The sequence below is a fragment of the Etheostoma spectabile genome, chromosome 22 (genome assembly GCF_008692095.1).
Source record: "Etheostoma spectabile isolate EspeVRDwgs_2016 chromosome 22, UIUC_Espe_1.0, whole genome shotgun sequence".
Taxonomy (NCBI): domain Eukaryota; kingdom Metazoa; phylum Chordata; class Actinopteri; order Perciformes; family Percidae; genus Etheostoma; species Etheostoma spectabile.
In genome coordinates this window covers 21905489-22049667 of record NC_045754.1, presented here as the reverse complement: position 1 = coordinate 22049667, position 144179 = coordinate 21905489, and the positions used below count along the sequence as shown (strand labels likewise).

General features: G+C 41.6%; 2 protein-coding genes across 5 annotated transcripts; both read left to right on the top strand.

The window, feature by feature from the left end:
• Positions 1-32975: 32975 nt before the first annotated feature.
• On the top strand, positions 32976-88911 carry odad2 (outer dynein arm docking complex subunit 2). 2 transcript variants are annotated; one of them, XM_032503574.1, is made up of 22 exons: positions 32976-33286; positions 36415-36662; positions 37017-37174; positions 37525-37732; positions 37916-38022; positions 38586-38722; positions 41107-41223; positions 44861-45084; positions 45639-45788; positions 48996-49145; positions 49939-50089; positions 62998-63144; positions 63516-63725; positions 65608-65841; positions 68366-68476; positions 70660-70814; positions 76441-76621; positions 76721-76782; positions 79202-79316; positions 82492-82680; positions 82946-83167; positions 88648-88764. In XM_032503574.1, the coding sequence occupies exons 2-22, from the start codon at positions 36439-36441 to the stop codon at positions 88762-88764; spliced, it is 3369 nt and encodes a 1122-aa protein (XP_032359465.1). In that variant the 5' UTR covers positions 32976-33286; positions 36415-36438. The 2 variants fall into 2 exon arrangements, with proteins under 2 accessions (XP_032359465.1, XP_032359464.1); XM_032503573.1 differs by lacking the exon at positions 32976-33286 and adding an exon at positions 33838-33856 and having other exon boundaries at positions 88648-88911.
• Positions 88912-103170: 14259 nt separating this feature from the next.
• Positions 103171-143708, top strand: mkxa (mohawk homeobox a). 3 transcript variants are annotated; one of them, XR_004327446.1, is made up of 8 exons: positions 103212-103367; positions 104682-104954; positions 107430-107589; positions 110469-110622; positions 112783-113157; positions 127755-127788; positions 127927-129351; positions 143696-143708. XR_004327446.1 is itself a non-coding variant. In XM_032503587.1 (7 exons), the coding sequence occupies exons 2-7, from the start codon at positions 104779-104781 to the stop codon at positions 128132-128134; spliced, it is 1107 nt and encodes a 368-aa protein (XP_032359478.1). In that variant the 5' UTR covers positions 103212-103367; positions 104682-104778; the 3' UTR covers positions 128135-130502. The 3 variants fall into 3 exon arrangements, 2 of the variants coding, with proteins under 2 accessions (XP_032359480.1, XP_032359478.1); XM_032503587.1 differs by lacking the exon at positions 143696-143708 and having other exon boundaries at positions 127927-130502; XM_032503589.1 differs by lacking the exons at positions 104682-104954; positions 143696-143708 and having other exon boundaries at positions 103171-103367; positions 127927-130502.
• Positions 143709-144179: the final 471 nt, after the last annotated feature.

The window sequence follows — 144179 nt, the reverse complement described above, 5'->3', positions numbered from 1 at the left end:
TCAGTACATTCCACAGTGCCGGTTTCTGGTGTGGGCTCTAGTCCACTTTCTGTCCACTTAGCCCTCAGTTCTGGCGAGTTTGTTACCCATTTGCACAAATTCATGCTGGCATGGGACAGAACTCTCTTTGCTGTTGTGGTGACTGAAAGGCCTTTCCACACTGTCTGAGCTGGAGATGAAATCATCTACATAGAGAGACTCATTTAGTGCCTTCACAGCTGTAGGTTGCTCAGTTTCGTACTGCTTTATATGTTGTCTTATGGTTGCCGCTAGCAGGAATGGGCTGGGTGACACACCAAATACCACTCTATTCATCCTCATGATGCGCAGCTCATTTTTTTCAGTCACTGGTTGGGGTCCATGCAGCCACAAAAACCTCACAGCATCTTTGTCCCTTTCTGTTAGAGCTATCTGCAAAAATGCCTTAGTAATGTCCCGCAGTAAAGGCTATCTGGTGGAGCCTGAACTTGATTAGCACGTCTAACAGATTTGGGTAAGGGTTTGGCCCAGTCAGCAAAAAGTCATTTAGCGAGGGGGAACCCTCCTTGTGTGACGATGCTCAAAAACTACTCTTAGTTTAGTTGTTACTTGTCTTCTCTTTGAACAGCATGATGTGGCATGTAGTATCTCCTAGTCTCAGGTTGCTCTGCTGCTGAAGGTTGTCTGGGACATCCTCACAGATGCCTTGCTGTAGATATTCCTGAATGACATCATTGTACCTTGTGTACAGGGTTGTGTCCGTTCTTAGTTTCTTCATGAGGCCTTCAAACCGTCTCCTTGCCACTGTGAAGTTATCTGGGAGATCTGGTTTGTCTGATCGCCAGGGCAACTCAACTTGGTAGCGACCATCCTTGTATGTTAAGCATGTTTAAAGTTCTGAAGAGCCTCCATTTCATCTGGGTTCTGGGTTTTTTCACTGACAATGCCCAGCGACTCCACCTCCCAGAAGGCATGTAGTTGTTTTGACAGCTGAGCATCTTCCTGCAGGCTGATGTGCATACAAGTGGTGTCGTTACACTAGATGCTGATACTGGTCCTTGCAAGGCCCATCCCAAGCTGCTTTCTATGGCTACTAGGGACTCTGTTATCCTCTGGACCTTGCCTGTCACTACTTTCCAGTAAAAATCTGCTCCTATTAACAATGCAAGTTCTGGATCCTTTGTGCCTTCTTGTGGGAAATCAGCAAGTTTCAGACCCCTTTTCCTTAATTCCGTTTGGATGGGTTCACCTGGCACTTTTATTACAGCACTGCACACTTGAGGAGTCTCCACTGCTTCAATGTCAATTCTTGCTGCGTATTCCACACATTTTCCAGAGACACCTTTACGACGTTGCGCTGTGCAGTTACAGGAGTAGTAGAGCCAAAGGTGTGAAGGTTTAGCGTCTCCTGCCTTATTACTGGTAGTCCCAAGGCTTTAACCACGGCCTCATGAATGAAGCTTCTCTGGCTACCTCCATCCAGCAGACAGCGTACAATTTGTCTCCCTTCTGGGCCCTCTGTCCACGCCTTTACAGTTTGGAGCAGTACTGTGTTCGACATGTTAGCCTTTTGTTTCACTGCACTAGACACAGAGGATACAACGGCATCAGTGCTGCCATGGACTGCATCTGTCTGTGTTTCACTTTGCTCACAGACTGACTGGTGATGCCTGCGCCCACACAAGACACACAAAGCACCTTTAACTCTGCAGTATTTTGCTATGTGTTTTGGTCCTAGACACACATAACATCTTCCCAACCTTTTCAGTTTCTCTTTGCGTGCAGACACAGACTTTTCTGGACAGTGTTCTGGTCTGTGGTTATCACTGTCACAATATACACAGTTCTGAGGGGCATTACTGGCGGTGTGCAGTGCAGTGGCTGAGGGAACACTCCATTTTTTAGGTTTGTTGTCACTGAAAGACTTGGGCTTAGCACTCAATCTGTTATCTGGTGGAATGTCCCTTTGAGTGTTACCTGGACGTGAAAGCTGAAGCGCTCTCTCTCTGCTTTGGACCTCGGTTTGCAGGAATTTGATGAGCTCAAGAACTTTCCATTCGTCATTGAGGTCTGACTTGCGTGTGTAAGCCAGTGCTATGTCCTCCGGTACAAGCTGCAGAAGCACTGGGCATAGCAGGCATCCATATGTATCACTGTGTATCCCTAAGGATTCTAGACTGCGAATCTGAATTTCACATTCATCATAAAGATGTCTCAAAGCTGCAACATCTGATGACTTCTTTACAGGGGTTAGGCTCAGCAGCTTGGACATATGTGCACTGATTACAATGTCTTTTCTTCCAAAACGGTTCTGAAGCAATTCCACTGCTGCATCATAATTGCTATCAGTCATGGTAAATCCCGCCACAGCTCTGGCTGCTGCCCCAGTCAGATATGACTTCAGGTAGGTGAACTTCTCTCTTTTACACAGAACATCGTTGTTGTGAATAGCGGTTTCATACTGAGACCAGAATTCTTGCCACTGGCTTATTTCTCCGCTGTATTTCTCTATCACCAACTTGGGCAGTTTAACAGTCTGTGCATTAAGAGATCTGACTGAACTTGCATCGCTTACCCGCGGGTTCTCTGACTCGGCTTTCTGAATCAGTCTTTTTGTGCGAGTCTTCCATGTGAGAATGCGGTCCTGGTAATCCTGAGTATTTGTAATCTCCGCCTCCAATTCGTCCATCGGCGTTTCGTCTTCAATGCCTTTGTTTAAATCTGTTAAACTTTCCTCCTTGGTCGTCAGTACTGACAGCATTTCACGTAGTGTATCACAGTCGGGCACATCCTTTCTCACCTCCTCTTCTATACGAGTCAACAGCTTTGTTGTCGAGGCGCGGATTGTACGCCGCTTCCTTTTCATCCGTTCAAAGCGCTCCGTCATCGCGTTAGCTACGCTAACCGCTAGCTTCCAACTTCGACAGTTCAAAGTCCTTCAAACTTGACTTCCCGGGTTTCGGCACCAAAATGTAGTGGAATGGCTTCGAATGACGACCGAAAACGCTTGTCTTTTACTAAGAACATTTATTGTTCTCTATGCTGCAGTTTATACAAGAAAGGAACAGTTTAGGCCTGGCGGACACGGATCACATCTAGCATCTCACGTTCATCTTCAAAAACTAGCAAGAATCCACACACAACTTCCGTGTAGGCTACTTAAAAAATAAAAGCATTTCCTGTGACGTTCTTCAGTATAAAACAAATAAAGTTGTGTACCTTTTTAAGTATCAGCTGTAAACTATAATTTAACATTTCCTTTTCCGTTTTAAACTAAACATTTCACAACAGATGGGCCCACAGAAGACATCCGTGAAATGAACGCGGATTTTCCGAAAATTCCTTGATGGGCCCATGGAAGAATTCGGTGAAATAAACACGGCACCTTAAGTTAAGGAGGAGGTCGTGGGTGGGCTTACGGGACATGCGGGGAGAATGGTACAGTTGGGTTATTCCCACAATATGGTTGGGTTTAGGAAAAGGAGAAAGGGACTTTAGGAAACATTACAGTCTCCTGGGTGAAAGTCCTGTGTTTGACCCATCCGCTACCTCAACCAACCTCCTTACGCAGATTTCCTACTACTCGCTACTAGTCGCTCCTAATGCTACGTCATCATCTCATTGACAGTAAGAGTGAGAGAAATCGTAATTCTGACAATAAAGTTTAGAATTCTGAGAAACAAAGTCAGAATTCTGACTTTGAACTCAGAACTAAATACATTTTTTTAGTTGCTGTCAGGGGCGGCTGTGGCTCAGTGGTAGAGCGGTTGCCTGCCAATTGGAAGGTTGGTGGTTCGATTCCCTCCCCTGCATTCATTGTCGAAGTGTCCTTGGGCAAGACACGAGTGTGAATCTGTATGAGTGGTTATCTGATGAGCAGGTGGCACCTTGTACGGCAGCCCCGGCCACAGTGTATGAATGTGTGTGAATGGTGAATGTTTCCTGTAGATGTAAAAGCGCTTTGAGCAGTTGTTAAGACTGGAAAAGCGCTATATAAATACAGCACATTTACATTTAATTGTGTTATTAACGTCGTCAATTTTTTGTTGCAAGATTAACATTCTTTTTGGCATAGGAAACTTTGTAGTTTTTTTACACGCTGGTGCAACAGTTAGTTACGTTAGAAAAACTACAACACCACCGGCTAGACCGGAAACAAAACAACAGGCACGCCGCACACGCCGTTTGGGCTTGTGAGCCGGCCAAAGAGTAGTAACGTTACGTTTTGAGTGGATGGCGAGTGCGAGGCGTTGAAAGTTGACTTTCCTTTTTGATAAAGCTTATAGTTAGGGCATAGAATCGAATATTGTTAGGGAGTAGTAGTTAGTCACATAGTTTTCAGATTTATCTATCATATAATATAACTAAAGGGAGACTTGGCATACAGCCCGATCCGGTTGGGGGGAGTTCTGGCCCGGCCGGGCTGGAGCTCTCTTTACCTTGTCTCTCTTGGTTTTGTTGTAATAGTTTTAGACAGCTTGGGACTTATTTTGATACACTAGTTAGGGCATAGATTCGAATATTGTTAGGGAGTAGTAGTTAGTCACATAGTTTTCAGATTTATCTATCATATAATCAAGAATATAATAGAACTAAAGGGAGACTTGGCATACAGCCCGATCCGGTTGGGGAGAGTTCTGGCCCGGCCGGGCTGGAGCTCTCTTTACCTCGTCTCTCTTGGTTTTGTTGTAATAGTTTTAGACAGCTGGGGACTTATTTTGATACACTGATCTCCTCTCTCCTCTATCTTTCCATCTTTCCATTTATGTGCATCCATGTCCCAGAAATGCTTGTTACTAACCTAGCTCTGGGGAGTCATTCCCCGGAGTCCTTATGTTCTTTTTTCCCCAGCATGTTCCCTTGGATCAGAGAGGCTCCGAAATCAGGGTAGCAGCTATCGCCATGGTCCCGCTACACGTTCTGTGATGCCATGTTCAACTGCTACACTGCGGTGTCCTGCTACGTCCTGCTACGTCCTGCTACGTCCTGCTACGTCCTGCTGTGCCTTGTAATGCCGCACAGCGTCCTGCTATGCTATGAACTACTACAAAGAACTGCTACAAACTACTAATTTTTTCTGTTTTTGTTATTGCCACTCTTCATTCTAACCCCAACCGGCCCGTCAGACACCGCCTACCAAGAGCCTGGGTCTGACCGAGGTTTCTGCCTAAAAGGAAGTTTTTCCTCGCCACTGTCGCACTGTTGCTTGCTCTGGAGGAAACCACTAGAACTGTTGGGTCCTTGTAAATTCTGGAGTGTGGTCTATCTGTAAAGTGTCTTGAGATAACTCTTGTTATGAATTGATACTATAAATAAAATTGAATTGAATTGAATTGAATTGAAATGGACGCCAATAAGATTCTGGATGGAAAGTTTACTTTTTAAAAGTTGCCAAATGTTCCGTTGACGAGACCAAAGTGATCTGTGTTTGGTCGTTGTGAACTGAGCTATCATCGCAGCACGTCCAGTCTGAAATACCATAATTCTTTCACCCTTTTATTGATGACAGTGTTACATTGTGTGAGATATTATTTGCTCCACGTGGAAATGTTAGTGTGAAACTGAACACTACAGTAGGCAATATGCCAATGATTAGATTAGATTAGATTAGATTCAACTTTATTGTCATTACACATGTACAGGTACAGGGCAACGAAATGCAGTTTGGGTCTAACCAGAAGTGCAATAGCAGTAAGTGCAGGATATACAATGGTTCCGTAAGTGCAAGACATGGATATGTAATGAATAAATATAGAAAAGAATACTATTATAAACAGAGTTTTACAGATGGGTTTGTCCTATGAATACAAAATATAGATAACAGGTATTGTGAGCAAGATTTACAGCTAGGAATTTGGTGGATATTACTATAATTGCAAATTTTTTACAGATATGTGCAAACAGCATAATATACTAATGAATAAGGTAAAGTTTGGGCAGAAACTATCCAAATTAAAGTGCGGTGGAAAGTAATTGCATATTACAGTTAAAGTACGGTAGTGCGGATGTAAATGTAAACAATTGGTACTGTAAATAAATAAACAGTCAGCAGTGCAAATGAATGTAAGTAGTGCAAAAAGGTAAGTAGTGCAAAAGATGCAGATGTAAACAGTCGTTACTATAGTAACAGTCAGCAGTGCAGATGAACATTATAATATTGCAGATAACAAAATGGAGGCAGGTGTGAGGAGGGAGAGGAGAGTCTGTCAGTATATGAGGGGAGTGGGATCAATGAGGATTAGAGTTCAATAAAGAGACAGCTCTGGGGAAAAAACTGTTCTTTAGTCTGCTGGTCCTGGTCCGGAGGACCCTGAAACGCCTGCCGGAGGGCAGGAGGAAAACAGTCTGTGGGCTGGGTGAGAGGAGTCCTTCAGGATGCTGCGAGCTCGATGCAGACAGCGTTTCCTCTGGATGTGCTCGATGGCGGGCAGTGGAGTCCCGGTGATGCGCTGGGCGGTTTTCACCACCCGCTGCAGTGCCTTGCGCTCTGCAACAGAACAGCTCCCATACCACACTGTTGCACAGTTTGTCAGGATGCTTTCTATTGCACAGCGATAGAAGTTCACCAGGATAGTTGAGGAAAGCTGATTCTTCCTCAGTGTCCTCAGGAAGAAGAGGCGCTGGTGAGCCTTCTTGACCAGGCAGGAGGTGTTGGTTGACCAGGACATGTCCGCCGAGATGTGGATCCCCAGAAACTTGAAACTGGAGACACGCTCAACAGCCATTCCATCGATGTGGATGGTGTCGTGCGTGCCTCTTGGCTCCTTTCTGAAGTCCACGATGAGCTCCTTGGTTTTGGTGGTGTTGAGGAGCTGGTTATTTTCAGTGCACCATGTGGCCAGGTGCTGGATCTCTTCCCTGTAGGCAGTCTCATCGTTGTTGCTGATGAGACCAATCACCGTAGTGTCGTCCGCAAACTTGATGATGGAATTAGATTCGTACACAGGCTTGCAGTCGGAGGTGAAGAGGGAGTAGAGAAACGGGCTCAGCACACAGCCCTGTGGTACACCAGTGTTGAGTGTGATGGACGTGGAGCAGTTGGAGCCTGATCGAACATTCTGGGGTCTGTTGGTAAGAAAGTCCAAAATCCAATTGCACGTGGAGGTGTTGATGCCCAGGTCTCCAAGTTTGGCTATTAACTTAGCCGGGATGACAGTGTTGTTTTCAATTAAAAAAAAAAACATTTGCACAAAGCATGCCGATCCACTTTTCATGTTGAGAAGAGCATTTAAATAAGAAAAAATAATGGGACAATAAAACAGATAAAAATATGCAAGTAATTGCAATGAATTAATGAGTAAATGAATTAACTATGACATAGTAAACCAGCATCCTGACGTTTGTCTACAATGTGGCTTCTCAGATGGTTCTGTGTAAACCATCTGGCCCGTCAGGAAAGGAATTAGTGCCCTTAAGTGTCATTCACATCTATCTTTGTTCAGTTCTGATAAGAATTTTCTAGCCACGTCTTTCAGCTGCTGCCACAGAAGTTCACTTCAGAGTGCACAAACAGAGTTGACACCTCTAGTCTTGTTATAAATGTCGCTAGAGATTAAATGTCAATAACCGGCTGTGGCCATTACAGCTGACTTGGATTTTGACAATATCTGAGTGTTGTTCCCACACTGCAAATGCCTTTAATTAAAACATTTGAAGCTGTCATTGTCTTTTTTGAGCTTTAAAGAGTTGAAAGGCTGACAGGTCATTCATAATCAAAACATTGACAGAAACAGGCACAGTTACATTAATCAAGACGGAAATTTTGGATGCAAAATTGTTCCAGAACTGATCAACAGGAGAGCACTCCCAGAACATATAAAGAAATGTACCTTAAGCTTCATTTGGGCAGACAGTGCATAAAGGGCTGTTGAATTAGTTTCACGTGGTACATTTTCACGGGGGTGAGATATGTCGTAGGAATTAATTTGTAGAGAAACTGCTGATGGTCTGGATTGCGAGATACGTCTGGAATGTTAGACCATACGTCATGCCAGTCAAGACCAACCCTCAGGTCTGGGCAATCGCTTGCCCAGATCCTGCCCGGGGGGGGGGGGGGGGGGGGGGGCAGTTACAAGCTCCAGTATATGGCAGTATGTTTCAGCTCATCTTTAAGTTTTGATAAGATGTGAGATAAAAGGACCAAAGCGTAGCTGACACTGTTCGAAATACTGGCAAAAAAACCATCATGGAGTGACCAAGGCTCTGTCATAGCACTCTCTAAGATACGCCAGCAAACAGACACATCTGTATTTAACCAGGTACGGATGGGTCTGAAGACAAAGGACCAGAAAATAATGTTTAAAGTTGGGAACTGAAAGGCCACCATCCTCTCTCCTCCTCTGTAGAGTAAACATCTTAAGTCAAGGCCACTTGACCTTTCCAGATAACCTTTGATAACGCTGATTGTAATTTACGCCAGTAGCCAGCAGGAGGGGAGAGAGGCAGCATAGAGCTCATAAAATCAACCCTGGGTAAAACATTTGACAAACATTTGTTGAGACAATTGGTCAAGGGTGGTGGCGCAACGGACCATTTATGGTCAAAATTGACTCGAAGAAGGACAGCTTTATCAATTGAATGAAATAATTGAAGGGATGCAAAAAGAAAATCTATTCTGGAAAAGGATTTATGTTTACCTGAGAAAAAGGAATAATCCTTACAGGTGGGATTAACTACACACCAAATATCTATAAACCCCAAGCTGCTGGCCCATGATTTCAGAGGATTTGTAGCCTGATCCTGGTCCCTAGTGGGCCCTGTGTTCGACCGATCAATGTTTGGGTCCAACAGTGCATTGAAATCTGCACCAACAAAAAAAGAAAAGTCCTTTTACTCCGGCATTAGTGAGCCATCCATCCATCCATCTTCATCCGCTTATCCGGTATCGTATTATAGAAATTGCCATCAAAACATTTTGTACATAAGCTGACACAAATGCAATTTTACTGGAACCAAATTCTGTTGTGGAGATCCCAACCCTGCCTGGATCATCGGACCAAGAGGACAACACATTAAGTGGGAGATTCTGTTTGACAATAACGGCCTCGCCATTTGTTTTTGAGCTTGCTGATAAGGATGCAACTGTGTGATAGAAGCTATTGGCTAGCTCATTTATGAAGAGCATTCAGTCCACCACAATTCTAAACTAGAAATGAAAGATCACCTGTTATCCAAAAAAACCCTGCATTCTTAATGAAAGCACATGTGGATATTGGTACTGCCTTTCACTCAAAGTATGTCTGTGATCAAGATTGGATAAGGGGCAGCAAAAATGGAACACTAGCCCATAAATACCTGGTTGCAACAGCAACTGGTTCCACACTAAATTAACATCAGAATAAACGCATTTTTCATTACAGAAACAAGAAACAAACGCACAAAACAGCACCTTGGAAGCTACGGAGGTTAGGCCATTTCAAACTAGGTCGACATAGCATGTCACAGTAACTCTGTAATCATATCAGACGATAAAACCAGGACACATTAAGAGAACAAGACAAACCAACAGTCCATGTTCATCAGGCAGTTGTCTCAGTCCTGATCCTTCTCCATGGCGCCCTCCATGATAGAAGCCCCCGCCTTCCCTGATCCAGACCCTTGACTGAATCCATGGTTTGATAGAAGGCTTGCCACCACTGGACAGGGAAGTTGCTGTAATCCGGGGAGAAGCAAATTTTCCGGGCCCTCAATGTCAAGCGGAGATTTTCGCACAGCTTGTAGGATCACCTGCCTGGTTGTGTTTGTCACATAACTCCCCAAATTTGACTCACATTTTAAACAAATTTACAAAAAATTCGCAAAACTTAATGCATGTTTCCATCTGCTACAGTTCATTTGTAATTCTACCTAAGCTCTTCATGTTGCCTAACAAGCTAATTTTAAGCTTGATCTAATGATCATATAAGGCTAGCTAACTTTAGCTAGATGGCTTAAGCTAGGCTAACTAACACAGCTACAGATTCATTACATAGGCTACCTTATCTTGAGCGCTTTCTTTCTTTTCCCTCTTCCCACTGGAAATTTCCTTTTTGGAGGCGTTACTATCTGTTGTGGTGGGGCCCGGCTGACCGTGAGTCTGTCCTTTTATTTGATTTTGTGTTTTTGTTTTTCTTTCTGCCTTTTGTTCCCGCTTCTCTGCCTGCTGTTTGTTGTTTTTGTTTTTTCCCTCTCCCTCATCTCCAATGCCAGCTGACCGCCACACCTGCTTCCTGTGTACAATCAACCGGCTCATTCTCCACACCTGCCAGCCTGCTCTCGCTCCCGCTTCCACCCTGTCTGCCATCATCATCACCACCAGTATATCTACTCCGGCTCTTCACTCCAGTCTTCACCTGATCGTCGTCGCTACTACCTGGGTGAACCCTAGTACCGACTGCTTTAAGGCGTAGAAACTTGTCTGTTTGCATGTTAACTCCCTGTACTTACCTCTCTTGTCTTTTCCATCCTCAGTTCCACTCCGGTCAGCTGGCTCCTGGCTCCCCTCCTGGTCCTCCTCCCTCGGCGCCCCCCTTCACCCATCCTATCTGCTGCAACGCGTCAGTCTCCGACCCCACTGCCTTCTCCTCAGCCACCTACTCCCCGGACTCGCCTCCTGCCTCTCCCGTTTCGCCATCCTCCTTCCCTGCCTTCGCTCCGGCCCTCAGGACTCAACCCCGGCATTCCCTGCACCATCCATCTGCCCTCACTGGTTCCCTGGCTCCCATCCCGGGTCTCGCTCTTCCGTCCTCCCACTCCCCTTTCCCTCTCTTTCCCCTTAATAAATAACCTTACCTTGAGCTGTGCGTTTGGGTCCGTCCTTCCCCGTAACAGTACGATCAGGTCAGCTATGGACCCAGCCGGCTCTTCCCCAACCCGCAATCCTTCGCCTTCCCCGCCCGATTTATCCTTCGCTGTGGCCTCCCAGGGGGCTATGCTCGGCCATCATGCCTCTGCCCTTACGGCTATGGCCGAGGCGCTTCGCTCCCTTACTGAGGAGGTACAGCGGCTAGGCAGGCAGATCACTTCCCTGATCCTTCAACTCTCGCTTTTGACCCAGCACCAGTTTAGCCCGTCTTCTCCGCCCGTACCCCTACACGCTCCACCTCGGGTAATTCAGCTCCGTCACCCCCTTTTGAAACTCCGGTCTCTCCACCCGAAAAGTTCTTCCGGTGTGCTGGGGACGTGCGAGGGTTTTCCTAGTGCAGTGCTCCCTGGTGTTCAGCAGACAGCCAGTAACTTTCCACTCCGACGAGGCCAGGGTGTGTTTTGTGGCTGGGCTGCTCCGTGACCGCGCGCTCTCTTGGTTCACGGCGGTGAGACAGGCGAGGCCCGAGCTCCTTGTCTCATATCCCTCCTTTGAGGAGGAGATGAGGAGGTGTTTGACCAGCCCGTACAGGGTTTGGAGAAAAGCTCTCGCCTGATGTCTCTCCGTCAGGGAGACCGTAGCGTCGCGGAGTACTCCGTTGACTTCCGCATCCTGGCCGCAGGGTCGGGGTGGAACAACAGGGCTCTCCGCAGCTTGTTCCTGGTGGGCCTCAGTGACCGGCTGAAGGACCTTTTGGCCACCAGGGACGAGCCGGAGACCTGGATAGCCTGATCGGTGTAGCCACCGACCTGGATAACCGCCTCCGGGAGAGGACCGAGAACGCCACCATCGCGGCTCGACCTCTGCCCGGCCTAGTCCGCCACCGTCTAGGGTCTCTGCTCCTCGCCTCCCAGCTACGCCCCACCGCTCCTCCGGCACGGCCGGTTTCCCCGCCACCGTCCGAACCATGCAGCTAGGTAAAGCCCACCTGACCCCAGAGGAACGCGAACGCCGCCGCCGCTCTGGTTTGTGTCTATACTGTGGCTTATCGGGCCACTTCCTCTCCACCTGCCCAGTGCGGCCAAAAGACCAGGCTCGCCAGTAGCGGTGGGTGCTCTGGCGAGCCGTACCACTCCCCCACATCGCTTATTGCTTGACGTTTCCCTGTCCTGGCGCAACGTGTCCGTTCCTCTGGGGGCGCTAGTCGATTCCGGAGCCGACGAGAGCTTCATTGATGTAGAGCTAGCCCGTCAACTCAGCATTCCCCACGTTGCTCTCGACACACCCCTCCGCGCCACCAGCCTCAACGGTCAGAACCTGGCCACCGTCACTCACTGCACCCCCCCACTAGACCTCCTGACCTCCGGCAACCACCACGAGCGTCTCTCACTCCACCTCATCTCCTCCCCCACTACCCCTGTAGTACTCGGACTCCCCTGGCTCAAAACTCACAACCCTAATGTGGACTGGGCGCGGGGAAGATCAGAAACTGGAGCACCGAATGTCATTCCAGCTGCCTATTAGCCCCGAGCCCCCGGTAAGACGTTCGATGCTGACACCACACTCCCAAACCCCAGACCTGTCCTCGGTCCCTGCTGAATACCACGACCTGGCCTTGGTGTTCAGTAGGGACCAGGCCATGTCCTTGCCCCCCACCGCCCCTATGACTGCTCCATAGCCCTTCTCCCGGACGTCTCCCCTGCCCAGTGGCCGTTTGTTCAAGCTGTCCGGTCCGGAGAGAGAGGCTATGGAGCAGTACATCAGAGAATCCCCCGCCGCCGGCATCATCCGCCCTTCCTCATCCCCCTTGGGCGCCGGCTTCTTCTTTGTAGCCAAGAAGGACAAGACCCTCCGTCCCTGCATCGATTACCGGGGGCTCAACGCCATAACCGTCAGAAACAAGTACCCGTTGCCCCTTATGGATTCCGTACACGAGTCCCTCTCCCGGTCCGCCGTCTTTACTAAGCTCGATCTCAGAAACGCCTACCACCTAGTCCGGATCCGGGAGGGGGACGAGTGGAAAACGGCGTTTAACACGCCGTTAGGTCACTACGAGTATTTGGTTATGCCTTTTGGTCTCACTAACGCCCCTGCTGTGTTTCAGGCCCTGGTCAACGATGTGCTCCGTGACTACCTCCACCGCTTCGTGTTTGTTTACCTGGACGATATTCTGATCTTCTCCCGCGACCCAGCCCAACACACCGAACATGTCCGGTTAGTGCTGCAGCGGCTCATGGAAAATCGGTTATACGTCAAAGCAGAGAAGTGTGAGTTCAGCGTCCCCTCCGTTCACTTTCTCGGTTTTATCATTGAAGGCGGGCGGCTACGTGCCGACCCCGACAAAATCAAAGCTGTAGTGGACTGGCCCGTCCCCACCTCTGTTAAGCAGTTGCAGCGTTTCCTGGGTTTCGCCAATTTCTACAGGCGTTTCATTCGCCACTACAGCTCCGTAGCCGCCCCCCTCACTCGCCTCACCTCCCCGTCTGTTTCGTTTGTTTGGTCCCCCGAGGCCGCTGCAGCCTTCGCACGTCTTAAGTCCTTGTTCACCACCGCCCCTGTCCTCTCCAATCCCGACCCCTCCCTCCAGTTCGTGGTGGAGGTAGACGCCTCTAGTTCGGGGGTGGGAGCCACTCTGTCCCAGCGTTCACCCTCCGACCATAAGCTTCACCCCTGTGCCTTTTTTTTCCAAACGCCTCTCTCCCACAGAACAGAATTACAGTGTGGGGGACCGGGAGCTCCTGGCCGTCAAGCTGGCGTTGGAGGAATGGAGGCACTGGCTGGAGGGTGCCCAGCAGCCTTTCATCATCTGGACTGACCACAAGAACCTTTCCTACCTTCACTCCGCCCAGAGACTCAATTCCCGGCAAGCCAGGTGGGCCCTTTTCTTTGCCCGTTTTGAATTCTCTCTGTCCTATCGTCCCGGACCCAGAAACACCAAACCGGACGCCTTGTCTCGCCTCCACGCCCCTGATGATCCCGAGAGCCCGCCTGACTTCATCCTTCCTCGCTCCTGCCTGGCGGCCTCCCTGGTTTGGGAAGTGGAGTCCACCGTCCGCCGTGCCCAGACCACCGACCCCGACCCTGGTACCGGACCGGCAGACCGACTCTACGTCCCTCCCGGAGCCCGTTCCCAGGTCCTGCAGTGGGCACACGCCTCCCGCTTTAGCTGCCATCCCGGCCGGGCCCGCACGCTGTTCCTGCTCCGCCAACGCTTCTGGTGGGACACAGCGGAGAAGGACTGCCGGGACTTCGTGGCCGCCTGCGAGGTGTGTGCCCGGGCTAAACCATCCCATCAACGGCCCGCCGGTCTACTCCGCCCCCTACCCATCCCCGGTCGGCCTTGGTCCCACATCGCCCTGGACTTCGTCACCGGGTTGCCGAATTCCCAGGGCAACACCGTTATCCTGACAGTGGTGGACCGCTTCTCCAAGTCAGTCCACTTCATACCCCTGCCGAAGCTTCCCACGGCGTTGGAGACCGCCAAGATTCTCGTCCTCCACGTCTTCCGGCTCCATGGCATACCCCAAGACATCGTGTCTGACCGGGGACCCCAGTTCACCTCCCAAGCCTGGAAATCCTTCTGTCAAGCCCTGGGTGCTACGGCCAGCCTGTCGTCCGGACACCATCCGCAAACCAACGGGCAGACCGAGCGGGCCAACCAGGACCTGGGAGCAGCCCTCAGGTGTGTGGCGTACCGTGTCCCCTCTTCCTGGAGTGCCCACCTCCCATGGATCGAATACGCCCACAATTCCCTGCCCAGCGCTGCCACTGGGATGTCCCCCTTCAAGTGCGCTCTGGGGTTTCAACCCCCGCTCTTCCCGGCCCTGGAGAAGGAAGTAGCGGTCCCGTCAGTCCAGGCACACCTACGGCGGTGTAGACGCGTATGGAGGGAGGCCAGGGCCGCGCTGCAACGGACGTCATCCCGCAACAGACGCCTGGCCGACCGCCACCGAAGACCAGCCCCGGCCTACCAGCCCGGCCAAAGGGTGTGGCTGTCCTCCCAGGACCTCCCGCTGCAAACAACATCCAAGAAGCTCACGCCGAGGTTCGTGGGTCCCTACACGGTCGAGGCTGTGCTTAACCCCACTGCTGTGAGGCTCACATTACCGTCCCATCTCAAGGTCCATCCTGTCTTCCACGTCTCCCGGATCAAACCCGTCTCCACCAGCGCGCTCTCCGTCCCAGTGGCAGCTCCACCACCTCCGCGGCTGATCGACGGCCACCCGGCCTACACGGTACGCCGCCTCCTCGACGTGCGACGTAGGGGTCGGGGTTATCGGTACTTGGTGGACTGGGCCGGCTACGGACCGGAGGAACGCTCCTGGATCCCGGCCAGCCAAATCCTGGACCGCACTCTCCTGGATGATTTCTACAGGGCCCATCCTGGCAAGCCTGGTGGTCCGCCTGGGGGCGTCCGTTGAGGAGGGGGTACTGTTGTGGTGGGGCCCGGCTGACCGTGAGTCTGTCCTTTTATTTGATTTTGTGTTTTTGTTTTTTCTTTCTGCCTTTTGTTCCCGCTTCTCTGCCTGCTGTTTGTTGTTTTTGTTTTTTCCCTCTCCCTCATCTCCAATGCCAGCTGACCGCCCACACCTGCTTCCTGTGTACAATCAACCGGCTCATTCTCCACACCTGCCAGCCTGCTCTCGCTCCCGCCTTCCACACCTGTCTGCCATCATCATCACCACCAGTATATCTACTCCGGCTCTTCACTCCAGTCTTCACCTGATCGTCGTCGCTACTACCTGGGTGAACTCCTAGTACCGACTGCTTTAAGGCGTAGAAACTTGTCTGTTTGCATGTTAACTCCCTGTACTTACCTCTCTTGTCTTTTCCATCCTCAGTTCCACTCCGGTCAGCTGGCTCCTGGCTCCCCTCCTGGTCCTCCTCCCTCGGCCCCCCCTTCACCCATCCTATCTGCTGCAACGCGTCAGTCTCCGACCCCCACTGCCTTCTCCTCAGCCACCTACTCCCCGGACTCGCCCTCCTGCCTCTCCCGTTTCGCCATCCTCCTTCCCTGCCTTCGCTCCCGGCCCCCTCAGGACTCAACCCCGGCATTCCCTGCACCATCCATCTGCCCTCACTGGTTCCCTGGCTCCCATCCCCGGGTCTCGCTCCTCCGTCCTCCCACTCCCCTTTCCCTCTCTTTCCCCTTAATAAATAACCTTACCTTGAGCTGTGCGTTTGGGTCCGTCCTTCCCCGTAACAACTATCATTATTAACCTTGGGAATTTGTGGGGCATTGTAAGGAAAAGTTTCCAAATCAGCACAACCTAATTTGCATATTTAAACTTAAACCTTTAGAAAAATTGTAATACAATTTTTTTGTCTTAATGTAACTTATCCATTAGTTATTGTTTAATCCTATTGATCTATAGTGTTTAAAGTGGCTTATTATGCTAATAATTCAAATTGCCCAAAATACAACTTTTAGCAACCAATCTTAATTTGATCCATTAGGCCTATAGATGACATTTCAATCATAAAGGTTCTTAGGTAACATTTTTGGGTTTCATAAGGGCTGCATAGGGGTTTCTAGTAGACTAAAGGGTTTAACTACAGCTGAAACTACCAGAGCAGTGCAGCCCAATTGAACCTCAGTGTTCTGCTACAGATGTGTGCCAAATTACTAACTCAGATGTCACTGGACCTTTGAAAACAGTGGCTCTGTAAATGGGGGAGTCGGCGGGGGTGGTAAAAGGGGGCTCTTGAGAAATCCAGCCTCCAACCACTGGAGGATTCAACGGACCTTCGCTTGATGAAGTTCCAAAAAAATCCCCCACCAATCCAAATCAGGATGCCGAACCTTCACATTTCCTCTTTTGCACAGTGTTCCTCTTTCACACAGTGGGGGGGGGGGGGGGGGTTCAGCCAAGGTGGATAAGGTCGCAGTGAGGTGCAGGAGGAGGGGGTGGCAGGGAAGGTCACTCACTCAGGCCGAAGGGAGGAGCGACTTATTCCCCGGCTTGCTCTCGCCCATTCTTTCTCTCTCTCTGTCTTCTTAATTAGGATAACAGAGTGACGGGGGGAGACTCAAAGGCTGCCAGCTGTACGTATGGGAAGATGGTGCTGTCCCATCATGCCTTCTGAGCTAAGGCAGGTTGAGTGAGTGAGTATTTGAGTGAGAAAGGTTTTCCCCTTCAAGCTTAATGATCCATGTTTAACCCTCTTGTACTTGGGTCAAATTGACCCGTTTCCCTATATCAATGTCCTTTTTAATTACCCCAAATAACACGATTGATTCCACACAACGCTCTTTGGCAAGTACAAATCTCTACTTTCCTTAATTTTGGGGCGTTTTATTCAATTTTATAGCATTTGAAAACAAATTGAAGTAGTTTTGAAATAGTATTGAGTAAAAGTTGACATGTTCCAGTCTGTGATTATCCATCAACATACTTTACTTTAATTTTAGTCTAAATAATTCCTAATTTCTGCTTTTCTACCTCAAACATCAGGTATAATTTCCTAAAAATGAGGTTTATTGACCATAAATTCCCAAAATAACTGTAAAACTACAGTTAAGTTAGTGTTACGTAGTGCTGAAAACATAAAAAAAGTGACAAACATTGAAAAAAAGTGTTGAAAAAAGGGACAAAAAATGTAAGAAAAAGTTAAATACATTGATATAAAGCAACAAAAGTGTTGATTTTCAACTTTGACAGAAAGAGAACACAAGACAAACACCAGTCTGCGTTGTCCTGGGTAGTTGGACAGTTGAGGGAATGCTTGGACAGAGACATTCTGGCATAGACATTCTCAAGGCTCTAAGTGAGTGTAAACCGACCCCATGTCCTCCCACGTCGAAACACCAAAGGTGGACCAGTGCTCTTGACCTTTTTACTAAGGATCTTATGAGTTGTCAGGGACAAGGTGTCCCTGTGTCAGACTTGAAGGAGTCAATGTAGTTTGTGCTGCTCTTTCCTCTACAGTGTTTTAGGTTTGAGTATTTGTCACTCCGCAGTTCAACCCATTATACTCAAGTTTGTCTTCACCTACTATTTCAACCCTTGTAGGGGTTTCTATGTGTTTATTTGACTCTATCTGACTTAGGGCGTCAAGCTATGTTTTGATAGCTCTCCAATTGCCCTAGAAGGGAGTGATGCTCTACGGACTCCCAAGACTTGTTTCTGTAACAAACGATGAGCGCCTGATTCAGTGTCATCGAGGGTAGTGACGGACGTGCTGTTTTGATTGTTGGTTCCTTGACGGGTCATCAGCTTGCGCCTGAAGGAGCCCACGCCATTGTCGGAGGAATTGGAGCCCGGATGCTGTGCTTTATTCCGTTTCTGGGGGACAACAGAAACACATGTTCGCAGATTAGGTTTCCCCTGACTGGATAACGAGAAGAATCGGCCACATGTGCCAAGGTACTTTAGCTGAGTTATGATGTAAAACTGACAAAAGTACCAGGCATGTATACATTTGGGTCTGTGCATTTGATGAATGAAATTGAACAGTAAATGGCAATGCCCTATGGTAAGTAGTAGCAAAAAAGAAGAGACACTCTCATAAATCTTTTATTCTTAAATAATTTCTTGATTTTATAAAAGCCTGCCTGCAGCCCCTGACTGATTTAAGATAACAAATCCCTCGCCCTCTCTATTCATCTTTCTCTGTCATCTCTTGAAGAGTGAGCTGCCATGTGAGTGAAGGCCAAGCGATGGCTTCCCCAGTTCAGACATGAACACTGGCGCTCACCAATTCAAAGACCTGCTCTCCGTCTCCGTGCCGACGACGGTAATAGTTTAACAGTTAGGCATCTGAGGATTTATTGAAAGCAAAGTTCAGCTTTTATCTCGGATTCCAGGGATTAATGTTGCAGTAAGGTCTCATAAATTGCTCTCTTTCTTGCATTTTGATGTATTTATTTTCATGTCCATAAATCCATGCATTAACTGAACCCCTTTTGTTAAGAAGATGAGGGCCAAAGCCAGACAAGAAGGGCAGAGACAGGAAAAAGTGGGCCGGGCAGATGAACAAGGGGGATTACGTTGTGGAGAAATCAGAAAGCCAGTCCTCTCCTGAGCCCAATGACATGTCATAAGAGTTCCTACTACGTCCCCCTTACGCATTGCGGAAACAATATGTCTAAGTTTTGCATTAAATACGCTGCAAATATTTTTGATTTACTGTGTTAAAATCACAGCATCAGGGCATCCTAGACACTGCTCAATGTGAAAAGTCCTGCCTGTGTAACAAGGAGAGAGTAGAAAAAAACAGAAGAGAGTAGGCAGGGTAAGAAGGAGGGGGACCCGGGAGATTTTTCATCTCATTCATAAGCGCTTGTCCTGAAGGAACCTTTCTTTTTGAGTATCTGGCTTCTCTTTCTCCGGCGTTCCGCTATCCTGCGTTTGCCCAGCCTTTCATGTGGTGACTCGGTCCATCACCATGACTTTACCCTAGGAGCCAGCCAGCGATGCCACTCTGTTTTCCTCATCCCCGGGTATATGCCCTTGACCATAGGGAAACTCTTCTATAGACTAATGGGGCTTCAGGCCAGGAGCTTCCGCCCACCCTGGCTCCGCAGCCTAATTAGCCTCACCATTACCTCATGTCTATAGTCAAAGGTCTTCAGAGCATGTTACCTTGAGTTGTATTTCTTAATTACAGGACTTCAGGAGCCGGAGGGTGGGGAGTGGGGATTGAACAGGAGATGCCCATCATTCCTCCCTGGCCTGAGAACACCTTTTCACCCTGATGAGAATGAGTAGATATCATAACAACATGTTCAGTCTAATAGCCACAGGGCAGTTGATCATTAAAGCAAGGTGGCGTATGTATACACTGCCTGCTGGGGCTGCGCAGGTTAACTCGTCTGTTTGCGTGTGTGCGTTTGAAAACGAATCCAAAGGGTAAAAGTTCACAGCGGAGGGTCCACGGTGCTGAAAATTCCTTTGACACATGTGGAGCTAAAGCAGGGTACACGGGCCGAGGTTGCACAAAGGCATTGACTATGTTAGTGGACTTCAGAGCTGTCCACCTGTATTTTCTTAAACTTTCACTGCGGCCTTCCCCCGAGTCTTGTTGGCCTCTATCGAAGGAGTTTTAATTACACAGACTCTGAACTGTCATCTTGAAAGTTGGACGACTCTGGAGGTCAGGACCTTCCTCGGTGTGCTACAAATTAGTCTCAACACTGCCTGATTTCCCCTAGTTAGGGTGAGTGAAAAGGCAAAAAATATCACCTGCTTTCCAAATATGTGTTTTCATTGCAATGAAGCATTCTTTAACAGTCTGTATTTTCTTGATACTGTATGTTTCCAGCAACGCTGTCATTTGAACGACTTTGTGCAACTTTGTAAAACCCAATACATTCAAATGTAAGTAGAAAAACATCTTCCATCCATATAACATTAAAATGGAATGTAGCAGTGCGTCCATCTGGGGTATGAGAGCCCAGCAGCAGTAGCCATGCTGACCCTGTGTAATGACTGTAAGTGGATTACAAGGAATCCCTGGTCACTGGTCATTAATATTGAGTCCACTAGAGTTACCTCCATGTGGCAGCAGCTACACCACAGGGACTGAGACCAGGACCTCCGAGATACCTGAGAAGCTCATTTCTCTGTGCAGGGCCTCAGATGAGCCGACAACCCTCTGAAATTGAAAAGGACCACATCCAGATTAGAAGAGATTAGTGGGTAGAATTTTTTTTTTTATGAAGGGTTGATTATTGGGTACCTGTGATGCCCTTACCACTATCAAACTGTAGCATTTTGTTCCATAAACAGTGCCCCATTTAGCCTCTCATTTTACTTGGATCGTGATCAGTGGATTTGCTTGCAGGGTCTTGGTGGTAAATCCAAGTCCAGTTGAACTTTGGTGAACTTTGACAAACAAATTTACAGTGTTGGTCAAAGGCAAACTCGCATGACAACAGCAACTTTTGAGGTAGAGAAACCCGAAAAAGTAAAAACTACTTGCAGGGTTTTTAGAAAGTTATAAGACAGGAGTACAAATACAGCTGTGTGAACTTACTGCACAACAGTTATGTTTAGACTAGCTTTCTACATCCCATTGTATGTGTTGTTTTCCCAGTTTGACAGTAAAGGGTGTCAGCTGGTTTAAATTGTGCAGCCGTATTACCGTGATATGTGAGAGGAAGTGGATTTACGAGGGAGCAATTTGACTCAACGTAATACAAACGTTGTTGCTGACTTGCCTTTAGCATACATTACATTCATTACAAATGTAACTTTAAATTAACCGTGTGTTTAAACTTCACCTTGTGAAACTGCCTTCACTTTAAGAGGCCCGCGGGGGGGGGGTGGCAGCTCAGTCGCTCCAGTCTTTGCCGGGATGCAGGGCGCAGCAGACTCGCTGTGTGCGAGCCAGACTATGCGAAGAGCTAAGTATTTGAGGGACAGGGAGCTAAGATTCCATCAGCAATTATTATTTATTATAAATTAATTCAGCGTAGTCACTACATTACCAAGCTTCAAGCACTGCCTATTCAAAAGTAATGCACAGACTTTCTGCAACTTTCAGGTGTTAGCCTTCACTCGGGCTACTCAACAAAATATGCTGTAGCAGATACCTAAATCATGTATATATGTATATATATGCATGTATATACATATATATGTACAGTACTATGCAAAAGTCTTAGGCTGGTGTGAAAAATGCTGTAAACAAGGAACGCTTTCAAAAATATAAATAATGATTGTTTACTTTTTATCATTTTACAAAATGTAAACTGACTAAAAATCCAAATATTTACATCAATATTTGGTGTTACTATTCTTTGCCTTCAAACCAGCATCAATTCTTATAGGTACACTTGCAAAAAGTCGGTCAACGTTGAGGATCGTGGACGCAGTGGTCGGCCAAGGAAACTTAGTGCAGCAGATGAAAAACACATCAAGCTTATTTCCCTTTGAAATCGGGAGATGTCCAGCAGTGACATCAGCCCAGAACTGGCAGAGACCAGTGGGACCCGGGTACACCCATCTACTGTCCAGAGAAGTCTGGACAGAAGCAAAAAGCCAGACCTCCGACATGGAAACAAGGCCAAGCGAATCAACTAGGCACAATAGTCGGAGGTCTGGCTTTAAGGCTGCGACTCTTCCATGAAGACCACTTCTGGCCAGACTTCTCTGGACAACAGATCCCACTGGGTAGTAACACCAAACATTGATGTAATTTAGATTTTTCTTTTGTTCGCTCACTTTGCAATTTGTAAATCGATAAAAATAAACAATCCTTATTTATATTTTTGAAAGCATTCTTAGTTTACAGATTTTTTCTCACCTGCCTAAGAGTTTTGCATAGTTGGAGACGAATATCTAAAAACACTGAACAAATAAGATTAAGTGCACCTGCAGTTGACAATGGCACATAGACATGAACAGAGTAACAATTGGTAAGCTTATTTATTGTGGTATACTGAGGCTCTTGTACAGTAAGTTACAGCTACATGATATCATATCACCTCTACTTTATCCTATGCAAATGGTTGCCCTGTGATATGTAATAGTAGTTTTTTGTGATGTATTCTACATGAATTCATGAAGACCTTTTTTTACCATGTTTTCTTAATCTGATTGTAATATTCAGCTGCAGGTATGCAGCATTTTTGTCCTGATTGCCAAATATAACATGAAATACATGTGTGGTCTTAATGACTTGTGAGCTAATAGGAGGAACGTGTTGGATTGCCCATAGAAATGTGAAGACATACATTTGATTTCACATACTGTAGTTCCACAAGGCTACATATCATCAGATTACGAATCTCTGGATTAAAGAAAACAGAGCCGTGTTCGTGAATGCAACAAGTGCTTCCATGAAACCCTAGAGGTTGATAGAACCTACATCTTTTCCCTGATGTGTGTTCTCTCTGTTCTCAAAGACCTTGTAACAGACATGTGGACATCACGTTGTTATTGCCATGTTCTGGGAAACATGGCGACATGTTAGGAGCTCTTGGCATCTCTGTATCAACACTGTACGGGGCTGACAGGGGCTCAACCGATCATGAATCACTCAGCTTGTTCCTAGAGCCTAAATGTTAAGGCCTGGTCCTTGAACCTACACACGCCACACACTATGTTTTGACATATTGTCATCTTTTTTTAAATGGTTTGGTATGAAGAAGAGCTCAGGGTGGCTGCATTGACACTCACTATGTGCTGTTTTTAATCAAGTACTTGCCCAGACTTGATGACCTGCCTGCCCACCTGGGAGGTGTAAGGAGAACTCACGTGATCCATAAAAAACAAACAAAAATCAGGTCTGAGAGGATTAAATGGCACCAAATGAACGTAGGGAGAGAGAATTCTTTGCAAAGGAAGAATAACAATAAGCAGAGTGATTTTGTAATGGGTCATGTCCCTTTATGAGGTGTCGTAATTTCCAATAAAAAGCCATAGGTCCTGTGAAGAACTGGGCCTATGGATTTGCCAATATATTATGTGTTGAGCAGACAGGAGACCGGGACTACCAGGCCCCATCTAGGCCAGACCTGGTGGATTGAGGACAGATCTGTTTCACATAACACGTTCAACTGTTGAAGTGATTGTGACTCATAGAAGAAACCATGTGACAGGGCCCTAAGACAAACAACCCATAAAACGGATCACCTTTGCCAAATAACAACAGTTTAAGTATGATGACTTTTGTAACTCTGAGGCGTTATTGAGAAAAACGCAGCATGAGGTCAAAAATAGAAATGGCAGCCGAAAGGAGCGTCTGACAAGCAAGGTGTCAGAAAAAGAAAGAGATGCTTTGGGCCTAGTTAGTCAAAATCCAGGGGCGGGAGAGCAGAAGGGAGTTCATCCCAGCCCTCAGGAGCCTGTGTGTCATGTGTTAGCAGGTGTTGATGGCAGGGAGTGGTGCTGCAGCAGCCCAGGGAGGAGTTGGGGTTTTGGCTGCAGACAATAAGCCCTAATGAGTGATACTCCGCAGGGGCCTGTGCGCAGCCGGCCAGAGGTTGAGAGAACGAAGCACCTCTTTAACTGAAGCCATCTGAAAGGAGGAAATGCCCACAGTCCAAAGTCTGGCTGCCCGGCACTCTGACTACTCTGCAGCCCTCCAGAGAGGCTCCTGCCAAACCCCTTTCCCCTTCAGCCTGTGCAACGGAGCAGCAGCGGAGCTCACACGCAGGCTGCAGACAGACTGATTAGTCCTCCAAGCTTTGTAATCAGACAACATTCTTAACATTGGAAAAGCACAGCCTTTGACTTGTCTTTCCGTGGCTTGTTGAAAAGCTGTACAGAAACATATTGTATTTCCAAACTATTTAAGCTTCAAAGTGGCAGTGCAGCTGTCCTTTTCTTTGAGCGCTGTAGACGCTACTGTTCAGGAACAGTATGGAAATTATAGTCATTCCCTGATGGTCAAGCAATGCCTGTTGGATTATATACATCCCTGCTCCTGCCATGACTCCCCCAGACTGTCAGCCGAAACGTTGAGTCACACAAGGCTTTTAATGGTCCTGAAAAAATGGTGTCACGTAAATAGTGCTCCAATAGGTCTTTATCTCCAGATACTGGCAACAACTGTAAGTGAAAAATGCAAATGAGTGAATTGACAAAATATTATGATCTTGAGATCTGCAGCTAATTACACCAGAGCATCTTGGCTATTTTCGCATTGTTGAGTGTTTTACTGTTGCCCAATATACTTTTTGTTTCCCTGTAAAACACTCTTCTTGTGCAGTAACACAGTCAGCTACACGCAAATAAAACAAACATCATATTTTATATCTACTGTCAACATCTATGTCATCTCTCCGTAAATGACTCGGTCCAACCAAAGACTATTGATAGCCGTGAGTCATGTACAATGACCGCAGACGTTCCACAACCGCTGGAAATTAGGAGTTAGTAAAAGGCTGTTATCCAGGTGGTTTGGATCTTTAATGATTCTCCTGGCCTTTTTTCCGTCAGTTCTTGGTGTAAATATCCTTTAGGCAGGGTAAGGCACCCTCTATTGTATGTTTAGCCGAGCAACCCACTCTTTGCCGGGTCTTGCAGTCCTGTCCAGGGCTGTTTCCGTACCAGAGGAAAAGGCCAAGTGACGGTAAGACATGTTATGGAATTCAGCATGATAAAACTCAACTTAACATTAGACAGGTTTCATAGTTGTTTTCCACACTTTCACACTTGACAGTTACAAATTGCCATAAAAAATATGTTGTATAATTTAAACATACTGATGTGCAATGGTGTATTTATCCTGCTTCTATGTAATCAATATGGTTGTTGAATGAAGCTCAACACAGCTCAACACAGGGTGACCCTTCTATTTTTTTTTTCTTTATTTTTTTTTTTGTTTAAAGATTTGAGTGTACTGTATTGTGTTGCTAAAATTGCCTGTAACGTTCAATTTGAGCAATAAAGTTAAAAAAAAAAATGTTGTATGCTTCGCCTTTGTCAAACTGATATTGTTGATGTGCTGCCTTAGAAGTGCTAGAGGATGGCAAAGATAGTTTTTCACTATTTTTAGACCCGCAACCCCCACTATTTTAGACAACAGAAAAGTTCTAGATTGGCGGATTCAAACCTGGGGGTTCCCCTCGTGTGTTACAATATGATTATTCGAGTCAGAAACAAAGAGAAAAATATCTGCCACACAAAATTAAAGGAATACTTCAACATTTTGGGAAAATAAGCTAATTTACTCTCTTGCCACGAGTGAGATGAGATGATTGATGCCACTCTCATGTGTGTTAAATACACAGACTGTTAGAATTTACAGTTTAAAAAACAGTACACAGCTAGAGCCGGGGAGCAGCTAGCTTAGCTTAGCATGAAGACAGCAGGCCTGGATTTCTCCAAATGTAAGAAGTCCCAGTAAAACTACAAATTGTAATTTTTACATTTCAGTTAATGTACAGACTGCATTAAAAAAAAAAGAAAAAAAGAAAGATACAATGTTTTAGTAGGCGTATTGATCATTTGACAAAACCAGGCTTAACTTTTCCCATTATTACAATTAATAGACAAAAAACCTGGGACAGGTCACAAGTAAACATTGCTTTTCAATAAGGGGTCACAAGATTTAGATTGCTAAGATGAAATGAAACTTTATTACAGAACAAAAATGATGCAACTGCAGTGTAAATAGCGCCATTATTACTCTACTACTACTGTAGTACAAATAATAATACAAAAAAACAAATAGGAGTTACATTTGATTTAATTGGATTGCTTGATAATAACAAAAGATTACCAAGATATATAAAGCAGTTACAGAGGTGTACAGTGCCGTGCTCAAAATAAATGATGTGATGAACAACAGAGTTGTCTCCAGGCCAAGTCCTCTCTCAGTTGCATTTGTCTGTTCACAAGGAACACTCTTTTTCTTTTCATGCCTTCCACAAGGATGGCTCATTATTTCCAAAGAGCAATATTCCTCTTTCTTTCTTTCTTTTTCTGATTGGCCAGACGACGCCAGCGCTGGAGCTGCACCAACATAAAGGTCTCAAGCAGCACCTCCTGTCTAATGATGGGAGGACAGGGGACCTCTCACTACACTTAACAAGTCGTCCTCCTCGTCTGTTCTCACCCTCTCTTCCCATCCCCAGCTTTTCCATTTCCATCCTGCACTCAACATCTATCTTCATCTCATTTCACTCTTTTTACCCATGTGTTCTTCAATCCTTTTCCAAAAGCAGGCCTACCACTCACTCCTCTCCTCGCTCTTCAATACTTCTTGGATTGCCCACTCTCTCCTCTTCAGCTGCTACCTCAGCTCTCCCTTCATCCTGAGACAGGGAAGAAAAGGATCAAAGGGCCCCTGATGTCTTCCTGGAGAGGTTATACAGTAAAAGTCAAATTGTGTTAGAGCTCCCCAAGCATTAGCAAGTGAGGCAGTGCCAAACGTGGACGGCCTCTCAGACCGCACTTTCAAAATAATAATTACACTGTAAGAGATGAAGCAAGGGAGACAGAGGATGTAAAAAAAGGGAGGATCTGTGTTTTTGTTTAAGCGTGCTGAACGTCTTAGAAGAGTAAAACCATCTGCTAACTCTAGCCGAGGAGAAGGGGGAGCGGAGGCAACACAATCAATCTAAAAGAATGGATTTTGCCAGCTCAAGGCTATTAAGAGGCCTTTTAAACAGGTCAAGGAGGGGCCAACTTGTCCTTTCAAAAGCTTTTCATGAATCTTAAAGTAACTGTTTTGATAGTGGACAGTAGAGAGGTGTCAGGAAATAAGGGAAGAAAGACGAATGACATGCAGCTAAGGTCCCTGACATAACTTGAACCGGGAATGTTGCTATTGCTGTACACGGTCAGCGTCAAACACCTCAAGGCCAGCAGTACCGAGGCTATTACTAACCAGGCACCTGTCCTGAGGCCCCAGACCTGAACATGCCAATTGATTTTGGTGATAGAATTTAAATTTTCTGGTGAATTTTTACAACATAAGTGCAATATCAACCACAGTGTCTCCAAAATCTGTGGCCCTGTCTTGCAAAAAGCTCTTAAAAATCTAGTTTCATGATGTTTATAAGTAGGCTTTTACATCAGGGACCTTGGTCCGGATCCAAGGACACTTGACCCCAAAGTCTAGTTCTTTTGATTTATGTGAACACTGTGTACTGTGCCCGGGCAGGGATCGATGAACCATGCCCAGGTTCAGTTGAAAAGGTCGTCCCAAGTAGGGTTCATGTGTACTTGGGTACGGTTCTCATCAGGTGTGAAAACTAACTGTAAAATACACAGAAGTGGAATGGAAATGGAAATTTAGAATGTGACGTAAATATTTGACTGACCCGTTCAGTCGGCGAGTACAGTTGCAAAGGCAATCTCATCCTTGAACTACACAACGACGGGTGATAAAGTAGGAAGGCAGGCTAGAGGGTTCTTCTTGACATTGTACATCCCATTGGACAGAATTGGACTGTGAGTTTTGAATTTGACTTCTGCAGTTCGGACACATCCATCTGAGTGAGGATGCACTAGGGTCACCTCACCAGCCCAAAAGGCCAGAGAGAACCAGGCAGCCGAGGATCCGTTACCATGACCACCTGTTCAAACTGAATGTCTGTGGCGTCCTTCTGCCACTTCGGTGAAGGTTGCAGGTTTGGTAGATGATGCTGTATGGAACTTACCCAGAAATTATCTGTCAAGTTTAACAATGGAACCATCTCTCCTTCTTCCAATCCTGCGGTGATTTAGCGATTCCTCCTACAACACCACTCAAGGGAGATGACAAGGGGAAGAATGTGGAGGTGCAACACCATACGCTGTGTTGCAAGGGACAGTAGAGGTGCAGGTGTTGTTGGTCTGTAAGAGGCTGCAATCCAATGTGGCTTACTCCAGCTCACCTTCTGCCCTTCTGAGCCTGTGGGCCCTAGAGCTCTTGAGGAGAAGGTGATCAAAACAACATTTAAGAAAATCAACTCTCAACAAGCAAAGTGGTAGTTGGTCAAGGCCACACCCGCAACCCCCTCCCTATCCTCCTCAAAAGCTACAGACTCAGAAATGGCACATACTAAGGAAAGCTCATTGTGGGACTGGCCCTAGTGGCTGTAATTCTGCACCAAGGCTGAATTTTGGGAAAGAGACTTCAGATACAGTATTAGGGACCACTAAGGTCTATGTAAAAGAGACTTCAGATACAGTATTAGGGGACCACTAAGGCCTATATAAAAGAGACTTCAGGTACAGTATTAGGGGACCACTAAGGTCTATATAAAAGAGACTTCAGATACAGTATTAGGGGACCACTAAGGTTTATATAAAAGAGACTTCAGATACAGTGCTAGGAGACAACTAAAGTCTATGTAAAAGAGACTTCAGATACAGTATTAGGGGACCACTAAGGCCTATATAAAAGAGACTTCAGGTACAGTATTAGGGGACCACTAAGGTCTATATAAAAGAGACTTCAGATACAGTATTAGGGGACCACTAAGGTTTATATAAAAGAGACTTCAGATACAGTGCTAGGAGACAACTAAAGTCTATGTAAAAGAGACTTCAGATACAGTATTAGGGGACCACTAAGGTCTATATAAAAGAGACTTCAGATACAGTATTAGCGGACAACTAAAGTCTATATAAAAGAGACTTCAGATACAGTGCTAGGGGACAACTAAAGTCTATGTAAAAGAGACTTCAGATACAGTATTAGGGGACCACTAAGGTCTATATAAAAGAGACTTCAGATACAGTGCTAGGAGACAACTAAAGTCTATGTAAAAGAGACTTCAGATACAGTATTAGCGGACAACTAAAGTCTATATAAAAGAGACTTCAGATACAGTATTAGGGGACCACTAAGGTCTATATAAAAGAGACTTCAGATACAGTATTGGGGGACCACTAAGGTCTATATAAAAGCATCCAAAGAGCACCATGTCATAGGACCTTTAAATCCTGTACTTAAAAGTAAAGTAAAATTCATGTATCTTCATCTGTTCCATATAGAAGCATCACATGGACATTTCCCCTGTTTTAAATCTGCTCATGACATCCATGTTGTTAACATGGCTTGATATTTTATATTTATGTTTTTACACTGAATGACAACCTGCAGTTTTAACAAAAACACTGTATCAGCCAGTCAGAGGTGCTGCGAATATTTGACTTTATGACATGATTTTTCTAAGATATGTTTAGTGGTCACATGTGCTCATTCAGCTTTTCTGGAAATACATAAAAGCTCTTGTAAAGTGCCTCGCTGATTTCCCCAAGAGGAGCCAACTGTCGCCTTGCAAAATTGCAACCAAAATAAACATAATGTGTTTTAAGGCATGTAGATGTAGACCTTGTCATTGGTTTTCCCCAGATGCCATATGGCCATACAACTTGAGTTACTTCTATATTTGACATGCATCCGTCCACTCCAAAGAAAGCACTGGCACTAAGCAATCGGCACTTGAAATACATAGTGTACACAATATTTGAAAACCACAATTGCAGGTTTATGTCCATAAGATGCTCAAGCAATGATATTGTTGCATAAAATACTCTCAATAGTATCACATTTTGTTTGCTTAGACTCATATAGAACATATTTTGATTAATTTTCAAGTAGTGAAACTTTTGCATCCAACATTTAGGACAATTTGACACATTGGTATAAGCCATAGATAGTTTCTTTTTTTGGTTATAACCAAATGTGAGATTGCTTTTATTTTGATGGGTCACATGACAGAATGATGGGTTAATGTGGAAATATTCTGTGGCTGTGTGTGTATCAGGAATAATTAGGTTGAGTTTTCTTTGGCCCTGCTGTTTTTATTTTTCTGGGCATTTTAGGCCTTTATTTCCACAGGACAGATGAAGACATGAAAGGGGAGAGAGAGGGGGGAACGACATGCAGCAAAGGGTTGCGGGTTCTACCAACTGAGCTAACCTGGCCACGGCACTGGAGTCTTTGATTCCGTTTTCGCTCTTTACAGTTTGAGTTTCCATTGGCCTCTTGCGCTAGTGCCTATTTAAACCAGGCAATTACCTATAACGGCAGAATGATCTCATTGTTGTCTATCAGATTGATAAAAGGGACAAAACAAAGATAAGTGACCCAGAGTATGCTTGGAAGTTAATCATACGAGAGGTATGCAGCTTCTTGTCCATTACAACTCACCCATGCTGAATGACATTTAAAAGCACTTGCTCCATTTGTCCATGCCTAAAAACACAGAGGATTATGGGAAATGACATGAGGGATTCTGAAGCCTTTTACAACCAGGGGATGTGGTCATGGCCTCTTGTTAGAGTTTTACTGTTTTTTATTTTAGAACCTCACATGGATTAGTGCTACACATCTCACAGGTGCTCATCATAATGACCAATCCCCCCCCCCCCCTCCCCCCACCCCATTTCCTTTTCTGCTTTAACAGCACAACCATGAGCCATGCTCAACTGGATTGGATTTTCAACTGCGGAGATGAAAAGAAAACCTTTCTTTGGAGGATGTAAATCCAGGACTGATCTGGGGGGAATACTGGACATACGCTCTCCAGCTCCAGGAACAGTAGTCCGCACTCCTCCTCATCATCACTCTTGTTTCTCATGCATAGCTTTTGTGTATGTTAAATCTGAGTGTTAATGGAGTGTTGTGGAGATGGGACACACTGTGAACGTATGCAGTCATGATGTCCATGTGTAAAGAGGCCGAGCAGTACCTTTCTGAGTGTGTCATCGGCATGTTTCCATGCAGTTCAATCAGTGACTGAACTCAAGCATTGGAGAACAGTCATAGAGCAGTTGTGTTTATTATGCTGTATTAAGTTAGAACATCTAAGAGCGAGCAGGTGCTTCTGAGCTTGGGGCCTATTTGTTTTACTTTGTAAAAGACCCAAGCGTTTCATTTAATCCCTTTTAATGAACAGCAGTTAGGCTCGCTAATGGGAACCTGGGTTAGATATACTAAGACCCTTGTTTATCCTGCTTTCCTTGGAAATTCTTTCCCATTTTTTCTTTCAGTCTCCCATCTTTCTTCAGTCTGTTTTTTACTACTTCACAGTCAGGCAAACTTAGACACACACAGATGCACACACTTTACGTCAGCTCTGCCTGAGCTCCACTGCCTTAAGCACCCCAGCTCGCATTGCAGATTCTCAATGCTTCTTAATTTAGACAGCTTGCCCCATGTTCCAAATAAAATACCTGGAGGGGAAGGAAAACTCATAAATCCACTCTTCTAACAACAACAACATCTAGAGTGATCTCTCTTGATACTAGAGATGAGCTACTAGTTCTCCTCCCCCCGGGGAATCCTTGGTGATTGATTTACATGCAGGCTCGGTCGAACTTACGCGAATGGTTTAGGAGAAAAAGTAGTTCCACCCTCTGTGCTGCCGTGCACGGAAGGCTGAAAGGGATAGGTCTCTGTACCGTTGGTGCTCCTGGCAGACAGTGTGCCAGACAATGCAAGTACCAGAGGATATCAGTGGTTTCATTGGCCATGGGATACCATTTCTCTCAGTCAATCTCGGACATTACGGATGAGCACCTGCCAAACATTAAGGACACACATTTGTTCTTTAAGAGGGAAAGAGTCACATAGAATGAAAACAGGCCTGCGCCACATTTATGAATCATGTTTTTTAGATACATTTATGTCTCTGTCTCATATCACTTTTGAGTGAGTGTGTATAGTAAAGAGTAGTAGAACGGTTTGAACACTGCCTTTGTTGTACGTAATCATTCTCATAGTTGTTTAAGACTTAAAAAAATTGTAAAATTGATATTTGAGAAAATATTGTGCTAGTTAAAAATGTCAAAGAGAGAACAGAGGTAGCCTATTACACATTCAAAAATACAATGTCTATATTTACCATGCGCTTGAAAATATTGTATTTACTTTTGCATCCCCATTTCAAGAATAAAGTGTAACATGCCTGTGTTTATTGGCTTATTAACTTTGAACCAAGTGAACTTATACAGTGCCTAAACAGAGAGCGTCCCCCAAATAGACTGTTTTCACTAGCCAGTGTTTGTCTGAATGACACTGCCAAACCAGTAGTGAGAGAGGAAATAGGCTCTCAAATATGCGGTCATGTGGACACTCTAAAAGGAAAGCACACAGGGATTTTAGTATAATAACAACATTTGTCGTGACATTTTAGAGTCTCTGACTATTCAAATCACAACACTTGCATAATTATCCAAAGTTAGACTTCACACAGGTAAATTGCATTTGCTGTTAGGGAACATATTTAATATATATAAAAAAAATACACTGTAGGTGCTGATCACTGGAGGTACACTTGAAAACATGAAAAAGGTGTAGCACATGTATTTATTATATCTTTGTGTTATCTTTTTTTACTCAAACTCTAGTCTTATTTTTAATTATTTAGCTTGTTATTATTATCCTGTATTGCTCACTTGCCTTTTTAGCCTCAGACTATGACACCCTGCATTTCACTGCGCATATTTATGAGACAAAAACATCTTTGAATCAAAATGTTAATATCAAACTGTCTAAATAGTTGTTCATTTCTTGTACTGCACTGTAACTTTTTTGTACTATTTTTAACTGCTCTTTAATGGTTTATGTAAATAACTTTGAATTGCCCTGTTGCTGAAATGTGCCATACAAATAAAGCTGCCTTGCCTTGCCTAAAGAAGAAAAACAGAACGATATAGTAATGGCAGAGTTTTGGTGCATTACATTGAACTGTGGCCATGTTAAGTTATCCCCTTTGGGATTATTACCCCCGTGGACGCATTATATTAACGGTTACATTTTGATATTTCAAAGTTTGTGTTTTGGGTGTTTTAACCCTACTCGCTTTCCGTTGTATTTACCTGTATCATAGCAACCATCGGGGACGATATGACCTAATGCTGTGGCCATAGACAGCTCGAGATATAATAATAATAATAATAATACATTTTATTCAAAGACACCTTTCTTGACACTCAATGACGCCGCACAGGGAAGCTAAGATATAGCTGGGAGTGAAACCATAGACCGTTAATAATAATATATATACAGTCTATGAGAGACACGTGAAAGAAAGGGGAGGAAGCGTGCGGTTTCCATGGACACCGTTGATACCAAACGGTAAAAGTTTAGAAACAGAAACGGAACTTCAAATAAACACAGATACATACGGTAAGTTTGCTCTTATAAGTTCATTTGTCGACGTAGGTTAACAAATCATTGTAGAAACATGTTACATTAACGTGTGTTTTATTGACGAGGAAAAGCGGAAAATTAGCTATAGACTTAACGTTACGTTATATCAGCGTTGCTAACGGCACAAACGTATAACGTACACGCTACGTAACGTACGTAGCGTATAGGCCTAACCCAGCTAAGTTAGTTGACGCTACGTTAGTTAGCTAGCTAAACGTCCAAAAATAATGTAAAGGCGAATAACTTAGCTAGTAAGTTCACGCTACAAATATTCAGTATGAAGTTAAAGTTAAAAAAAATAAATACTGTTAACTTTCAACCCATTAGTTAGAACATTAGATATTATTGCGCACCATTTAGCTAGCTGTATAGCTAGCTAACTCATGCATATTTATGTTATATTCACGCTTTAAATGCACGGTAAAATATAGATCCGCCGCTGAACAAACAGAATTGCTGGAGAACATTACCTAGCTAGTTAGATATCCAGCTAGATATCCAGTGCAAATCACAACACTTGCATGTCCAATGTTAGACTTCACACAGGTAAATTGCATTTGCTGTTAGGAAACATATTTAATATAAGAAAGAAATACACACTTAAGGTTGTACAGGTGCTGATCACTGGAGGTAGACCTAAACTTTTATACTTTGAGTAAATTTCCAAGCCTCTACTTTGTTACTTTTACTTGAGTAAAGAAGTTTAATCAGTACTTCCGCTTTTACCGGAGTATTTTTTAACACAAGTATCTGTAATTCTACTCAAGTACAGAAAGTGAGTACTTTTTCCATCTCTGCTGTTAACTGTTAACACATTAGCTAGAACGTTAGATATTGCGCACCATTTAGCTAGCTATATAGCTAACATCTCCTTCTCCTAACAAACACTAGATTAATTGCGTTTCAGGGGTCAGCAGCATTTTTAAAGTGAAGTGCCATTTTAAAAATGCTCTTGTTAATTAGTTTTCGTATCAGCAATAAGCCTGTCATCATCTACATAGCCTGTTAAGGCAGTGTTATTTTTTTCCTTCCTTTTTGCAGAAGAAAGCAATAAGTACTAGCCTATCAGAAGCAGAGTAGGGCGCATGGGAAAAAAAAGTCAATCGTCCAACAGCTGTGAAAGAGGTCATTTGGCATGCAGATTGGAACATTTCCCAAAAACTCTCTTGCACATTTATTGCTAGTATGCCATTGTTGGTCATGGTGCCTAAGGTTGCTAACCCCTGCCTTAAAGCACCACTAGAGAACTTTTTGTAACCTAAAATAATGTTATTTTCCCTAAAGCAACACTAGAGCACTTTTTGTAACTTAAAATAATGTTTCCAAAATTGTTTCAGTTGTTTGTTAACTTGTAAAAGGGTAAACGGCACTTCTGCATTCGCTTTGCAGCTCTCTACCGGCTATAACCACACTATGCAAGTTTGCCAGATTGGGATCTAGTTTGATTGAGACATTATGGGACAATTCTGCTTCCAACCTGTAGGGGGACCAAAGCGGGATAAGTTCTCTAGTGTTGCTTTAACTCATCCAAAAACGCACTTCATTCAACCTCAAATTGAACTCATGGAAACTTAGTCTTTATTACTGTTCCAACAATCACCAACTTTGGTTGGTCAAAATAAATCTTCCTGAGGCATTTGAAGACGACATTCTGATGCTGCTATAACTGTTATTGTTTATGTAGCAGCCACCCACTTAAGCTATCCATCATGTAGGAGTCATAGTGCACGTTATGAAATTAATTGTATTGCTTAATTGTTGTTGCACTGTTTATGGTAAGTCACGTGGATGTGGGCGGTGATTTATGTAGTTAATTTACACACCTGTTACAGGCCTGAATGTGATAGAGTCTGAGGAAAATGGGACGTATAAAGTTACAGACTACAGCTTTGAGATCAGTGAATTATTTTGTACAGCGAGTCGGACATACCTCAGCCTCTTAGTGACTACTTTGTTTTGGATTTTAAGTACAGGCACTACAAATTAGCAACTGTCAACAGTATCATTTAGCGATTTACCACACTGACTGTGAATAATAAAGTATCTTATGATCTAATCTCAGTGTGAAATTCTCAATTAACCCGCCATCCAATTGCTTGTGTCCTGATGTGACAGCGCAGTTCTTTCCTCCAAAAGGGAGCCTGGGATCTGGTCTATAGCTTTGATCCAAAGCCCATCTATCAAGATATATTTTAGGACATTGCAGAGGAACAAGTTGTAGATCAAGATTTTGGGTTGTATTGTTGGTGCAACCAACTACGCAGCAACTCTTCGGCATAGCGTCATTAATTTAAAACGGTTGTTTAAAGTAAAAGCTTGGAGATTTGTTTTTCGCCAAGAGAGGGCTTAGTGATGAGACCATCCTCTGGAGGATGTGTTTGGCCGGTTTGACTGCCTCAGTACATGCAGGCAGCCAGGTTCTTGTCTCTGCGCTTCTCGTCGGGCCAAAACAAATGTCCCTTACAGTAGTACCACATTACTGTAGCTGTGCTATGATTGTAGTTTCCGCACTGGGGATCAATTAAAACAGTAAAAATTATGTAAAAAAAAATAAAAAATAATCACAACATACCGCGTTCTATAGTAAGCTATTGCTTAAATATTTTAGAGCTGCAACTACCAATCATTTTCATTATCAATTTAACTGACAATTCTTTTCTCAATTAATTATTTAGAGCTTTGAACAGGAAAATAGTGAAAAATTACCATCACAATTCTCTTAAGCCGAAAGTGACATCTTTAGATAGTTTCTAGTTTTGTCTGACCAAAAAGTCTTAAACCCAAAATGTATTCCGTTTACTATCGCATAAGACAAAGAAAATAGCAACTCCACTCAGTGGATCTATTATTGATCTATATAATGTTCGAATATATAATCAAAGTAGTTGCTAATTACTTTTATGTTGATCAGTGAATCAATTAATTGATTGTTTTATCTCTGAAATATATCGAACAAATGTCTTACAAATCTTACATGGCCTTTTCTTAATATGGGGCCATCCCAAGCTCAAAGTTGATAAAATGTGAATTAGGGTAAAGTAAAACACTATATGAACCCTTATTAAGCCACACACTGTTTAAGATAATGTTGTTTTCATTTTTAGTTTCAGAAGATCCCAGCCGGTGCTATGGGGTTATCACTGACGAAGGCAGCCCAGTGGACCACGGCCAGCTCTGGTACTGGCAAACTTGAGTTCACGCCAATGAATGGGTTCTTGTTGAAAGAAATCCTGCACTTTGTGGAGCAGTTCAGCTCCCAACACCCACAGGAGGCAGACCATGTGTTCGAGGAGCCCCTCCATTGGAGTACCACTTTAGTGGCATCTGATTTCAAAACAGACTACGACATCAGGTTGGTTTAATCATGAGGCAGGCGGCTGGTTGGCCATTGTTTTCAGTATTAGGTGTCTGTGCAGGATATGCTGTCACCATAGTGTCCAAATGCATTTTACCTTGGCTACATTTAAACAGTAGGCTATAATTAATTTGTTTTTCAACTTCAGTTAGACTGAGTACATTCCATTTTATTTCATCAGTTCTGGTCTACTTTCAGTTTGTGGTTAGCTTTTTATCTCTAGCTTGGAAGTGGAGGAGTACAAAAACAAAAATACAGACTGATCTTCCTTTAGTGTTTTGACATTTATTGTCTAATACAAAAAGGTATAATGTGAATAACACTGAAGTATTAAAAAAAAATTCTCCTCAGTGATTCAGATGTACAGTCCCACGAGAAAGACTATGAAGGGCATCCATTGTTGCAGCTCTCCCCTCCTACTGTTTATGTACGCAGCATCAGCCAGCTCTCTAAACTTGTTCATCTGGCAGATGATAAGAAGCTGGAAGAGGTTCAAGCATGTCTAGAAGGTAAGCATGATGACCACAGGATAAGATTTGAATCATATTTGCATCCTAAGTAGTCCAGCCACCAGCATACCTCCATAACCCACAGGCTTGATTTGTTTGTCCTAGTTATTCTCTACAACCATCCAATTATGCTGTCATTGGTAATTCTGTAAAGGATATGTATTTACTTTAGGAGCACTGCCAAAAAGACACAAGTAAGGTAATAAGAATATATTATGAATTTCCAGAAAAGAAATGTGTGGAAAAAAATACAGTGCTCATGAGGCCTGCGGTTTTGCAAGTTCAAAATGAATTTATGATCAGCATCTGAATCTGAAGATTTGCTAAGACTAACCTCTTTCATTGCTCAGAAAATAAAGACCCCGTGGTTAAGATTCTTGGTCCCAGCTTTGTCAGCACCCTGGAGAAAGAAGATGCCAATACAGATGTACTAAGTTTGGTAGACAAAGTGAAAGAGAAAGATCAAGGCAAGGACACGGAGGTTAAGGTCAAGCTGTTCCTCTTGCTTCAAAATATGGATAACCAGCTCATCAGCAAGTGCCTCAAAGAGATAGCTGGGTAGGTGCTTCTTGTATCTCCAGCACTCTCAGCATTCATTCTGATTATCTATCCATCCTTTACAACTATCAGACCTAACCAGTTTCACTGTGAAATGTGGATGTTTTTGGAATAGGCAGAAGAACCCATAAATGAATGAGATAAATTGGATGTTTGTTTTGTTTTTCTACATTTTCATTACAGACAAGTCAGTCTGGACCCCACCGCAGTGAAGAATGAAGTGGAGTTGTTGAAAAAGTTCTGCAGTGAAGGGGAAAAGAGGGTGTTGAAGTTGGTTCGATACACATCAGGTTTGAAATATTTCCACCTTTACTGAGTTGCAAGGAAAGCAATTGCTATTAACACTAATGCTGGATGTTCCAAAGAATAAAAAGCCTGTTTTCTGCCCCTACAAAAGACATGGAAGTCATTATATCTGTTTTAGATTTCTGTGATTCCAGTTAACCAAGGTGTTTGTCAGTTCATCAGTTTTTTGCTTCTATGGAGGGTATTGATCACAACAAAGCATGTGCACACTGAGTGGTAAAACCAGTCCCCATTTCTCATGTTGAATTGTCAGTCTATGGAAATACTCTCACAACCAGCCTTAAAATATGATTTATTAAATGGCTCTGTTTTTAGTGGATGATTTATATTGCAAGTGAAACTATATCTCTACCCTAGGCTCATGTCTCAGACCTGTACTCCTTGGAGTACTATGTCATACTCTTTAGCAGCCCAGGCATTTGTGATGATTTCTCTTTTGCTCCACTGTTTTCCTTCCTACTTTGGAGACATCGTTGTTGTTGCTCGCAGGCTGCAATACTACTATAACTGCCAACTCCCCCCCTCTTTTTTTCTTTTTTCTTTTTAGATTATATATTTTCAAATGGCTGCCGCTCCCCTCTGTGGAGACAGATGCATGGTGAGATTTGTTACCTTGTGATTGAGCCTTGTGACACTGAGACCCTCTACATCACCTGCAGCACTGCTGGAGTTTTTCTCAATGGGGTAAGGCTAGAAAGATAAAGCACTGTGGACTACATCAGCTGCAACATTTAACATAATATTAGTTCCTTTTTCTGTTTGAGGAAATGTTCAGGGAGGTTACCTTCTGGAAAGTATTTTCTGATAGGTCAATTCATCATTGTACAGTCAGTTAAGTGGCAAATTCACCTCTGTATGTTTAGTATGTAGTGCTACAGTGGTTTTGAAAACATTCATAATATAAGTTCCTTAATACTTTTCTTGAATCATACATCTTGAGTGTAAGATACATACCATACCAAATGTACACATACTGGGTGTATCCTTATGTGTGTTACTGTGTGTATCCTCCTCCCAAACCACTTTTACAATACCAACCTTATAGCAACAACAGACCACACAGTTGTCAGTTCAGTTAAATGATCTCAATTATTTATGATGAGTCTATAATATCAACTTCTATACCTCATATATTGTTTATCCCAGCATGTATTTCAGGGAAAGCAGGAAAACAATGGATACATGTCACCACTATAGCTGTCTCTCAGGCCATTAATTAGCTAGATACATTACTGATTAAACCACACAGCTGTAAAGTTAGACAACCAGCATACTATTCAGTATCAAACAGTACTATGCTCCTATAGTTTAGCAATATCATGTTAATCTCTGTAATTATGAGACGTTTGAAAACACATGATCTGTGATCACAATGTAAACAATATCCAATATCTACCAAAATTAAAAACACATGTTTTGAAGCTGCTGTCATTCTCAATTTGATTGACTTAAACATTTTTTTTCATTTTTCATTTTTCCTTTGTTTAACCAGGTAAAGGTTTATTGAGATAAAAATCTCTTTTTCAAGAGAGACCTGTCCAAGAGGTCATGAAAACATGGTTACAGCAATAAATCAACAACAACAACATAAACAAACTAATACAACTGTCACTACAAAGGAGGTGTATAGACAATATGCAGTTACAAATGCATAAACAGTAATGAGTTTCCAAAAAATAGTAACATAAAATGAAAAAGAATACATCAAGTAGCAAAGGCATTGACCAAGAGTGTTATTTTCCTGATCCTTTAAAGCTCACTCGAGTGTACCAAGAGTAATCTCTTCTGACATTTGTAAGTCCCTCTGTACATTACTCCAGCTGAAAGGGGTGTTAAAACAAAGTACAGTGGTCTATAAGATAGCTACACCCAGTATTAAACCCTAGAGCACAGTGGTATGCTTCATCCTATGCTACATCTTTAGACTCTGGCATAAGAGCAGATCACCAATAAGGTTACAATTGCAAATACAAGTTTGCAACACATTGACTATCACTAGACAACAACAAAATCTAATGTTTTCTGTTGCTGTTAAAAGATTCCTAACATAAGTTATACTTATATCATGAATAAAACAGGCCAATGTTTTTACTTATGATCAGTTGACAAACTCAATAACTCAATTTTTTAAATTAGATTATATCTCATTAATATATCTCACATTTGTCTGGTCTGGTCAAAAGAAAATTATGGCTGACTTATAAGTGTCCACCGAAAGTCCTACATTGACATTGCTGCATTTTGGTTTTAAAAATGAATATCTTTTGCTACGTTTACACCTGGCACTGGCGTTTCCGAACCCATAAACTGGAGAAATTTAAAAACACTTCTAACCCTCTCTTAGTTTGGAATCTCCGGGGTTGTGTTGCAGTCTGCCGCAAACGCAGACCTTTGGCAACACCAACATGGATGCCAACGTTTTGACGCCCAATAAGGTCAAAACATCTTGGTCTCTGAGACTAAGCAACTAACGAATATCCATGCTGCCTCCTTTTTATCATGGCACATGCATGCCCAGTATACAAGAATGTTCATGAGATATGTGGTTTAAACAGAGATTAGTTCTTCTACTGGAACTAAAATGTGCAGGGAGATTGCTTTTGGATCAAAACCTTCGCTTTAAAACCAAAACGTAGCAATGTAAGTGTAGCCTAAGTCTGTTAAATAGAAAGCTTCCAAATACTTACCAAATTCCAGGAATCTTTCTGAATGTGTTTGCAATCATTTCTAAGAGAGGATTTTGCATGCTGCAGCACCTTTCACTCTTGCAATGACATTGCTGACAAGCCATAGGTTTCCTGCCACTGTTTCTTCACCTGGAAATGGTTCGACCAAGGTGAAAAACTACAACCTTAAACTGAATCGGTGACATTGATGCAAATAAAACCTCAAAGAGCAGTAGTGTCTTAAACCTAATTTAGTGGTTTACATGGTTTTACATTTCCTCTTTGAGGCTGCCTGGAGATACTCTGAGCCTTCTAACCTCAGCTATTCTAGCTGACATGTGAGTCACATTATAATTGTGGTTTTTAGAATTAATGAAGCTGTTTTTCACTTTGTTTTCAAAGGGCATAAAACACGAGGAGGAGGACAGTGGCTATGAGCGAACAAGTGATATGTACAAAGACCTGGTAACACTTTTGAAGAGCAGATCTCCACATTTTACTGAGAACATAAACATGCAGGTACAGTGAATTACTGGCAGATGCAATTATCATCAACACATTAAGACCTCCTTTTTCTAGCCCTGAATTTGGAAGGCTGTGTGGGTGTTGAAGTACCTCTTTGTCCCATGAACAAGGTCCTTCGTCCTAAACCTTTGATTTGATCCCTAATGCTGTGTGACTCATATACGTAAACAGAGTTAGGATTGTGTAATCAGTGTCTGTGCTGTTCCACACTAGTGAGCTAGTGTCTGATTGTCACTGTGTGGAAAAATTCCTGAAATTGATGTTCTCCCTGTTCCAACATCAAAACAGCACAGCTACATCCCACCTGCCACCCACCCTCTCAACACACACAGCCATGACAGACACACGGACAGACAGACAGACACACAGGCTCATTTCCTGACAATGAAATATGCGTGATCTATTCAGTAGTGCTATTTCCTGCTTTAGTAATTTGAAGACAAAACAGATTGCTTCAATAATAGATTCCAGCTGCACCCAACAATCTGTTAATCATTTAAAGATATGATCTTTTTTTTCCTTGTAAAATTGGATATCATCAAAGCATTTAGTGACCACTTACTACTCACTGCCTACTTTGTATTGATCTTGTATCTATAAAAAAGTATCTATAAAAAATATTATTTAGATTTGTTTAGTTTTTTAGCCATATTCGCAATCTCAGTAAAATAAAGTTTACATTTGATTCAGAATGTGTATATGCAAATCTCGCTATCAAAGAAAGAATCAAAAGTGTCTGAGTAATAGCATTTACAGAGATGAATTTTCAAAATGATTTCTCAGAACTACTGCATATTGCATGGGAAGTGCCTGCCTATTGAATTGTCCCATGGGATTTTCCATGCTAGGATTGTTTTGTACACTCACTGCTGTACATTAGTGTAAGTTGTCTTTAACAGCTTATTAATGTGCAAACCTTTTTGTTAGCCACGCTAACAGCATGGCTGTATCTATGAATATCTGGACTGCAGTGTCGGACAGCTAGTCCACCACCTTGGTCCAGACTGAAATATCTCAAGAATGATTGGATGGATTGTCTGTCATTTTAGCATACATTCATGGTCCCCAGAGGATAAAGCCCAATTACTTTGTGATTTCCCGACTTTTTCTCTAGCGCCACCAGCAAATGTTCACTTAACCGGTGACTGGTACAAACATTCATGTTCACCCTTAGGAGGAATTGTAATAACTTTGTTGACCTGACTTTTTATTTAGCCCCATTATCATGGTGTCATATTATGAAATGTAAACCTTCTGATGAAACTACACTTTGCGTAGCCTTTTATTTACTCCAAACCAGTTGATTGAAACACTCCTAATACGCATTTCTTTTTTGCAACATTTCAAAAGTTTGCTTAGAATTTGCTTGGCAATTGAATGAAAACATGAGTTGTATAGTGTATATAATAAAATAGCGCTTTCATTACATCTGTGAAGTTGTTTTGGTCTATAGAGTAGGCTGGAATGGGATTTGTGAGGACTTTAATAAACCAATGAATAGTGCCAGCCTGAAGCGTGTCAAAAAAGACATTCAGGCTTTTATGTTTTACGAGTCCTGTGTGAAGAGTGATGCTTTTAGTCTGAACGATCTAAAAATGATGGACAGCTGCTGTAAAAATAGCTGTGAAGCAGTTTGTGGAGGCACAAATCATCGTCAAGGTCTTTTTCTTCTGGATTCTTTAACTTCTTTGATATGTGATTCGCCTTGTCCTGAAACTTTTGTTTCACTCTCTCTGCTCTTTGCCTCTATTTGGGCTATTCACCTTCATATGATGGGGTCAACTTCAAAATGCATTGCTTGGAAATTTATTTGATTGATTGCTGACGACAGCAATCAAGTAGTGCATTATGCATTATATGTCTGAGATATTAAGTTATTGCAGTCACTCTTGTGGATATGATCCATTCCCGTGTTAATTTGAGAAAGCAATAACAGCAGTGTCCATCAGAAACACAATCTCGCATAGCTCTGGCTCAGTTCCTTGATTGCAATGCAGAGAGCTCAAACTTGGAAGGCAATAGCCAAAGATAACAACACTTAATCTCCAAACATATCTGCTTGTTTCCAAAGTGAGGAAGCAGGTCTTTTTTAGCAGTTCTATTAGATTAGACAGCCTCAATCAAATGAACAGAGGCAGCCAAAGGAGACCAGGGCTGCAACACAGGGAGGAAGCAGACTCGCCTTCTCTGTTCAGTGTTGTGGATTCGGTTTGACATCACAGCATGATTGGAAATTGAACATGTGGTGTATTTGCATGCACAAGACACTCACTGAAGAGCAACAACTCCCTGGGTTGTAGATTTGTTTTCATTATTCACATCCTGAAACTAATATAGACTGCCTTACTGTCATAATCAGTCAGTAGAGATGGTTTGAATCTTGCCACTGACAGATGTTTGATGGCCAACGGCTTCAGTTTTGCTGCCCCGCTGATTTTCCATCAGTACCAATCAAGTAATTAGAAACAAGTTTACCCTAAACACATGTAAATAGTTGGAGTTTAGGTTTTAACAGTCGGATCAAGTAAAGTTCTAATGACTTAATCTTACATTTTTATTTAGAAATTAGGGCGTCACTCCTATTTAACACAGCATTTGTTTCCAGGCATGTAGTCTTTTCAGATGCAGAAAGGCACCTGTAATAGTTTTTTTTTACTGTGGCATTTCATTAATGTCAAGTGTTCCCTTCTGTGTATTCGGTGCATGTACTTTATCCATTTCACATATATTAGAATTAAAGGTTGGTTAGTCTAATAAAGTCAGACTGTGGGTCTGTGATTGGGTGAATTGACTTGTATGTTTCCAAAAGCAGGTCACAAGTTTTATTAAAAACAAATCTTTGGAAAAGTAATTCAGCCTGCTTGGCTCCAGCTTGTGCGCGAACACAAGCTATAGGAATAGATCGTAATTCTTTTTCCCTGCCCTTAAAAATGTTGAGCCCCTAACAACAACCAATGACAGTCTGAACTATTTCTGCGCAGCAGGTGTCTGTGATTAAAAATTCTCCTGCCTGAAAACCCTTCGTATGTGTCTTATTGGCATTGGTATATAGGTTGTAAAGTTTGGTATAAAGACCTTCAAAACTTCAGAAAAAAACCTGAATAACAGTGACACAAAGGCATTACTTTGTCTGTGCCAAGCTGCAAGTTTTTAGGTGGAGAAATGTACAGAAACAATAAACGTTTTTGATTTGTTCAGCCAATTAGCAGAGGAGAACCTCTGCTGTGTAAAGCATTGGGAAAGTGTCATTTTATTCCAATGCCTTTATATAGACCAAATTGTTATACAGGTCTGCTTATTGTTGAGAAAGGGCTTTTATGTGGATTTTATGTTTTTCATGTGTCACAGATACTGCTAGTTTTTATATGCCTCTTCTTGGAGTGCAACACTTTGTCAGACATCAATATGTAATGTGTCTCAAATAATGAAGAAAGAGCCATAGGTGAAAAATATGGTTTAGTTTCACAGGAAGGTAAAAATCAGAGTCACTATTTTGTTTTAATAAGCATCATAAAAAAACAGTACACATGGTTTTCCAAACAAAATGTATTGTGTATGTCACAATTGTGGTGTGAATTGAAAGAGATCTTTCTCCTCACCCTCCAGTCTGTCTTTTTCCACTTACCAACAGGATTTTGCAGTTGAAGAACTTCCATCAACACAAAAGATCCAGCATGTGGAATTGGTTGATGTGGAGGAACAAGGCCAACCCCAGAGGTCTTACGAGCAACAGGAAAAGAATGTGCATGAGAAGGCGAGGCTACAGCATACGCTGAACATGGCAGGCCGCGTCCGCGTGAAGATATATGAACCATGTCCGAGATGGAGGAAATTTGGTCTCTTGTCTCCATATGGGTATGTGGTGATTCCTTACCTAAGATGTGACCTGAAATATATTCAAGCCACCATGTACTGTGCATAGTGGGAATCCCTCTTATTGGGGCGATGAGCTTTACATGATAGTGATGCCAAGCCTTCGTCCTCAGTGAGTCTGCCAGCTGTCAAACATAAAGATATGGTTATATGGGTTATACATTTTAGGGCAAGTGAAAATATTCCTTAATACACAATGATCTAAGTTAATGGATACATTCAGAGTGTGGAAACTTTTTCTGCCCAATTACAGACAGAAATGTTAGGGGAAAAAAATCCCCCAAAACTTTGTCACATATGGTCTTTGATTGATAAATAGATCTAGCAAGAGCTGAGCTGTTGCAGCTGTACCTTGTGATAACTATACCCATTTGAAGAAAGAGAGAAACTGGCTCAAGATAAAAGTATCTCAATTGTTAAAAAAAAATGCCAGCTGAACCCCCTTGTCTTGAATTGTTAAATAATGATTATGTCAGAAAAATAATCATTTTCAAAATAGAAGCAGGCATAATGACTCTTATTCCACATCATTATAGTAAAGCTGAGGAAAACAAACCCAGTGAGAGCTCTGGAGAGCAGAAGTCTGGTGAAATACAGAAGAGCAAGCTTGGATCAGGAGCCAAGAGCAAGATGAAGGCAGAATTCTCTGTGTCCTCTTTCCCCGGACGCCTTTCCTCCCAGAAAATGTAAGTGTCCCGAATCAGTTCTCCTTTGTCAGAATCCTTTTACATAGGACTATTTCTTTTTCTGAAAAGGGAGTGAGTCTGTTCAAGATTTAGGAACTGATAGGAGCTAAATGCTGAGTAAAATTTGTAGTGGAAAGTGTAACCTGCAAATATTAGCCACTGTACTGAAGTTTTTTCTTTCCCTTTGGCTGTAACAGACAAAATATTCTCCAGCTGCTCTCATTAGGTTGGCCTGTGGCTTTCTAAACATAAAACCATTTTCATATTCTCACAGATGTAAATATTGCGTCTGATACACAGCATGTTACTAGTTAAGTGACATTCCAATATTGAGTGTAAAAATTTTCATAATTTACATTTGACAATATTCATAATTTCTATTTTTTTCCCCTCATCTTTTTGAACAGTCACAATGAAATAATTCACCAAACTGCTTTTAAAAAGTGTCACCATTAGTGCAACCTTTCCTTAATGCTTCAGAATTGTCTTTCTATTACTATTTGTATTCTATTTACCTTAAATGTAAAAGTACTTTAGATTAACAAGCTGAGCTGGGACTTTGACACATATGGTATTGTGTTTAGCCCTCATTAGGCAGCTCCCCCTCGGCTGGGCAGTAACAGTCCGTCCGTCTGTCTCACACATGCACTGTACGTCCTGGCTGTCTTCCTAATGAGGTGACCCGCATGTGCTAAAGGCGTCACAGGCAGCACACTGACGTACGGAAGTAAACATGGAGGTCACTGTGCACTATCCTTTAATGAGACGTTCAGGGTGACAAAGACGTGAAGTCGAAAAGTAAACAAGTCAAGTACTGGAACTTGTACTTTTCTGTACAACTGCTAACTGCTGTAGACAAGCATAATAAAACAAAATCAATCAATCAGAGAGAGAAAGAGAGAGAGAGATTAATACCTATCTACAAGTCATACAGAACTATGACTCATTATAATTATTGCAGTGTGTATAATTAAATGACATGATTGAACAGCAGCAATTATAGTAACAGTAAAGATATGACTAAATAATAATTCAATCAAAAGAGACTTCATTTAAGAGCGAAAACAAGTTAAAGTACTCATATTATGCACATTTTCAGGTTCATAATTGTATTTAGAGGTTGTACCAGAATAGGTATACGGGGTTTCATTTTCAAAAACACCATATATTTGTTGTAATGCACATTGCTGCAGCTCCTCTTTTCACCCTGTGTGTTGAGCCCTCTGTTTTAGCTATAGAGGGAGGCATCTCCCTTCTGTTCCGTTATTTTTGGGAGTTGCACATGGGCAGTAAGTACTGCTAGCTTGTCCGTTGCAGAGCATGACGGAGTGTCATGCTAGTGTCAGCAGCATGACAGCAGCACTAGGCGAGAAATATAACATTTTACAAAGTGACGCACCTTCATCATGGAAGTGAATACTGGACAACAATAGTTTGTGAAGAGTGTTTATTGTTGGAGATGGTAAGTCCCTTTGGGGTGGACCTTGGGCTTTTGTACTTTGTAAACCTTTGAAGTGCACAAAAAAGATATATAACACAATAATAGAAAAAAGAAAGAGCCAAAAAGCATAACATAAGCACTTTAAAGGAACATGGTGCATAATAGGTTGATATGTTAGAGTCCTGGCGATTAGACTCTATCGCAATGTTAAATTGTAAGAAGCATAGAGGCCGTGGATATATAGTAATATCCACCTGACGGAGTTGAGACACTGGTGGAGGTAATGAAGGGATGAAGGAAGCCTGAAGATCTGAATGGATGTGATGTGAAGCGGGGCTTCTGATGGAGGAACCCTGGGCACTGGAAATGATGGGAACTGGAGGTTAATGGGAGGAGGGTCACATTGATTTTCCCATGGCAACTGACAGCAGCAAAGAGTAGACAGATTTAAAGTTTGAATGCACCAACACGATAGCTCACAGAGATTGTGGCAAAATCTGGTTGGTTTTTCTGAAACAGTAACAACCCTCATTCAGCTGATGACAATGCAGCATATTAGCTTGGGAGAGAAATGTGAAGCATAGTAGGCTTTCTGAATGAACTTAGGCTGAGCTTCATAAGTAGAAGCAGTGGGCATCGAGCAGGACCACAGCAGCAGCTGCAGTCACAGACCAGGTGCCACCATAGTCCCAGGAAATCTTCAAGGCAAGAAAACAAGAACTCCAGGGAAGAAGCAAAGTTAATAATGTGCATTCAAAACCCCATATTATGCTCATTTTTAGGGTCATAATTGTATTTTGAACTTGTATCAGAATAGGTTTACATGGTCTCATATTCTAAAAACACCATATTTTTGTTGAACTGCACATTAGTGCAGATCCTGTTTTCACCCTGTGTGTTTGGGTCTCTGTTTTAGCTACGGAGTGAGACATCTAACTTTTTTTAGTTACAGAGTGAGACATTTCACTTCTATACTATCTGTCTTGGGAGTTGTACATGCGCAGTAGGTAGGTAAGGCTCACATCCACTCGGTAACTTTTTTACAACTTTGGTCAGTCCAAAGCATGATTAGCTGGGAGACTTCTTCTAAACGAGGGGCACTTGTGGAATACCTGCAGAACAGGGACATGGAAGTAGTTCTTTTATAGATTATGGTGAACGAGTTTGTATGTGTGTGGAAGCACCAGAGACACAAAATAACACCCCAAATCCTCCCCAAAAATTGTTCTTTTTTTCATAATATTACTTTAATGGGACGTGAATGCAGAGATGAAGAGTGAGAGAGAGGAGAGAGGAGCTCAGTGTGTCAGGAAGTTGCCCAGCAGTCTAAGCCTATAGCAGCACAACTAAGGACTGGTCCAATGCAAACCTAAGTATAACCTTTTTCAAATAGAAGCATTTTAAGCTTACTCCTTATTTTTGGAGACAGTGTCTGTCTCCCTAACCAAAACTGGGAGCTGGTTTCCCAGGAGATGAGCCTGGTAGCTGAAGGCTCTGGCTTCCTTTCTACTTTTGGAGACTCTAATAATTGGGTATCATCTACAAAACAGTTTATGGAATGTTTCTCTGATAATATTGCCTTTCCCCTGGCTTTCCCCTGCTACCACGAATAACTTCCTTCCAGTGTACAAGCCAGTATCTGCTCATGTTGGGACACCCTTGTCTCAAATCATTAAATTATGATTATGCTAGGAAAATAACCTTTTTTTTTCTTCTTTTTTTTAAATAAATGCAGGCATAATGACTCTTATTTCACATCATTATAGTAAAGCTGAGGAAAAGAAAGCCAGTAAGAGCTCTGGAGAGCAGAAGTCTGGTGAAATACAGAAGAGCAAGCTGGGATCAGAAGCCAAGAGCAAGATGAAGGCAGAATTCTCTGTCTCCTCTTTACCTGGACGCCTTTCTTCCCTGAAAATGTAAGTGTCCCTAATTATTTCTCCTTTGTCAGAATCATTCTATCTAGGACTATTTCTTTTTCTGAAAAGGGAGTGAGTCTATACAAGATTTAGGAACTGATAAGAGCTAAATGCTTGTCAGAATCTATAAGGACTCAAGTTCTCTAGTAACGTTCTTTGGTGCTCATCAGTTAGTGTAAAGAACTTGCAATAAATAGCCCAGGGTGCATTCATTCAGTCACAGTCATGACTGCACACCTCACAGGACAGTGTGGCAGCTTTGTGAAGATTCTGTGTTTATCATTTTGCGTCCTGGAAAATACTCCCTCATATAGACTGGCTCCTGTTGATAATAAGCGCCCCTTTAAATGCTATTTGTATGTACATGGGAACTGTCCCTTAGGGGCCCCGTTTGAACTTGTACCAGATTTCATTGCTCCATAGTGCCCAATTTTCATATTTATCGAAAAACTTTAAAAAGCCATCTGCATTTCTGTTAGCATCGGTAGCGTGTATGATGATGACGACTCCAGTTCCCCCGTGGGATTATTCCAATCTTTATTTTCCTGCTGCTTAGATTCTGAGGAAGTTCAAACTTGACACTTGACACATTTCAAAATCCTTAATGGGTCTCCTTGTGTGGGATGACCATGCTGTTTTTCAATTTAAAACACAGGAAAAAGAGATTTTATGATCTTCTATTCCATCCCTTTGTCTGGCTATGGATTGTCTAGTTGTTACACTATCCCACACCTTTGTAGATTGTTATCTGGGGTTTGAGGCACAGGGTTATATCTGTTCTTTTTTTGTTCAGTAAGACCCCAGCAGGCTCCATGCCAGTGGAAGCTTTCAGTGAGAGTTCATCTGAGAGTGAGGAGGAGGAGGAGCAGCCGGAGCGCTGTCCAGAGAGTAACACAGACCTGCCTGAATACTGGCAGATCCACAAACTGGTCAAGTACCTCAAGGTATGGGAATGTTACCTTGCACACCACTGTTTCCTTCCTCTCATGAATTTCAACACAAAATAGCGATTGTACAGAGAGCTGTACTATTGCAGGCTAAAGTAGGCCACAACTGACAGGAAACAATAAAAGTCCATTCTCTTTTCCTGTCATCTGTTCATGAATGTTGAGGCTGTTCTGAGTCAGTATTCAAACTTCAAAAATCTGGAATGGAAAATGATGTTAAGTCATGGAGGTGCAGGAGAATTTAAGATAGCCAGTGTCATGAGAGGTAACTTTCCAATCAAATAATCCCACTGTCTGTTTTGCCTCAGTTATACTATATCAAGAGGATGTCAGATTAAATAAAATGTATACTGTATATTTTAAGCGGCGCTTCGTGGGAAGATGCTTATTGAAGTTGTTGCCTCCGCTTGTGGATTCTGGTTCCTGACACAGGCCTGTTTGGTTGCACGTGTGAGCCAAGGCACAGGCTAAAAAGCTGGCACTGTTTGCCCACACCACAGAAGCATAAAAAGTAAGCGCGCCTGTGATAGGTCTGACAGGTCATATGGTGAATATTATCGTGTCAAAACATGGAAGGAAAAGAGGACAGAAACTCCAATGACCCAGACTGGCTGAGAATACCTCCGACCACTTGACTTCAGAAATTACGCTACCTCCCTCAGCGGTCCCTTTTATCTATTTATCTGGACAGTATCATTCAAACAGATTATATTAAAACAGACTGCGTTTTCTCTATTTTGACAGTTTTTTTTTTTTTGAATGTTGCAAACCTGTCCCCGATTATTTAACTGTAAAAATACCTCAAATGCTGCTTCAAAGTTATATCAATGTGTAATGATAGTCTACATTACATATTTTCTATAGAGTATGGGATTTCTTGATATTACAAACAGATTTGTGTTCTGTGGCTTTAATGTGAAACACTGGCTAAAACAAAACCAAAACATTACTGATCATTACTGATCTCTGATCATGCACTTGTACCCTCACACACGCACATGGGCATGTACATGTACACACAGATATTTGATATTTGCGATACTTGAATTGAGATAGAAGAATATATTCTGACATAGGAGGACACCTGCAATTCAGTGTGCAGCCCACAGACGGAGCATGATGTGTCCACCCCGGCAGTCTATAAATCTCACGCACCAGACCAGCAAGCCACGGCCAGTTCAACCAAGGCAAGGGTTGCCTTTGTGGTGGAACAAAACAATTTGACAAGAGAATTGTTATGAAGTTGAGATTGCGCGCAGCAGTACAACAGACTTTTGCTCTGTGTGCTCTGCTTCTCGTCACTGAGGCGCATGCAGCTGCTGACTCCTTCAGTGACACGCAAGTGCGCGCTCCAAGCCACTTTCAGTTAATCTTCTCACCCCTGCACCACTTGTGCAATAAGAAAATACTCTTTTAATGTCTGTATCTATTCAGTTACATGTTTGCATACAAAACACACACAACCTTATCACAGCTGAATATATGATAACCCTTCCTTTTACAGTCCCCTAATTACCAAGTATTTACTTTTATATTAGTATTGTTTACTTCCTAAGAAAATAGGCATCTAATCTAGAAATATCTTCTCAATTACCCAGCAATAAAATGTACCAATTTAGTTATCCAGGGTTTATTTCGTAACAGCTTTGCCCACATTTTATTGTGTACTTTATATGAATTTAGATAGTACTTTCCAATTAATTATTTAGTTTTATAAAGTTATTCACGGCTATAATGTGATGATGATGTAAAGCAGAGAAGGCAGCAGGCGAGAGAGACCTTCACAAGGCTTTATTAACAAAAAACAAAGTCCACAAAAAACACAGGATCCAATGAGCCACACAAAGTCCCAAAATCCAAAAACAATCCCAAAAAGGCCCAGGGGGGAAAGCAAAGCAAAAGCATGGAACAACGGCAGGGAAAAACACATGGAGAAAAATAGGTACATGTACGGGAACAACACGTAGAAAACTCCTGACAGGACGATGAACAGCATGGCACCAAGGAACAAAAATGGTCTGACAAAAGACAAAGGGAATACAGAGGTTAAATACATCAGGTGAATCACATTAGGGCGGGGCAGGACAATCAGACAGGCGAGAAGGAAAACTAGAGACAAGACAAGACAGAGACCAACCTTCAAAATAAAACAGGCAACCGAACATACAGATACTCACAGGGGAATACAAGACAGACTACCAAACAAGACCGGGGAGGAAACTAAGTCAAAAACACGAGAAGACGAGACAGGATCCAAAAAACCAAAGAAGAAGAAAAAGAAACCATAGCAAACCAAAAACATATATAACCTTTCTTTGATTTAAAATATAAGGAAGTCTTGTTTGTTTCCAGGCTATTGCCAGGATATTACCATAACTTGCAATAGATTACTCCCTTTGTTTGTGCAGTCTAGGTTCCCAAAAAAAAATTGAAAAACATAAACGGAACGTAAATATATTCTCATAAACTCATTAAACAAGTTGAAACTGGACTGTAAAAGGAAGTCTATTTTTTTTCCAGTTTATTACCAGGATATTACCACTTAACTTGTAATAGATTCCTCAGTAGCACTTTCCATTACTTTTCTGGACGTTTCTGTATAATATTCTGTATAATAATAAACATAATCTTGCAAAATGCAAAATGCACTTTGTTTCATAGAAATTTTAGATTAAACAAGCCAGTGTGTGCTAACGTATGCTAGCTACAGTGGATATCCAATGAAAGCCGCAGACAAAATTGCGTAAATCGCTGTGAGCTGTAAACTCACCACTTCAAAATAGCAAACAGTTGTAATAATTATACCTTCTCATCTTTTTAATTACATTCAATTAAAAAGACATCTTACACACAGTAACAGTTGTTAGTTAAAGTTAAACCAAGTTAAACTGCTGCCAATAAATTCAATTGTATTTATAGTATCAATTTATAACAAGAGTTATCGCAAGACACTTTACAGATAGACTAGGTCTAGACCACACTCTATAATTAACAAGGACCCAACAATTCTAGTAATTCCCCCAAGAGCAAGCATTTAGTGTGCCAGTGGCGAAGAAAACTCCCTTTTAGGAAGAAACCTTGGAGAGACCTAGGCTCTTGGTAGGCGGTGTCTGGCGGGCCGGTTGGGGGTTTGATGAATAGTGGCAATAACCGTCACAATAAAAGATAATGGAACAGTGATTAGAAATAGTAGTTGTGGCATAGCAGGGCACTGCAGGGCGTTACAGGGCACAGCAGAGCACAGCAGGGTGTAACAGGGCATAGCAGGGCGAGCATCAGGACCACGGCAACAGCTGCAACTAGGGCTGCACAATATGAGGAAAATGTCTAATTGCGATTATTCTGACTGATATTGCGATAGTATTTACAATGTTGGAGGGAATGATCTTTTTTGTAGAATTATTCTCATTTTCATTAAAAATTATTAACATTGAAAGAAATTAAAATGATTATAGTGTACATTTTTGCGAGGATCTGTAATAACTGTAAGATTTTTTTCTTTAGTCTGTAGGATAGGATCTGTAGGCCGGTACGTCTCTGCAGCACCACAATACTTCATTCAGAAGGGTTTGACACACATTTTGCCATTACCAAATATTGCGCCCCCTGCGTCCATATTGCGATTTTGACACAATTGCAATTAATTGTGTAGCCCTAGCTTCAACCATGATGTCGGTGCCTTCCTAATCCAAGGAAACATGCTGGGCAAAAATAAAAAACATAAGGACTCCGGTGAAAAACTCCCCAGAGCTAGCTTAGTAACAAGCATTTCTGGGACATGGAGGCACACAAATGAAAAGAGAGAAGAGAGAGGAGAGAGGAGCTCAGCGTGTCAAAAGAAGTCCCCTGGCAGTCTAAAACTATAACGGCATAATTAAGAAACACAGGTTAAAAAAAGGAGGAGCCTGGTCGGGTTAGAACTCTCCCCAACCGGATTGGGCTGTACTGGCCTGCCTCTCTCTACTTTGATAATATTATTGATTATAAGGTAAATGAATCTGACGATTATGAAGAGAAGCAGAAAAGAGAACGGGTGCCGTGTCTGTAGCTATACACCCTCCCACGTCGGTCTAGGCAAACGCTGCAACTCCTCACCCCCTAACTATAAGCTTTATAAAGAGGAGAGTTTTAAATATGGTGACAGTGCCTCCTGAACCCATAAATGAAGACAAAGTCGTTGTACAATTGATCATATACCGTCACACTTTCTCAATAACATGCTGGTTAAAACTGTAATAAAGACAATACAACAATTAGGCCGCCAATAAGTCTTTTTTTTATGACCAATACTTATAAGTATTAGAACCACTGCATTACAAACACTGTTAAACACTGCACTGTTCAAGTAAAATGAATTTGTAGTGCAGCCTGAAGCCAGACGTAGGCTATCAATCAAACAACAAAATAAAGTCACTTTCAGGAGGAATACAAAAATAAAAACTTAAAGTAAACAGAGCAAGTGCAAAAAGTATTTGTTTTTTTAACAGTGGTAGGTCAAATAAGGAATAAGCTCTTGTTTAAAATCCAAGCTCTTCTCCCTTTATTCTTACAGTAAAAAAGTGCAATTACCATATTACTTTAGACATGACGCGGCATAGCAAATTGTTTGTGTGGATGCAATTATGTAATTGATGACGTTGACTACGTTGATGAATTGTCCCAGCCCTAGACTACATGCTAGTGACTATAAAGTAGCCATGTGCAATATATCTACACATTTTAACCAAAATCCTTTTTTGCTTCAGCATGGCTGTTTTGCCTTGAAAACAGCTTAAAGAAAAGTTGAAGATGTACGTACGAGATAGATTCTCCTACGTAGGAGATACTATTTGTGGCCAGAACCTAACTTTAAATTTATGCAGGTTAAACAAAGGTTTTGGCCTACGATGACCGGAAACATTTTTTTTTTCACCTTGCCTTCCAGGGTTTACGTAGCTAGTTCACAGTGCAACCAAGTAAATCTTTCATAGAAAACACTGCTGTAAATTCAACTCTCGGTAGATATTTTTAGCTTAGCAAAACAGAACATAATGGAAGGAAATTCCCACTCTGAAAGCAGGCTTTAACTAGTTCCATAAAGGAAAAAAAGAAGATGTAAATGATATGAAAGACGCAAATTCAGATTAAAAAAAAAACCTCACTGGTTTGTATATTTTGTACTTTTCAGCGGGATTGTGGCGTGAGCTTTAGGTTTGTGTGAGCGTTCCTGCTTCAACAAGATGCAGCACTGCAGTAACCAACATGCCCCAGCTTTTTATCTGTCTGGAAACCACACAGCACAGTTATTTATGGGGTTTGTCCAGTAGTCATTTTATAATATCATTACCATCAGACGCTGAAACTTACCATGAGCCAAGTTAAATATCTGTTTTATTTTAGGAGATCTTTTTTTCCCCCTTTCCCTTGCACTATAGACAGCCGTTTGTACTCTAGGAAGTTTAACACTTTCATAAAGCGATACATTGGATGTTCTGTTTTGTGTTTTAATGTTATTTATGTAGAAATATTTGCCCAGGGTTTCGATGTGTTTGTTTTTATACTTGTATGACTGGAGGTCTGTACCTGAAAAATTTACATGGTTACATGTTCTCTCACAAAATCCAGCATGCAGATTTCAGTCTGTGTCTAGCAAGCATGGGTATACTTGTGTGTATTTGTGTGGTGTATGTATGTCTGCAACACAGTGACATGGAAAATGAGTATTAACATAATTCACCATCCTGTCTGTAATGCATCAGTGCCACATTATAAGCAAACATGTTTATTGTATACCATACTTAAGCGTATATTTTTTTATAGGCTGTATTCTTTAAATGATAGGCCTTTTGTATAGACTGGAAACAAGACAAGCAAACTAACAACTTTGCTAATAGTACTGAATAACTTCACATGGTAAGTTAAGCAACTAAGCCACAAAATGTCATGTGAGTATTTTGTCTTAGTTTAAATTATTAAAATATTCTCCTGCTGCCATCAATTAGGTTGGCTTGTGGCTTTCTAAACATCAACAATTTTCATATTCTCACAAATGTAATTATTGTGTTGGATATGCAGTATGTTACTAGTCAACTAATAAACATTACAATATTGTAAAAAATCTTCAAAATTTCCATTTTAGAATATTCATAATTTCTTTCTTTTACCGCACAGATGCTTTTTCTCATCTTTTCTAATCAGTCACACTGAAATCATTCACCTGACTGCTTTTAAAAAGTACTTCTATTGCTGCAACCTTTTCTCATTGTTTTTGTTTCTATTACTTTAAGTTTACTTTAAATGTCTGTAGATTAACAAACTGAGCGAGGACACACATGGTATTATGTTCAGCCCTCATTAAGGTTGCCCCCCCTCTGCTGGACAGTAACAGTACTACTGCCCTGGGCTTCTCTCATGAGAACCATTCTACTAATTGCTACACTAAAATGTATCCTGTCTCCATTGTACAAGAGCCAGTATTAGCTCATTTTCTCAACAGAAGTGAATTTGTAGCTAATTATATTCTAAGTAGTTAAGCCTTTTTGCTGCTTGTTTTAATAACTGCAACAATCAAAACATTTAGTTTTATAACCAGTAATGCATTTACAACATCTGGAGAATTTACAAGAATAATTGCATAACTTCATTCTCATGAGTTAAGCAACTTTTCAATTAAAGACCCGACTAGACATTTGCTCAGCATGCACTGCACTCATTTCATGACATAAAGACCTATTAAGTGATCAAGTTTTATGTTATAGGAGATACTATGTCAAATATGGAGTTAGAAACAAGCAGTAATCATTAATTATATCCCTGCATTACCTTTCCCATAATAGAGCAGGAGATTGGGTTTGTTCTTGTCATTAGTAGCCTTCCCTCTAAGTCTGCTGTAGACTGCAGAGAAGTATAAAACCTCATGCATCTTCTATGAGTCAAACTCTGCCAAGACCCGCTACTTCTCTCTTACTGCACTAAGTTCTATGAAGCGCTGACAGTGGCTTGAGTCTACCTGTCACCAGTCCAGCATTGCAGACACACAATCTCATGTATCTTAGTACTTCTACTCAATATGCATGTTTACCACTGCTGGCATACAGTCCAAGCCACTCATGCACAACATATCTACAACAAAACGTTAAGAAATTGAGAAAAGGGCCTGATATCAACAACAACAAAGTATCATTGACAGCCCTATTCACCTCATTCCTGCTCCCACATGCTTAGTGCTGTGATTTATAGTGGCTCATGCAGGCCAGTCTGTGTCTGCAGAATCCAGTCTGCTGCTCCAGAGTAACCACACAAGAATAAGACCTCCATTCAGTAGTGTGAAGGCATCAGCTATTTAGTAGTTCAGAAGGAGACACCTGCAGTAAAGGAAGAGAAAAATGCGTAAAGCATCTTTAAGTGGCTGATAATGAGTTCACCTCATGAATGGAATGGGATCCCTCATACCGCTTAATCTCTTCTAAATCAATTTTTAATTATGTAAGCCTATAAGACAAGGCAATAAGCATTTAAAGTAGTATTGGTATTGACTGTCGTTGTAATAATTATTAATATTTAGGGATAATTTTGACAATATGTCATTACTGTAGATATGGATTTTCTGTCACTTGTTATTGTTTTGCATTATGAGTCTTACTTTAAGTTTATTTGCACATTTAAAAATATACAAGCAAAGATAATAAATAATATACAGTGCATGGACAGGCAGAAAACCCACTAGGCTTATTTTAAGATTCCACCTAAATAATGTTAAAGTTAGAGAAATACATAGTTCGATCTAAATTAGTATTGGATTGATTGCCATTCAATTTTGTGCAGACATGCGTATACTTTGGTGATCCCCTAACTTTTTCTCTTGCCCCACTATGAGGTTGACATTTGTATTCCAGAATGAAATACCTTATTTTACAACTACTGGATGGAATGCTGCAAAATGTGCTCTAGAAGATAAATTCTAATGACTTTGGTGATTCTCTGACTTTTCCTGTTAAATTTTTTCAAAGAAAAGCTTGACATCTACTCGATAGATTGGCAAAAGATTTTGACATCACCAGTGTCAATTTACCTGCGAAACAAATTACATTCCCATCAGCCTAGTTGTACTTTGTGTGTAGTGCTAATTAGCTAATGTTAGCATGCTAACAGGCTAAACTAAGATCATGAACCTAGTGAATAATATCTGCTAAACCCCAGGATTTTATAATGCACATTGCATTTAATGCAATGTGTTATACAGTGAAGGAAAAAAGTTTTTAATCCCCTGCTTAATTTGTCCACTCACAAAGAACTGATCAGTCTATAATTTTAATGGTAGATTTATTTGAACAGTGATAGACAGAATAACAACAAGAAAAGCCAGAAAAAGCGCATGTCAAAAACGTTGACTGATTTGATTGAATGATTTGCATTTTATTGAGGGAAATAAGTAATTGACCCCCTCTCAATCAGAAAGATTTCTGGCTCCCAGGTGTCTTTTATACAGGTAACAAACTGAGATTAGGAGCACATTCTTAAAGGGAGTGCTCCCTTTAAAGACACCTTTCCACAGAAGCAATCATTCAATCATATTCCAAACTCTTCACCATGGTCAAGACCAAAGAACTCTCTAAGGATGTCAGGGACAAAATTGTAGAACTACACAAGTCTGGAATGGGCTGCAAGACCATTGCCAAGCAGCTTGGTGAGAAGGTGACAACAGTTGGTGAGATTTTTTGCAAATGGAAGAAACACAGAAAAACTGTCAATCTCCCTCGGCCTGGGGCTCCATGTAAGATCTCACCTCGTGGAATTGCAATGATCATGAGAACAGTGAGAATTTATCCCAGAACTACACGGGAGGATCTTGACAATGATCTCAAGGCAGCTGGGATCATAGTCATCAAGAAAACAAATGGTAACACACTACGCCGTGAAGGACTGAAATCCTACTGCGCCCACAAGATCCCCCTGCTCAAGAAAGCACATATACATGCCTGTCTGAAGTTGCCAATGAGCATCTGAATGATTCAGAGGACAACTGGGTGAAAGTGTTGTGGTCAGATGAGACCAAAATGGTACTCTTAACACTACTACTACTACTAATAATAATAATGTATACTTTATTAATCACACAAGGGAAAATTGCAATTTACACTCAGTTGTAATTACAACTCAACTCGCCAGCTCTGGAGGAGGAATGCTGCCTATGACCCCAAGAACACCATCCCCACTGTCAAACATAGAGGTGGAAACATTATGCTTTGGGGGTGTTTTTCTACTAAGGTGACAGGGCAACTTCACCGCATCAAAGGGACGATGGACGGGGCCATGTACCGTCAAATCTTTGGTGTGAACCTCTTTCCTTTAGCCAGGGCATTGAAAATGGGTCGTGGGTATTCCAGCATGACAATGACCCAAACACACGGCCAAGGCAACAAAGGAGTGGCTCAAGAAGAAGCACATTAAGGTCCTGGAGTGGCCTAGCCAGTCTCCAGAGCTTAATCCCATAGAAAATCTGTGGAAGGAGCTGAAGGTTCGACATGCTAAATGTCAGGATCGAAACCTTAATGAGGAGTGGGACAAAATCCCCCCTGAGATGTGTGCAAACCTGGTGGCCAAACACAAGAAACGTCTGACCTTGAATGCCAACAAGGGTTTTGCCACCAAGTACTCAAATATAAGTATTAAAATAAATAAGTATTCAAATAAATCGACCATTAAAATGATAGACTGATCATTTCTTTGTCTGTGGGCAAATGTACAAAATCAGCAGGGGATCCAATACTTTTTTCCCTCACTGCTCACTGTTTATAACGCACTATATGTATAGTTACAAGCACTCATAAATAATCATAACGCTTTATAACTATAATCATAACACATTATAAACCATTTTATAATGACTTATTAGGTCAAGTATCATAATACTGGACTTCTGGTTATGATGGCGTGGTGAGCGGCTCCTTTTGCTCTGTTGTTAATCCGGGAACAGATACTACTTAAATAATCCCAATTGGAAGAAAAGTATCACAATTTCAAACAGTGGTTGTAATACAAGTTAATATGCTCCCACCCGCAGCAAAATGTTAAACTCGCCAGCTCCCATGAGATCTGTGTCTATCTCCCAATGTTAATGAGAGCAAAAATATTTTGTGTATCCGCCCTTTCTTGCCTCATGCTACAGTTTTCATCAACTTTCTTTAAATTGGGCCACTAGTTTTTCTGTAACCAAAGGAAAACGTTTATGAATAATGAAAAAGAGCGTATTTCCCCTTTAACTAGTGTTGGTATTGCATTTTGATTGATGAAATGCCAAGCCAGTCCACAGAGTCAAAGATCTTTCACCATAAAAGATTTTCAGATGTTGTCAATGTTTTAAAGAATGTCGACAATACTTCAAGACCAAAGCTAACAAAAATGAAAGCACATGATCTGTTCCTGTTCTCCCAGCTATCACTCCTAAACATAGCTTTTTCGTTGTTTTTACAAGGTATGAACCTCGCCTGCCGAATCCTTTGAAGAATGAGAGTGAAGGAGACAAAGGAAGCTGTAGATCCACTGCCGTTAATGTGGCAAATGGTTCAAATTTAGGCTAGCATCATGATATGGAGAACACATGTGGCCGTTATCCTACTGTGTCAGAGCACTGGTTTGTGAGGGAGATATGATCAAACACCACTTGAGACTCTGCTAAGGCCTACACTGATGAGCCGGCTCCTCCGACAGCTGCATGAAACAGAGTACTGGCCGGCCTTCTATGAAGGGATGGGTTATTTACTACTCATATGGGTAGCTGATAGCAAGACATGCTCCATTTTTATGTTTGGTTAAAATAATCTGTTTAGGATGGTCCTGGCATCTTACAATTTCTTATGAAGCTTGGAACAGTAGACACGTCCTTGAATACACTTGATGAGAATTATATCTGTGGCACATTCAAACTAATGCAAAAAAGAAATAATATTTGATTGTTCACTTGCCAGGAGATTTTGGACTGGATCTTTCAGTGTCACATATCAAAGCCATGTAGCAGGTCTAGTATTACAGCAGTTCTAAGCCATGAGCTTCAGTTTTATCTGACTACCGATTTTTTCCCCCGTTCTCATGATCAAAACCATGTCAACAAGGTTTGTTATGCAACTGCATATGATATAGACTAAATATGGAAATTTAAAAACACCATTTCTGCATGCCATCTCAAAGCACCAACCCTAAGACTGGTATTTTAAGTGCTATAATTCTGTCAACATCCATCCACAGCTAGGATATTATGTGGATTTATGCATTGTGATGGGAATTTGAAAAAAGACAACAAGTATTTGGACACTAAATATAGGAGAAAAAAGTAAAATACAGTCATGGCAGAAACACACCGCGAATAGCCGTAAAGTGCCGTGAAGCGGAGCTATTTTCCTTTGGCGCCCATGTTATTCAATCTGTGCGGCCACACCGGATGCGATCAGGCGAAAAAGTCTTAAATTACATTTCCGGTCTTTTTACGTTATTTTTTTAAATTAGGGTAGGTCTTAAATTTTTAGGTGATACCTAGTAACATTAGAAATAGCTCCCCACAGAATTTGCTTATTTAAATATGGTTTGGTCGTTGGTCCAGACTCAGTCCAGCTCGTTCTTTTTTGTAATGTTTCGAATGGTTTTCCACAGGCCACCTGCTCTCACAAACAGGATTAAAGAAGTACACAAAACAAACAGGTGATGCTCAGCTAAAGACAGGCCAAGGTTTTTTTTAAGAAAAGACATAAAGCATTTATTTTTCTGATTGTTGATAGAATCTGGATAATTATGTATTTAGTACGGACCCACAATGGACAATAAGCTATAATACGTGAAGTATAGGAGGGGACTTTTAATTTAGTGACCGCATAGCTGGAGTTAACAATTTTCTTGACTTTTTGAGTTGTTGAATGGTAGATATAATGTAACGTGTAGACCATGTGTCCCCTAACCCTAACTATAGCCTACTCTGTGAGTGAGAAACACCAGAACAGCCTTAACAACTCCAACAAACTTGAAATTGATATTCAAATTCTTTTTAACAGTTTTATCTAATGTAACGTGTAACAGTTCATTGCCGTTGATTTGATTAATTTATGAGATTTTATATAGCTTTTTATATAGCCTATGATTGTTGTATGGAGTTCTAAAAATAAAAATATCCCTCAAACACAAAGCTCAACCCTAATGTGCATTTGTTTTCTTGTGGAAATGTATGAATTTTTCTCTGTTGAGATCCTTTAAAAGTTCTTAAAAAGCAAAACATTGGATTTTAAAAAGTGTGCAGCAAGGTTTGACCAGATATGCCCACTTTTAAATCTGTGTAGTCTTAATGTTTATTGTAAACATTTTGAGTGGTAATAAAACATAATCAGTTTTCTGCCCCATGTGTGTTGAGGGGCTTGAATTTAAATCAAAGAACAGAATTTCCCCTCTCAAAGTACTTGCTGACTTAGTAGTGTTGTTGCTACTAAGTGGCTAATCACTGCAGGTCTAAAATGATATGTGTGTGTATATAGCAACTGTCAAAACATATTGTGATTTGAAATGCTAACTTATTGTTAATTTCAGGTTTTCAGTGCTAGACATGTTATTTTTTTTTATCCAAGGGGCATTTTCTAATGCTTTCCGGGCTTGGCGCTGTTGTCAGAGCTCAGTGCTCTGTTAGCAGACATTTCTTACCATCAGTGTTTACCAACACAAAGCCTAACACTTACCAGGCTGTGGTTTAAACAAAACAACCCCAGCAGGAGTGGTATTATGGGGGAAACAACAGAGGGAGTAGCAGTGTGGGGGAACGGAGGGAGCTTTGAATCCTTCTCCCTTTTCTTTTTCATGTCTGCTCAATGTTGCTTAATGTAATTTTCTCCCCCCTCTCTTTCTTTTTGTCTCCCTTTTTTAATCATTCATGTTTGCCATTATTATTTCAGGGAGGCAACCAGACGGCCACTGTGCTCACTCTGTGCGCCATGATGGACTTTGATTTGATGCAGGAGACGTGCCAACTGGCCATCCGGGACGTAGGTGGCCTTGAAGTCCTCCTTAACTTGCTGGATACAGATGAAGTCAAATGCAAAGTGAGTAGCTGTGCCAAAGCTAGACCTGGTTGACATGTAGGCATAAACATTGCCGGTCGTGTGTGCCAGCCTGTGTTTCAGTTAGAGCAGCACCAGTGCTGAGTAGAGAGTATGCCTTTAAAAGACACGGGGTAGCAATTGTTCTCCAGTGTGTCCTAATGACTCGTTGGTTCTTTTTAACCTGATTTTATAATGGCTTTTTGTCCTGTCTGTTTTTAGTAGAAATGTGGTTAAATGTTTGGCTAGTAGATATTACTGTATGTACTCTTAGTACAGATAGAGACCTTGTGTTAGAATAGGCACAACCATTTCTTTTCCATCAGTTTTAAAATATCTTTCTAAGTATGAATGTTTATCTTGTGTGTTTTTAGATTGGATCTCTGAAAATCCTGAGAAAGATAAGTCACAATGTGCAAATTCGTCGAGCCATTGTTTACATGGGAGGCATGCAGAGCATTGTGAAGATACTGGACTCACCAGTCAAGGACCTCAAGGCCTTAGCTGCTGAGACCATCGCTAATGTGGCCAGGTTCCGCAGAGCCAGGAGAACCGTCAGGCAGTATGGCGGTATCAAAAAACTGGTGAGCATAAACACAGAACTATATAACTTCAGGTTCAGTGCAAAACGAACAGTCACTTAAAAAAGTCTCTGTAATGCCCATGTGAAGATCTGATTTTTTTGTATTAATGTCCTATAGGGGCAGATTTTCTATAAATTTACACACTTGTCTGTTTATGTGTGTGCCAGTTAATTTGTGATTAAGTACAAACGTTTTTGAACTAAACCGCAGACACCTTGGAACTTTTGGAAAAACAGGATGGTGGCTTATTGCGATTATCCACATACAGTATTACCGTTACTATTTTCTTTAAAGTGTAAAACACATATCCAGAGTTTACTGAACTACGTTTAACTGCACAGCAAATAAATTACCTATTCATGCCTGTTTCACACTGTATGTAATTGCCGGAAAGTGGCCCATCCATCCTTTTTTACCCAGTCTTTGAAACCAGCAGAGTGGGGGCTGTAGTAAAACAGATAGAATGTCCCCTACATCCTCTGACCTGCATTTAACTGTATTGCACTGTTTGTTGACAAAGGGACCTGTGATTAAAGCCTCCATTCCTTGTATATTTTACTCAGTCCCAAATCGGATGTTCTCATGTGCAAGTCACTCACGGAGGCAGATTAATTTCACGCTATGCTATGAGACCACCTTTGAACTGTGCTGTGTGTAATAGCTTTGCGTGCTTTGTCTCACTGGCCAGGAACTATGGATTAGAACATTGAATGATGGCCATAAACTGTCACACTGGGCTTTTCAGGCCTAACATCAACATCTATCCTGACAGTTTTCCACTCCTAGCATCTCTGGCTTTTTCATCCTTGCAGACCCAGTGGTAATAGAATTTTAATTACACCCTTAATCACAGCCAACAACTGGCTTTTCCCATCTGGAACCATCCATTATCACTCTAATCCTGCAAGCAAACTTTTCAGAGTCCTTGAATTTATGACAGGTTCACTGAGTGTGTGTAAATGTGTGTATGGACGTTTCCTGCCTAAACATGTGTGGTCTGGCTGCTTATTTGCACATAATTCAGTTCTATTCAATTTTATTTATAGTATCAATTCATAACAAGAGTTCTCTCAAGACACTTTACAGATCTAGACCACACTCCATAATTTCCAAGGACCCAACAGTTCTAGTAGTTCCCTCCAGAGCAAGCAACAGTGCGACAGTGGCGAGGAAAAACTCCTTTTTAGGAAGAAACCTCAGACAGACCCAGGCTCTTGGTAGGGGGTGTCTGACGACCGGTTGGGGTTAAAATGAAGAGTGGTAATAACAGTCACAATAAAGATAATGAAACAGTGACTAGAAATAGTAGTTGTGGCATAGCAGGACATGCAGGGCGTTACAGGGCACAGCAGGGCACAGCAGGACATAGCAGAGCGTAGCAGGGTGTAACAGGGCATAGCAGGGCGAGCATCAGGACCACGGCGACAGCTGCAACTAGGGCTGCACGATATGAGGAAAATGTCTAATTGTAGTAGTTCTTTGTAGTAGTTCATGGCATAGCAGGGCACTGTGCTGCATTACAAGGCACAGCAGGACGTAGCAGGGCACCGCAGAGCGTAGCAGGATGTAACATGGCATTGCAGAACGTGTAGCAGGACCATGGCGACAGCTCCAAACATAATTTTGGAGCCCCCCTGATCCAAGGAAACATGCTGGGCAAAAAAGAACATATGGACTCCGGGGAATGACTCCCCAGAGCTAGGTTAGTAACAAGCATTTCTGGGACTGGGATGCACACAAATGGAAAGATAGAGGAGAAAAGAGAGGAGCTCAGTGTGTCAAAGGAAGTCTCCCAGCTGTCTAAAACTATTACAGCATTCACACACAGTTTCATGTTTGTTTTATCCACATGTACGTCTGGGTCCCACATCTCTCTGCTCAGGTAAAGCTGCTGGACTGTGTCCCTAATTTAGCCAAGCTGACTGCAAACCAGGAGAAGGATGTAGAGGTGGCTCGCTGTGGTGCTCTGGCACTGTGGAGCTGCAGCAAGAGTACTAAGAACAAGGAGGCCATTCGTAAGGCTGGGGGTATCCCTCTGCTGGGACGCCTGCTCAAGTCTCCACATGAGAATATGCTTATTCCTGTGGTGGGCACCCTGCAGGAGTGTGCCTCAGAGGTGAGAGTCCACATGCTTTTCTGTGTTTTCTGTCATATTTACAATGTTATCAGGTTGGATTTAAATGTTGAACATGGCCGAAATGTTCAAGTAATGAAGTAAACATATTTTAAACAAATCCCTGTGAGCTAGAACTTTCAGATTTCTAACTGTTCTGAATGCGCCGATTTCAACAGTTTTTCTACTCTCGGCTAAGTGTTCCTTAACTCTAAGTAAGCCTTCTATGCCTCGATCTGCTCCAGATAGTCAGGACTGTAATGTTTTTTTTTTAAGCCACTGTGGTTCTAACATTGTGGTTAAATTCTCCCCAAATCTGGGTCACATTACTCCTGAAACATTTTTTGTTCATGTAGTATTTAAATGCCTTTATGTGCAATTTTTGATGGTAAAAAGTGCTGCTTTGTTCCACTACAATCTAACGTTAGCATACTGCTAACTATTAAGTAGCTACATGCTTAGACTTCGACTTCGACTTCGACTTCTCTTTATTAATCCTTTTGGGATGGGAATTCCAGCATCCGTTTTAGCAAGAAAAAAAGACATAAGTATAAAGATAAAAAACATATCAGTAATAACATAATAATAATAATAACAATAAGAACATTCGTCAATAAAAATACATAAAAAGATTTTAACCATAAATTATCAGTCAAAAGTGCTAACACAACATAGCTGTAATCTTGGCCAATGCTGGTCATTTCTGCCCAAATTCCGGCCCCTTTACTACTAGGACATGTCAGGTTGTGTAATATTTGGTTGAGAAACCTTTATGGGGATTAATCACAGTACAAAGTCCTGCTCCATTGCAGTAGCTCCAGCTTCAACTAGTGAAACACGGAGCAGAGGCTCCGGAGATTCCATGAAACACGCTGAGCAATCAGAGCAGACTGGGAGCTTGGGTACTCTGGTCCGCCTAACTTTATTTAAGTGCATCAACACTAAATTTAGGTGCACCCAAAGTTTTCCTTGCGTTGCCGTTACCGCCACAATCACAAGGTCACCTTTTCCATATAAATTCATATATATATATATATATATATATATATAATATATGTAAATTATTGTAAACAAGAATAAGTTGTAGGTAAATACTTGTTTTTATTTGAGGCACAATTATACTTATATAAAAATTTATTGAAAAAACTAAAACGTTTAAAGTGCTTCACTGAGCTGCCAAACTAAAACATTTTAAGCTAAATAGAAAGTGCTACTGTTTAAAAGTAATTCCCTGAACTGAGACCTAACATTTTTTCATAGCTCGAAGTCTTAAAGCGGATCCCCCCCCCTTGCTGTCGCATGCCCCTTACATGGCCAACACCTGTAATTTGGCCTTCTTCCTAAACCGGCTAAACCAGCTTGCCACACTCCCTAGCATCAAATTCCTTCCCAGATTGAAAATATACAGCTGCAACACATGTAAGTGAAAATTGTCTGAAATAAATAGCCTAGGATATAATTAAAAAATAATATGTATCTCTGAGAAAGCTCCTTCACTTGTTTTCAACAACAATAACAGATTGATTAAAAGAGAGAGAGGGCGCCCGGATAGCTCAGTTGGTAGATACAGTATATAGAGGTTTAGTCCTCCACGCAGTGGTCCCGGGTCAGACTCCGACCTCCGGCCCTTTCCTGCATGTCATTCTCCCCTCTCTCTCCCCTTAGATGTCTTCAGCTTTCCTATCAAAATAAAGGCCGAAAATGAAAAAAAAAAGAACTGGCCGCTGTGTCTCTCCATGTTGCAGGGGAGCCGTGTTTGAGTGAATGGGGGCGGGGCTGCGCAGAGAGTAAGAGGAGAGATACAAACACAGGCACGGCTTTACAGATGAAATGGGTCATGTAACGCAACATTAAACCGTACCGGTATAAATTACATTGCTTTGTTTATTGAGAGGCACCGGATGCGAGGACATTAGATGCACCGGTGCGAAAGATTTTAGTCACACCCTTACAAATTCTGCTCGTATTCTAGGTTTAGAGCCCTGATAAAGCATGTAAACATGTTTGAGTACAGACACAAAATGCAAGTATAATCCTGAAAATGCTGTATAGTAGTTGCCCTTTAATGTTGCTTAAGTTTTCAAGCCATGCACTGTGTAATCACCTACAATTTTGATTCTATAAGACACTAAAAATACAATGCATTGATAAATAAATAGTGTAAAGAATGTCTAATGATTTATTTAAGGATAAGGCTGTTGATTTTCAAACAATTGTATTGTCCACTCATTTAATGAAAGACCCAAAGCAACAATGAATTGATCCTACAACCCTCTCATTTAAACTATCCTAATGAGATTGCAGCTGGGTCTACAGATTACCAAAAATGATGCATACAGAATAAAAGAGATGCAAAAGTAAAAAAGTGTTTAACATAAAAATATACAAAATTATAAAATATTTAAGGGTGGAAAATAATGATAAAAGAAAGAAAGAAAAATACTTGATACATAAAATATAAAGTAGACATAATTGTTTGTGCATGTCAGTCAGTTCATGTGGTCTTTTAATTGTTGTGTCACTACAGGAAAGCTACAGGAGTGCCATTCAGACTGAGGACATGATCAAGTATTTGGTCAAAAACCTAAGCAGTGACAATGATGAGTTACAAATGCACTGTGCCAGTGCAATCTTCAAGGTACCTGTTTTCCAAACTTCTGCGTTTGTTCTACGCATAGTCTATGAAAAAATCAACATCAGAGGTGTCACGTGATCTAATAGCCGACTAGTTTGGCGAAGAGCGAGCTCCGTTTAGTACACTGCTGTTATTATGCTTTTGAAGATGTTTACCAGAGACATTTTTGCTCAGCCAGGATAAGAAACATTCTGGATGTTGAAAATACAAAAGTTAGCGCCCGGTGGACATTAATCAGCACATGCTCCGTGGTGGAGACGCGGCAGAAAGGAGTCAAAATGGCACTGCTGCTGTGAACGTGGCAGAAAAGCAACAGACTAACTTACTAGACAAGAACTAATTCTTGCAGGCTGACATACTATATGCATCTAATGTCAGGCATGATCAGGCATTTTTTATAGATTTGAAAAACTGTTACAAACTGTAGGGAACTACAATATTGTTCTAGGGGGCTATTTTAATTTGATAATGGATCCAGTTTTGGACTACAGAGGGCCCCCAGAGCCTCTCTCACATGACAGAGGATGTCTAAGATTTTAGGCTTGGTTGATATTTGGACAATTATAAACCCAGCTGGGAAAGACTATACATTTTTTTTGTCAGTGCACAAGACATATTTTAGTCATACTTTTTTAAAATGTTCAAATCACTGGCTCCCTCTGCTAAAGGATGTGTGATAGGAAATATCGTAATCTCTGACCATGCGCGGATGTGCCTAGACCTGCTGCCTCGAAGTGAGAGAAGGTACTCTTATAGGTGGCGCCTTAACTCCTCCCTTTAACAGGAGCCGTAAATATAGAATGGCTTAGGTAGCTAAAAGATTACTTGGCGATGAATTGGTCCTGAGTGTCGTCTTCATGGAAGGCCGTGATCCAGGGGCTGATTATACAAAATGCTTCATTTTGTAAGAGGAATAATTTAAAGCACTGTTAGAACTAGGGAGTAAAATCAAACACCCTGAAATGGAGATTAAGCGAAGAATGTCACAGGATGGCCTAAGAATTAAAACACCATTATAATAACCATATTCTATCTCAGAAGTTTGAATTCAATTTATTCAGGGCAAGACAAAATTATTTTGAACCAGGAGAGAAAATTACTCAATACATAATACGGAGGGAATCAGCTTCCACTATTTATTCAGTTAGATCCAATTCTGGCAATGTTATTACTGCAACTGTAGATATTAACAAGATTTTTGAAGAATCTTACACTGATATCTATAGGTCATTATCTACCTCTACTGATGAAGAAATATGTTCCTTCATAGAGCCACTATGGCTTCCTAAACTGACCGAAGAGCAAAGAAAACTCTAAAGGTTATTAATTCTCTACTTCATCCTGAATAGGTGGGGTTTATTTGCAGGCGGAGCTCGTCAGATAATATCAAGCATCTTAATAATATTTTATGGTCTGTAGCTGATAGACAATCCTCAATAGCTGTTATTCTCCTTGATGTCGAATAGGCATTTGACACGGTTGAATGTTAAAAAGTTTGGAAATGTATGGGGCCGGCAGCATTTTTATGAAGTGAATTAAGGTGCTGCATGATCACCCAGAGGAAACGGTGCAAACTGATTAATTTCTGAATATTTTGCTCTTAGAAGGGGAACTAGACAGGGCTCACCTCTTTCTCCTTTATTGTTTGGTTTAACCATAGAGCCTTTGGCAGCAGCCATAATGGGGAAGACTAACTTTCAAGGTGTTATGGTAAGAGTCGGTAAACGTATGCTTAATGCGGATAATATATTACTTTTTGTGTCCAAACCTAGCAGATCAATACCCTGTCAACTCGGGATCATTGACTCTTACACAAAATTTTCAGGTTATGGGCGTTACCCTTTAACAGCTCAGTGCCCCATAACAGCCTTCCAATCAGGTGCATTTCAGTGGCCAAAGCAAGGTATCATATATCTGGGTATCTTATTCCTTCCCTAGTTAAAAAACCTAGTTGAAGTTAATTTGGAACCATTATTTAATAAAATCTCTTGTGATGTTAATAGATTGGCAACTAATAGATGGGGTGTATGTTGCAAATTTTACGTTTTGTATGTTGTTAAAAAATAAATGTTGTTAATCACAAGAAAAAATCCACAGAATTGGAGAAATGGACACAGATAAACAGACCTTAGACCTCTTCTCTAGAGGATTCTATGTAGATCTTGACCCTCTCTTTTGCTTTTCAGTGTGCAGAAGACAAACAAACTTGTGACTTGGTGCGTAAGTACAGGGGTCTGCAGCTGCTGGTTTTACTGTTGAGCAAGTCAGACAACAAGCAGCTCCTGGCCGCTGCCACTGGAGCCATCTGGAAGTGTTCCATCAGTATGGAGAATGTGGCTAAGTATGCTGGGACTCAGGGTCTCACCTTATTACTTCTCATTAACACACAAATACTCTCACACACACATTAACACACACACACACACACACACACACACACACACTTACCTATACCAGGGATACAGAAACGCATTGCAGCCATATCTTTTGGGAAGTATGACTATGTGTTTGTTGTTAGTAGTAACAGATTAGTATGACTTTGAGAAATCAATCATTGGAACAACAATCTAATAAGCTTCAGTGTAAAATAACTTTTGGAAAAGATGTTTCCTAAGATAATGTGGTTAACAGCAGTGTTGAAGTACGTGAAAACAGAACACCAAAGGGGGTTCAACCGACTTGCGTGCATTATGGTCGTCATGCCAATATCACATATCTTACTTTAATGGAGGGCTTTTAGTCATTCACGACTAGCTTTGTCACTTTTTCCACTCATATGGTGTTGTCATATCTCCCTTTCCTTTACCATTGTTCCTGGTTGAAGTAATTAATTGTATATAATGTAAAGTTTTTGTAAGGATTCTATTTGCTCTGATCTTTTATGTGAGTATTTGCTGCTAGAATTCAGTCTTTTTCCATCGTTACAAAAGTCAATGTGCGGATTTTATAGACTTTAGTGATGTTTTAGTAAAGGACTGTTATTGACCCAAACGAATGCATACGGAAAGAATCAGCCTTGACATGCTGATTTTCTAATATTCAAAGAAGCAGGCTGACACAGAGTCCTTAATCATTTGTCATGTAAGGCCGTGGTTTATTTAAGTGTCATTTTGCCTGATTCTTTCGGCAGTGACATTTCTGGAATGGTTTTTGACTTGTACTTTAGTGTCAGATGAATTAGTAATATTCCCTCTAAAATAAATAATGCCCAGAGACCGTGCCCTGGCAGCCCCATGCATTTCCACTAACGTTCTCTTGAAAGAATGATTTAGTTGTATTTGTTTTCTTGTACAGTGTGAGGCCGGGGACATATTATATAACCCACATGCAGTAATTCAATACCATGGGAACATATTAATCAATTCAAAACCTTTTCTCCAGTATAGCATAAGAAACTGATAAGACATTGTCTTTTAATCATTTTTATGATAAAGAATATTTTTGAAGTTTAGCATTATCTGCATATGCCTTACTTCTGACTCAGAAATGCTGTATAGTTTGAATTGCAGTGGCATTCTAAAAATAACAAAAAGGAGCAGTAGCACTCACACCAATCTTTCTTCACTTCATATATCATAACTGACAGAATGATATCCTACATTTAAAGTCTAAGTTAAGTCCTTCCAACTGGAACTGAGTGTCTCCTGCCGCATCGAGTTAAGAGAGGATTCCTTCACATTCCTGTAAAGCAAGATGGATCAGATCAGATCACTGTCTATTTAACTGATGTGATGAAAGAAAATCATTTGGGGAAATATTATTTATTTAATTGATTATTATCATTTAATGAATAAAGATACTGGCATGGCTGTTACTCTTTAGACAGACAGTTTAGTTTTCATGGTACAAAATCAAGATTTTTCATATTAATTAACATAAATGTTCTTTTAAAAACAACACAATTGGCACGGATTGGGAACCCGATTGACTTCAGCTTGGCAGAATGATAAAATAAGTACACTGGCCAAGCTTAATACGCCAGTTCAGGCTCTCTGTCATATTTAATGACTTGTCACACTGTTGCTATGTAAAATACTTATATTACTACAGATAATAACAATAAAAGAAATAACTATACTGATGCCATTAATCACATTTATTGACACTTAATTTACAAACACTAAAAAAAACTTTTGGTTTCCTTCACTGTAAATTTAACATGTGATAAAGGTAAATTAGTAAGAGTGCAAAAATATGAATAGAGTTCTCATTTTGTGGTTTCTTTCCTGTGTGTGTTGTGTTTTATTTTGTTTTTGGACGATATGGGCAGTTGGGTGTGAGTGAAGGTTGTGCTTTGCCCACCCCTTAAGAGGAAACCAGCATTATGAAAAGTTTTTTAAAGCAACTGTTTTTTAATGCAGACTTCCATGTGTAAGTGGATCTGTTTATTCACACTCTCTCAGGCTTTTTTGAATCACTTAAAATGTCTAGGTCAGGCAAAAGCCTGGAATAAAGTGACCAAGTCATTACTGTCAAAAAGGAAGGCTGCTAATGGTAACAGGGTTTTAGGGGCATGCACTTATTTCAGAATGAATCATAGGTGAGTGGTGTACTGAATTGAAAATCATTTTAGAATATATTTTGCTACAGCAATAATAAGAGGCAGTGTTTTTTTCTTTTCTTTCACTAAGTAAATGATCAAATGAAACAGACCTTGTGGCCTGTTGCAAACATGATTTTTTTTGCTTTTATGTGAGTGATGATTTGTGTGGTCTGGACAGTATAGAGGTTGGGGGGACATCCACTTAAGACAAGTAGTAGCATGTGTTAGCCATTTTCCTGATTAATGAAGCATCAAAATGAGAGATGATTGATGCCCTGAAATACAATTACATTTATAACTTAAATGTGTTTGTTTAAAGACCCCAAAGTGTATGTTTTTCGTAGGACTATTACAGAGAGGGCTATACCTGGGCCAAGCTAATATGTACTATGAATACTGAGTACTAGGATGCCTTTGTTAAAGTCCTGATGGAAACACTGAAACAATATTTTGTGCAGATTTATGGACAAATCATTATGTGGTACCTTGAGCCCATATACTGAGGTGTTATGGACATACAACACTGCTGTAAAAAGCCTTAACAAAAGAGTGAGGGAATAACTTTGCAATGGAAAGTCACAACTGCCAAGTCCCAGACTATATTTGCCAGCGCAGTAATGTTTGGGGTCAAGATTGTGTGGTTCGCTTCCAATTACTGACTACCCCACCATCTTACCTCTGTTCCAGCCCTATGATGAGCACACCATAATTGCCCTCCAAATGATACTTCTCCTTCCCTCACAAAGGTTCTGTACTCACCAAAGTTAGTCACTGCTCTGTTGTTTCTTTCAAATGAAATAGGTGTCTGTTCAATTTCAGGTTGAACAAGCAACTCTCTCTCTCTCTTTTCATGGTCATTGCTAAGCATCTTCCGGTCCCTAAAATGTCTTACTTTCACTTGGGCCTTCCTTAAAACACTAGTAAAATCATAAAAGAATCATCAATCATAAAAATCGGCTGCACAGAAGCCCCACTGTGGTTCCATTGTGTCTTCTGACAGGCTCTAATAAGCTTCCTCTTGTGTGGAGTCCAGTGTTTGCAGTAGAAGCCGCTTCAGGCAGCCATGTGTAAATGCTACTCTTGCCATCACGTAATTACTTTGGCTGGGATTGGTTTAACAAAAATAGGCATGACTTACTGTTCATTTATCAAAAGTTATGTCTGTGATTACAAGATAATTCTACCGTAAGGCAAGGCAAGGCAGCTTTATTTGTATAGCACATTTCAGCAACAGGGCAATTCAAAGTGCTTTTCTGTAATGTTGACTGTAGTCAACTGCAGATGACACTTCAGTGATGGCATAGGAAAACCATTGTTTTTCTTGATGGTGAATTTTACTAAAGTTAACTTTGGCAGCTCTTCTGTTGATTAGCAGTGTTTTGAATTGCAAGAATAGGCTGTGTGTCGGTGGACCCTTACCAAAACCAAATGACCTTGGCCATCTACAATAGCTTATGGACCATGATGCCAGCAACCGTAACTGTGAATAAAAACGTTGTAGAACTTAACTGTACATCAGAGGTTTGTTGAGGTTTTTAGCAACCACATTATATCCCTTTTAAACGTTTACTGTAGTTTACTACTCTTTAGCATTGGAAAACAAGGCAAAATCTCAGGAAAAGAGGGGTGAGAGTTTCCAAGCCACAGCAAAGCTTTAGTTATGCAAAATACTTACAAGGGACAACTGTGAGCAGCCGTGGGAAAACTGCCTGTTCTGCAGGGTTACAGTAAGAGATCTGTGCCTATGTTGCTGAGGGCACTGTAGCTGCTAGTTGTCACTTAAGGCCCTTTCACACATGCCATCTATCCTTGAAATGTTCAGGAATGTTTCCTAAATGGGGCATGTGAGAATGAAGGCAGGCATTTGCTATCTCAAGACCAAGTTTTTCAGGAAGTTGCAGGTTTGGACCCAAATGCACAAGAGGAGACGATGAGGTAGAAGGACGAGTTCCAATGATTATAAAATATAATACTTAAAATATAATACTATAGATACTAGGATGAACTGACACCAGACAAAGGGAGCACACAGACTAAATACACAATGAGCTAAACACAAGACCATAAGACAGGGCCCAACATGAGTGGGCAGGGAAGTGGAATAAGGAGGTAAACACTGATTGGGCAACAAGACAACAAGGACTGGCAACACAAGAGCAGGCTATAGAGGCTAGACACAAAACAAGTTTACAAGGGAAGACATGCTGGGCAGGGCTACATAAGGTACACGCAGCGCAAGAAAAGAGAGACCATTACAGGGAAAATGCCGTTACGACTGTGTGAAAAATGAATGAAAGCAGTGACATTGCAGGGACAAGCACGAAAAGGGTTATGCCCCGTCTGACAAAAGATGCTTTCACGTGGAGCAAGCAGACGAGTCACAAGACTGTGCTGATGATATATTTCAGTCCACGACTTGTTTTAGATTACTTGTCTCGCAAACTTGTTTAATAACATATACATTACAGGAACATACGCACCTCACAAAAACATCTGTTTGTCCGCCAATTTCCCGACAATACCAAGAGAAATCTCCTGCTACATAAATCTTCTTCCTCTGTTAAGTTTTATGGCGGTTGGCATCCCTAAGTCTTGCATTACTGCCATCCACTATACCCAGCTTACCCAATCTATTACGACATACAGATGGCAGACGGAAATGTTCACGAATGTAATGCATGTGTGGTAAATAGCATTTTTAGCCATACAAATGGTGTTACTCTAGGGATGGCAGTCTGTTGGTCTGTCTGTAAGCTAGTCACAGTAAATTTAAAATGGCTGACTTCCTATTGGATTTAGGGTATGGCTCCAAGAAGCATTTTTTAAAGTCTTGACATGATAAATCGGACTACCAAAATTGAATTGATCAACGTTGAAGGTTGGGTGCATCTGCACGTTAGCACGGTCATTGTGAGCATTGTTGGGGGTGGCAGTAGCTCAGTCCGTGGGGAGTTGGGTTGGTAATGGAGGGTCGCCGGTTCAAGTCCCTGTACAGACCAAAGTACGATGTGTTGATTAGTGGCTGGAGAGATGCTAATTCACCTCCGGGGCACTGCCAAGTATTCTTGAGCAAGACACCGTACCCCCCAACCGCTCAGGGTGCAGGTCCAGCACTCCGACATCTCTCCATTTGTGCATGAATAGTGTGTGTGTATTTCAGGCCTGTGTGTAGTGATTACCAACAAAACTGAAAGTAAATTGTAATTTCCACACTGGGGATCAATAAACAGTATAAAATAAATAAATAAATGAGCATGCCGACGTTAGCCATTACCTCAAATAGGTTGTCCCTATGCACAGCCTCTCAGAGCTAAAAGCACGGCTATAGACCTTTTGTCATTCTTCTTCATTCATTTATCTCTATCAAAACAATGTAAAATGGTTAGTTAATATGATGACTGCCCCTCTTCTCCACCCTTTAAAGGTTTCAGGAGTACAACGCCTTGGAGACCCTGGTTGGCCTGCTGACTGATCAGCCTGAAGAAATTCTGGTAAATGTAGTGGGAGCCCTGGGAGAATTTGCCCTGATACCTGCTAACAAGGCCCATATCCGCAATTGTGGAGGCATCAAGTCGCTTGTTAACCTGCTCACTGGAACAAACCAGGCAAGTTCATTTTTCTTGTACGGCGTACAAGTTTTTATAAACCATGCTCCTACAGTAAATTGATTCACACATGCACTTTTTATTGTGTCATTTTACCAGGCACTGCTTGTGAATGTAACCAAGGCAGTTGGAGCCTGTGCTACAGATATGGAAAACATGGCGTAAGTCTCTATCTCTTCCAGGGCATCCAACCAGCTAACATGGTCTTTGTACAGTTTACACAAGACAAACAGCTCCTTACGAGGTGTCTCTTAAAATGTAATTAGTGGCTTGCTCACTGTCATTACTAAATTACTTCCAAAAACATATGCTTGGTCGTATATTTATGTCATATATCTTGACAGGGGAATGACACCAATTCCAGTTTCTAAACAGTATTTTTAACCTGTCATGGGCTGATGCTTAAATACATTTTTTCTTTTAATTTGTAATCATGCAGGTTCTTTTCTCTTTCATCCCTAGCTTAATGACAGATTTAAAAAGCTTTGTTTATTGTACCTGCTGTGTTAAATATGGTTGTGGTGTAATTCCCAGTGTTTTACTATAGCTTTGTGGTCACTGTCAGGACTTGAGCTGGTCAGGCAAACATACCTAAAGCCTACCAGGTCCAAGACTACATGGCTGGGAAAGCGCAGTGAACCACAGTCCAAAGCAGTCTTTGTTCTGTGTTCATTTAACCTCACCCTCAATACTGCAGAACATTGTGGAGCTTCCATCTGTGTCTCATTGCTTTTACAAGGCTGTTATGGACTACAAGACCCTTCTTAATTAGCACTGGACATAAATACAACTCAGTGTCTGAGTTTACATTGTTAGTTAGCTGTTAAGGCTACCATATGAGCCTATTACATTTGTTTGGAGAAAAGAAAACAAGGGCTTCAATAAAAACTGAAAAAAGCCACTAACTGTGGTAAACTTCACACAATAGGAGAAGTGTTTTACGTTGGTTCATCATGTTCTCAATGTTTTCTCACGTTATGTATATTTTGGCCAGACCTTGTAATTTTTCAGCCTTCACACTTAGCTGTAAACAGAAAGTTCTTATTTCAATGGCCGCTTGTATGTTGTGTATGTTTTGTGGTGATGGCTTATTTTGAGACACGTATGTGTACAGTAGTTTGCTGAGCAATGATCATAACTCACATTTGATTGTTTCCTGCTCCAACCCAACACGGTTTTTCAGATTCCCAGTAATTAGATGGTATTTGGCTAGCTGACAAATATGATGATGATGTATGCATGATACCAAACATTTAGCTACAACATTCTTGTCAGTTAACATGACTTCATTTTACCAACAGAAACATTTGCTTTAATACTACCTTCTGTTGATCAGTGCAATCATTCTCTCATCATGATTCTGACACAGGTCATCCATAACTACTGAAAGCACAAAACAAACACGGATCACTTTCAAGTTTTCCATGAAATACTCATATGTTTGTTTTCATTCTCAACCAGTAGGCAGTGTGTGGTTCATGACATAGCACTTCCTCCAATGAATCCTGTGTAGCTACAAGAGTGAACACACGTTGTTTAATGCCTCGAGGGTTTGTGGTCTCCTCCTCTAATCCATCACTGTCAGCTGCAACTTCATTGCTAATCTGTTTCATACCTGTTTCATGGAAAGACAGAGCTGTTTTGGCGGATAATATGATGCTTCACTTTTGTTTTTGGTCTGGATTTAAGAGGCCCTGCAGACTGGAATCTGATGTTATGATCCCTGTAGACTGATTTATGTGCAAACGGAAGACAGATGGCGCAGGGGACGTCCCTGATGAGTGTTCGCTCGTTGCCCGTAACGGAGATACTGTGATTAGAGAGTGTTTAAGTAATTATGACAGCATTCAATGTCGGCCTTGTTGGTGGAAGCACACATGGGGAACACGTTACATGTTATTTATATTAGACAACGGGTGCACTGTGGCGTAATTCTTTGGGTTCCCTGACCCTGACTGCAGTTTTGACTACAGTCATGTATACAACATGAAATACAGTTCATGCCGAAGTAAACTTTATTCAGATCCTATGAAATATAGAGCGACCTGTCTCTGGCTCTGTTTGATTTGGAAAGAGGTCCTCTTTTTGGCTTTGGTTGAAAAACAAGCCACCGACATAAAGTGTAAGTTTGTCTCAGTTTCTATTTATAAATCAATGTAAGAAGTACTATACACAGAGGTATGTGCGCCAAACTCTGGCCCTAGAAAATGCTGAGCTTTTCGACAGAGAGTGATTTGAGTGAGCAGACAGTGGGTGGGTTTCAGGCTTGGAGAGGAACTAAGAAGATGAACTTGTGATGTCAAGTCAATGCTGAAATCGATCAGCGCTTTGTTCATACTTAGCTGTAGTTGTGTTGAGCCTGCTGCTGGCCTCGCTGATACAGCCAGAGCTCTGAGAAACAAACATGATCAAATAAGTTACACTCTTAAATCGTTCAAGCAGAAAATTATGCTTAATGAAAGGTCTAAATGAAATTACAATGTAAAACTTTTTTTGGTTTTGCTTATTCTATCCTCTGTCTATTCCTTTCTCTTTTTTTCCTCCCTACTCACACTACTTTCTGTCTCTTTCTACGTACAGAATCATTGACCAGCTTGATGGAGTCCGCTTGATATGGTCCTTATTGAAAAACCCCAGTGCAAATGTTCAGTCCAGTGCTGCATGGGCTCTTTGTCCATGCATTAAGAATGCAAAGGTACAGTACAGTGAAGTACACTTGTTTTCTGCCTTTGTCCTGTGTCTGTGTGAGTGAAGCACATAAAAGGCACATAGATTGCCTCTAAATCGAAGAGGTCTGCAGAGTTTGTGTCATTTCAGAATGAATGGTTATCCTACTCACAAAACAGAAGCCTGCTTATATAACCACGCTTGTCTCCTAAGCTCTCCCTCTAACCTGCTGCTGCTGGGAGGTTAGCAGGGGCAGATATGTGTCAGAGAGGGCTTACATGAACCTTGGGCTAATATGAAGCAGAGAAGCCTCACTGGCACACTGGGATTGGTGAGATAGGAAGCCAGCAGGGAGAAAGACTGAGTAATATCCTGTGACATGGCTTCTGATGTCCCAGCTGAATATCCCTCAACATGCTACTAGTTACAGAGACACACAATCCACACAAAGAGTATATAGGGTACCAGACAGTTTCTGTGAACCCACTTTTCTAATGAAAACACTGCACAAATGCCTTGCAAAGAAACCCACAACATGACCATGAATACTACCTATAGAATTTTAGATAAAACTGCGCATAGAATAAAATAAAAAGTTGGAGGTCCATTTTCTTTTAAGAAAACTTTTCTTTAAAATAAAAAATATATATATATACATAAATCTGGGATATCTTCAGTACAGTGCTCAATATACTATTAAAATATTGTCTATGAAAGAAAAAATGGGGTACATGAAACCGCGGTTTTATGTATTTTGACCATGATGGTAACTGTTGTATTGTCCTGTAATAAACTGAGGTGCAGACAGGCTAATGAAATGTGTTACTAACTAATTAACTTGCACAAACTCACAAAGGGATAAAACCTTTTCAGAATTTGGGCATTTAATATTTTGCATATTGAAAATAAGGGAAGATTGACAGCTCTAAAGAGTACAGTGCTAAATCAGTGGAATACTGTTTTAAAACATGAACTCCTTTATGCCATCGTCACAGGCCTAGTCCTACTCGGCAGTGTTATCAGTCAACTCTAATTTCAGTTACGCATTAACAGGTCTTTGATCCCTGTGCACTTATATCATTTCCAACTACAAATGTAATGTTGTTCTATTAGATTATCGCTGTGATTAAGGTAAACACCTTGTCAGTGAGACAATCTGGTTAAGTTTAAACAGATATATTGGGCCCAGACAGGTGTCTTAGGGTTGAAGCCCTTTTTTCTTGTTGGAATTTCTCTGGCCAAGAAGTGTAGCGGAAATGATGCATGGCAACCGTATGGAGGAAGAGGGGGATGGGGCACCCACTATTGAGTGCTAACAAAGTGTGCCAATTTTGAGGGAAATTCGTGAACATGCTTTTTAGGTGATTTTTCAGGGATAGGGGCAATGACAAGAGCTAAATAGTGCTCTCAGCTCATCGAGTTGAGGAACCTAATACAGCAGCTTTGGTGCTGTCGTTATTTAGATTAAAAAAAAACATGTGGTTTCTGTTAGCGGTTCCATAGTGGATTTATGAGAGAGCCATGGTATAAATGCGTCTGCTGGATGCTCCATACAGTACTGCTGCCCCTCCACAGACCCAGACAGAAGCTGTGCTCTATGCTGGCAGGTCCACAACTCCACAAACTCACACACCATACAATTGCTGTAAAGACTTAGTAGCGAATCATTTAATCATCTTTTTGTCCAATCAAGGAAGTAGAAACCTTGTAGTCACACGTAATGGGGTGTATCATTAATTTGCCTGGACGCAGAGGCACATTTAGATGCTTGATTTATTTTTCCTTTACATTATAGCCATGTATGTTATAGAAGCCTGATTGCTTCAGAGAAGGGTTCAGGGCACGCTTCTGCCATTCTGAGCTTGGCTTGCTCCCCTCAGCTTGAGATCACGCACAGCAGATAATGTGTTTTCTATTTTATTTCATCCTGGGTAAGAGGAGGAGAGAGATAGGACAGCGAGAAAGGCCTTTCCGTATGCAGCCTCATAATATTGCGGTTTTCAGATCTGGGGGCCCGGCCAGGCGATGAAAGAGATTCTGGCTAGTCTATAGCAGCTGGTGGCTTGAGAGAGCTTCCTCTGTCGCAGGGACTCCTGTCCGGCCGCCATTAGTATTCCTGAGGAAGGGCTTCCTGTGTGTCGGGGGTCAGCTCCTGGCTCTAGCTCCAGCCCCCTCCACCCCCCCTGCACACATGGCTCATCCTCTGGCACAGCATCACAGGGCCCATACACCACACCCTGGCCTGATCTCAGATGTGAGCTCTCTGTTAGAGAAAACACAACAGTGCATACAGCTCTCCCAAAGCAGCGGTACACTAAAAAAATCCACTGCTTTTCGTTAGTTCTGATTTTAATGAAATCCTTTAATTTTTAAAATGAAGAACAACCATACAGTGCAGTGCACATATTACATTCTGTGATTACTGTACTTTACAGTGTTGTGCTGAGCCATACATCAGCTCTGGACATATAGATTGACAGTGATATGGGCTCAAATTAAGCATGCTCTTTTGATTTCTGTTCTATTTTCAAAGCACTGAACATTACAGACACAGCCACCTTGATGTATTCTTCCATGGCTGGCAATACGGTGAGTTATGACTTTAAACAGCCTGATGTGCCAAGCCATACTGAAGCCAGTGTCACCGCCAGCTATTCCGCTGTGGTTCTCTAAGCACTCTCTACCAGCCTGTTGGTTTGGTAGACATTGCCCCGTAAGTGGCTGAGAGTCCTGTGGTACTAGCTGGTGCCATGATCTCAAATCATGAAGCATTGAGTCTACACTGTGCGTGTCAGTCTGTGGCAAAAGTTTTAAATGTCACCTCTAAGCTCTAGATTCTATGTGTCATCTTCATTATGACATGTTAGGGTAACAGTAGGAGAGGTTGACAAAGATGTCAAAGACTCGTTCACCCAGATTCACAACACAGTTCTACTGTAGGAGAGGGTGTTGTTATTTTTTGAAAGCATCTGTTTTACACAAATAGATATAGTTCTATTGGTTGGTTTGCACTGATTGGACTTTGATTGTTGCCTGATGAAAATACTTTTTGTACTTATTTAGTGTCCTTTGTTTTATCTGCCTTGCTCAAATGCTCCTGTCTGCCTCTCGTCTTTCCTCACTCATTACACTTTTTCCCTTTTCATTATACTCCGTGTTCATTTTGACAGAGCACCAGCTAATGACAGATTCTTTGACTATAGGATGCTGGGGAAATGGTGCGCTCCCTTGGCGGTGGATTGGAACTGATTGTTAATTTGCTGATGTCAACAAACAACGAGGTGCTGGTAAGCATTTGCGCCGCCATCGCCAAAATAGCCGAAGACAGGGAGAATCTGGTAGTCCTTACTGATCACGGGGTAGTCCCATTGCTGGCCAAGTTGACTAACACGGTAAGAACACGTCACTGCTGGAGACAAAAAACAAGGTTTTACTATTCAACAACACTGCAGTTATTGTCAATATTCAAATAACTGTCTTTACAATGGATTTCAGTTGACTTTTTCCTACTCTATGGAGCATAAAACCCAGCTAATGAATAGAACATAGTTATATTTTTGCCAAGAGTCTCTTGCAGAGCTGTAGTAGAGCTTGTTATTCTCTACATTGTAAAGACTGGTCTCTGGGGACCAATAGCATCCTGTTCCCCTTCCACAGACTGATGACAGGCTCCGTCGCCACCTGGCTGAGGCCATTGGCCACTGCTGCATGTGGGGCAGCAACAGGGCATCTTTCGGCGATGCTGGTGCCGTGGGGCCCCTGGTGCGTTACCTCAAATCAAAAGACGAGGCAGTCCACCTGAGCACAGCTATGGCCCTGTACGAGCTGTCCCATGACCCCAACAATTGCATCACCATGCACTCAAAAGGGGTGGTCCAGGTCAGTTGTAGTGCTGCTAAAGCTGGATTTATGACTCCTTACTTCAATTTTGTTGTAGCTAATTTTCAAAGTACTTATTTCTTTAGTTTATTTGGTGATTTTGAGACTAAATCTGGCATAATTACATTGAGGAAAATGTGCTTGGCCTCCCATCACTCTTGTTTTAGCAATGTGTGAAAAACACAGAGTAATAAACTTTGAAAAGCTGTGACTATTTTCAGAGCCTTTGACCAATGGAGCAGAAACAAAGTGGGTTTTATTCGGTGGCGGAAATATGACTCCACTTTCTAGCCGTCATGGGAATTCAGAAAAGCAAACAGCTCAGTGTGTGTGCATTGCCATTTCTCCGGTAGACCCTAGATGCCATTACAGCTCAAGTCAAAGGGCTGTAGCTGGGGGTAACTGTTGCTAAGGGCTGTTCCTGGACATCAGGGCAGAATGCAGCAGTGATATGGCTCAGGCCAAAAAGTGGGGTCAGAGCTGTTCAAAGCTACAAGAGAACAAGGTTGTTTTTTTGACTCTGTAAAGCTACATCCGCCTGCTTTCTTCTTCATCATTGAGTTGTGTAATGCTCTTCCAAAAAGAAACAAGCATTGTTTTGTCTAACATTTGAGCCTGTCAGGCTGTTTCCATGCTGAGCTCCAGAGACTGTTTATGTTGGTCTCTGACAGTGATGTAGAGATTTTATGTTACGATTACGCTGTAATTAATGTCTTGTCACAGATGATCATGTACCCATATTTTAACATTTTGGGAAAACATTGCTATCTCATTCTTTAATTTAATCATGTTTCACATAGAAGGACTTTCACATGAGAAATCTTGTTTTGGCCACAGTAAGTCAAAGTTGCCCCCCACCCCCAAATAACAACTGCAATAGAAATTATGAAGTGGTTATGCCATTGCAGCCAGATCTTTTTTTCCCATGTTCATTAAATGGTGTACTTTAGCTTGATCGGCTGTTACAGTGTATGTGGTTCAACACCAGCCATAATTGGTAGCTGGACGGAACATTGGGTGCTCCAAAAAAGTGATGTCTAATTTGCAAAGCCGAATGCTTTTTGTAGTTTGAGCCACGACGAAAACTGGACATGCCCTCTGTTTTGCTGTGTGTGTGTGTGTGTCTGTGTTTGTGTGTGTGCATGTGTGTGTCTGTTTCTGTGTATTTCAAATTCTAGTGTGAGTTTTTGTGTATGGGCGTGTGTACAAATGCAAGACATACCACCCTTTTTAATCTGTCTCTGTGTTTGCCCTTATTAATGTACCAGTTAAGAGTTGCAACACTACTCCATAATGTATTTTTGGACTTTTAAAGAGCTTAATAACCAAAGGCCACGTAACTTCACCAGAACTGCATTTGTTCCTAATCTCCGACATGAAAACACAACACAGGCAGCCTCATTGTTCAGTCTAGCCTCGGTCTCAGCCAGTCTGGGAGGGAGGCTGATACTTACCTGCCTGACCCCGGAGGAACCATTACAGTGGGAGAGCTTGTCAATCTCCTCGATTCAGTGTGCACTGTAATGTTCTGCTTCATGATATACAGGTAGGGAGAATGTGTTAAAACAACATCCCCAATAGTTGTGAATAGGTTGGAGAGGGTTTATCAAGGATTGATACAGCACCCTGTGTCTAATTTACGGCCCTGTGTAAAATTCTGAACTGCCTATTTTATTATTGCAACCATATTTCAAAGAGCTTTTTCTTTGCCACTGAGAAGCTCTCAAAACATGTTCACCCACATGTAGTATATGAGCACAGGTCTGTCTTACTCCAAAGTTGGTTTAGAAAGTTAGATTTTCTCTCTAGCACGCTTAATGGTGAATGGCCGGGCCCTTTAGATTCACAAGGGAAATAAGGCATTGAAAAGAAAGTATTTCACACTGGAAAACACATTAGTGGCCTGTCTTTGTCTTTTACCCCTTCCAAAACCTTCACATTTGGTCCAGACTCCAGAATCAATTAAAATATTTAATGTAAATACTATGATTACTAGTACTAGTATTATACCTCTTTAAATAAAACTTTTTGTTTTGTTTTGGACACAACCTGCTGTCATTCACATTGTCTTTAGTTGCCTACATTTTCTGTCAGCATATTTTCCTTCTTGCCTCTCAGATCAGACCTTGTTTAAGAAAAGGGATTCAAGTGCTTGCTCTCACAGGAAATACATACCAGGCAAAAGAGAATTCTAGCCTGAGAAATGAATCACCCTCACCGTTTGATTTGACATCCACGCTTGGTATCTCACAGTTTTATACGTATGGGCTTCATTTTGTGTCATGTACAAAATCAACATGCCGTCCCCCTGCGCTTTACATCGCTTCCAAAAGGACTGGGGATTGTTTGTTAAAACCATAAATCCTTGTAGACAGCTTTAGCCAGCTATTTGTATTAAAGAGGCTCTTTCATAAGAAAAGCTTTGTGAAGTAAATTGTTGAAAATTACAAAATGCGAATGGTAATTATTGGTAATTTTCAACTGAAGGTATTTCAGAGCGTAGCTTTTGCCAGGTCCTGGTATGTATTTTAAGAGAAAAACTTTTGCACTTTTGTTGCCATGATTACACTTCTGCCCGGCACAGTTAGTGTTTCTTATAAATTTATTTTTTTTGGGGGTGGGGGGCTGAGGAAAGGATAAAAAGCAAGCAGAGCATCATAGGTTTACTTCTACAGTTTCATGTTGGTTTGCGTGTAACACAACTTCAGGTCGTGGGTGTGGTGAGCAGATGATACAAGCAATGTGCACTGCCTGTCATGTTATGACTACCACGTATTTCAGATCCATGAAGTGTAATTTTTTTAGAGCCTCTCTCCCTTACACCTGGACCAGAAATGCCAAGCCATGTTCTTTAGCTTGCACAGGCTCAGACTGAAACTTCCCCCTTAAAGTCATTGGTTTAAAAGCAGGCCCCCCTCCTTTTCCTCTTCTTCTTTAGAGAGACAGAAAAGCAGCGTAACAGTCTCTGACTCACTGGAGGCTGGAGGGAATGTTGTTTACCTTGACTTCCCTCCCCAACTTGCCCTTAGCCCAGCTAAACACTGCTGTCTGTTTGTGCTGTTTGCCTTCACAAGAGAGTCTAAAACATGGGAATGCTGGGATGGTGGGTGGGTGGGGGTGGGGAGGGTGATGAAGCCATAATGGCTCTCAGACCTGGCACAGGGGAATTTAAACCTGAACTCCTGCAGGCAGAAGTGGTCCAACAGAGCGCACTTAACACCATGACACCTCAGTGCGCGATAAGGTGTGTGTGTACACATGCAACAATATGTGCAGCTCTCCCAGACTGGGGAGTGTGTGTGTGTGTGTGTGGGGGTGGGGGGGGGGGGGGGGGCGTGTTCCATAGCTCCTTTCTTGGAGGTCAGGACTGACTGGAGCTCTCTAAACTGCAAAAACCTTAAAAGCGCACGATTCAGTTTTCAAACTTGGGCGAAGTATTCATGTTATCTCTAACTAGTGGCGTATTATATTCCTAGAGAACCCCGCTGGGAGGGAAGGAGCAAGTTAGAGAAAAAGGCAGCAAATAGAGATGCGCTTATCTTAGCCTAGTTATGCGCTTTGAGAGACCTTCTTTGGCGACGTCTGAATAACGTGCTATGAGGTTGGCAAAATAACGCTGCCTCTGGTGCACTTCTCAGGCATCCTCTCTTTTCACAAAAGAGACTTGTTTAGTGAGCAGCATGTTTTCTGGAGCCTGTGGATGTAAGTTTGCTTTTAGAGGTGTTTTGGATGCAAATCACACAAAACCAGAGGCCAAATGTTTCACATATACTTCATACGTATCATCATGGATTGCTGTATTGCTTTTTTTTCCCCACAAAAAGTGATTATAATCTGGAGGAAGGATATTACGTTCCCGTTTTTAACTTGCCTTATACTGTAGGTTCACAGCCCTTTTGTGCTCATGCACACAAGCTGGCTCACCTCCTCTTTCATCTGTTTTCCTTTCACTGTTTATCTTTGCACTGAAAAGCCTGGGAATGTCTTTCCCCTACTTCTATGGCTTCTTTGGTTTGCTAACCACACAAATGTGCGGTGCTGCTTTTTTAAGTTTGTATGTAAATGGAGAGGGGTTAGGGTCAGCCTTACAAGTTGAGAGTGACATTTCATTTGAGTGAAGCCAATAAAGGAATCCCATCACTTCCTATGTTGATATGTGGAGCCAGTACTGAACAGGATGCAAGAGTTTTGAGTAAAAGGGAGACAAGGGGAGAAACATTGAGAGTATTGAGATTAGCCAGACGCATTTAGAATCATTCTGCTGCCTAAAACTAAATCTGAATCAGTGGCTGGAGGTAGGTTTTAAAGATGCTTTAGTTCCTTTGACAGCACCGAGTCTAGATATTGTCCTCTGTGTTCCTCAGAATCAACAGGGATGTGACATTGCTGGACTGAAACCAGGGAAACCGTCCCGATTGTGTTCAAACACCATTTTTAAGCCTGCTGCAGCATTATCTTTCAATCTTTTTTTATCCAGTGGAGAACAAGGTCTTGATATATGGGGCTTAAAAGTGCCTCAGACGTCTCAGCATTTACTGTATTTATTGAAGCTTTATTATGTTTAGGAGCAGGGAGCCCTTAAGTGCTTAGTTGAGGGATGTCATGTTGCTGTTGGCTCATTATGGACATAAACAAGACGATCCAAAATAATTGCAAGTGTGGCTTAGGAAACCTCAGTGGCACACATTGTGATTTTACCAAGAGGCACACATTGAACAAATTTAGATTCATCCATTGCACCAGAGTATTTATGCTCACATTTACTTTTATTTTGATGCAACCCCCACATCTGCCCACAAACATAATGTAGTGATTTTGCTGCAGATAAAACGGGGAAAAAAACTCACCCTTTCAAAACACATGTCACTCAGTGGTATTCCATATAACTAGTCTGTTCATTTATGCTTATTTCTGCACAATACACAACTCTTTGAACAAACAAAAAACTTTTAAACATTCAGTTTTATATAACCAAAAAATAAAACTCCCAAAACTATATATTTCTGGACAGCGCACTGCAGTAAGATCTAACAAGATCTATAACACAAGCCACTAATAGTCGGATACAATCTGTCCTTTGGAGCGGCGGAAAGGCTTACAAGTGGTGTGGTTCATGCTCAGGTTTTTAATGTCGAGCCTGCCCTGCACTACTTTCATCTGAGCAAACTTACAGAAGCATGTGCGTTCACAGCTGCAACCCCTTTGCTGAGGCATGGTTTGGAAGGGTAAAGCGGGACACACACACATATGCACACACAGAGATGGACACATGCAGCTTGATACTGTCGCCGCACAGCCACTGTGTCTTTGCAAGCCATGCTGCTGGTAGTGTGCAGTGCATGGCAACATGAACAGCAAGCTACACCTCACTCACTAGATGTGGGATGTAGTGTAAGGTGTTTTAGTACACTCTTGCAAAATAAGAACTCTTTGGCAATCTGTTTCTGCTGCCAACTGTAACTTCTGTCCTCTGTCCGCAGCCCCTCATCGTCTTCATGGGCTCTGATGATGAGACACTCCAGGAATTTGCTGCCGGCTGTGTGCGCAACATCCGCCTCCTGGCCCAGGCTAATAGGAATGCCCGATTATATCGTTGACGCTATTATAGAGTTTGTTTCAAATGTTTTTGAAAGTTGCTTCAAAATGTTCAAAATGTATGACAAAAGTGTTTAAAATAAGGTTTCCAAAATATGTTGACGTTCAAATGTTCTGAGAAAGGTTTCAAATAAAATGTTTTATCTTGATTGATGAGTTGTGTTTATTTGCGCTCCTGCTTCCGTTCTAGCGAGCAACTTTTACCCCGAGCTCCATGTTTACATCAACTACCTCATCAGGAGTTCATACAAACATTTTAGGGAGCCCTCTACTCGTTCTCTTGACTGTGATGATAAAAATAAACTCTTCTTTATGTTTGATCGTACGCCAAATACCCCATACGATGTTCAGCGTTCTCTGCAGTTAGAATTCCTCAAGTAATCCACGAAAGACCACAATATCTAAACAAGATCCACATCTGCTTGAGTTGCTCAACCTCCTGCTATACACTTCCGTACTTGCAATGAGACATTTAGACAAACAGAATAGCTTGCTGTTGGTTATGTAGCACCATCGTGGATATTCTGTATAAATACCAATAATATGAACACAGAACAAGAAAAATCTACAATTAGGTATATAATAGTGGTCGATCCCTCACAGATATTATGTAAAAGAATGAATTTAAATCAGGTTTTTCCACATTACTCACAACTTATTAATTGTAATTTCCCAGTTTGTAGGGGTATTTATTATAAATAATGAAATATATTTTACAAACAAGCTCATTATTTTTGTCAGTAAAAGCAAAATGTTTTAGATATTTTGCCAGTTAAAATGATCTCTGTACCAAAGCACTTAGTCAGCACCAACTATAAAACAATCTAATGAAGGATTTTTGGGAAAATGCAGCATATTGTTTGGCTCTTACATAAGTTTTTTGCTGAATATCTTTTTTAAAGGCTTCTTCTTTTTCTATACTATGCATATTGAGACCGCTTCCGCAGTAATGGTGCGTGTGCACCTCACTGCAGTGGATCTGGTCTCATCTGATTCTTTTGTCTTGTGTTTCTGTTTATTATAAACAGGCCATGTCAGGCCTGACGGCCTTTTGCACAGCAGGTTTTAGTAAAAGACTGTTGGCCTCCGTCGTGTCTGTCAGTCTGTCTTTCCGATCCCAACTGTCCTGGTCCCAGTTAGCGTAGATGCTCAGCACTCAACCACAGAAGCTGCCACAAAATCTCATGGGATTTTCATCATTAATACCAGCCACGTGCTAAAATAGAAAATTAGCAAAACATTGAAAATATGTGGTTGAAAATCACCATCGCTCTTTGATGTGTAAACACTACCAGCTGTTAGCGGGGGTCAGTGGAAAAACGGATGGAGGAGTGTAGATGAGTGAACTTTTTACTCTGAAGAAGCAACTTCCTTAAAAAAAAAAAAGTAAACTAGGAGCTGAAGGAAGCCACTGTCTCCCAACCACTCAGAGCAAATTAACTCACAATGATTAATGGCTCTTTAATTCCATGTTTCATGGAAAAACATCTCATCTAGTCATCTCAACAAACAAAGAGGGAAACATTGTTGTCTGTAATCTGTAACAACCTGTAACAAAATAATAGCTCTCTTTTCAAATAAAAAAATTAATTTGAAATAATGTTCTAAATATGACCTATCTGTGGCAGCTTCAAAATCCAGCTTCAACTAAATATCGCTTAAAACCTTTTCAATGTAATAAGATAAGGTTTTCTGGTGTCCATGTGAGCTTTGAGATCCCTAGCACCTTTATTAGACGCTGAAACAAAGGTGCTAGCTTTGCACACGGTTTTGCACTTCAACTGTGAAGCTGCACTTACCCTTTCGGCATTTTGTGTCCAGTTGGCTATCGTGCTGTTCGAGTAGTTAATAATATAAGCTGACTTGCTAGGCTGACTTGTTGCACTTGCTTAGCTGTGTTAGCAAAGTTGTGGACTTCCAAGTTTTTGAGCATAAGTAATGCAACCATAACAAATACAGCGTATAATTAAATTGCAATCTTAAACTGTAGGTGCACCAAATCGCAAAAAAATCTAATTATGCAATGCACAAACATAATTGATACAGATTTTGTCATCTCTCTCTCTCACTCTCTCTCTCTCTCCCTTTCTTGGAACGAAAGCAAATTCATGTATTTCCCAAAATGTTAAACTATTCCTTTAACAAACTGCATGTTATGAGATGTGCAGTTGTATTGTGTTTTAGACATTCACGATTACTTTTGGCTTTCTGCAGCAGTAACCTGATTTTGCAAACGTGATGTAAACAAGAAACCTCTGTAGAGCTCTCCACATTGGCTTCCCATCATGTATTCTGAACTTGATGAGCCTTGATTTGCAATATTTACAACACTTGCAATGAAACTGCTTTAATACCCTCTCAGAACCTGTTAGTAAACCTTGCAGAGCTAAGAGAAGTTGGTTTCAGGAGACTGGCCCTTAGGCCTATTGGTCATAAAGCCACAATTGCGTGTATTAACTGAGCCACAAACCCTCCGAGAACAGAAACTGCCACTTTCTTTGGCTGGCCATCCAACACAGGGACATTATTCACGAGAAATAAGAGGTTATGCCTCCACGCCTCTGCACAGGCAGCAATTACGTCCGGCTATGGCCTTTCTGGTCACCTTTCAAGATGCTTCTCATCACTTCACTGAAGGATGGAAATAGTGGAGGGAAATCCCTGATGTTGTTGCTCCTGTTTTGAGGGAAAGTGTGGGCTTCTGCCACACCCCTGTATCTCAATTGGTTTGTCCCAACGGTGACCCGACCTTCCCCCTGTCTGTCCAAACTCCAGCAGAGGTTTCCCATAGGTTAGGTTGATGGATGCAACCACATTCCAAAACTTTATTACACATTACACAAGACTTATGTGTGGACCTTTCAACAGTCATGAGAATTGTCTGTCCACGTTTTGGGTGGACAGAGTCATAAATATATATAGCGCTTATTTTTTACAGTCATGCAGTCCTTAAGAGAGCGTGCGGTGTATAGTGATACTAGCTCAATTGTTTTTAAATGGAACAGCTCTTTTGAAGTTTTTTTTTAAAGATCCCACATCTCCTCAAGCGTTCTGCAGCAATATTTCATAAAAGAAACTAATAAACAGTAAAAGTTCCTTCCAAATATTAGAAGTGGCTTTCTGTCCCCTTCAGTGTCTAAGGACCGTTTTTAATATAAAATCCCAAACTGTTGCACAGCAGCGGCAGCCGAGTGGTTTGCTTGCGATGTTGCCATTAAAAACATTCGTACACACAGCGGCCACTCAGAGCTCCATCCATACAGAGAGCAGCGCTTTCTGGTACCCGAGGACCAGGGGGGTGAACACAGCTTCTGTTGTCAATCTGTAAATTAGCTTTTCTATCATTTACAGGATGCTTACACCACCAGGTCTGTTGGAGTACGCCTTGCATGTCAGGCTCACACACACGCTGTTTGCTGCCTCTCTGCATCTGTTTCCTTCTTTCAGTCGCTCACAAGATCTCCCAATTTTCTACTCCTCAGAATGTGCTGTCCTGTGATCCCTGTGCATTACTCAGTGAGACTTTTTTTAATGAAATCTGACATTTCCTTCCATAAAGTGTAAATAACAGGCCGGTGTGACAATAAATAAACATGGAAATGTGTGGACAAATACCACAGCGTCTCGGTCAGATTTCAAGACGGCAAGAGTAATGTAACATTTGCAGCACTTTTGAATTGTATAGATACATGTTGTGTCTTGTGTAAAAATAGTCATTTGTGATGCAGCAACATACTATACTATGAAGTATTGTTTAGGGAATGATTGTGACAATTATGTTCTTTTTTTGATATGGCCAATAGCTAGGGGAAAAGAGATAACAGCTTTTCATTGACTTCCTCATCACTCACATCTTCATCAGAGGAAAGAGAAAAAGAAGAACAAGAAAAGCAACCAAACAATATAGCCTTTGGCAGCAGCCATGAGGGGGGACACAAATATTTCCCAGGTGTTATGTGCATGTACTTATACTTTATGCGGAAGATATTGCACTTTTTGTGTCCGGACTTAGCAGATTAATTCAATTCAATTCAGTTTTATTTCTATAGCGCTAAATCACAACAACAACAACAGTTATCTCATTGCGCTTTTCATAAAAGAGCAGGTCTAGACCGTACTCTGTGATGTTATTTACAGAAACCCAACAATTCCCACCAAGAGCAAGCACTAGGCAACAGAGGCAAGGAAAAACTTCCTTTAAGAGGCAGAAACCTCTGGCAGAACCATGGCTCAGGGTGGGCGGTCATCTGCGCCGACCGGTTGGGGGTGAGAGAAAGAGACAGAGAGAGAAAGACAGACAGACAGACAGAGAAGGGACAGAGAGAGACATGGAGAATTGTAGCAGAGAGTGTCGAGCCGGAACATGAAGGCAGCAGGTGTCTCCAACCACAGATCCAGACTCCACAGCTCCAGAGCCAGAAACACCTGCAGGAAGCGATAGAAGGAGAGAGGAGATCAATACCCTGTCTGCTCTGGATCAGTGACTCTTTTTTCAAAATTTCCCGGTATGGGGTGAATTAGCTTACTGCAGATGCAGGAGAAAAAGAGAGAGGATTGTCTGTTCTTACACTTCGAGGGCCCCAGACCAAGGACACATATTTATGTTTGATGAAAAAGTGGATTTTGCTGATGACACAACTGGTGGGTCTGATCACCGACAACAATGAACCGGCCTACCTAAAAGAAGTAAAGGACCTTTCCCACTGGTGTTAGGATAACAACCTACTCATGAATGTCAGCAACATTAAAGAGACGGTAGTGGACTATGGGAAGAAGCAAGGAAGGAACTACGCTCGCCTTATTATGGACAGGTCCTCAGTAAACCCTACCCTGCCACACATTCTGTTTTATAATATATATCATGCACTAGTTGAAGGAGATGATGGCATTACAAATCACCGGAATTGTACCACTTACGATTCCACGTGACAAATAAAATGTATTGAATGATTAACAAGCATTTAAAACAGCTAAATCAGCAAAAAATGTTCCAAAAATCTGTTCATTCCAATTGAAAAATGTCAGTTATTTGCTTGCATGGACAAAGTAAAGCTGCATGGATTTTTTTTGCTGTATGTTAAACTTTGGTTCACTTTGACAAATGAATCTGGGCCATTGAGCAAACCATCTTGACAGTGCTGACCTCTGAGGAAACAGAGAAGCTGAAGAGACTAAAATGGAAGAAGCTTTCATAACTTAACAGCCGTTTTGCACCTTCCAGTTTTACGCCTACACTGTGAGAGTATAAATTCAACAGTAGCCTAATGAGACAGGAGTCAGTGGTACAAACATGCCTTTTGGATAAACAGTGTGAACTTAATAGCCAGATAGAGAAAGAGCTTACTAGCTGTCTGAGAGTCAGCAAACTCGGAGAACTGGTTTCCCTCCTTTAGTAACTCTTTATTGTATAAAATGGTGTAGGCTACAACAATGGAGCAAAAAGCTTGGAGACTTATTGGGACTCATTTGCACTCGCCAGGCTGGCTATCGTATTAGCAGTTAGCTCACCAGCTACAGTACAGTTTACAGAGATAAACTTCGCTGTGCCATATTCCGGTTTGACAAGGCCTTAAGGACCGAGCCAGCCCAACTTCTATTCTTACCAAAACGCTGACATTATTCTGTTATTAATATTCCAGGCAGAGCAGATTGGAGTCTCCGTGAAGAATTTCTGGTAGATTAGTCACCCTGGCTCATCCTGAACTGTTACGGGCCTCAACTTCTAAGCATTTCTGATGAAACATTCTTTACTTACCGGATCTGATGTGTGTTTGTTGAAGTCAGTGTAACTCAAAGGGATGAGGGGGAGGTTAGGATATGCCTGTCAACCCCATTAACAGATCATAGCTTTTTTTTTCTTTACCTTACCTTGAAATTGAGGAAATTGTGAAATCTTAGACATCACTGCTGATTTGATGAAACTTGGACGGTACGACTCTAGCTTTAATACAATCACACTGATTGGCCTCAAAAGGTAACTGCATCTTTTTAAAGCATCAACACGCTTGCAGTTATTTTTTTTGTATGCATTTGCTGTCTTTCTTACTTCTTGCAGCTTTCTTTGTGACATGTGATGTTCAGGGTACTTTCAGCTTTGTGTTTACAGAGGTTTTTGCATGATCTACAGCCTTTCAGGACACTGTTACATCAAACTGGAAATGAGAGGGTACTGATAGGTTATATTAATCTGGGGACAAAGGATAATATCTAGATAAGACGCTCAAAAATACCAAGTTCCTCACACAGCAGACAGTGATGAGTTGGCACACGCTCCCAGCTGCACAGCTGTGAACCATAAGCCCGGCCAGGTTTCCCTTGCTGGATCATGAGCCAACCTGAGAGCTCTGTATGGCACCCCACCAAAAATTATATTATCCCAGAGTTTTCATCACAATCTTTTCATCAAGCTATCACAAGTCTGGACCTAAGGGGAATACATGCAACTGATGGGGAATAGCACCAAATCAACAAATCATCAGCAAGGCATTATAGAACATCCTATAATCTGGAACTGATTGCACACTTTGAGACATGAACACAAAGTATAAAACTGTGGTAGACGCTGCCGGCTTAAGTTTCTTGATAGAATTAAGAGTAATATTTGTAAAAGTGTAAATTAGGCAAATGTTCAGAATGCATTTTTCTGCTTCGTGCGGTGGTGTTGTATCCTTTTTACGTGACATCTCTTCCATTTGACCCCTCAACTCCAATGTTTTTTACATCCTGCTTCAACTCTGACATTAATAAATTTCCTTTCCCTCCGCGTGATGCATAAAAAACACCGTGTTCCAGTCTAGCTCACTGCTTTCTGTCAGTTTGCCCAAGCGCTTCCAAATACTTCAGAGCTTTGCAACTGTCTGCTGTCAAAGAAAAATACCTGGACACTCAACAACCAAAGATAGCACGACCAAAATTATAGAGGCAATGACACTCAAATAACTAAAACATCTGAAGTTCTTTACACTGGCATTAGAAATGACAAAGGCAAATATGCCTCTTTGTTATTCTAACATGAGTGAGTAGTTCTGGCAAAGCTTAGGCGCACAATGACCATGCTTAGTCTGACTTAATTCAAATTGGATGGCCAGTGCAACAAAATCAGAGGGTCCGGGTCACAATGAAAGCATGTTCTCAGACAGATGTATCCATCACTTCCATGTACACTGGATACTGAAATGGCATCTCCACCCTGAAGTAGTAAGTGCCTATCTAGTAGCCATTTGTGTATTCTTGGAAAGCTATATTCAGAGAGACAACAGAGGATGGAATGGTTAGGAGAGCATTGGGTGTTCCAAGTTGCAATTATTCCCCACTGTAATTTCAAGGAGCAGTTCCAGTGACTTCTAATGGCACTTGGTTTTTACTCTTGATTACTTTCAGTAGACATGGACAGACAGCACACGTTTCAACAGGCCCATTAGTGTCCCAAATGTTTAAACCCTCTCTGAAAAACAGTAATTGGGTCATTTTAAACAACTTGCAAATTTTCTCCTCAGTCACATTTTCCACCAAAGCTGGCAAACTATTGAACAAATATGTCTGTGGCTTTACAAGTAGCCCGTGCACTACAGTATGTAATTCCAACTTGGTTTACACGGCGAAATGATGTCCAAGTCTGGAGTGAAAACATCATCTTAAATGAGGGGCAGATTATGGTGCAGAAACCGGGGTTTTAAAAAACAATTTGGATTGTAATGGCGTAAGGTGTTGACATTGAGCTAACACTGATTTCAAGTAATGGCCACCTTTCATAGCCAGACCTTTTAATACACGTTGAATGATGAAGTACCCCAAGGCAAAAACAGGGTGTTGCCTACTGGATCCATGATGTATAACGAATGCTTTTCAATTTTGTGTTCACTGCCTCAAAAAAGACACAAGTCTTCTATTTGAGGATGTCCAATGTTGATCTTCTGCTGCCTTTTTACAATATTTTGTTTAATAAAAAGCAAAACATTTGAGTTGCTCCGTTGTGGTGTTTTCTGTAAATGGATCAGAGTTAAATTGGAGAAAACAAATGTCATGTGTGTGTGTGCAATGATATAAAACTTTTACTAATCCCCCTTCTGGCAGGCAAGACTAAACCCACATACAAATAAACTCCTGTAGTTGTGATATAAAACAATATAGTGTGACTAACATATGTATATAAAATTCGATGCAGCTATTAGATGCAAGAACAGAGCTACATGTTCCAAAAATTACACTGACGTATAGCATTTATATAAAATCGATTTGGATGGAGAAGGTAGGGTGACGTGGAGGTTTCCTTCATGGAAATGTAGGAAAACAAAGCTCCAGATGCTGGGATGAAGAGTGTAAGATATCCGTGTATGCTGATAGAAATCAAAATCACTGATAGAAATCCATATATGGATTGGAAATTCAGCCTTTGTTAAGGGGTACTCCACTAATAACAAGGATTGGGGAAAAGCAAATGGCAGATTAAAAAATAATGGTGAAAATAAGCAAAGGACAAAATATACTTTATGGACCATTGGCATTTAAAATGGTGAAATTTCATTTCAAAGATCATTTCACTGCAATTGTGTCACAGCAACTAGCAGACTCATTGACAAGGGCAAGGTAAATGCACACAAATGTTTTCTAACAAAAAGTTGCGCCGTTTACCATGGCAACCCGTCTTGACCTTTAAGGGAACAGAGAGCCGAGGAGTCCTGAATGGACAAAAGCCATCGTTGCTTAGCTGTGTTTCACCATCCATTTTTATTTAACACTCTTCAGCCAGAGTAGGTGCTGCACAAAAGAGGACATTTTTTTTTAGGTAACGAGACAGGAGTCAATGGGACAAATATGTCACTTCAAAATACTGGGTCCTGTACGGGACTTGACTAACAAGCTTTAGGTATCTTTTTGATTGATTGATTTGCAACCATGGGAACAAAATGCCAGGGGGATTAAATGGCCCAGCACAGAGAAAATCAAAAAGAACCCTAGAAAGCTGTTGTGATTGACTAGAGCTAGCAAGTTCCAGGTTTATGGTGTGTTAGCTGTTAGGGTGCCAGCTACAGTGGTTTACCACATTGTCTTGCAAGTAATCCCTATCACCAAGCTTTTAGGACCACATATTTGATAATATAACATAATGACCGGCCCTTTAATGCCTTGTAGGAGTCACACTCTAAAAACACTGCAGTCTTAAAACAAGTGCAAAAATAATCCCCATAGCCCATCGCTTCAATCTCTAAATCTAAACTGGCAAACATATATATCCTAACATTGACCTATTTCAATTTTAATTCAATTTTATTTATAGTTTCAAACCATAACAAGAGTTATCTTGAGACACTTTACAGATAGAGTAGGTCTAGACCACACTCTATAATTCATAAAGTCCCAACAATTTTAGTAATTCCCCCAAGAGCAAGCATAGTGGCAAGGAAAAACTTCTTTTTAAGGAGAAACCTGGGACAGACCCAGGTTGTTGGTAGGCGGTGTCTGACGGGCCGGTTGGGGGTGTGATGAACAATGGCAATAACAGTCACAATAAAGATAATGGAACAGTGACTAACAAAATGGTAGTAGTAGTAGTTCATGTCATAGCAGGGCGCTGCAGGGCATCACAGGGTGTAGCTTGGCCCATCAGGGCATAGCAGGACGTAGCAGGACACCGCAGAACGTAGCAGGGCAAGACCAAGACCTTGGCCACCACTGTCACCTTGGTCAACTAAGACCTCAGTGCCATCCTAATCCAAAGAAATATGCTGGAAGAAAAAGGACATAAGTGGACCCCACTTGGGAGAGGTGCAGGACGGCTCCAGCAACTCTGTTTCTTATATTTTGGGCCTTCCCCTGGCTTTGCTCTTTCCGGGATGCAAATTTTGGATCTCTATGTCTCACTATTGATTTGCACCCCATTACCACCTTGTTTTTGCAAACTGGTCATCCAATGTGCATGTGGTTGCATTCACAACACTTCCAGACCTCCTTACCACGCCAGATGGCTGAGAGATTAAATACACCCTGCAGGGAAGTAAGTCCACGTTTTATAAGGCACCGGGACCCTTTTGAGTTATTTTTGATAAGTTGAAGGATATAAAAGACAGGGATGACCAATCTTAGACAATAGGTTACACCTCTGGATTAGGACAGTCTTCTCTGTATATGATAGGATTATCACAGTAGATGTAGCTCTTATTATATTAGATGTACTGTATAATGTTTGCCTATTTGTTTAATGGTTTCCTTTTTTTCTAACCACAAGAGGATGTTAGTTAGGGTTGCTATTGGTTTGGGTGAGGATATGTTTTGTTTTGTTGTGTACTTGTTGTCTATTAAATACCAATAAAAATAACTTTTAAAAAACACCACTGCTTTCTTCACTTGCCATGATCCGTTTTGATTGCGCCTTTCATTAGACCCTCCCTGCCTGGTGAACACCACAGCTTTCAAACTCTACACCCCCAGTTTATAACCTGTCTTTTCATTTCTGCTCAGTGCCTTAAACTTGCATTCTATCTCAGTTCCTGCAGAAAGAAGTCTGATTGCGAAGAAGTCTATGAGAAAATGGCCATACGCCTCACTTGACTTCCTACCTCAGTAAACATGAGTTTAGGGTCTTAGCACAATGTTCATTTAGAAAATGACGGCCTTATTTATTTTAAAACAGACGATAAAGCAGGGTATACATTAAGCCGTGGCTACTCGTTGACCTGTCAGTCAGGAGGCTTAGCAAAGCGTACCCATGGCCCTGTTTCATAAAATAGCTCTGAACTTGCTTTGGGTGATGCTACAGCCATTATTTTTACAGTCTATGCTTCAAGCCCCAGATAAAATACCCCTAAAGACATCTCCATGACATCCTCAGGGTTGACTTGACGAAGCTCCTCCAGAGACAACATTATATAGCTGCTATCACATGCTGAATTGTAGCTACTCTTTATGACGAGTCACCAGACTTTTATGTGTAAAATTTGCGGGGGGCCCCCTTACCCAGAGATCAGATTGTTAATTGCTATAACGGAGGATCAGCATTTATTCACTTGTGTATTTATGGATTTAACTTCTCGTTTAAAGGCAGTGACGAATCCCAGAGTTCCCTATGCCAGGTATAGGATATAGGTGTCACATGAAAGTCTATTTTTGAACCATTACCAGAAGAATTTGTGTGCTCCTGTATCTATGGAGCACAAACAATTGCCAATATCTGCACAACGTCTCAGCTGTCTGCAACTTCAGACTAAAAATAGAGATGAATTGGTATTGGTACCAGGCTTTAAAAACCTTATTGGTTAAAACCAATTGACCAGAAGAGTTAAGACAAGGATAAGAGGACAAAGAAAGCAGATGCCAGTGCAGTTCATGAACTCCAGTCTGAAAGGAAACAGAGCGGTGTACAGGGGATGCCAGAGTACCTGCCACCAACCCCTACCAACGACCAGGCTAATGCTGCCGTACGGTGATCATTGTACGGCTGTGTCGGCTTTGGGGGGGATGGATAGGATGGAGGAGTCCCTATTTTCCCATTGAGACGGTTGTTCTGACCGACAGGTTTAGAAAACAGTGACAAAAGCTAAATTTCCATTCACTTATCAATCAAATTATCTGAAGTTTGGTAAAAAAATAATAAAAAAATAGCAAATAAAGCTGGTGAAAGTGGGTTTCCAGCCAACGACTTTAAAGCAAGTAAAAACCTGTACGCAATGACGTCACATGCTGTTTTGCGATCAAATTGGTTATCGAATTGATTTTTAGATATTTTAAGGTGTTTCCATTCATTTTTGCACTGAATCCCAACATTCAAGCAACTTTTGCGAACAAAGTGCTTATGTGCCAGCTGATAGCGACATATCGAGCTGTAATAAGAAAACAACAACGCTATCAACACATTGCTGTGATGATGCAGATGCGACTTGTCTTTTATTGTCCCTCCGGCACCGCTTTTTGAGACATGTCTTGCTGTTTGAGCGCCTTCCATTGACTCCGGAGGACGTCCCACGGCTTGTCCTAACCTTTGTCGGCAATTTCCTTCGTGAGTTCCTAATTAATTTAATTCAAAAAGTCTCTCGTCTCCTCGTCCATCCACTTCCATCTGTCTTTGTTGACACCTGCCATGTGTGCAAACAAGCGGAAATACTGGGCGGAAATGAACTAAAACTTCTTCTTCTTCATTTAGTGGCGGGTTGTGACCATAAAATGACCTCAAACTTAATAGCAAGTCATTATTTATTTGGCAAATATTGTGTCCATCAGCGTTTATTGCATAAGCCGTATATTGATCAAGATAAAATCCGATGAACCGAACGTATTTCCTTTGACTTGACATTGATGAAATTCCATCGCATTTTACTGTTTCCACAGGCAATTTTTCATTTGTTATCACTTAATTTGGATAAAATCGTGTGGATGGACACAAAGCTAAGGTCACAGGAGGTGACAGAAGTTCAATTCAGGCGAGAAGGAAAACCTACATATTGTGTATAACCTGCACAAATAAACCCCAACCTTAATTAAAGTGATTGCATGACTGGGTCATTCATAGCATGTTTGCACAAGCTGTTAGTAAAAGTGAACTTCCCCCGTTAAATGAAAATAAGCACAAATAAACAATAATTACACGGATCCCTAACCCTTCATATGGCTCTTGCTGCTTAGTCACATCCTTCGAATCACTACCTTGGATAAACCCTAAGGGAACACACAGCTGAGGACCTCAGAAACTATGACTCATGAGCCCATAATGTGACAGCTTTTTTAATGGAAGTCAATGAGAGGGTGCATCAGGAGTAATCAGCAGTGGCATGGCTACATATAGTAAGATTCTTCTTTTCTTAATGTTGCTAAAAGCAGCTTAGATTGTGTTTGGTATGAATCTGATGAAATAATTATCATTGCAGCAGAAGCACGGACATTGACTTCAGTTTCAGAATGCTTGAAAAATATCTTCTATAAAAAAAGGGCAGCTTTGTTCAGATATAGAATACACAAATAGTTACTTGTAATGTGGTTGGAACAATACTAAGACATTTGACACAGGGCCATTTAGGATCGTGCAGTGAAGGAACATGATACAGTCTTTACAAGCATCAAAAACAGGTTTACTGCGCTGTAAAGTGCACCAGCAGACAGTTGGTAATAGGTTTAACTCAGTCTCCCTGCACAGTGCAGTGGCTGCAAAAAATGTCACATCCACCGAGTGACTTTGTTTCAGTACTTACATACTTTGCTCTGCATGCACACATTCTGCAAATGTGGTGAGGAGATTCTAATTGGGGCCAACATTGTTTCACTTTTGGCCCATTTTTGTGAGAAATTATTGAATACTTGGGCCCCACAGCTGGAATACCAATGGTGAAGGGCTTGGGACCCAGACCCCAAACAACCCCAAAAGTTATTAAGTATGTGAATAGGTTATTGATTCATTACATAACCATTAAAGCACTATTACAACTAAAGCAGGTTCTACATTATTACAAATTAACACAGGTGGAGTCTACACTTTGGTTGTTATACAGATTAAACAACCAGCTAGACCATGTTAATAAGTGAGCTGCTGGCAGGTAGATGTTCACATCATTGGGGATAAGATAAGCTAGCTGTTGCCTCTTATTTTGACTGAATGCTAAGCTAAGCTAGCTGGCAGTAGTGACATATTCAGTCTTTAGATAAAAGAGTGTTATCAATCTTCTCATCTGACCCAGAGAGCAAATGACTTCATTTTCCAAAATGTTGAACTGTTTCTTTGATGTATCTATAAAACATGAGTTTTATTAATTGTTAATAAACAATTAGTTCCTAAGAACTTCAAATTATTAACCCTTGTGTTGTCCTCCCGGGTCAAAAAATGACAAAATGTTGACATTTTCGTCACTTTTTCAGACTTTTTTTTTCACTAACACCACTATGCTACCACTAGTTTTACTACTTTTTGGAATTCATGGTCAATAACCCTCATTTACATAGAATTATACCTAATATTTGAGATAAAAAAACAAAAATTGTGAATTATTTTGACTAATAGTTGAGATCAGAGGAATGAAAGTGATCAATTGCATATGCAAAGAGCGTTGTAAGGAATCCAATCCATTATTTGTGGTAATTTGGCTAAAAAGAAACCCATATTTCAGATAGACCTAGAGGACAACAGGAGGGTTAAACTGAGGGTGTCCTATTAGAAAGTGGTTCCAAAACATCATCAATTACTATTAAGAGCATTTAACTGGTTTTATGAAAACACTTGAAGCCACATAGCACGGTGAGGAGACATTTTCCCTTGTGAGCTGTTTTAAGGAAAGTCATATTTTCAGACTCCATGCATTCAATGACTTTCAACAGCCTACTTTTTGCAGCGTGATGCCTCCCTCCCTCTCTCTCTCCCTCTGCTGGCCTCGGCCCCAGAACCGGCGTTAACCATCCACAGTATGTTCGCAGGCTCGGGCTGTGTACTAGGAAACATGAGCAGGGTGAGATATTCAGAGTCCCGGGCGGCGCGGCGCAGGCCGCTGGATAAAGCGGAGGAGGAGACGGCGGTCCGGGTGGATTGAGCTGAGGATCTCAGGACGGGAACATGTGAGCAGGGAATGGGCGACTGGAAACAGGATTATTGTTCCACACAGCAGAGACACGCAGGAGGGGCCCGGGACAGGTAGGCTATCTGACCGAGACACACTGACACACTGGCGGCTGCTTTAGGAAGCCTATGGGACGAAAGGCTCAGCTTTGAAATGGTACTCAGGTTATTGAACCAGGAGGATAGTGAAGGATAAACACACCTTAAGCCAGTTTACCCAACTTTATGCTCATATTATTCTCACGCCTCCATATAATATAGATATGGATTCTAAATCCACTTCTTCATGTATGATGTTTTTGTTATTTCATCTCTTCATGGTCCTGGAGGCTACACATTTGGCAGCAGGGTGCTGATGGCATCACATCACGGTGCACCCCCCCCCCACCCCACCCCCTTCGTGACATATTCAGAATTCTACCTGCAAAGAAAACAAATCCAAATTAAAAGTGATGAGAAAAATTAAATTTCACTTTTCTGGATCATGGTGGCAGTTAAATTATTCGGTTATTAAAAAGGGAGAGCACCAACCTAAATACACCTTCAGGGTGTACAGCGATATGGGACAGCCGTGCAGAAATATTCAACATGCTTAAACTGAAATTCTAAAACACCTTTTTTAAACTAAAATCACGCTTTTTACAATCTAAACCACAGAGTCCGTTCTGTAGATTTACTGTAGTAAGTTTTATGTTATCCTCAGTTGTTTGCTTAAAAAAGTGGAAACTGTATTAAATAGAATTGAGTGGAATTTTCTCACTTGTAAAACTTGAAAAATCAGGGTTGAAGTGGAGTAGGAGAAAAGACATTCTTGTTAAAAGTACTTTATTGCTGTGCTGCATAATTCAAATAAAATGATCCATAGTAGTTGCGCTATAATGGCCCTGCAGTCTGCACTGATAATCATTAGAAGCACTTTCCACTTTTTTAAGTTGCCTCGTTTCCAGAAATAGCCTGTTGCATGAAGTGCACACCTGACTGAGTGTATTTATTTGGATTCTTTACGCTTTACACAAATCACTTGCTATGAATTGGAATTGCAGCATGCACATGTTTACAAAGAGCGACCTTAAAATGACGCATCACAACAGCGCATTTACGCACGGTCCGCCTCAGCTCGAGACCGTCTACATGGTTCATTCAGTGCATATGAGCAGGCAGTAGTGGAGGGTAAGCTAATCACACACACAGTGAAGATGTCAAATTGTAATTTATCCGAGAAATGCGTGTTTCCGGGACAAATATTAAGTGCTTATTTGGAGACACGTGTTGCTGGTTTTAAAGGATTTGTTTCCTCGACCAAAGGTCCTTATTTAGTTCACGACCACATCACAGTTTGTTAAGTACAGCAAAGGCTATTTTTGTAAAATATCCAAACTTGTTCCACAGGAGAGACACGGGCACACTGTGACAAATCCGAGGAGTTTTTTTTTTTCCTTTTTAATTTTTTGCGCATCAGAGAAATCGGGGGAATATCTGGCCAGAGATGAACACCATTGTGTTTAACAAGCTGAGCAGCCAGGTCCTGTTTGAGGAGAAGGCGAAAGAGGTGGAAATGAGCAGCAGAAATTATCTAGAAGTCATCGACGGGCAACATGCAGACCTCCTCTCCAGCAACCAGAGCATCAGAGACAACCAGGCCATCAGACACAGGCGGAGCGGGTATGTGGTGCATTCTGTTGACGCTGCTGGTCAGCATGTGTGGCTTTTATGAACATGTGGATTAACTGGAGTCCGGGATTACTGATGAGGAATACCTCTATTTCACGGTCATTTCACTCATCAGAAATTAGCACCCTTAGAGCGTGAACAACAATGGTTTTGTTACCAGAGCTCTGTGGTTATCTCTCCAATTTGTGCGCAAAATTAAGACAGGATAAGAAATATCAAGTTCAGATTTGGCGTCAAATTCCTATATAATTACAATGGTGATCTATGTATATGCATTAGCCTCCTTGAGTTTTAATAGATAACTATTAATGTAATTTTAGATTGATAAAGTCGTTTCTGCAGATGTGCTTGAATTGCGCATTTACACGTTCAAAAATCTGAAATTTACGCGCGGATTAAATATCTACAAGGAAGGTGAAAAACGGTGGCGATTTAGGCTTTACATATCAAGACTAAAACACAAACGTGATCATCCAGTCTGCCTTTTTTTCATGTGGCCTTAATGCAACAGGATCTGATGGATCAGGTAATTAATAATTACCGTTTCCCGATCTGGTCCTCATTTAGGTGTTGATATTCATAGCTAATCTTAAAATGAATAATTTAGGTCAGCCGTTTAGTAGCTTTCTTGTAGAGGTCTCCATCTGTTTCCAATTATTAAATTCACCATTCAACTCTCTGTGTGGTCTAGTCAATCACACAGGGGCCAAGCGTTTTTTTTCCAACATATATTTTTTTTCTAATTTTACCTATCTGGGAGCAGGTGTAAGAAAACATCATGCTATTCTATTATTATTGTCATGTATTATTTGCATGTTTATGCAGAGAGAGAGAGAGATAGATAGAGAGTGCGAGAGAGAGAGAACATAGAGGGATAGCAGGGACCTTCAGATGCCTCCTCAAGGAGTAACTTTCAATAATAAAAAATAATAGGAGTCAATGAACTAATGTGACTGTACTGTGTCACATCGGTGCCAGGGAAGGACATTACATTATTAAACAGAGGTGTGTGCTTGTGTTTGAGGGTTTAAACCAAAGTTCAGAACCCAGAGTACAATGTCCTCTTGGATGTTCATGCTGATCTAGATTACAAGGCAAATATTTGTAGAACATCAACCTCAAGCAGACTTGAGGTTGTACTGAAATATGTTACATCTGCAGTCAGTGGAGCTTTCTGGTGAGATAAAGAGGGGAGCGGAGCACAGCACCATACTGACATCTACAGGTTCATGAAACCTGGAACCAAGGTGAGACTGAATCCTTCACAGACCAGAAACCCAGCAGCCGGCTGTTGACTGAGCACAATGTTTTTGTTTGTTTCATTGCAACGTGTTGGCGGTTTGCGGGACACGCAATGAAAAATAAACTGCAAGTGGCCGTGTATTTCTCTCTCCCTCTGCTTCAGTCTCTCTCTCTGTCTCTCTCTATCTTGCTTTGTCTCTCTCTCTCTTTTAATCCAACCTCTCCTATCTTAATTGCAGTGCTTTGGGTGAGAAAATTGCACACTGTACAGAGTGTTCACTTTATGTGCCATGACAAACAAATTCAGACGACATGCCCGTCCACACTTGCAGCTGCACAACGTTCACTTCAATAAACAACATAATTGTGTTTCTCGTTTATGGCTTTAAACCAGATTTAATTCGTGAATTGAAAAATGTAAATCTAGACTGTTTATTGACATTTAATCTTGATATAATGAACATGGGATGTTAATGATAAATGCAATGCATTGTCGAATCATCTTACACCTATGAAGAAAGGCTCAATCCTGCCTGTTTATTTGTTGGTAGACTATAATTTAAAAAAGGAATTTGTTAAAAGAATAGACACAAATGTACAAACAGTCCAGGCTTAGATAAAAAACATCCTCAATGTCCCATAATTCACAGGGACTAGGGTTGAACCATTAATTGTTTTCAAATCCAGTCGCTAAATCGAATGTGAATATTTAATTTTATGTCTATTTTCAGTGGATTTTTCACTTGTTTTTATTACTTTATTTAACATGATCCTAGAAGGTGCAATATGTTGATGCTGCTATTGAACTGAGGCATATCAGACGTTTCAGTTTAGAGGAAAGTAAAAAAAATATATCAGAATTTTTTTTTTCATCAGTATAACTATAGATTTTGTGATAAATGTTTTGAGTTTGACTGTTCAATGACCCATGCTTATTAAATCAAAAACCCCAATGCTGGCAATTCATATCTATGTTCGCATCCTTGCGTTAGAAAGCCATTTTAGTGTCTCATGTTATAGTGCTCAGTGATTGATGACGTTTAACGCTGCACAGTGAATATTATTTTTTTTAATCACATATTGAAGTGTAAGAACAATTTGATTTTTCCCCCCAAATCGTTCAGCCCTAACATGGACTATAGGTTAGATAATATCTTGTAATAGGTCTGACTTCTAGCTCCAGTGTGGGATCTGGCTCTCATTAGTCCACCTGCTTCTCCGCAGGGGTCGGCCCAGCGGCGGTAAAGTGCGGCACAAGCGCCAGGCCCTGCAGGACATGGCGAGACCGCTCAAGCAGTGGCTCTACAAGCACCGAGACAACCCCTACCCCACCAAGACGGAGAAGATCCTGCTGGCCCTCGGCTCGCAAATGACCCTGGTCCAGGTGAGTCTACTCTCTGGTCTTCATCGCTTGCCTGTCAGGTGATAAAGAAAGACAAAAGTGAGGTATTTCTGAATATTCGTGTGGCTTATTAGTGTGTGATCAGTGAGGAAAAAAGGAAAAATTCGATTTTTGTGGTTGATTTTCTCTCTAATCCGATCCTAAAGCTGTTTTTTACTTGTATTTTTAATAAGAAGGCTGTGAATAGACAGTGTTTATGCATCTTGAGGTGTTTACATTACAGCTCTTGTGCAGTTGTGGTACTTTTGCAGTTCAGTTTTTTTGGAGTTGGACTTGTGACCCCTCTATTTTATCCTTCTCATCATATAGCCAACAAGTAATTTAAGCTTCTCATTTTGTATTTTTTAGAGGTACGGACAAGCAAAACAAATCACAATTAGATTTTTTTTTTAAATGTAACCTCATTTTATGCAGAAGAAATGTATTTTCTTTTTTCTTCTCCTTTGGTTTGTCTCTTAAATCCTCATATTTATCTTAAGACCCTTGATGCCCCAGACCCGCAGGTTGGGTATCACTTATCTACTATAGCAGTAAAAGTAGTTATAAATACAGGTTTCTTATATTTTATACTACTGCATTCTGATAATACAAGACTACGGTGGAGAACTCGGCTGTAGCGGCTGACAAACTGACCGCCGAGAGGAAAACCCAGTGGTGAATATGAGTGTGTTTTGTGTCTGGCACTTGCAGCTGTGTGTGTACAGTATCATCTGGCTGACAAGGTCACTGATATGGCCTCAGAAAGTCTGCGGCGGCTTTTTCGGGCCGCCGGCCACGATGCTTAATCTGGTTCTCATTTTGGGATCCTGATGGAGCTGTTTGTTTTGGTGAGGGCGAGCAGAGTGCAGAGGAATGCTTTTTATTGGACACCGGGATGCTGTGCTGCGAACACACACACTCCGAACCCTCACACACGCATACGTTTAAGCTGACACCCAAATACCAGCAGCAGCGTCAAAGGTCAGTGGATGAGGATGATGACAGACAGGTACTTTTTTTTTTTTTTCATCAAATTTTCCAACATGAAGGAGATTCTTCTTCTTCTGTCAGGACACGTGTGAGTTTTTTTACTATTTATTTTTATTGACCTTTTGTTCTCTATTCACAGAGTTTGTTTTGCTCGACTTATTGAATCTCAGTCAATTGATCAATCAAACTTTATTAACAGAGCACAAAGTGCTGTACAGGAGAATAAGTAAAAGGCAAAGTACATAACTCACACAGGCGTAAAATACAAAAACAAACAGATTAAAAGACATAAACATGAGAAGACCGCTATACAATAAATCAATAAAATCAAAAAAATGAATACTGCATGTCAACATCAGGAGTCGAAGGCCAATGAGAAGAAGAGATTTAAAAACAGACATTTAAGAGGCCTGTCGTATAGTTTCCCATATGATTGATCACTTCAGTCATTTTAACCAGTAAAATGTTCAACATTCTATTTCTAGTTTCTCAAATGTAAAAATATTAGAATAAGCAAATGTAAATCCCATAACAATCGAATATCTTTTGGTTATGTCCTAATGATCCGACATTTCAAGACATTACCTTGAGTTCTGACAACGTTCGGGATATTTTTCACAACTTTCTGACATTTTATAGACTAAACAATAAGAGATTATTGGGCAAAATATTCAACACATGATTAAATATGAAAAAATTGTCAGTTGCAGCCCAAGGTGGCACTCTTTCTTACTTTCTAACTACCTGGTTTCTCCATTGTTTATTCCAAACAAACCAGCGCTGCCAGTAATGTAGGACGCATCACTTCCTGTGCTTTTTCCCCCTGGAAAACACCCACCTGGCACCAGGTGTTTAAAGCAACTAAATCTGTCATGTTTTAGCAAAACAGCTACTTTTTCCCCCCATCTAGACGTTGTAAATTATTTCTTTAAAGTTTGTGCTAATACGTCGTTGCCATCTTTCCGTCTCCGTTGAAATCCCTCGGCGTGCCTGCATGCCGTCTCCTCTACAGTACATAAAGTACAGACAGGAGAAAGCTTGGCTGCCCCGTCCCACCCCTGTTTTTTAATCTCTCTGGGTGTCATCTGAGCAGGCGTGCCATCCTTTCTCCCTTCTCTCACCCCAATGACAGCCCTCTTTCCCCCGGTCCTCATTAGCGAGCCGTCCCACGCCTCGCCTCGTCTCACCTCGTTTTCCCTCCGGCCAAGCCACATGATGCCGCCTTCCCCCTGGAGTGCCACAGCGCTGGGCTCGAGACAAAGGGATGTGGGATGGTCTTAGTTAACAAGAAACACGATACTGGAAGAGGGGATCAAAAAAATAAGTACTCTAGCATAAGGCCCCTATCCCAGCCCCTTCATAAGCCGCTTGAAGTCTATTGAGCATGAAAAGTTATTCTAGTATAACATCTAATGGTCTCCCCTCCCAGTGAAAGGAAGAGCGCCGGCTCAAGTGTCTTTTTTATTGCATCTTGAAGACAGTGTTGGAAAAAATGTATTATTGGATTGAGGCTGTGCGGGTCCAGAATAAGCACAGAGGACGTAGATCTCGGTCGGAACATTAGTTAATGAAACGTTGCATTCCGTGGCTGTTCGGCATTTGGAGGGTGTTAAATGTTTCTAGATGGTGTTGATACAGAAAAGATGCATGCTGGGGTGTCTCTCCAGAGCGTCTGGGATGTTTCTCAAAGCTGTTTCAGAGCTGCTCTGCAACCTGACTCTGGTTCTGTCTTTTGCTTTGGCTTCTCTTGGGTTTTCTCAATGAGACTGATGCTAGGCAGTCGGCAGACGTTTTCATAGTCATGTCTTTGTTTTTGCTATGAATGTGGAGGTGTTTGGAGTAGCACATGTTTCAATTTGCTGTGTCCTCCCACTTCCTTCTATTTCTCTCAGGTCTCCAACTGGTTTGCTAATGCCAGGAGGCGACTGAAGAACACGGTGAGGCAGCCAGACCTGAGCTGGGCGCTCAGGATCAAGCTCTACAACAAATATGTCCAGGGCAACGCGGAGAGGCTGAGCGTCAGCAGCGAGGACAGCTGCTCAGACGGTACAGTTAGAAGAAGCTACTAAAAATCATCATAAATACACATTATCATCATCAATAATCTACTTTTAGGTACAACAGCAGTGTTAATTATCCGATTTTTCTCTGTGACCCTTGTGAAAAATAGCCAAAGGCCGGGTTGTCTCCTTACAGTAGGCTGATGCTGTGCAGAGCCATGTTCTGGGTGTGTATAAATGGCGAGTTTGTGACCCAGCCAAGAGACGCTGAGGCCGGCGGGCTGCGACACGCTGTCATTAGGACACCCCGCTGAGCCAACCTCTGTCTCCCAGCCTGCAATTGAAAATGAGCAGCTCTGTGTCAGCCGTGTATTTACAGCAACTACCTTCTTCTACTCACTGACGGCACTGAAAACATGGTCAGGAAACAAAATAAAAATATAAAACATACATACTCACGCAGTGAGAGAATGAAGAGAAAGGAAGAGCTCTGTGGTGTCAGTAATCTCTAATTACATTTTTTTGAGGAGAGGCCAAACGTGCGGCTAAAAGAGGAATGCGTGTAGGGTGTTTGCATTGTGTTCGCCACAGGCCGCTGTACCACCGGAGGCTTTGTATATCTCCCTGACTCTTCTCCCTGTCACATTATGGTTATGAAGCTACCGCAGCCTGCTCTCACTTCTGACCTATGCGCTAAAAAGCCATCCATTATGTTTTAAAGCTTATGCTTTTGTTCCAAAAGGCTATTTATGGGGCCAGACCTGACCCCTCTGACTCGGCATACATTCCTCTTACTGTCCTGAAATGGTCCAGCTTGTTTTGGATCTGGAGAGGACACGCACTGTCATGGGGGCGTTTTAAAAGGAAGTTTTATTGGAAAAGGTGGCAGACCTAGAGTTTAAAGGACACTATTATGGGATTACAATGATTAGATTTATTATCGCTTTGTGTGGTTTCAGAGGAGATGCTGAGGCACTTGCTGTACTTTCCTCAGACTGCATAGGGGAATGAGAGCAAGTATGCTACCTCCATGTGTTTCTGATATTTGGGAGCTATAATTTTAGACTAAATCAAAAGTCCAACCAGCCCAAATTACAAAATTACAGTCTTGGCAGGGACAGTATCTTGAACTTCTCCTTGATTTCCCTCATGCCAGAGGATGTCTGTTTTTTCAGTACGGTGTTTTATCTCCCCCACCGTTTCTTTCATCAGGTGGAGACCTTTGCTTTAATTCAATCTCTATGGCCCTGCGGCCTGGAAATTATTTATTTCTGCAGGGAAATAGAGGGCGCAATGTGGTACTGATGGAGAGGAAATAGGCTACCATCCGTTATGCTTTGGTAATGCGTCCTAAATCTCGTCTGGGCTTTCTGCTCTTGAGGCGATGCCAACAGTAGGGCAGGAGAGCCAGGTTGAAATCTCCCTGCCCTGGTATTTAGATTCAAGATTAGCTCCAAATAACTAGACTATGAGTCAGCAGGGATGAACATGTTGGTTAGATTTAAACTAGAGCATTTTCTGAAGATAACATGTGTGATTGTTATGTGCTCAGATGCTGATTTTCATGTTTTATTTGTATGATGTCATATACATTTGAAAATTTTTATGTAATGACAGTTTGCAATACATTAAATTATATATATATATAATATATATAATATATATATAATATATATATATATATATATATATATATATATACAATACAATGGCACGAAGGCCTCCATTGGCTTTACAATAACTAATAAACCGTACATGTCATCGTTATGAGCTCATGCATGCTATAATCAACATTCAAACCTTGAATGGAGTTTGTATTGTATACAGGTGCTGAGATATAACTACAATAGATTGCTTTTAACTATTAAAACATTAGTTTTATCTATAGCAGTTATTAACAGTTATCTATAGGAAAAAAACATCCACCCTTTGACAAAGAATTACACATGATTTGACATACATTCAGAAATCAAATGTGTCTTGTTTTCCAGGAATAGCTGCCTACATCTGTTATCAGAAAATGTTGATATGTAAACAGTATATGTAGGTCTTTGAATTCCAGGTGAGAAAAAAGGCACAGAAGGAAAAAAAAGGGAAGAAACATGCAAGGCAACATGAGTGAATGAGTAAAGATGCTTGCTTTTGAAATGTATTTCTGCATTGCATTTTAATTATTTTCTTGTGATTTTCCCACTCGATGGCGTAGACGGGGACAACCCTCAGAGGACACAGAGCGGCCCCGAGGAGCTCAACAAGCCCATGTACCAGAGCGTGATCAAGAAGGAGGGCTCCTCCATGGTGGGCATGGGCATGGGCATGGGCATGGGCATGGCCATGGGTATGGGAGCGGGACTGCGCTCGGCCGCCTCCCTTGCCGAGGACTATGTGTCTCCGCCCAAGTACAAGAGCAGCCTGCTGCACCGCTACCTGAACGACTCGCTGCGCCACGTCATGGTGGCCAACGCCGTCATGGACGCTCGCAAGAGGAACCACTCCGGCTCCTTCAGCTCCAACGAGTACGATGACGAGCTGCTCTCGCCGTCCTCCTCCGAGGCTGAGGCGAATTTTGTTTATCGGGCTGGTAAGGAGCCACATTTCTTGCATTCTTTCCCTTTAAGAGTCTCCCTTGCACACACAACATCCTTCACTTTTGCTCTTTTTTTTGTCCCCTCCATCTGCACATTTTGTTTTAATTCCTGCAGCTAGTCCATTATTTCCAACTGTCTTTCCCTCGCTCTATGTTGCACTGCTGCTGCATGCTCACACTGTTTTCTTCTACCTTTCTACATGTGATGTAATGTTTGGTGTTGCCAATGTGATTCCTATGACTATTGCCTTTAAAAAGAAGAAGAATCCGATTAGATTTAAGCGAACTCAGTGTGTCCAAAACACTCACACGTCCATGTATCCACAGCAGAGAAGCCCTTGTACTGTCTCTTCACACCCTCACACGAGAACACTGGCTGTCTCTCGCCCACTCCAGCCGAGCACAGAAGGAATTCCCTCCAGTCTGCTCCTCTGACCAGGCTTCAGCAGGCCAGACAAAACAAGGCCATGTGGAACATGCTCACTTTCAGACTACTGTTTGGCATGCCTTTGATCCTGCCATGAGGTCCTGTTAAGAGAGCAGGGGCAAATCAAATGGGCTGTGTGGTTGTGTGTGTCGGCAGACTGTTTGTGTGTGATCCCTAAAAGCACACTCTTTTTATTTATTTTTTTAGACAAGGTGAAAATCACCTTGAAAGAAAAGTAATAACCTAATAAACAAAGAGGAATCTCATGATATAGGTCACTTGTCGGTTAGATTATTGCTGTCGATGTCCTTGTCTTCGGCCTCAGAAAAAGTAAAATTCTGTCATTAATGTTTCTGCAGAATGAAAAACACATTCCAGAGCGAGATGAAGCCAGATGACGTGTTTCTTTGGTTTTTATCAAAGCTACAGCTTTATTGTCCCTTTTTGCACAATATCATGTTCTGATTTGGGGTTTTGACACCAACCGTATTGAAATAATCCTTTAAAATACAATACGTCATGTTACGGTCTTTATTTTTAGCATTTTTATTTTGGGACTCTTATTGTACTCAACATTGTGAACGTCAAAATCTATGACAAAAAAGATGAAGTCCAAATTGCAAAATGTAGGAAAAGTAGAGTAGATGTGGACAGGAATACATTATTATGTAATCCCTGTGGATCATATAAGAATTATGTGGACTCAACTAATCGTTTATGATATGTTTAACTATTCAACTTTTTATTTTCAGACAATTTCAGAACTTGTAAATATCAGTTGAACTTTTGTCGCTTTAAATTATGAGTAGAATGAAAGTGTTCACTCAAAAGACCCTGTCTTTTTGATGTGGAGAAAAGAATACATGATGGAAACGTGATATATGTCCTGTTTATGATCACAGTGTTGGGAGCAGGGTCATATTTGGTCTTTGTTTGACTTTTCAGTAACTCGTGAGCTGACATTGAGACAATTATTCAAGATGAGTTCAGTTAATTTGCATTTTCAAGGCTGCAGGGAAACTTGTGTCTTTAAGCCGAACCACCTAAAAATGTTTTATAGTGATGTAATGTCACAGGCGCACTTCACAACCAATTGTGATGATTTCACTTTCATGTTGTGTGAGGGTGCAGATTTGAAGGTGTAGGTAATGGAGTGACGGAGGACGGGGGTTTGTGTGGAGGAAGAGCAGATTTTTATTGTGTTTCATTTAAAGCTCCTCTTATGGACAAATGTGTTTCATATTATCTGAGCGTGGGGTTGTATGAAATGCATCAACGGCTGCGACAGTTATAATCCTCCTGATCGAAGAACTTGAAACCCTGTGACCTGAACGGACGTCAGGCGTTTTCACATCGAAACACCTGCTGGGACTCACAGATGGAGAAGGAAAGAAATAGACGGATAGACCAAGTGAGACTTATAACTCCCTCTACCAGGTTTTAATAAGAGAAATCCCCAAAAAAGGATTAATTCCCCTGGCTGGCCTGCTGTTTTTAATAGAGAGTAACTATTTTATCTCTATGGTTAATATCATTTCTTGGCACTGATGTGTCCCACTTGGATTTCTCATGCTCTGGCACTTTTACAGAAGCGTTACTTTGTTACATGCAAGAGAAGCTTTTGAATCCACACATGGAAAGTTCTCCGAGGCGGTGTTGACTCACGGGATCGAACACCTGCAAGGGCGCTCCGATCCAATCGCCCAGTTGAACAAACGAAACAAAGCAAAGTCGAGAAAATTAAATTGTAATTCCACATCTGATCTCGCCGACACAGACTGAGCAAATGAAAGATGGAGGCAGAGAGAAATCATTTTAAGCTCGGGTTTGCATCATTTCCTCTGTCGATTTTTTTCTCATGTGGCTGCACATTCCAGATATTTTTTTGTAGCGAGTGCATTCCTCTTTTACAAATAGATTAACTGTATTTTAATGAGAGAGAAATGTTTCCCTTGGTAGCAAAGTTCACACAATATCTGCTTATATGAGTAAAACAGAGAAAAAAAGACAAATCAGATGAATGACACGTCTGATATTTTTAGTCAGTACAAAGGAAAAGAATTTGAACTTATAAGAAAGAGCACAAATGGTGTCTCTTTGCACATTCTTTTGACAAATCCATGCCTGTAAAATGATCGGGATTGGTCAAAGCCAAAGTGGCGTGCCTGGCAACCATCATCCCATTGGCTAAAAGTCCAGTAATGGGTCCGTTGGCTGTTGTGGCCGCAAGCCTGAGCCCACAGTGTTATCTGTGACTACAGAGGGCAGTCAGACGTGGCAGGAGATGGAGAGTGTAGATTTACCCCAGTGGAAAACTACACTTCTGCTTGCTTGAAAGGACTCTCTTTCTCTCTCTCTCTCTCTCTCTCTCTCTCTCACACACACACCACACACAGTCGTGTACCATTCACAGGCACATCCAGTACAAACAGCCACATGCACACACACCTACAGCCTAAAGCCTGTGGGGAATTTCATTGAACACAAGGAGCAGTAGAATTCCATCACAAATGCCAGGGGTTTCATGCCAAATTACCCTTTAATGGGATATTAAATGGCAGGAATCTGGCCCACTGTTTTTCTTCTTGCTCCGTACCAGATTTCGCCCCGTCCGACATCATATAGATCATTACACGCCAAATGGCTTCTAACGTTTTTGCGGACGGAGGCTGAGAGATCGCCGTCAGACATTTTACATGAGGTTGACACTGGTTCATTTTCTCAGGGTCTTTCCTTTATGGACTCTGGTTACAGCTGAGTACAGTGGTCTGATGGTGAGTGTAGAATGCGTGCCATTTCTTCGATTGATGTGGAAAAGTACTGATAGCTGAAAGCAAGTCAAGGGCCACCGGGAAGTTTCCAATAATTTGATTTTTCACTGCCTCTTTCAAAAGTGCATCTATCAGATTAAGATAATGAACATTTTTCTGAGTATACAGCCATGTTAGTGGCTCTGTGAGCTAAATGCTTGTCTGAAATGGTCAGAATTAAAATGCTAATTTAGTATCAAACATAATTTTTTTTCCCCTACTGGCCCCCTTAAAGCAGAGTTTTACTGGCCCCTTGTATATTTCTTTGGGCCTGGAAAAAACCTTTTCAAATTATTAATTTATTAATAATGGGCCTGTATACCTGTACATTGTATTCATACAAACAAAAAGCCTATTCTGCATCTACAAATAGAAGTTCAGTTTAGTGTGATTGTGATTCCCAGTTATTATATAGTATGATTAATTTTAGGTGATGTTTTAGGCCATGACACTGCTGCCTTCACTTACTCTTTGTAAACTCGAGGTGTCGAGGATGATGTATGACAATACATCAGTATTGTGTATTTTTGTTGTCGAAGAGCATTGCAGACTTTTATAATATGGTTACGGTATATGTGTTTTAGTTTTTAAATCATGCAACATCGCTTATTGTCGCAATGTTATGAAGAGCAAAAACCATGCTGAACAGGCAAATATGAGATATTTAAAGAAAAAGTGTTTTATTTTAACAAAAGCCATTTGGTATGTAAGTGTGCTTCCTCTTTGTGTTAATATTGTAGTAAGCTGAATATCTTACTACAAGGTCTGGCTAGCCCACACAGCATTCTGGGATGGGACAAAAACATGCTCTGGTTTATTGACATTTCTTTCTAACACAAAGAACACATGAATGTTATGTTACGTAATGTTTGAGATATTTGGATGCCATGAAGGCGCTACAGGAAAAGTCTGGGGAGACATTTTGCTAGACAAAAAGTCAATTGATTGCCAAAGTTGTGATGGTGGTGCCACAGCGCTTACCTTGCACAGCAGCTGGATTCTCCTAGCTCTATTAGTAGCTCACATGATAATCTTCACGCCACATATCCCATATCACACACAAATCTATCTTCAAGTACTGCGTTCGTGTCTGAACTAGCAGCTCGCTGGACCAATCAGTGTCCTGTTAGGAGCTACGGGCGAGGTTTAAGCGTGTGCGACTGTTTGATCAAAACAACAATGGCGGACGTGATAGACCGATGGTTCATCCAATCACCTGCCAGGTATTTTTGATTGAAAGTGCCAGCCCGTTTCCAAGCAGTTTAAAATGACAGCTACTCATATGGTTCTGTGTAACAAACCATGGTTACCGCTAGCATGGCTAAAAAGTAGTTTCAGAAGGCCGCTTCATTATTTTTCTGTTTATTCTCCATTGTTTGATGCTACACAATAATTTAATAAGAGCCTACAGCCATGAGACCACAGCAGTACTAGCTACTAGCTGCATGCTAATGTGCTCTGAATGTCAATGCCAAAAAGCTAATGTATAGCTCCCTGTATACTTTTTTCTTTAATGCCCTTGTCCACCTCATCTTGATTTAGCATATTAGCATTTTGATATGTGATACTGTAAGTCCTTAGTTTTGCAGAGGATAAAGAAAAGTTTTTTGTCGATGTAACAAAATGAGAAATTAAGGGATTTCCGAAGTTACAAGAATAAATCCAAAGGCAACATGAATATCTGCAGTGGCTAAAATTGTACTTTGTTCAAACTTCCAAAAGGGCCTTTTATTTATTTTGGTCTGTTACTGTATATTGCATTTTGCATCAACCAACATCTAAGTAAGTGCATCTTTATTTTCGTAGACTTCTCTTTATTGATCCTTTTGGGACAAATACCGCAAGGAAATTGAAATTTCCAGCAGCAGATAGCATTATACGGCATTATAGTGACTTATTTCTAAGCCATGTGCTGTTCAACGCACACTTTCCTTAGAACTATGAAAACAGCAGTGTTTGACGGCTGCAGTGTTTGACTAAGGGCCTTTTTAGAATTAGTTCTTAGTGAGTGCCAGACACTTTTTGAATCCTGGAGAGTTCATTGGCACTTAAGGAGCTGTGGATTCATCCAGGTTAATGGAAGAAAAGGAATCGTAATGTGGAAAAATAAAAAAAGTATTGAATTTGTGTCTTGAGGTAGAAAGATGTGATGGTTGTTCACGATAAAAAGAGATTTTTATCATGGCTGTTTTATATTATATACATAACACATACGACACTTACCTGGATTTACTTTACCATTAATGTTTATCTTGTTTTCACTCCCAAAAAAAACAACTGTGATTATTTATACAGCAGCGTTGTGGCTGTTGTGTCCGATCTAATGTCACATTTGCTGACTGATGAGCGACGGTGTAAATTACTATGGGCCATAAAGCAACAGGAAAGACAATGCTTGACGCGGTGACAATGAGCCAATCTCGGACAGTGATGGATGAGGCCTCCTCATCTCAGGAATCCAGAGATGTGGATAGACTGGCTACGATTTGCTCTTTCCACAGTTTCATAGGAAAGGCGAAAGGGAAGACAGAGAGAGGAGGGGCTTGGGAATGTTGATCCAAGACAGCAGATTTTGCCAAGACTTACTGGGTTCAGGTTGGGCTTTAGGAAGGATCGTGAAAGGGATGAGAGGAGGGAGAGGGAGACACTTGTTCCATCCAGATCTAGAGTTGAGTTTATCCAGCAGTGGCCTGTTAGGAGTAATAAAGACAGCATGGTGGCAGTGGCTAAGACACACAGAGATGGTGGGCGGAAGAAATTAGAGAGTGCATGTGCATGAAGAAAGGGAAAAGAGGAAAATCTGTCATTGTGAGGACAGAGGGTAAAGTTTTTCACATTTTCTTTGTATTTTTGCATCATTCTTGTTTCATTTAGAATATCCATCTCTGAAACTTCTGTCACTGCAATCAAGATGATTTGAGTATTTTTAAATGTTTATTTGTAATACTCAACAGTAGATTCTTTCCAAAAGCAGTGTCCCTGTTACAATGGAGTATCCAGAGACCTGTCTGCCAACTTCTAAAATCTTAAATTCAAATGGATTAGCCTAAATTATACAGAACAATCAAAGTCAGTATTTTTATGCTATGTTCCTGTGCAGATTTGTAGATTCAATTTGAATTTATATGAACCATGAATAAAAAAGGCATGATAAATGGTTAAATGTATTTCTTCCATTTTTATTCAAAGCAAATTGGCTAGAATTTTGTTGTTCAAGGACAGAAAAGGCACACATTCTGGCATATTTATCATATTTGTTTGCAGCGTGTTACTTTACATTGAAAATGCAGTGTAATGCTATTCAAACGTACTGTAAAACAATCTTGTGGCGCCCTTAGTAACAAGGTAAAAGACATTATTTCCAAAAAGACAAGTCTGTTTTTTTCAACTGTGTAAGTAGCACCATGAATGAAATTCCACTTACCTGTAAGGGTTTTGGGATACTATGGTGGAGAAGGACATGTGAGAGGCTGGTAATCTAAACTATCTGACTGTCAACACATCACTAGGTGTATGTTGAAAAATGTCTTGTAGTGAAATTTGTGTAAACTGACCCTTTAAAGCCAGTTTAGAATGACGACTTACTGTATATTTCAGATAATGCACAAAAGGTAAGGGTTATACAACAAGTTAAACCCCCTTAACAAGTACAGCCTTAAAAACATACTACACATACCCCAATCCATACGTGCACATGTTACCACCGTTGTTAATTCATGCTTATGTGTCAAAATAAGAGCGTCATATCACATAATGTACTCTTAATTCCTTTTGCACTTTGTCTCCACAATGTGGAGTCCTCAGCGATGTATATCAACGCTGTAAAGTGTCCAGCAGGGTGTGGCTGGTCCTACGGTGGGAACGACTAGGAGTTGGCAGAAGTGAGGTATAATCCTGGCATTAAGCTGTGGTGCGAATGGAAAGGTGGATAAAAACAGAGAGAAGGAGAGCGAGAGAGAGAGAGAGAGAGAGGAAGAAATCCTCTGTCACTGGAAGATGGGATATTGGCCTCCGACCACTAAACAGATGCTGGGTGCGAGGCAGACAGACTGAGACAGTGTTCATTCTAGCCGTCATCCTGCGGAGAAGTGTTAACAGACAAACATCAGGACAGACACTGTTTATATGCAACTCCCTAACATAGAACTGGAACAGCGTGAAATAATGAGGCCTCTCAACCTGATTGTTTTTAAATCATCAAGGCTTTTAGGCACACACACTCACAGTCACACAATCGGGTCATCATATTCAGAGAACACAGCTGCCCAGTCAGGGAAACCGTGCCGCACTGCATCTGGATAAAACACAAATTGTTTCCATTTTTAAAAGCCGCGTCTAGAACAATGGGCTGCCATTGTGTTACCGCGGGACAGAGGAGAGCAGAGGTGTGACATGGTGAGTTGATGGGACACACACACACACTCACAGAAGAAGGAAAAAACGAGTGTGAGAGGGCAATTCAACCTACCACTGTGAAGAATTGCAACATAATGATGCAGTGAGTGCAGCGCAAACATATCATTTGGCCACCAGCTCCCAGAAAAAGGATATTTTTGGGCACATGAAAACACTTACAAATCCGAATAATGTTTACTTGTGGTTTCCACTTTTTTTTCCCTTATGTGTGTGTTTTGTGAGCCGCAAACAACAACTGCTCTTCCTGGGAAACCTGTGATAGAATGGCTCGAGGGGAAGAGAGTTTTGTCTCTTTTTGTACCTGTTGTGTCAAAGCAGTGAGGACAGGCTCATCTGTTCATCATCAGCGGCGTCTTTACTCCAGGGATGTGTCCCCGTTGTCATGAAATCAGCATCAGCAAGTATGAGCCCCCCCCCACTTCCCGATCCTCCGATGCTATCACTGCGTCTTTTTCAATCTTTTGTGATGATCATTTTCAAGCTGTTGTCACGCCAAATGCTAATTCTGGCCCTCTGCTCGTGATGAGCCAGTTGGTTTCGTTTGTCCATGACACCCTGGCAGTCCACGTGCACGCACACACGCACACACACACACAAACACACTTCGCCATGGCAACGTATTTACTTCTTCGTCGAGACGCTCTTCTTATTTTGGCTGATTTATGGGGGCCCTGATTACACTCTGTTTACTGGCACTCGTAAACACAATGACAACCTGGCAGTGCTTAAACATCTGAAACACTGTTATTATTTCTCCATCTAGCAAGAAGACACAAAGCGTAATCCTCATTGCAGGATCTTGGTTATCTGCCCCAACCACAGCCACACACAAACACACACACACACAAACACACACACACACACAAATACACACGCACACGCACACACACACACATCTGAAACACTGTTATTATTTCTCCATCTAGCAAGAAGACACAAAGTGTAATCCTCATTGCAGGATCTTGGTTATCTGCCCCGACCGCCACCACACACACACATACACACACACACACACACACACACACACACACACACACACACACACACACACCAGTGTGTCATCTGCCCGGCAGACATGAAAAAAAAGCAGCGGATGGGAGAGGAATTTTTTGGCAGCGGTTCACTATGTGTCTGGCTCTGTCACTGTGTGTATGTTCTATTTAATAGCGTAAGAGCTAATTATTCAATATTTTTAAGTGATGAAAGTGTTGTCAGGGCAAAAGGAGAAGGCATTAAATTCACGCCGTGTATGATGTCTTTGGCTAACTGAGTGGAGTTGACAGTTGGGTTCTTCGGAGCCTCAGACTCCGACTTCTCCACCACACACAGAGACGGAAGGAGACAGAGGGAAACTACTAGGAGAGGTAATGTAAAAGTAGCATTGGCAGAGCGCATGGCAGTGGAGTGCCAAGGCATCTCTAACTTAATTCACAGACTCTTCTTGATATTATAAAACGCACAGATTAGTTAAGAAACACATAGATATAGAAATATATATATATATATATATATATATATAGATCAGGAAACCCCAAATCAGTAAGTGATTCACCTCATGCTCAAGACTCTGTGGCTAGGGTCAGTGTCAAATCAAAGACAGCATCAATAGCAGCGTTTGTCATTTCCATTTTGGTCAGAACCAAAAACACATGGCTAAAGGTAAGCGGTCCATGCAGTCACATGTCTGCACAGTCAGTAATCTGAGTGTAACTTTATAACAGCGTCATGACATGGGCTATGAGCTAAGACATGACATTGGCTAAGAGCTAAGACATGCCGCCTGAAAAATGAAAGGAGCCGCGTAACGACCTGGTCTGTGGTTGTACAGGTCCGTGGCCAGCATATTGTCCAGTCTGGTTCACTGTGTGTGTGTGTGTGTGTGTGTGTGTGTGTGTTTCCAACTATCTGTCTTTCTCCCTGCGGTGGAAAAATCTTCTCATTCCGGTCAAAGCAAACACGTTTTACTTTCTGCCCGGCAACATGAAGCTTTTTGATTCCACTTTCTAACCAGCCATCCTTTCTAAAGGGTTATTAGTTTAAATAATAACTTTATCAATTGTCAATACGTATTTTACTGATACCTTTTACATTATTGTTTAAGTTATTTTTGAGAAGAACTTTTTAGTTGCAGGGCTCTCTGCCTGGTGTTTTGTGCTTTGGTCTTTTTAGCTGATCTAGCTGATGACGTTTTTTCCGAGAAAGTGAGAAACTCATTGTGCTTTTTAAATTGACTAACACGAGTAAATGCAGACTTTATGGTTTATTATTAATGACATTAACATTTTTAACTTTTCTGTGAATGACTCACAAGCAGCACAGAGTTTCTTTTTACGACGTGGCAAACCAGAAGTCACATTAGGAATAGATTACAGCTGCTCCATAAGGCACAAAAATGATTAATATAGCCATAAAGCAATATAGCCATAAGTTAAAAACTCTTTATGGAGGGTATGTTATGAGAAACTGGTACCAGCTTTTCTTCTTCACATTTTAAATTCCTCTTTCAAAATAATCTTAACTCAAGGCCCTCTTACTAGATGTCATGGGTTAGGAACTTTGGTCTTCTACTGTGGCAGAGCTCCAGAAAAAAAGCTAGTAAGTGACAAGATTATCTCAACTCAAGATCCAAACATTACATTCACATTACGGGTATTTAGCTGATGCTTTTATCTAAACCAACTTCCGGTAAGTGCATTGTGGGTACAACAGCAAAAATGCCAAGAATCATGCTTGAATCACACAAACTACTGTCAAAACCAACTTTCACATTCACATTTCAGATTATACGCTTATTTGCTTTCTTGTACAGTTAGATGTGAAGATTGATGCCAGTCCATTGGAACCAATCTTCTCATTTAACTCTCAGACTATTCCTTTAAAATCGTGTCCTTCCTCTTATCTGCTCTGGTTGTTTTTTTTCAAACACATTACTCCTTTGTTTTATGGTCATGAGAACATTGGAAAACCATTGCAGACTTATTTTTGGCAACATGTGATTTTTGGTGACCTAAGACTTGACGCTTATTCTAAGTCACTTTGGATAAGACCACCAACTAACAGCATAAATGTCATATAAAATGTGTGTGTATGTGTTTGTGTGTGTGTGTGTGTATTTGTCTGCCTAATTCAGCCCAGCCCTTGGTTGGTGCAACAGGGGCTGCCTTGTTTATTGTTGTATGTTGCTAACAACAGCACCAGATGGTAATGATAATAGTCAACCACGCTCCTTAGTTCGTCGTCTTAACAGGTGTTACCCCAATCCCTTTCTAATGTTCTTGTTTTCTCGTATTTTCACCACGTTTTGTCAAAACTAGTCAATTATTTTCTTTTTTGCCCTTTTTTTGCTCCCCCTCCATTACCCCGTGGTGATGTTAAGTGAGCTAGTATTTTTGGACTTCCAGCATGACGCCAGAAACCATCAAACGTCTTAGCTTTCCCCTTCGGCGGTCCATGAAACCCCCACTGTCAGTGGGGCCCAAAGGCAACAGCATGTGGACTGAGTGTTCGGTAGCAAAGTAGTAAAGCACAACAAAAAAAAACAAGATTGAAAAAAAAACAAGAAGAAAAAAAATTATAAAGTAATAAAAACCCCTCCATGATTTATTGCTGATTTATTAAGGATTTGGCATTGGTCTTGTTTTAAAAAATCTGAGTTTTGAATGTTTTAGGCACAGAGCTTTGGAAATAGAGTTTTTGTACGCAGTGGTGCATTTCCAGATCCTGGGATCCGGGGCTTGCATGGGCAGGGACTGGAGCCTAGTCTAAGGGGAGGTCCTGGGGGTCAGAAAACATTGTTTTGTTTTGTTTTGTATGTTCTGAAAGGAGCATCTGGACGGTGGCTGCCTCACACACACTGGAAACGCTTAAAGCTGTGGATGGAAAGACTCACACACTGTACGTCACAGCCCACAGTGACTTCAAAACACACAAAAAGTCTCTGCCTTCTGCATGTCTGAGTTTGTCTTAGGTGTCGCTGCTATTGATCTTATTGCTGCTGTCACAAACCAATCAATATGATGAGCCCTGCAGCTAATAGATTTTGCAGGGACAACATCAAAATGTGAAAAACCGTGTACATGGTCTGTATTTACAGAGGTGTGATTCTGGAGAATGGTACATCTTATTACTCAGGACCAATCTGCTTCTGAGCACTGGCATGAAGATGGAGATGAAGCGCAGAGAGAATGCCTTCTGAGCTAGCCTTCAGCTAATTCCACACCATGCCGGGTACTGTCTGTCGCATAGGCCTTTCAAAAGCAAACGGGAGTATTACTGACCTCAGAGAAGACATCCAAAGACTATCAGATGACATAACATTTTGTCCAGTCTCGTTGACACTGCCTCTGTTCAGACCTGACCGGTCTGTGTCAAGACCATCTTCCTACTTGACCCCGAACTCACCGGCCGCCTGGCCCGAAGCGGTGGTTAGAAAAACCGCTGGAAGAGCTGTCTCCAAGTGATCTCATCCCTGGCCCTCAAATCCTTGGACTTCTTCGGGACTCTGACTAGTGAAGCTTGGGCTGTATGCTCGCAGGAAAGTATGCTTAATGTACTATATACAGTACATAAAGTTGAGTTCACAGTCTTCAAGTCCTGATCAGTCCTGCCTGATATCCATAATTTAGGCTAAAACACAAAAAATTGAGAGTATGAAAACGTATGAGATAAAGAAGAGATGGATAACATCAATAACTTTCAAAACCAGCTTTTGGAAATATGGAAGAAGTGCTTATTCTTGTCATAGCACAGAGTAACCCCTTAACCCTTGTGTTGTCCTTTCGGGTCAAAAACTGTCAAAAATGTGACATTTTTGCCCCTTTTTCAGACTTTTTTTAACACCACCTTACTACCACTTTTTGGAATTCATGGTCAATAACCCTCATTTATATAGACAACTGTCCTTAGGGGAAAAATGCAAAGACAAACAGTCGTCTTCTCCTTCAGGCAGTACACACCAAGAGAGATTCAAAAGTCATACACCCTGCAAAGCATTGAGAATAATTATATGAATAAGCAACACATGCATATTACAGAAGGACATATAAAATCATGCTTAAATGTAATTTACATTTTAGCTAATGTTTGAGTTACAAAAGCAGAAATTATGAATTATTTTAACTAAGATCAAAGAACGAGGGAAAGGGCAGCAGGGAGTTGTGGCCAGACGAGAATCTGAGGATTTTTGCTGGAACGGGCTCAGACGCACTAAAACCTAAAATCTCATTTTGTGGTTTGTACTTCTGGGTCATCATGTCCTCATCTCCCTCTGACACATGCACACACATTTCTTTCTTCTTCTGTCTAAGAATCATCAACAGAAGGAAAGTGCTGAGAGTGAAGTCCATCTCTCTCTGTGGAACACACCTATAACAGAGCGAATGGGAGAATACAGGAAATTTCATAATTAGGCTCATATTAGCCCGGGGCCCTGCAAACCCAGTACTGTCAGTGTGGGTCACGCTACATGGGAAAACTTCAGAAAACAAGGGAGAAACAGAGTAATGGCGTTGGGAATAATTAGACGCTTATGGCAGCTTGCAAAACACTGGATCCAGATCTTTGGAAAGTCATTGAAGAGCTTTGGCGAGGTTAGAGGTGACAAAGCAAAACGGTGAAATCGTGTGTGCTTTCTCCAACGCCGGAGGAGTTTGGAGTTTTTGGCACTCCGGCTCTGCGGCTGTCTGCGACGACGCTAAACCTCGAACACAGTGTTCTTGCGCAACCTTTTCCAGTATAACAATCATGGGAGTGAAACACCAGTGAAAATGAAGGGTGCAGATTTTCATTAGCAGTAGAAAAGGCTCATGAACGCCCTTCGACTGTGTTGCGGTGGCGCAAGGAAGGGCTCGTTAAAGTGGCAGCTCAGGTTTTTGCTTTACTGGGAAATGTGGCGTGGAGGGTGCAAGAGACTGGTCGTCCCTGCTGGGACATCTGGGAGAGTGAATAAGGACCAAGTCAAGGTCCAAGACAAACTTGCTGGTGCCTTTGGGCTACACGGACATTTTAAGAGAATTTGCCTTCTTTTAAATGTTCTTAAGTCGATCAATCATCCATACATGGTCATGATTTAGCTTCTAAAAAGCTCACAGGGCCTTAGCTGTTTCTTTAGTTTTGAAAGAGAGCGACTGGAGGCTGCATGGCTCCGAAATCTGGATGCTCTGCTCTCTTTTAATGCCCCATGAAACTGTAAGCCTGTATCATCACATTCACTGCTGGGCAAAGTGTACCCAGAGCTAGACCCAAGACAGAAGACAGGTTCAGCCCAAACACACTCGCAAATTATCCCCCCCCCCCAGATACACACACACACACACACACACACACACACACACACACACACACACAAACGTGCACATGGTCTTTCTCTCTGCAGCATGCTGAAGTAAATGCACTGGTTGCCCTGAAGAGAAGTTTGCTTTCATTGTTTAATGACTCTACTATTCCCCACTAATGTTTTACATATGAGATAGAGATTGCTCCCATTTGAAGAGAAAAAGAGAGAGCAGACATCCATCTTTCTCTCACTGACTCACTTGCTGCCTTTTCATTCCCACTCAAATCTTTTACGCTCAGTCATTTTCGATCTGATTTCCTCAGACAACTCAATTACGTTGGCCGGGGCCCATTTGTTTTCGAACAAAATATTAGGGAATGGAGTTTATGAGTCATAAGAAACATCTTTCAACTCAATCCTATTAGTCACCTTGTTTCTTGACGGCTTCTCGCAAAATGTCCTTTTTGTCCAGCCTCTGAGTAAAGAAAGAAAACAGAGCAACACATGTTTGCACGGTGTACACTTACAGTATACAGACCTCACACAGAACACACGCATACACACACAAACACACACACATACCTTCAGCTAGATTTCAATAAATCCTCATTGACCCCTGAGAACTCTGCAAAACTAACCTTTTATTTTCTTCTTCTACTTTCAGAAACCACAGACCATGGATCAAGTAAATGTGACAAGTGAGTGGACTTCCTTTTACCTTGCAGCCGAGATCGAATCCTCTATTTTCATTCATTACAAGCTGAACTTGACCTCTAACTCCCCGCTCTCTGTTTTGTTCTTTCCTGTGCATGTTTGCGTTTTCTTCTGATCGTCAGTGGCAGCGGTGGCGTCGGAAGTGCGCAAAAGGAGAGGGTGAAGGGCAAAGACGAGACATACTGGAGAGAGATCAACGCCGCTATGGCCTTGACCAACTTGGCGCAAGGGAAGGACAGCACCTCCGGGACCACCAGCTGCATCATCCAGAAGTCCTCCCACATAGCAGAGATCAAGACTGTTAAAGTGCCTCTAATGCAGAAATATTAGCCCTGACGTCGTCCTCCCATCTCTTTATGCAAACCAGCAAACATTCCAGAGTCCAAATAAACTCTGGCAGCAGTGAAAAGAGAACTGTTTTTTAGGGAGGGTCGGGGGGGGGGGAGGTTTGGTTGTTATTGGTGTCTTAAAAAGTGCGAACAAGGCCATGACCATCATTTTCTTTGCTGGGTTGACAGACAAATGTCGGTGAGTTTCACTGCAGTATTTCCTAAAACACTTTTGTAACGTTAACTTATTTTTGGATGGATTTTTTTTATTTCATTTTTTTACGCTACAAAAATTTGCCAAAAGTGCCTTTGTTATTTAGACAAACAAACCCGACTTTGGTCAGTGCAAAGTGCGGATACTGAGGTGCCTCTCACTCTTCGGGATTTGTTTTGTGAATGAAAACCATAACAGCCTGTGCCTTAAGGACTGAATGAGCTCACCATCTGAGGCACTGATGAACTCAAATAGCACACACACACGCACACATACACACTCCTTAGAAAACACCCAGCAGTAATTCCCTGAAGGTATTGTGCTTATTTTGGCTGGAGTCTTCATTTTGACTGTAAACCAAACGCTGTTTTGTCTCAGTCAGCCTCTCGTTGCCGGCAGCTCAACAATAACTGTTGGATATGTACAGTAGATAAGCTGTCCCTAACACGAGCAGCAGATCTCCAAGCAGTCTCCGCCTTGTCCACATGTCGGCCTTGGATTTCACTACCCAGCGAAGGATTCCTTTCTTATCGGGGCTGTTAGTTGCTGAAACGTGCCCGAACGCTCAGCTGGGCCCAAATGAAGTCACGTTCACCCACGCAGTAACACAGAAGTATGTAAATCTAACAGGCGTGCTTTAAGGTTCAGCGCAATATCTGTCCCAACAGAAGTATGCCATGTCCTAAAAGGGATGTTTTTGCTTTGCATTATCAGTGTTTTATGCGCACAGTGTTTCCTATTATTATTTTTTTTACATGTTTGCGCTCAGAACAAGATGGTCTGGAGTGAAAAAAAAGCCACCACCAGCTCCCCGCACTCTTTTGGTCCTCAGCCCTCTCAGCTGTTTAGCATTATATTCAAATTGCTGTTTACAAGAAGCAAGAGGAAGGACTCAAAGGTTTGACTTTTCCACCCTCGCTTTTTTTTTGTCTTCAAAAATACTTTCAGTATTATCTATTTGTCGGCCAAGCAAGTGTTCAAAGTATTTGTTATTGTCATATGTGGTTTTTTTTAACAGAACTTTGTACTTGGTTTCACTTAAACATACCGCATTAAGAGCTTCTTTTGTCATCCAATGGAAAGAATCTCTTTTCTAGAAAGGACTTATGTATGTTATAAACGATGCCAAGTTCACAAACTGGGGAAAATCGAGTTGGACTTACGGGAGAAACTGAAGTTGTCTCTCCATGCTGACTTTTTAATTTGATGTATATGTCTTTAAGGTACTGTTTATGTGTGCCAAAATTTCTTTAACAAACACAAACTGCGTTTATGGTCAAGGACTTTGAGAGGGAGTGAAGTTGCACAAAGTGACTTTTTGACCTTTTGTATGTCTTGAATGTGCAAACTGTAAAAAGAAAGAAAGTTGCAATTATAGTTATTGGTTTACAGACAGAAAACACAGCCTCAATTGATGGTGTATTTACATAAAGGTGAAAAGAAGTAAAAGAAATGAAGTACAAGCCTATGTTATTCCTGTTAGCCTTCCTATGGAGGTATAATGAATCCCCAATCCCCCAATCCCCAGGCACTATTTGCTTATGCAGTGGGGGTTGTGGGCTCCCACATGTGTTTTTTATACACCTGATCCAGGCAGGGTAGCTGCGGGGCAGTGCGGGGCCCGCTCCTTGTGTTTCTAATCGCACCTCTGAACCTCTGGACCACTCGCAACCCTCACACCTCACATGATACCCGCTTTCTGGGAAAAGAAAGAGCGAGAGCAGGAGGCTTCAGAGACAACAGAGATCCTTTGTTGTTCCTGTACCTGCAGTCATTCCGCAACGACGACGCCAGTTCTAACAAAAGGGGTATCCACGGCCAAGACTTCGGTACTGTACATGCCTTTTTTTTCCAGCACAAGCCCTACTTCCACAACCATGCTGACAAATGGAAAGCGATGGTATGTATTAAAGCCTATAAATTATTATCGCACACTTTGTAAAAACAAAGTGGTGACCATGGTTTGTTTTTTTAATTGTTAAGTTATATAAATTGAGATTTTTGTTTTGTTTTTGATAGAGACTGGATTTTCAATCCAATGACCAAATGCATATCTCCATGTATTGTCCGAGTTGCTCTCATGTAAAATTTCTTTTATAACAACAGTTGGTCAAAGCAAATAATGAATGAATAAACCTCTGAATGAAATGAAAAACATCTTGTGTTTGTTCATTTGTATATTTTCCTGGTTGATTTATTTACTGCGTAGACATAGGTTTTTTTGGGGTTTGCAAGGAGGCAGCGAAGGAAGTTGTAAACTACATTGACATATCATCTTATAAATGGCTAACGTGTTGCAATTTTAAACATCCCCTTTGATATGGATCAACATTAGCTTTTATTTGGAGTCATGTTTGTGTCCACTTGACATATGTGAGGGCATTCTCACTCTCCTTTTTGCTCTGTTTTCATCTCCATCAACTACTTTGAAAAGTAGCTCTTTAACTGCTTACCGCTCCATTGGCAGTGCCCAGGAGGGGACTGGCACCTCTCCAGCTACCAGTCCACACTCGGTACTTCGGTCCTTATGGGGACCGACCCAACCCCCTACGGACTTAACTACTGCCTGAAGTCCAAAACAGCACATTTTCATATGAAAACAATTAGCATGGGATGCTAAAACACTGTAGAGTTGAGAACTTCAGCGTCAGAACATCATTATCTTTGGGTCCATTACTATAAAGTAATACATTTAGTTTATTTTTAACATGAAACCATCAAATGGTGCAGTAATACAATTTGACTTAAACATTAATCTTCTCTAAACAGCCACATATTATATGTAGGGTGTCAAGTGTGTTCATCCTTCCAAAAGAGAAGGAAACGACAAAAAATGAATGAAGACAAAAATGAATTCTTGGCCCCGCTGTGGCAGTTTTGGCTTTCCTTTGTTGATGTCAGTGATCGCAATGTAGGAGATGTTTGTTTATGACACACAAGGCGGGGTGGTTTTTAAGAGCTAAACAAACTAATCATGAGAAACCATTGGAAGAGCTGAATGTATACAGCAGTGATCTGCGTCAACCACACACCACACATTAGTGGTTTGGGCCCCAGCGTTCTGCTATCTCCTGTGTATTTTTGCTACCTTTAGAAGGATGTTGGGCCTTTCACTTTACTTGTTTGACCCGGGATCAGATCAAAATCTGTAAGCAAGAGCTAAATGCCTTTAAATAAAATAAAATAAAGTTTGGTTTTTCTATATCCGCTGATGTGATGTGGATACCTAGGGAAGTCTGTACATATGACTTGAACTCTTGTGGTATTTTGGATCAAGTATGATAGCGTCAATGGACAACTGAGCCTTTGTGCAGTGTCTGAGTCTGAAGGCATCTCGGGAGGCCAGGGGAAAGCTGAATTTATGTCTCATACTTCCAAGGTGTGTCCCTTTTCTCAGGGCTCAGTCTCCCTTCTTTTTCCTGTATATTAATGGCTCTACCATGCCACCGTTTGTCCACAGAGCTGAGGCTAAGACCCATCTTACGCTGGGAAACGAAGGAAGATAGTGAAGAAGAAAACAAGATCGCAAGAAGTGATTTGAGAGACAGGAATAAAGATGTTGAGAGCAGCTGTTCCCAAGCTGGTAACAGCCAATTCCACAAACTGTAAATGCAGCATACTGTTGGTCCACCGTGCATCCTGTGGCTCCATTGTCAGTCACAACCAATCAGGACGCACCCGACAAGATGCCCCGCTGGTTTTCCTGTGGATTGGCTGCCTCTGGACCTCAGCGTGGCTCAGTGAGAAGGCTCACCCGGACACTTCCTGAAATAATCCTATCAGATTTGTTGACCTCTCTTCCATCGCTGCACTGAACCAGCCAAACCCCACCTTCACTGAGACACATTTTCCATTGAAAAACCTAAGTGATATTCCATGCTGCCTATAGCTTCTCCCCTCATTTTTTTTTTTTCATCCATGCCTCCTCTTTGTGCTGCTGACAGATTTGAAAGGAGTCGTGGAACGGCACGGTTATCTCGGCGCAGGAGACGGACAAGTGGAGATTCTTGCTTGGCGCGGCCCGCTTCTTGACAGACTCCAGACTTCACCTTGGCCATTTAGTCCGCCAGAAACTCAACTTCACCGACAGCGGGCAAAAAACCACACGGAATGAAATCCAAGAACGCAGACGTCCTGAAAATCATTTCCCATTTGATGAGGAAACATGACTCCTGTGGCATGCTGAAGTAATTAGTTACCTTGCTGTGAAGGATGCTCCAAGGAGCTTTTGTTCATTAAATCCAGGACTTTGTCTTTTGCCAATTACTGCCCTTGGACACAAATATGAGAAAAATTGCCGGGCCTAATTGTTAGATTCCTGAAAGAATTGACTGATTAAAAACTTGGTCCAGCCTTGCAATCATTTTGGGACCAGGGCTGTTTTGGATCAGCTGTAACTTCATGGATGTTTGAGGAGGTGTGCATGCAGGCCACTGCTCAGATTATGGACACTGTGTGAACCAGAGCTAATCACACAGGAGACAAAGGGTCAGAGAAGCGTTATTACTTTGCAGACAAATTACACCCCTGAAATTAGCATATTTTCCCTAAGGGCGCGTCTGTAGATTGTTTGAGTTTGCATGATACTGTCAACTGTGCAATGGATGATTCTAAGAAACATCAGCTAACTCTGAAGTGGAATTACACTGCACGGTGCTTACACCGATTACAGACTAAATGAATTACTTTAATGAAGGAGGTATGCGCTGGAAACAATGGAATATATCAGTGTTAGTTCTGATTTCTGGATTTCCCGCAAACATTTAATAATCTTTGAAATATTTTCTCATACATGTGTTCAGAATGGAGAAAACCTGTTCCACCTAATCAAGGCAAATAAAAATTAGATTCCCACGCCTTTTTTCTAGACTACAATTTTAGTGTTAGACAAGATTTATAGTCTATTCCTTGATGTATCGTTTCCTTAAATCAAATCATTTATTTTTAAATGTTCCGTGTTGATCTTCTTCATTCCATTATTGTATTGAAAATATTTTTCGGCCGCTGGAGATAGTTTTCCAGCACTGTTGCGAGGCGGTTTCGGAGTCTCTTCTGTGTTGAGCTAACCTATGGCAGTTGAAAAATATTTCCTGTCTTCATTTCTCATAATAAACGTCTTCAGAAACCACCAGGAACAAGAGGGAGAGAGCTGTGCTTACACGGAACCGCAAGTAAACGCTGCATTTGGCCAAATGGGGACATGCCGGGTGTTATTTCAGGTGGATATCATCTCTATTTTGTTTTGTGAGAGAGTCTGGGTTTGAAACGGGTGGAAAAATGTGACACATGCCAGTTTTAAACAAAAAGGGTCAATTGCTCTTGTAAGAACAGACTGGAGGCATGCACATTGTTCTGACCTGTGAACGTTGGGACATGGATAGACATTGAAACTCAGTTGCCACAGTAGATTGCTCTCACAGAATACTTTAAATGAAATTGAACAGGAATTGCTCTTTGGGGGCGAGGGAATGAAGGAAATCTCGACAGTTGATACCTGGTGTTCATTTTTCATGATTTCATCGACCACAGTTGCTAGAACATGTGCCACGCCATGTTGTCGGCGAGACAGCGCTTACACAAACTCCAACCACGCAAAACATTTCTTCCTCCTCGCTGTAAACTGACATAATCCCAGTCATAGACTCACCACAGAGTCCTGCAACACTACAGATTTCAGGTTCAGTGTATTGTTCAGTGGTTAGTCCAATCCCCTTCCATTTTCCTCCAACATCCAAACAGGCCCACCATGCACAGCCACATGCAGCAGATATTCCCTTTGTTTATTGGAGGATAATGCCTGTGAATTTCCTCCCTGGATCCCTTGTCTCAGTCCATCCAAGAGTCACTCGCACACAAGGTAAAAGGGCTGGACAAGCAGGCGGTTTAGCTTCCTGCACCTCAGCTGTTTCCTAACAGCCTAAATCCTGGTAATTGGCCGTTCTCTGAGCTCTTGAGACAGACCGACTAAACAGCTGCTGCAAACAATAAGACCCCATCCAGGCAAGCCATGGGTCCTAGCCAGTTCACACTGCCAACATAGGATCAAGACGAGGCAGAAGAACCTGTGGGGTGGGAACTGGTACTTTCTCTTCTGTTGGAGCACACAAAAGTTAAGATGACATATATATTTTCATATACACATAAAATCTCCCAATGATAGTTGGCATTTCAGTGCTTGAAATTACCCTGAGACAGAAATTGATAGTCATTGTTTGGAACTCAAAGAACTTTAAATAGACTGTATTTACATAATACTTTTCTTTCCTTAATGACTACTCAAAGTGCTTTTACATAGTACAGGAGCCATTCACCATTCACACACATTCACACACTGATTATCACCTGCTCAACACCTTCCAATTGGTGACCGCTCTACCTCCAAGCCCCAGCCCCTTTATTTATTTCAGGTTTATTTGTCAGCAACAGCAACAATCCTGCTTTAAATCTGTTCCTACTCTTGCTATCACCTCTCTTCCACCTTCAGTCATCTACTCCAGCTGACCGGTCTGGAGCCTCCTTCGGCCTGGTCTTCTGGCTCCTTCGTCGCCACCACTGGTGTCTAGAGCAGGGGTCTTCAACGTTTTCCAGGCCAAGGACCCCCAAACTGATGGCGAGATGGAGCGGGGACCCCATAATTATATATATTGTATAAAATTGTGTTATATCAAACTGGTCCTATAGTGCCATGTGTGCATTGATGACTGAAAGACATCTTCTGCCTCCATTTATCTGTTTACTACAGTGTGTTGAATTCATGTTAATGTGGATTTAAAGACATTTCAATTAGTGGAAAAAAATTGCAGGGGGGAAATATAAAAAAAGTCTAATCAACCAAAACTTTCGCGACCCCCATGCAGTACCTCCGCGGACCCCCTAGGGGTCGCGGACCCCCTGTTGAAGACCCCTGGTCTAGAGTACATCTGGGGGGCTGATGGTTCTCCACCCCTATATGTATATATACACACAGTCCCTGAGAAAAGTCTTGTCGCTTATCTATTTTGTAGAAACACCTGCTATTAACCTGACTTTTAATTAATCAATTGGTGTAAGAAATTGTCACGGGACGTGGAATGAGGACCCAAATGCAGAGTAGCAAGATATAAGGATTTATTCCACAGTCCAAAAACCAAGGGAGCAAAAGGCAAAGTCCAAACAAAACATGCAAACCAGACACGGGGGAGGTGGAGGTCCAGGCCAACGGAAAATCCAAAACGGCACGGGGGAAGACAGCGACACACGGGCAGGGTAGAAAGTGCCGGCAGGCCACTCACGGGGGGAAAACAGGAACACTGGCAGGAACACAAGGACAGGTAACGCCGACGAGACACGCTGCAGAGCAGACAGGCAGACAGACTGGAATGATCCGACAAGAGACAAAGGAAACACTGGGGTTAAATACAGGAGGTAATGAGGTAACGGGGAACAGGTGAGACATCAGGTGAATAACATTAGGGCGGGGCTAGACAATCAGACAAGCCACAGGAAAGCTAGACAATCACAATAGAACAAACACTTACCGGGGAGAAGACAGGGACAAAGATACAAGGAAAGGGAGAAAATAACCCCACACCAAAACCCCAAACCACCACAAGAAATAGCTCATAAGAAAAGCTAAAACCCTCCCAAATGATGTTCAATGCACTAAAATAAATTAGTTTCACTAAAAAAAAGATTTAAACAAGACAGAAAGGTCAAATTTTGGCAAGACAAAAGTTTTGTCGCCTATACATAAATTGAACAAATTTACTACAAATACTAAAATATGTCAGAAAATTAAATAGTGGTGCTGTGAGATTCAAATTTAATATCTTGTATGACTTCCATGAGCTTGAAGGACTGCATCCATGCGGTTTGGCAAGGATTCATACAATGTATTGATGAAGTCATCAGGAATAGCTAGGAAAGCAGTCTTGCATGCCTCCCAGAGATCAATAATCTTTGGTTTGGTCTTCCATGCTTCCTCTTTCATCCTACCCCACATATGCTCAATGATGTTCATGTCTGGTGACTGGGCTGGCCAATCCTGGAGCATCTTGATCTTCTTCACCTTGAGGAACTTTGAAGTGGAGATGGAAGTATGCGATGGAGCACCATCCTGCTGGAGAATTTGGCCTCTTTTATGGTTGGGAATATAAGAGGTAGCTAAGATTTCTTGGTATTTGAGACTATTGATGTTGCCTTCCACCCTGCAGATCTCTCGCACACCCCCATACTGGATGTAACCCCAGACCATGATTTTTCCGCCACCAAACTTCACTGTTTTCTGGGTGAATCTTGGATCCATGCGGGCTCCAGTAGGTCTCCCGCAACATTTGCGGCAACTGTGGTGTAATTCAACAGAAGATTCATCTGAAAAATCCACTTCTCCAGCGTCCATCCTTTTAGCAGGCTGTGGGCCTTGGAAAATGCCACACAGTTTTTCAATTGTCTTTTGTTTAGTGCTGGCTTCTGAGCACTGATTCGACCATGGAGGCCATTTTGAGACAGAATCCAACAAACCATTCTGGTTGACACAGGGAATTCAGGGGACCAGGGGCCTGTTGCACGAAAGTAGAATAAAGATATCCAGGATAAGTGAAAAAGCGCAGCTTGATTTAGTGTGATCTGCTCATCCCGGCTTAATCGGTTGCACGTTTGCCGAGCCAGGATGAACAGGTGGAGCTATGTCAAGCCAGGTGTAGATAGCTGGGATAAGTGCACGTTCACAGCTTTCTCAAATAGACCACGTTATCGATCACAGATTTACTGATGCAGAGATGAGAAGACGCATGCGCCAAATGTTTCACCCAATGGACAGCAGCTTCGAATGGAAAGTAACGAGGAGGGGAAGAATATGGAAAAAGGGAAATACGGCTCTTATCAAACGGAGAGAAAAAGCCCGACATAGCGGACCCGACTGAATGTGTGGGGGTTTAAAAATATCTACTTTGCCTCAAAAGTGAGCAGAGGGAACTAATGTTCCTCGGGAAATGGACCCTACGGACTTTAGGCTTAATTTCAAACCCTTTTTTACAACGTGAGAACATGTTTTACAACCACGCACAAATCTCTATAAGCTATATCTAATTCTTTGTACAATTAATGTTCATACAGAACAATCAGAAAGGGACAACAACTAGAAAAAAAAGTAAATGACTTCAATACACGCTGTGAACATATATGTAAAACAATATTCATGTTTTTTTATTCTTCTGACAAGTGACCGCACCAAAATAAAAAGATTAAGAAGCAAGTGGTGTTCCCGGTGTGATGAATGTAAACCACACTACATACGTGCTGTACATAGGCCACGTTATTGGTCCAGGGATGGGAGACTTATTGAGAAGGTTATGAAACCAATGTAAGCTATAACAAAAAACAATAGGCCCACTTATTAAGGAGTAACACAAACTAGCCTACCCTTCATTAGAGAAGGACAAGCAACAAGAAAATGAAATCATGAATGTAGTGGTCTCTGACCAGTCTGCCATTATTATCATCTGGAATATCTCTACATTAATATCATCACACTTAATCTCCGGAGCGCGTCCTGTAGAAACCTGAAGCTGAGACCACGGACGCTGCGCTGATCATCTCTACTTTTACAGAGAGAGTGGACACTGACACAACTCGCAAGTCTGCTGGCAGGCAATAGCCACTGGCCACCGGGCACCGGGCAGCGGCCGCACGCCAGGCAGCCTCGACACTACCGTCCCACCGGGAAAAGTCCCACTCCGCATCAGGGTGCCAGTGCAACCATGTCTAACATCTAAACAGCTGTAGTAGGGTTTAAATCAAACTCGCGAAAACAAAAGTGACAAGTAGGCTAATGCATGTTAATAAAAATAAAGCAGAACACATGCAGAAGACAACGCAATAACTGTTAAACACATTTATTTCGGATCAGACGGCAGCTGATTTGACACATGAGACTCCAGGATTAATCTTAGCCCGGCTGTTAGCCTGCTCTGGACCAGGCTAGCCGCAAAGAATAAATCTCCATGGTTACTTGGCTGGGCTTAATTCAATCTGGTTTCGTGCAACCGAGTCCAAGCTAAATTCATCCAAGATAACTTGAATATCCCGGCTTAATCCCTTATCCTGGTTTCGTGCAACAGGCCCCCGGTCTGGTGGAGCTCTGCTGCAGTGGAAAATGGGCTGGCCTTGGATTTTTGAGCCAACAAACGGTCCTCTTGAGCAGTTGTCTTGCGGGGTCTGCCTGACCTGGGCTTGTCAAAAACATCTCCAGTGTCTTCAAATGTTTTTTTAATCCTCTGTACTTGACGCTGAGACACATTGAAGGTGTCTGCCACATCAGCAGTGGATCTGGTCTTCAGCCTCTTGATAATCAAAACTTTAGTCTCAGGGTGAATCTTAGGCATGTTTGCAGATGTCTAGTTGCAGTTGATGTGAAGGTCTAGTGTACTGGGGTTGTTTTTATACACACCTGAGACCTAATTGACCCATTATTAGTCACAGGTGAAGCTCATATGACAAAGCGACAACACTTATGTCTTTGCAAAATTTGACTCAATGGGCTTTACCAAGCTGTGAATATTAGAATACTTTTTGACAGTTTCTTTTTGCACTGAAACATTATTACAAAAGCTGTTGGGATTAAAATGAGCCATTTCTTGTAAATAATCTTGATTAGATATATATTTCAGCAGCACTTCAGGTCAATTTGTACACAAGCAACAAGACTTTTGTCAGGGACTGTATATACCAGGGGTCTCAAACTCAACTACTTGGGGGCCCGGAAGTAGAGTTCCTGGGTTTGGCTGGGCCGCATCAAGTATTCCAAAAAAAAAACTATTTCCTCCAAAAAGGGCGTGGAAACTGCCGGTGCTTTAAACCCCTTGATCATTGATGGTTGGTGCTTCCCAACAGAGTTCACATTGTCAAACCCCAGGCATTTGCCGCAAAGAGTACTAGCTAGCTTGCAAACCGTTACGCCGCTGTCAGGAGACTACTACGGTAGCCCATAATGGACAAGCGCAATGACAAAGTTTCAGAAACGCGCGGCCGCACTAACACTTAACTTTGATGTCAAGTAGGGGGCCACAAATATCTTCCCGCGGGCCGCAATTGGCCCCCGGGCCGCGAGTTTGAGACCCATGGTATATACAGTGAAGGCCAAAAGTTTGGTTATACCTTCTCATTCAATGTGTTTTCTTTATTTTCATGACTATTTACATTGTAAATTCTCACTGAAGCCATCAAAACCATGAATGAACACATTATGGAATTATGTACTTAACAAAAAGTGTGAAAAAACTGAAAACTAGTTTCTTCACTCTTTGCTCTGATTACTGCTTTGCGCACTCTTGGCATTCTCTTGATGAGCTTCTAGAGGTAGTCACCTGAAATGTTTTACCAACAGTCTTGATGGAGTTCCCAGAGATGCTCAGCACTTGTCGGCCCTTTTTGCCTTCCCTCTGCGGTTCAGCTCACCCCAAACCATCTTGATTGTGGTTCAGGTCCGGTGACTGTGGAGGTGCAGCACTCCATCACTCTCCTTCTTGGTCAAATAGCCCTTACACAGCCTGGAAGTGTGTTTGGGGTCATTGTCCTGTTGAAAAATAAATGATGGTCCAACTAAACTCAAACCGGATGGGATGACATGCCACTGCAAGATGCTGTGGTAGCTATGCTGGTTCAGTATGCCTCCAATTTTGAATAAATCCCCAACAGTGTCACTAGCAAAGCACCCCCACACCATCACACCTCCTCCTCCATGCTACACGGTGGGAACCAGGCATGTAGAATCCATCCGGTCACCTTTTCTCTGTGTCTGAAAAAAGACACGTCGGTTGGAGCTAAAGATCTCAAACTTGGACTCATCCAACCAAAGCACAGATTTCCACTGGTCTAATGTCCATTCCTTGTGTTTCTTGGCCCAAACAAATCTCTTCTGCTTGTTGCCTCTCCTTAGCAGTGGTTTCCCAGCTGATATTTGACCATGAAGGCCTGATTCTCCTCTTAACAGTTGTTCTAGAGATGTGTCTGCTGCTAGAACTCTGTGGTATTCATCTGGTTTCTAATCTGAGATGCTGTTAAATTGAGATTTCTGAGGCTGGTGACTCAGATGAACTTATCCGCAGCAGCAGAGGTGACTCTTGGTCTTCCTTTCCTGGGGCGGCTTCATGGTTTTTGTGACTGCACACATTCAAAGTTTTAGCAATTTTCCAGACCCTCATTTCCTGACCATCATTTCTTAAAGTAATGATGGCCACTAATTTCTCTTTACTTAGCAGATTGGTTCTTGCCATAATTCTAACAGTTGTCCAATAGGGCTGTCGGCTGTGTATCAACTTGACTTCTTGACAACACAATTAATGGTCCCAACTCCATTACTAAGCCAAGAAATTCCACCAATTAACCCTGACAAGGCACACCTGTGAAGTGAAAACGATTTCAGGTGACCACCTCATGAAGAAAACACAGAGGGTTTGCAGCGCTATCAAAAAAGTAAAGGGTGGCTACTTTGAAGAAACTAGACTTTAAGACCTATATTAGAGTTATTTCACACTTTTTTGTCAAGTACATAATTCCATGTCTTCATTCATAGTTTTGATGCCTTCAGTGAGAATCTACAATGTGAATAGTCATGAAAATAAGGGAAACTCATGGAATGAGAAGGTGTAACCAAACTTTTGGCCTGTACTGTATATATCTACCTACTATTTGCATAGCAATGGAGTCTAATCATCAAAGACTTTGTACATTTTTACAGTTTTTCATTGAGCTGTACAATAAACCTTATTTGCATATCTGCAAACATGTTTCTCCTGATTGAAATAATACTTAAAAGCCTGGAGGCTTTTCAAATCCCAGTCAAGTCCCAGGACTGGTGGTAGGAGGTAAAAATAAGAAAAGAAAAAGATAAATGTTAGGTCACAAGTTGAGCCAAGGAAAATCAATGCTCAAGATTTAAAATGCTACCTCAGATCTGAGCATGCTTGGCTCCCCCCAACTTGTTACTCACATTTGCCAATTACAGCACGAAATGTAAATGGACTGTATTTATACAACGCTTTTCTAGTCTTAATGACTACTCAAAGCGCTTTTTACATGGTACAGGAACCACTCACACACTATGGCCAAAGCTGCCATACAAGGTGCCACCTGCTCATTGGATTATCACTCACGTTTACACAGCATCAGGGGGAAAGTCAGGGTTCAGTGTCCTGCCCAAGGACACTTTAACATGTGACTGCAGGGCCAGGGATTGAACCACCAACCATCTAATCAGTAGGCAACCAAACATTATTTGCCTCTAGCCTGCCAAGGTTGGCCAAAGTATTCAATTTGCCACACCCTGACACATTGCTGTTGGTCTAAGCCAGGTGGTGGTTTTTCAATTTGGGGGTCAAATCTGAGAGGTCACAAGATGATTAAAAGGATAAAAATAAAAGATATTATGTTACAAAGATACGTTTTGAGTGTGACAGTATGACAAAATGATTACAACTAAAGGAGCAATTAGGGTTCAACCACATCTCATGGTTTTCTCAGTGGAAGCCCTTTGAGAACTTTTGTGACAGCTGAGATGGTAGAGCTGGTTAAAGCTCTCAAAATGCATAGTAAGTGGATCTTGAGTTAAGAATTTTCAATTGTAAATGTAAATAAAAGAGATGTTATTTGGGGTGTACAGGTGGCTGAGACACATGGTTGCATGTCATTGTGCTCTCCCTCATTCCTTATAATTCCTGACCGTCTTTACGTCTTCAATAAAGAACAAAAGTGATGAAAAAATTATGTGAAGTTCTTTTTTTACTTTTTAAAGTCCTTTAAAAAGTCCAACAAACACAAATTCTACAAATTCCACTAAAGGACTGTACACACTTGGGACGTTTTTTTGTGTACTTTGTGTAATTTGTTTTTGTCACGAGCACTTTGACACAGAAAAGTAATATTATGCGGCAATAAAGCAACATATTTTTTTCTCCAAAACTTTTATTGAAAACTGTCACAAATTATAATGAGCAAAATAGTTTTGATGCAAAAAATTGGAAAGAAGCTGTTGCTGTAAGTCAGAGTGCTTGGGAACTACCGGTCAAGGCCTATTGGGAAACTGAGTATCAACTGTTCTAGACGGCATCATATCCATAATGTTTCAAACAAATTAGTCCAAAAAAGGTATTGTCTTTTTTCTGCATTACAGGAAACCTCTCATTGCAGTCTTTTTTCAGTTCCTGGGAATTAACTTTGGGTGTTGCCAGCAGTTGAGGCAGCATATTTCCAAAATAACCCTCATGGCAGCACCAAATGCCATGATTGCATGATTGTTGTTTTTGCATTCTGTGGTGTCACCAGCAGAGCCACGTTGCCCTCGTAAGTTCATCCTCCAAAGCAGATAGAACTGCCCATTCCGTGTTGGGTTTGCCCTCAACCAGGCACTGAAATGTTGGTTTTAGCCTGACGGATTGGGTTGTTAAGGAAAGTGGCATCTTGAAAAGAGTGCAATTTGCACAGACAGTGCCTCATTGAGGTGGCTGTGTCATCCCTCTCTGTTCACAGGCCCAATTCTTGTATTTCTACATTAAAAAAATGCGTCTTACTTTAACCTTCCCATGGAGTATTTATAAGTGGCAACAACAGTCAATCATTGCTTTATACCATTACCTACATACTACTTGCAGTGTGTGTGACAAAAAATCTCAACTCAAGGTCCACTTGCTAGCTTTTTTGCAGCATTCAACTGGATCTTATGTATCATGATTATGTACCAACTTGTACACACATATAAGCACATTTTTCATTGTTTTCCATACACTTTTAAACCATTAAAACCCCTTCTGCACATGTAAACAATTACTAGTAATACATGCTTTATTTCTGTCAAAGATGCACTCAGGTTTTTTGGTTATAAAGAAAATGGCACTCTGTTGAATTTCACTGCTGTAAAGGATAATTAACCTGAAAAATATTTCAAATATAGCTTTAAGTAGACATTTAAGCCTTTCATTTTAAAATCCTACATCAGAATGGTCCTATATTACGCAATTGAGACACTGGATATGTGTAGCACAAGGGCCTATCTCTGTTCTATTTTATCATATCAGTTTATGTGGCTAATGTGTTAGCAAATGGCTGGTTATTTACACACACAGCAGACAGGGAGCAACATAAGGATTTGTTTGGAGTTTGGAGTATTTAGTTCAATGTTAGCTTCGTTTTGGTCTCTACCAACTCCTGAGAAAAATATGAAAACTACACAGATCGGTGAGACTGAAGCAAAATTTGAAAGTTGTGGGCCACAAAATCAAAACAATGAGCTTAATGAAGCTAATGCACTCCTTAGGGCTGAGGGGAACAGGCATGGATCGGCAATCTGGAGTACTGGGAAATTTCCCAGGGGGCCAGTCTATTTGTGTGGGCTGCATGTGCAGCATTTTTTGATCGGCCCATAGAGAGACAATATAGTTGGCCCTTTCATGTGAACACTGGCCATTCACATCCATGTTAACACGTCTGAAACAAACTTTGAACGTACACGTTCCACCAAAACTAATTCCTTGCTGAGACTATTTTGCAGCGGCACGGTGGCTCTGTGCAGAGCTGTTTCTTCCTATATACTACATATACTATGTGGATGAATTGGGCCCCCGCAGCCACTAGGGGGCCCGCAAGCTGCAAGTTCAATTCAATTCAATTCCATTTAATTTATAGTATCAATTCATAACAAGAGTTATCTCGAGACACTTTACAGATAGAGTAGGTCTAGACCACACTCCATAATTTACAAGGACCCAACAGGTCCCTCCAGAGCAAGCAACAGTGCGACAACAGTCAGCTCATTCAGCCTCAGTATATTAGGGAGAATTTAATTACCTGTCTTTATGTGTAG

Bases quoted from the DNA above. Each gene is read 5' to 3' on its own strand.
- odad2 (XM_032503573.1), top strand. The intron at 41,224-44,860 runs GTACAGTGAATT...ACTTACCAACAG, and splicing joins CTGAGAACATAAACATGCAG to GATTTTGCAGTTGAAGAACT. The intron at 49,146-49,938 runs GTAAGTGTCCCT...TTTTTTGTTCAG, and splicing joins CGCCTTTCTTCCCTGAAAAT to TAAGACCCCAGCAGGCTCCA.
- mkxa (XM_032503587.1), top strand. From the start codon at position 104,779: ATGAACACCATTGTGTTTAACAAGCTGAGCAGCCAGGTCCTGTTTGAG. The intron at 107,590-110,468 runs GTGAGTCTACTC...TATTTCTCTCAG, and splicing joins CGCAAATGACCCTGGTCCAG to GTCTCCAACTGGTTTGCTAA. The intron at 127,789-127,926 runs GTGAGTGGACTT...TCTGATCGTCAG, and splicing joins GGATCAAGTAAATGTGACAA to TGGCAGCGGTGGCGTCGGAA.